Source organism: Haliotis asinina, chromosome 2 (assembly GCF_037392515.1).
Source record: "Haliotis asinina isolate JCU_RB_2024 chromosome 2, JCU_Hal_asi_v2, whole genome shotgun sequence".
NCBI lineage: Eukaryota > Metazoa > Mollusca > Gastropoda > Lepetellida > Haliotidae > Haliotis > Haliotis asinina.
In genome coordinates this window covers 79093533-79237711 of record NC_090281.1, presented here as the reverse complement: position 1 = coordinate 79237711, position 144179 = coordinate 79093533, and the positions used below count along the sequence as shown (strand labels likewise).

Genomic DNA, 144179 nt, shown 5'->3' with positions numbered 1-144179 from the left:
TGATGGCCTTCACAACAGAAGGCTTTTGGCAGCATGGTGATGATGAGGATTTGGCATCTCAGGTCCTGATTCCTGAGGGGGGCGGATAAGAGGAACGGATCAGGAAATCCTATGATCCCGCCTTGAAGACAGTCCTTTAGCTCACACTCATTGAAGATCTGAACATCTGACATACTTCCGTAAGCACCAACGTCCACCCACAGGAAACTGTAATTTCCATCCACAAGATCCATGAGGACCACAGACAAGAAGCCCTTTAGTTGTTGGATAATGAGCATCATTTGGCAGGTTTCCTAATTGCCACACATTTTTCATCTACAGCACCTACGGCATGAGGAATACCCCACCTTTCTCTCTGAATACCTCTTCAGTGAGAGCCCAGTCTTCTGGAGTGGTGGGGCAAGGGATAATCCCGTCATATCTTATATCATATCTTATCATATCTTATTTACCTCCACAATGACTTATCACACGTCTTGGATGATCATGCTAATCGTGTTCCTTGCCATCCGGAAGCTGTACGTGATGCTAGGGTACCTCATTGTGATGGCTAGCTTCAAGCCCGGAGCTACCGCCTTTCTCATATATGTATCCTGCTTCTGTATTCTTGTTCCCACACTCTGCATCAGCTCAATTACCATGGCAGGCTCGGCTTTAAGGCAGTTGAAGAACGACTCCGTGTCCTCAGTCTGAGCTTCTCCACCACTCTGGTAAAATCCATGCAACCGCCTCCTTTTTCTGTCAGCCATGGTCTGGTCTGGAAATTCTTGAGTCTTCTGTTTCTCCTGGTCTCCTCCACATCTCTGTCAATCAGGTCTTTCTGGGGGACAGCAGCCTGGAGAAATGCAACATGCTTAAGTGGTCAGTATTGTATAGGACATGGGCAGGGACCGATGAATAGTCCAGATTGTTTTTGATATCCCTTCGTGGAACATTCCGGCAGCATTCTTGGTGCATTTCAAGGACATTTTAAATATTCGAGCTGCATTCTGTTTCAATTCTTTAACATACGATCCATATTCTGGGGTCATTCAAGAGGGTTCTGAATGCAGTCTATGTACATTAGTTCGGCATTTCGGGAATATTCCAGCTGAAATTCGAGCATTCTGAGTATTCTACGTGTATTCTAACGACATCCCAATTACTCCTTCTGTAGTCCGATTCATTCATGTTGCATTCCAAGTGAGTTCGAAGTATTCAAACAGCATTCTTAGCAAGCTTGAAAAAAATGTTTATTTTGGCATTCTCTCCCGACTGCGGTTTGAGGTTTGGAAATATTTTTTACTGACTGATTCTCCTTGATTCCTGTCAGTTCGAAATAAATGTGAAGGAGCCTTAATTGAAACCGGTTCTTCGGCGTTACGACTGAACGCCTTAACCAGTTATACGGGAGACTGTTGAGGGGAAACAACTGCGATAGCGATAGTCCGTTGCAATATGCTATTGCGATGGCGAATAGTCTATTGCAACACACTCTTTGTTCTGCTTTAATTGTCAGATTTGAGGTCATTTCCGAGGTGATTAAATAGTGTGTATGAAATATATACAAGCTGAAACAGTTCCAGACTATTTCAATAACTGACAATAAACTTTAAACCCAGTTAAACAGTTAAAATATACACTCAATGAAGGTGCAAGTCTGCATCCCAAAAATACAAAACAGCATACAAATTTAATACAAAAGAATGCACTGCGCATTTATCGACAACAGAAAATGACTTAACTATCGATAGTCACACATACAATGGATGCATCGATAGTTTTTTTCATATTACCATCAATTAGTTGCAATCAACAACTGAAATCCATCGATAGTTCTATGCAGCGTTACAGCCCTCATCCCAAACCCACATGGGTACACTGTTTGAAGCCCAGGTGATACTGCTTGAACTTTCAGCATTTTCATGGGCCTAGTTGGTTTTTAAATTTCTTTGATTTTAATTTGATTTTCTACTGCGTTGTTAAAGTCTAATGTAAAGATAACTGTCTAAAGGCCTTCAGTGACCTCTGCCTGGTTCTCCTGGTGGTGGATCTTCAAATGTTTTTGTTCTTCAATAATCACTTTTCATCGCCCCGGTATATTAATTATAAACGAGAAAAATAGCGACTTGATTATTTGGATTTCACCGTCTCCATGCGATCTTGTTTTGCATTGTTTTTGGATTTTAGCATGTTATTTATTGTCTCTTCCTGTTTGGTTTCGTAACTTCTAATGTTGATTCACAAAAGTTAGAGAAATGTTCTCTTATGATTTTTTTCAATGCAGGTACCTTTTTACTTTTTGTTAGAAAAAGTCAATTACCTCCCATTTTCTTCATGCAGTATGAACAAAAATGAATTGGTTTCCAAGGGGATACAGGTTTTTTTTGAAAGGCGTGCACACTTCAATTTCACCCGAATTTCAATGGTCATTTAACAAAAATTTCAGGACAAAAACAGCGTTGTGCACGCATGCACGCACGCACACACACAACACCCTGTGGATCCCCTTATGTTCTCCACTGACTTTCATTTCAAAATTGTTTAACAGCAGATAATAGTTCATTGGTAATTGCGGTTCCAAACCATTAATTCTGCGATGTAAATTATCATTTTTGACAAAACAAAACAGACCAACAACCCCTACTCACAGCTATCACTAAACAGGCCTATCGATCCTTCAACAGGAGAAGAGTGTCACCCGCTGCACTTTCGGCTGGTCAACGTCATGCGGCCGAGATGCATTCTTGCTGTCCTTGTCGTTCTTCAAGGCCTTGGTGTTTTGTTCCTGTCGATCCGGATGTTGATGACAGGTAACTAGGTTGGGTCTAGCACATACATCATGGTATGTCGCCCGTTTATTATAGGTTTAGTTGCGTTTGTCTGTTTAACGCAATATCCCATTTATACACATCGCTTCTGGGCCACACTCACAAGCACCTGGGATAAAATGACATGCATCAACAAAGTCAGAGAACCTGACGTCGCGGTGTCTTTAGTCCCTCATTACGACAAGAGTGAGTGAGTATGATTTTACGTCGCTTTTAGCAATGCTCCAGCAATATCACGGCGGGGCAAACCAGAAATGGGCTTCACACATTGTACCCATGTTGGGAATCGAACCCGGGTTTTCTCTGTGACGAGCGAACGCTTTAGTCACTAAGCTACCCCGCCGCACCCGTTTGTTTGAGAGAAGGTAAGCATATCATGCAGAGGCAGGTGACATGTTTCTAAACAAACTCATGAACATTTTGTAAAAGTGAAAACAGCACTGGACATTGTTTTGATCACCCGTGAATACTGAGCAATGCGGCGTAAAAGTAAACTCACTAACTCGTCCATACTTTGCACATCAATATAAACGTCCACGATTTGTTTCAGCTGGGATGTTAAAAAGACCGGAACTTTCATCAAGCAGTAATATTGAGGTAATTACGCTTCCGATGTGATTGGACCCGTGAAGGCCCGGGGTAGAATAGGTCTTCAGCAAACCATGCTTGCTGTAAAAGGCGTAAGAGGCGACTAACAGGATCGGGTGGTCAGGCTCGCTAACTTGGTTGGCACATGTCATCGGTTCCCAGTTGCACAGATCGATGTTCATGCTGTTTATCACTGGATTGGCTGGTCCAGACTCAATTATTTACAAACCGCCGCCATACAGCTGGAATATTGCTTAGTGCCGGTAATAAAACACACTTTCTGCTTTTCCTGCCACCCTTGTGTCAGCACTGGTTTCAATGTCCGGTTTCGGCATATTTTCTTTAATACAGTCATGTTTCCCTGAGTCGTTAAGAATAGTTCTTGCCTGTTTTAGAAGCTGGACTTTCAAGATGAAACACAAACCGTGCTATGATAGGCCTCGGCTGTCCAGTCTCAGTGCCAGTATCAATGGATGGCGACTTCGTCATCTTCGGTTGTCCAGTTATAAAGCCTGTCAGAGCTTCCTCGACACTCTATTCCACTCCTGCCTGTATTCCGGAAAACAGGAGCTGTTTATGAAGCCGGTTTCGTAACCATAAAAATTACCAAAATACGTTAATTTGACAAGTTACTGCATTTAAGACGTGGGTATTACATGAAATACCACTCTAGGTCGTACTACATACGAATTATACGAAACAAGTGTCCTTCCATCTGACCGATGGTATCTAACCCTGACGCTGACCCTGATATCCAATGTTTGCAGGAGCTGAGAGACCACAAATCACATCTGACTCAAAGCCCGCTGATGAAGGCTCACCTTGAACGAAGATTTGCTCATAGGAGAAAAATTCTGAAAGAGGCCTGCAATCAGTTCGGGAATAAACAATTCCCCCCACATATCAAGAGATCCCTAACGTACGGTCACAAAACCAGCCAGCCAAGATATTCCATGTGCATGATACCAAAGATTGGTAGTGCCTTCTGGAGACAGGTGAATACCGCATATAGGAAAACCGTTCACAAGTCAGTAACTAAGGAAGCATATGATATTTCCATTGAATATGATCGCGGCTCGGCGCTCAAACTATCTAACACAATGTTGACATTTGTAAGAGATCCGTACATGAGATTGTTTTCGGGATATGTTGATAAACTCTTCTATATTAACCCTTCGTTCTGGAACACCCTGGGAAGGTCTGTCATTCGTTATAACGCTTCCCATACTAAAAGCTCACGTGGCGGTCACGAAGTTACATTTGCAGAGTTGGTGAATTACGTGATTTACTGCCATGAAAACAAAAAGGACATCGACAGCCATTTTAAACCAATCAGTCAACACTGTAGGTTTTGTGAGATTGATTATACGTACATTGGAAAGATGGAGACGTTTAAAGATGACGTGGTCTATATGGGTGACGTCATGGGGATGCTAAACTCAACGACTATCGGGGAGAGTATACTAAAATATTGTTTTCATGGTAGGTCGGAGACGATTTACAGACTGGGTCGTCTTGTTTTTTATGAGACACGGGGAGCCATGGAAAGGTCCGGTGTGTCACTTATTGAAGGACTCAGGAGAACCTGGAAAACATGGCAGATTCGGGGAATTATATCAATAGAGCTTCCATTTCCTTTGCGAGCAAATGATACCAACATAACATTCGAACGTTTCAATGACCTAGCACAAAAAGCATACAAGGCGTCAAAGCCCAGTATTCTACAAGAGGCGAGAGACAGAGCATTGAGACAGGCATATAGCTCACTGACCTATGATACTAAGGTCAGACTGATGAGGGAGTTTGAACCTGAGTTTAAGATGTTTGAATATGACCCTATGCCGGACTTCGTGTTTGGGGAATATCGGAATGAAGAAAATATAGATCTTTTTTCATAAAAATACGAAAATGATCATTCAGAGTTATAGATTGTACATGCGCCTACATGCCTTTTTATATCCATTTTGATTGAGAAGACAGGTATAATACTTCATGGATTACAACTTCTTTTTATATATTATGATGAGTGAGTGAGTGAGTATGGTTTTACGCAGCCGCCTTTAGCAATATTGTACCAACATGGGAATCGAACCCAGGCCTTCGAAGTGACAATCGAAATAAATTTTAACCACTTGGCTACCCCGCCCGCTTATATACTGAACCGCAAAAGAAACGTCACCCTACAAAAACAAAAATATTGCCAGATATATTTCATCTTGATTTTAATTATTTTTTCACTTTTAATATGTTGACTAGACCTGGCTAGCTCGAAACGCTCGTAGCTCCACGAACTTCTTAAGCCCATACTTAACACATTGACTACGACCAAAGTTAAGAATTCTTAGGGCTACGAACGTTTTTGTAGCCAATGTTCAAGAAAATTTGGTTTCAGTTTCTGTATTTTATCGAAAGAAGCATGTCGTCAAAACGCAGTTACTAATAATGATGGGACGAGGCTTTGTGCACATGAACCCCGAGGTGTCATCCCTAAAAGAAGAGCTACCGAACATGCACTGAACCATTCACTGTTCTATAAAGTTGTGTATTCAAATTTTTATAGTTGAATATACAACTTTTAAAAGTTAAATATGACGCTTTTGAAAGTTGAAATATAAAGTAACTGTTGTATATTCAACTTTTAAAGGTGTATATGCAACTTTAAAAGGTGAAAATTCAAGTTTACAAGGTTGTATATTCAACTTTAAAAGTTGTATATTCAACTTTAAAGCTGTATATAGAACTTTCAGTAAAAAAAATATTTGCACTGTATGTGGCCCTAATAGGCATTCGTAAAGAGGCGTTTGAGGTGGAGAAAGTTCAGATGTCGCAGGCTTTACCGGGTCGATCCTCACTGTTCGACATCGTCGCCAGTGGGCCTTGGCTCGTCTCCAAGGCTGATTTCTGAGAGAAAGTGGGACAGCAACTAAAAACGTGAAAAGTTGAGATAATAAGACAAGAGTCATCAGAAGATGACATATTCCCCCGGCTCCCTCATGTTTGAAAGGACAAATCATCTTACAGTTACTCGTTGTTTTTTAAGACAAAGTATGAATTGTTTCCATGGAATTCTTGAAAATTATAAATGTCATATATCTGTAATCAGCAAAGTCACAATTTCAAGATCTCTCATATATCTGCCAAGATCTGTTGAAAGATATGAAATGGTTTTCGAGTTGTGCTCTGGGAACGAAGCACATCCCTACATCCCTCCATTTTGAGACTAAGTCCGAAACGCTTCCATTGAAACCAAGAAACACATATCTGCCAAGTGACAGATATTAAGAACGTTTTGAGTTCTGCTCCAGAAACGAAGCACATCCCTCCATTTCCACGGAAACTGAGAAAATAATACATCACAAAAACATGTAAATAGCAAAAGGCACCACTTTGGGGTCTGCCACACATATCTACCATGTTTTGCAGAGAAATATTGACCGGTTTTTTTAGTTCTTCTCCGGAAACGAAGCCCACCCTACCATTAGACTAACACCAAAATGTTCCATGGAAAAACAAAAAACAAAAAAAAATAAATATGTCAAAACTCTGTAAATAGCAAAACGCACAACTATAGGTTGAGATTATTATATCTATCAAGTTTGTTCTAAAAATATTGAACGGTTTCTGAGTTACGCTCCGGAAACAAAATGATTACGGACGGACGGACAGACGAGGCGTCGACTATATCCCCCAGCATTACATGCCGGGGGATAAAAATTAATATATACGATACACTACTCTTTCTTAAGGTGATGAGGGAAATCTAAAATTTGACTATTTCAGACTTAGATTTTCAAATGAAGTACTGGAAGCCTGGATAAAACAGCAGAAATGTATTATTAAACAACGCCAGTAAGTTAACTCAATGTGAATAACAACATTGTCAACTGATTCATTCTCTTCATACTTTTTGATTTGGTCGAAGAAGAGAAGTTGAAACGATTCCTTGCCAAGCTTTCAAAATTATGTTCATTCAAACTTTATGAAACGAGTAAAAGGGTACGCATATTCCTTTAATCCCAACTTATGATACATTCTTATAAACATCAATGTTGTAAAGGTGGGTAAATAGATCGACAGTTTGGTTTGGGGAAATTCACACTCAGATGAATCTTTGAGGCGAACGTCTCCATGGGCGTAGCTACCGTTATGACAGAGGAGGTTACACATGATTTTGAAAATGAAAGTTGGGTCAGCCCTCAACACTACCTAAGTTCAGCAACCTATCCGGCTTACACGAAAAATAAAATGGCTTGCTACGCGCCTGGTCTCATCTCTGAATAGACTGAATAGAATAGACTTTCAGCAACTCATGCTTGCTACAAAAGGCAACTATGCTTGTCGTAAGAGGCGACTAACGGGATCGGATGGTCAGGCTCGTTAACTTGGTTGGAACATGTCATCGGTTCCCGACTGTGCAGTTTGATGCCTATGTTGTTGATCACAGGTTTGTCTGGTCCAGACTCGATTATTTACAGACCGCCGCCATATAGCTGGAATATTGCTGAGTGCGGCGTAAAATTCAACTCACTCACTCATTTTTCTCTGTGAAAACCTTCCTATGGCCGTGACTTCACTGGTTCTGTTGGCTGTTTACCTGGAAAATAGAAAATGGAAACTGTTTACTGTGATATTCCCTGGAACAATCAGTTGTAAAGTGAAAGTTACACATCGTGTAGACGACGTGGTCCACAAACTGACACAGTTTGATGTCCTTAATTGTGATATGATGATTATTGAAAACCCTCAAAGTTACATTGACTGTCAGATAACTCGTGTCTACCTTACCTATAGCAAGGGGCCCCAAGCTTACTCCCTCTCCTGTAAAGCTTTGAAGGAATGTGGAAAAACTGACGCAATGACGCTGATACAACCTGATCCTACTTACAAAACTCTAACAGAGTTGCAGGTTCAAAATCGCCATTTGGACTTGGGAAGACCTGTCTGGACGGTACCCCTCCTCTCATTAAACCTCAAACACGGTTCAAAGCCCATGGAATTCCTTTCAGGTTTACAGGTCAAAACATTGATTACACGGGTCTCGTTTCCTGCAGACTGGGTGCTATCCTATTGCGCAGCTTTGTACAATAACCTGTCCTGAATTTTGTAAGCAACTCATTCAACTAGTTACATAAATATTAACCAGTATGATTCGATACATCTATCTACTTGTATGTTGCAACACCATGCTGCTTCTAATCCTTGCAATCACGCTCGTACAGCGAGCGCTAACCAAGGGAAACCTGGAAATGGTGGAAATACCAAAACGAGCCTCGGCCGCTAGAATAGTTTGGCGGTCTGGTACTGACTTGATATTTATTACATCGAACGTTACAAAAATACACTAAATAAGCGCAAAGAAGACACAATTGTAACTATTGAGCAAGATGAATTTTGAATCATTTTACGTCCTCATCAAACAGGCGCAGTTTGTGAAGCCATTCTCATGTTTCGGTTTGAAAATCGAGTCATCGTCAAATGGCCCAGGCAGGATTTCTGTACTTAATCAAAGAGAACAAATGCAGGTGGTGTCGTTCTCAAGCACTGGGTAGTAGGTGGTGATGTCTGGGTCGAAAAATGGTCTCCAGACAGTATTTGCCCCAAGTGGGAGTCTTTCGGAAAGAGTTGGCCCGCTGGGTTAGTCATATGAATTTACGATCCCACACGTCCTGGGACGCTGTCCCTTTCAAATTGTATGAAGCTCATAACACGAAGGCAATCCAGCGTCATTTATCCTTGGACCAGTGACAATGACACTTCATTCAGCTGCTCCTGTTTTGGTTTTCATCATGAATCCATATTTCCTGACAGTCTGCAACTGGTTAATTGTACCATAGTACATGAAACTGATCAATCAATTTATCGCGGTATGCTGATCTGGCTGTGGATGTGCCTTCCAGACTTCATTGAAATATGCTGATTTTAAATGCCTTCTGTCATCATGCATTGAAGACCTAATTTCCCGAAATACTAATTAAAATTCCAATTTCTCTTATTGGTGTCTGCATGGTCTTTCCAAAACTGACAATTTATTACCATTATCTTCTACTTATAAAGATCAGCTAACTTTACTTTACGTGTTGTGAAACACGTGCTTGCCAGAGGTTGGTTTTGGTTGGGTTTGGTATGATGTATTGTAAACCAACAGTGAGTGTTTTCTTCAGTTTCATTGTGTTTCTGATTCTTGTTGTTCCTTTGATGAAATTGTAGATGATGCTATTTTGGGGGAATTCATGAATGATGAAGTGAGTATTTTATTTGTTTATCGAACAGAACAATTATGTATGTTATAGTCAGATCAGTCATTTCGTGTAACAACAATCAATATACTTCAGTCATTTCGTGAAATTTCACTTAGCCTAATAACTTAATTTAAAAAAAATTCAACGTAACTTATTGTCACTAACAGTTAAAACTATTGTGGCAGCGACTGCTGCACTTCAGCATGACTTTGAAGCATTTCCACCTGTCTAGACACACTGTCTAGAGCAGCGACACCTCACAAAACCCCTGGTGGTTTCATGAAATGACTGAAGTATATTGACGCAAAATGGCTGACCTTAGTCTATTCACAAAATGACTGAAATTTTTGGGCATTTCACGAAATGATTGATTTCACCATCCGACAGTAAGATACATATTTTTTTGTTTTTTGTTGCTGTAGTTTTCAAAGTAATGATAGAAGAGACATAAAATCTCAGTTCAGCAAACACATATATTCTTAAAATGACACATAAAGGACAGTGTTGATAAACTATTTTTGATGACTGACACATAAATAGTATTCAAAAAGTACAATTCTTACGTATAACTAAGATCATTTCAAACCGAGATCTGTGCTCGTATACACCACAGTTTTGCCGGAGTTGATTGACAGTTGGGAGCGTTGCTCGAGCTTGCTCAACACCTGTCAATCAACTCCGGCAAAACTGTGGTGTATACGAGCACAGATCGAGGACTGGATGAGCTAACTGACTTGTACCACGTCTATGATGCATGGGAAGCGGGAAAATTTTAAAGTGTTAACGACCGTTTCATTCTCAGTTTGGTTGCCAAGATGAGTGCACATGTAGTGTGGAACGAGTACATAGGCGACTTGACACTGTCACAGATCGCATCACTCAGGGAAAATTAATTTCGCGCATTTGAGAGACTTTCCCAGCTCACTCTTTCATAAACAGTGAATGAGTACGATGTAGACACTCTAATGGTAGAGGACATTCAGGCGAAATCGGATATATTTGATGATATGCGTTCATTTCCCTAGGTTACCCGACCCAACACAGGTCTCGACAAGCAAGCGTCCATCGGCATCGGCTGACCAAAGGTCAAGGATGATGACCTACAACAAATCATTGATGGGTTTTTATCAAAGACGACCAAAAGATACACAGCCTGGGGTCTTGAACTTTTCCGTGGTGCGTCCCTACGACACTTTGTAAATAAAGAGAAATTGATAGTTACCTCCCCTGAATAGTTTAGCCTGGAGAAACGTACGTATTTCACAAGAAGATAAAGTCATCAATATCCCCCGCAACGGCAAAATACTCTTCACGAATATGTCTACTAATTAGGCTACTAATATTGTCTACTACTATAATTACAGTATGTCAATGATTTGGTGTGCATGTGGCAGAGTGGAAGGAGAGTATTGTAAAGTTATACAGTTCTGGAAAGGAACTCTACCACCAAATTCAGTCGAGGTCGAACTTGTTGCCATAGAAACCAAAATGCATCACTATACCAATGCGCCAAGTTGGTGATGGAATAGTGAAAGGTGTGCTGAGGAAAAGACCACAACCACCAAATTCAGTCGTCAAACTTGTTGTCATGGAAACCATTGATGCAACTTCTATCACGCAGAGTACGCAATTGCGTACAGCAGTTTTGTCCATCTATGATGTTTCATTTTGCTTTTATTTCTACCCTGATATGCAGTCTGACAGACGACTAGCGTACGTTATAATTTTGCCGTACTAGACTAATAGTATTACTTTATTCTGAAGTCACTATGTTGTAGCAGGTTGAACTTACAAGTGTCACACCAAGTATCAAAAGACATTCACTTTGGAAACTTTGTATCTGTTTTGTGTACAAGCTTAAGGATGATTCACATTTCAATATGATTTCAGTCTCTGCACATATGGGTGTTGTTTTGGAATTTGTATTGAAAGTTATCACTAATCTTACAATTTGTCTAGGTCAAACGCTACTCGCTCTCGGTCAAGTCGCTTCGAGACTTAACTGTTACTGTTTGGATACAATTTCTCTTTCCTTTAATTACGCTCATGGAAACCACAAAAATGAAAATTCACGCACTGGTGTGACGCTGACGCCGTCGGTTCCAAATGCATTCCCGTGCTTCAAATACTCAATAACACCCGGAAATTGGCCAACACATGATGTTTATCTCCTAATTAACCAACAGATACAATGTTGCATGGATTATGGATAATATCAGAGGTGACGGGAAAACTACTCAATCATGCTGGAGGACCCTAAATCACCTGTCAAAGTTGGAAGAAACTTGTTTAATAAAAATTTAAATGCAATCAACTAACTGTAATAATTCTTTGAAGAAATAAACGTGGATTGTATCCGGTTGGTGGTGTCAAACACTTTATCATCATAAATGTGGAAATAAACTACCCGGCAAAAGAAACTTGTCACTTTGAAATGAATGTTTTCGCAATTACAGATACTGCCATAAAGTAAAAAAAGAAGAAATCCCCTACAGACAGGCCAGACACTAGGCCGTCCAATAACGGGTACACCAAGGGTACACCAAGGGTTACCTCGCCAGCAGAAGACTGCTACATCCAGGCAATGCGAAACAGGTAAGTCACGGCGACAGCCTTGGGACACTCCATCAAGAACAGGTGAACCGTACTACGGTGACTCCGTTTGTCTGGCATCAGAGCTCACCGTCGCTTTATGAGACGCCACGGGACTTGAATGCTAGCTGTACCCATTATACAACTCTAAACAGCCGTGTAGGGTCATATTGCAGCACGACAACGCAAGGCCTCACAGTGACACTGCCACATTTGTTCGAGAAAACCTGCACAACGTTAACGTTCAGCGTATTGCCTTGTCCAGCACGTTCTACGGACATCGCTGAACATCACGGGGATCATCTTGAGCATCAGCTGAGACAACGTGTACCACCTCCAAAAAACCCCAGGAACATGAACAGACTCTCGTGGACCTATGGAACAACATTCTTCATGGCGTCATTCTCCAACAGACGATTTCAACTAGGAGATGTGTGTTGGCGCGTGCATGTTTCATCATGTGACTCATTATGCATTCTCATTTGTCTAACATTGTCATTTTGGCCCAGCAAATGCAAGAGCAGGATTTTACTGAATTTAGAATGAATTATGTTTGCAAATTACTGATCATTAATGTCACATACGGCTTTGGTTCTAGTATGTAGTCAAATGAAGTAGATGATGCCTTTCTTCCGCCCAACAGTTAACTAACATCTGCCATACTAATTCACACAAAAAAACCAACTCCCAACAAACAAACCCAAAACACCACCCAACACACACACACACACGCACACGCACACGCACACCCATACCCTAATGCAACATCATAACCTGATTGGCCGATCGACCGATGATCAGATAAAGTGCGACACTAGTTCATTCGGCTGGTCAACACCATGCAACGGAGTATTGTGGCTGTACTCAGTTAGCTATGACTGAGCATTGTTAATTTAGGACATTCTTAAAAAATATTACTATAAAATATAATATATTTTTCAGATACTATCTAAGACATTCTAAACTACTGGTTATTCTCAGTTGCCCATTGTTCCCACCTGACCTGTGTTCAGAATACTGACAAGTGACTCGTCGTTAATATCTTGCTGAACTCCATCAGAGTATGAAATATGACGTGTAAAATGAACAGCATGGATAAAGGAAATATCGCAATTTCCCACACGTGCCAGATGGCAACGACTGACAGGTTAAGGAAGCTGTGGCATGATAGACAGGATACTGCCTGCAAATATAGATTTATGTCAGAGGTAACGATAAAGCTGTTCCACATTAGTGGGCGGCCATAAATCATCCGTCATTGTGGAAAGAAACGGGTTTGATTGAAATGCAATTAACCAACAGATACAATGTTGCATGGATTATGGATAATATCAGAGGTGACGGGAAAACTACTCAATCATGCTGGAGGACCCTAAATCACCTGTCAAAGTTGGAAGAAACTTGTTTGATAAAAATTTAAATGCAATCAACTAACTGTAATAATTCTTTGAAGAAATAAACGTGGATTGTATCCGGTTGGTGGTGTCAAACACTTTATCATCATAAATGTGGAAATAAACTACCCGGCAAAAGAAACTTGTCACTTTGAAATGAATGTTTTCGCAATTACAGATACTGCCATAAAGTAAAAAAAAGAAGAAATCCCCTACAGACAGGCCAGACACTAGGCCGTCCAATAACGGGTACACCAAGGGTACACCAAGGGTTACCACGCCAGCAGAAGACTGCTACATCCAGGCAATGCGAAACAGGTAAGTCACGGCGACAGCCTTGGGACACTCCATCAAGAACAGGTGAACCGTACTACGGTGACTCCGTTTGTCTGGCATCAGAGCTCACCGTCGCTTTATGAGACGCCACGGGACTTGAATGCTAGCTGTACCCATTATACAACTCTAAACAGCCGTGTAGGGTCATATTGCAGCACGACAACGCAAGGCCTCACAGTGACACTGCCACATTTGTTCGAGAAAACCTGCACAACGTTAACGTTCAGCGTATTGCCTTGTCCAGCACGTTCTACGGACATCGCTGAACATCACGGGGATCATCTTGAGCATCAGCTGAGACAACGTGTACCACCTCCAGAAAACCCCAGGAACATGAACAGACTCTCGTGGACCTATGGAACAACATTCTTCATGGCGTCATTCTCCAACAGACGATTTCAACTAGGAGATGTGTGTTGGCGCGTGCATGTTTCATCATGTGACTCATTATGCATTCTCATTTGTCTAACATTGTCATTTTGGCCCAGCAAATGCAAGAGCAGGATTTTACTGAATTTAGAATGAATCATGTTTGCAAATTACTGATCATTAATGTCACATACGGCTTTGGTTCTAGTATGTAGTCAAATGAAGTCAATGATGCCTTTCTTCCGCCCAACAGTTAACTAACATCTGCCATACTGATTCACACAAAACCCCAACTCCCAACAAACAAACCCAACACACCACCCAACACACACACACACACACGCACACCCATACCCTAATGCAACATCATAACCTGATTGGCCGATCGACCGATGATCAGATAAAGTGCGACACTAGTTCATTCGGCTGGTCAACACCATGCAACGGAGTATTGTGGCTGTACTTGCTGTACTCCAGGGCCTGGTTGTCTGGGTCATATATGTGTGGATCACAGGTGAGTGTATGCTGGGCGATCCTAAAAATACATTATGTTATGTTACCTTTGAACCTGTGTATTATATCCATTAATATCAGGGCCTACTCGTTATTTTGTTTGTATGTTTGTTGTTAACCCAGCACTGAGTTATGTGTAGGTTAAATAACTGTAAAACATCGCGCTTGGACCACACTCACAAGCATCGGACCACCTAACTGGGATAAAATGACATGCACGTCAGTTCTAACCCTGATCTTCACGGACCTTTCATTGCGAGCGAACCTCCAGTTTAAACATGGTCTTCAGCAACCCATGCTTGTCGTAAGAGGCGACTAACGTGATCGGTCGGTCAGGCCGGCAGACTGGGCTGTTACAGTGTTTAGTCCATGTCAGAAATGTCCTCCTCACTATACTGGTCTTTAGGCATAGAGTTGAGTTGGGTGTTACGCCGCTTTTAGGAATATTCTAGCAATATCACGGTGTGGACACCAGATATGGACTTGTAGCCATGTGGGAGATCGAATCCTGACCTCCGGCGTGGCGAGCGAACACTCATACCACTAGACCACCGCCCCCTTTAGACTTGGTATTTTGAAGAAATGACACTTAGTACGTGTTTTGGATGGACTGGGACTCTCCCACGAAAAGAGTAAACCATCTCACGTCTACCACACACCGAGAGTAATGGAACAATCACGCCATTGTTGTGTAGATGAATGCTCTATAAACAAATAAAGGGAAACGGCAGGCGTCTCCCCACTGTGATGTCACAACCCGAGCTCTGTCAACGTATGGCTTACGGAAATTCCAGGATGTGGAATTGGAGCAGCTGTTGCTTTTCAGAAAAGAATAAAATCACGTATGTGTTTTTCTTGAATGTGAATAAGTATACTCTGATTGTCTATTTAACATGTGAAGAAGTTTATATTCAGTACATATCGCCTTTTGATAAACAGCAAATCACGTATTATTTTTAAAACTCGGAAAACCAATTTCCAAGTCCGTTGTAAGATTTTGACTGACACGAGGAGCATGTATCCTATGAAACCTATCAATTAATAACGGAACGTTTGGGTAGCCTAGTGGTAAAGCGTTCGCACTTCACGCTGGGTTCAGTGTGTGAAGTCACTTTCTGGTGTCCCCTGTCGTGATATAGCTGGAACATTGCTAAAAGCTTCATAAAACCACCCAAATTCACTCAAGATGCCACATAAACACACAGAGGCAGGACAAATGTTTACGTCAACGAGCACCAGAACATTTTGTAAAAGTGAAGATAGTAGTGTAAATTATTTTGTTCCCTACAATGGAAGGTTTCCGCTGAAACATTGTTACTTTACATTTGCGGGCCATGGGTCCCAATCCACAAAGGGTACGACCTGTCGTAACTGTTTACCATAAGCTTACGGATGTCGTAGCTCTACGAAAGTTTTGGACCTATGAAGGTCCGGGGTAGAATAGACCTTCAGCAACCCACGCTTGCCATAAAAGGCGACTATGCTTGTCGTAACAGGCGACTAAGGGGATCGGGTGGTCAGGATCGCTGACTTGGTTGGCACATGTCATCGTTTCCCAAGTGCGCAGATCGATGTTCATGCTGATGATCACTGGATTGTCTGGTCCAGACTCGATTATTTACAGACCGCCGCCATACAGCTGAGTGCGGTGTAAAACTAAACTCACTCACGAGCGTTTTGTGGTTCGTGACGCCAGCCATTAATTTAAGCGTCCACGATTTGTTTCAGATGGATCTTTAAAAGAACCGGAACTTTCACCAAGCAGTATTATTGAGGTAACTAATAGTGAATAACTAGTTCCATCACCTGTATTTTGGTGTATATCAACATTGTTTATTTGGCTCCAAACTCACACAATCACGTATCTCTCAAGGTATATCAGAGCGTTGCCCATTCTCTTTTGTTATGACAAATCAAACACGTCAATATGCTAAAGGGTTGGTAAGTTGGTCTGTTGTTTAACGCCGCAGTCAGCAATAGTCCAGCTATATGGCGGTAGTCTGTAAATAATCTAGTCTTGACCAGTGATCAACAGCATGGACAACGATCTACGCAAGTGGTTACGATGACATGTGTCAACCAAGTCAGCGAGACTGAACACAGGATCCAGTTAGTCGCCTCTTACGACAAATATGGGTTGCTGAAGATCGCCGCCGGAACATTGCTGTGTGCGCCGTTAAACGATAACCAACAGTACTTTATCTACCGGTCACATAGCTGAGAGGAGTTATACATATGTATCTTATGTTTTGCAGGAGCTGAGAGACCTCAAATCACCTCTGACACAAAGTCCGCTAATGAAGACTGCTCTTGAACGAAGATTTGCTCATAGGAGACAAATTTTGAAAGAGGCCTGTGACCAGTTCGGGGAAAAACAATTCCAAACAAATGTCAACAGACCCCTGAAGTATGATCGCAAAACCAGCCAGCCAAGATATTCCATGTGCATGATACCAAAGATTGGTAGTGCCTTCTGGAGACATGTTTATACTGCATATAGGAAAACCGTTCACAAGTCAAAAACTGAGGAAGCATATGATATTTCCATTGAATATGATCGCGGCACGGCGCTCAGACTATCTAACACAATGTTTGCGTTTGTTAGAGATCCGTACATGAGATTGTTTTCGGGATATGTTGATAAACTTTTCTTTATTAATCCTTCATTCTGGAAAAAAGTGGGAAAATATGTTGTTCGTTATAACGCTTCCCATGCTAAAAGCTCACGTGGCGGTCACGAAGTTACATTTGCAGAATTGGTGAATTACATGATTTACTGCCATGAAAACAAAAAGGACATCGACAGCCATTTTAAACCAATCAGTCAACACTGTAGGTTTTGTGAGATTGACTATACGTACATTGGAAAGATGGAGACGTTTAAAGATGACGTTGTCTATATGAGTGACGTCATGGGGATGCTCAACTATACCATCACCAAAGAGACTATACTAAAATTCTCTTTCCATGCTAAACCGGACACCATTTACAGACAAGGTCGTCATGTTTTCAATGGATCGCGGGTGGAAATGGAAGGATTCGGTGTGTCACTTATTGAAGGACTCAGGAGAACCTGGAAAACGTGGCAGATTCGAGGAATTATATCAATAGAGCTTCCATTTCCTTTGCGAGCAAATGATACCAACATAACATTCGAACGTTTCAATGACCTAGCACAAAAAGCATACAAGGCGTCAAAGCCCAGTATTCTACAAGAGGCGAGAGACAGAGCACTGAGACAGGCATATAGCTCACTGACCTATGATACTAAGGTCAGACTGATGAAGATGTTTGAACCTGAATTTAAGATGTTTGAATATGACCCTATGCCTGCTTTCGTGTTTGGGGAATATCGGAAAGAAGACAATATAGATTTTTTTTATAACAAATACTCAAAACAGTAATGATCATTCAGAGTTATCGATTGTACATGGGCCTGTATCACCATTTGTATACCCATTTCGATGGAGAAGAAAGGTAAGACACTTCAACTATAAGAATGCACACCGAAACGTCGCATCATAATGTGAGGAAGAAATCACCCAGAAGGTATCGTAACATTTATGTTATTCGTCAACTTCTAAAATGCCCATGAACCTGAACATTACGATTGTCATAATGAGAAGTGCTGTTCCTGTATTAGCTATATATTTACTTTCTTTATCGGAAATCGTCGGTACGCCTTATTCTGGTGAGATGATGACTGTTTATTAGTATGTAGATATGTGTAGTGAGAAGTGCTGTTCCTGTATTAGCTATATATTTACTTTCTTTATCGGAAATCGTCGGTGCGCCTTATTCTGGTGAGATGATGACTGTTTATTAGTATGTAGATATGTGTAGTGAGAAGTGCTGTTCCTGTATTAGCTATATATTTACTTTCTTTATCGGAAATCGTCGGTACGCCTTATTCTGGTGAGATGATGACTGTTTATTAGTATGTAGATATGTGTAGTGAGAAGTGCTGTTCCTGTATTAGCTATATATTTACTTTCTTTATCGGAAATCGTCGGTGCGCCTTATTCTGGTGAGATGGTGACTGTTTATTAGTATGTAGATATGTGTAGTGAGAAGTGCTGTTCCTGTATTAGCTATATATTTACTTTCTTTATCGGAAATCGTCGGTGCGCCTTCTTCTGGTGAGATGATGACTGTTTATTAGTATGTAGATATGTGTAGTGAGAAGTGCTGTTCCTGTATTAGCTATATATTTACTTTCTTTATCGGAAATCGTCGGTGCGCCTTATTCTGGTGAGATGATGACTGTTTATTAGTATGTAGATATGTGTAGTGAGAAGTGCTGTTCCTGTATTAGCTATATATTTACTTTCTTTATCGGAAATCGTCGGTACGCCTTATTCTGGTGAGATGATGACTGTTTATTAGTATGTAGATATGTGTAGTGAGAAGTGCTGTTCCTGTATTAGCTATATATTTACTTTCTTTATCGGAAATCGTCGGTACGCCTTATTCTGGTGAGATGGTGACTGTTTATTAGTATGTAGATATGTGTAGTGAGAAGTGCTGTTCCTGTATTAGCTATATATTTACTTTCTTTATCGGAAATCGTCGGTGCGCCTTATTCTGGTGAGATGGTGACTGTTTATTAGTATGTAGATATGTGTAGTGAGAAGTGCTGTTCCTGTATTAGCTATATATTTACTTTCTTTATCGGAAATCGTCGGTGCGCCTTACTCTGGTGAGATGATGACTGTTTATTAGTATGTAGATATGTGTAGTGAGAAGTGCTGTTCCTGTATTAGCTATATATTTACTTTCTTTATCGGAAATCGTCGGTGCGCCTTATTCTGGTGAGATGATGACTGTTTATTAGTATGTAGATATGTGTAGTGAGAAGTGCTGTTCCTGTATTAGCTATATATTTACTTTCTTTATCGGAAATCGTCGGTACGCCTTATTCTGGTGAGATGATGACTGTTTATTAGTATGTAGATATGTGTAGTGAGAAGTGCTGTTCCTGTATTAGCTATATATTTACTTTCTTTATCGGAAATCGTCGGTGCGCCTTATTCTGGTGAGATGGTGACTGTTTATTAGTATGTAGATATGTGTAGTGAGAAGTGCTGTTCCTGTATTAGCTATATATTTACTTTCTTTATCGGAAATCGTCGGTGCGCCTTATTCTGGTGAGATGATGACTGTTTATTAGTATGTAGATATGTGTAGTGAGAAGTGCTGTTCCTGTATTAGCTATATATTTACTTTCTTTATCGGAAATCGTCGGTACGCCTTATTCTGGTGAGATGATGACTGTTTATTAGTATGTAGATATGTGTAGTGAGAAGTGCTGTTCCTGTATTAGCTATATATTTACTTTCTTTATCGGAAATCGTCGGTGCGCCTTATTCTGGTGAGATGATGACTGTTTATTAGTATGTAGATATGTGTAGTGAGAAGTGCTGTTCCTGTATTAGCTATATATTTACTTTCTTTATCGGAAATCGTCGGTACGCCTTATTCTGGTGAGATGATGACTGTTTATTAGTATGTAGATATGTGTAGTGAGAAGTGCTGTTCCTGTATTAGCTATATATTTACTTTCTTTATCGGAAATCGTCGGTACGCCTTATTCTGGTGAGATGGTGACTGTTTATTAGTATGTAGATATGTGTAGTGAGAAGTGCTGTTCCTGTATTAGCTATATATTTACTTTCTTTATCGGAAATCGTCGGTGCGCCTTATTCTGGTGAGATGGTGACTGTTTATTAGTATGTAGATATGTGTAGTGAGAAGTGCTGTTCCTGTATTAGCTATATATTTACTTTCTTTATCGGAAATCGTCGGTGCGCCTTACTCTGGTGAGATGATGACTGTTTATTAGTATGTAGATATGTGTAGTGAGAAGTGCTGTTCCTGTATTAGCTATATATTTACTTTCTTTATCGGAAATCGTCGGTGCGCCTTATTGTGGTGAGATGATGACTGTTTATTAGTATGTAGATATGTGTAGTGAGAAGTGCTGTTCCTGTATTAGCTATATATTTACTTTCTTTATCGGAAATCGTCGGTACGCCTTATTCTGGTGAGATGATGACTGTTTATTAGTATGTAGATATGTGTAGTGAGAAGTGCTGTTCCTGTATTAGCTATATATTTACTTTCTTTATCGGAAATCGTCGGTGCGCCTTATTCTGGTGAGATGGTGACTGTTTATTAGTATGTAGATATGTGTAGTGAGAAGTGCTGTTCCTGTATTAGCTATATATTTACTTTCTTTATCGGAAATCGTCGGTGCGCCTTATTCTGGTGAGATGATGACTGTTTATTAGTATGTAGATATGTGTAGTGAGAAGTGCTGTTCCTGTATTAGCTATATATTTACTTTCTTTATCGGAAATCGTCGGTGCGCCTTATTCTGGTGAGATGATGACTGTTTATTAGTATGTAGATATGTGTAGTGAGAAGTGCTGTTCCTGTATTAGCTATATATTTACTTTCTTTATCGGAAATCGTCGGTGCGCCTTATTCTGGTGAGATGGTGACTGTTTATTAGTATGTAGATATGTGTAGTGAGAAGTGCTGTTCCTGTATTAGCTATATATTTACTTTCTTTATCGGAAATCGTCGGTACGCCTTATTCTGGTGAGATGGTGACTGTTTATTAGTATGTAGATATGTGTAGTGAGAAGTGCTGTTCCTGTATTAGCTATATATTTACTTTCTTTATCGGAAATCGTCGGTACGCCTTATTCTGGTGAGATGATGACTGTTTATTAGTATGTAGATATGTGTAGTGAGAAGTGCTGTTCCTGTATTAGCTATATATTTACTTTCTTTATCGGAAATCGTCGGTACGCCTTCTTCTGGTGAGATGATGACTGTTTATTAGTATGTAGATATGTGTAGTGAGAAGTGCTGTTCCTGTATTAGCTATATATTTACTTTCTTTATCGGAAATCGTCAGTACGCCTTATTCTGGTGAGATGATGACTGTTTATTAGTATGTAGATATGTGTAGTGAGAAGTGCTGTTCCTGTATTAGCTATATATTTACTTTCTTTATCGGAAATCGTCAGTACGCCTTATTCTGGTGAGATGATGACTGTTTATTAGTATGTAGATATGTGTAGTGAGAAGTGCTGTTCCTGTATTAGCTATATATTTACTTTCTTTATCGGAAATCGTCAGTACGCCTTATTCTGGTGAGATGATGACTGTTTATTAGTATGTAGATATGTGTAGTGAGAAGTGCTGTTCCTGTATTAGCTATATATTTACTTTCTTTATCGGAAATCGTCGGTGCGCCTTATTCTGGTGAGATGATGACTGTTTATTAGTATGTAGATGTGTGTAGTGAGAAGTGCTGTTCCTGTATTAGCTATATATTTACTTTCTTTATCGGAAATCGTCAGTACGCCTTCTTCTGGTGAGATGATGACTGTTTATTAGTATGTAGATATGTGTAGTGCTTATCATTTTCGTTTTGTACAGGAAATAAAATCACATTGAAGGATACGATATGTCTGTTGTTGAAGGTTTGGGTCTCTATGTGCGAAATAACTATTAGGGTAAATAAACAAATGTGAAAGGTTTCTCGGGCACCGGCGCGTCACTTATATTTGTGCGCGTAAACATTTTTATTGCCATTTCACAACAACAATGTTGACTTTTCCGTGTCCTGATCATCCATGTGTCCACTATAAGAGTGAGTGTCGGTAAGAACGAGTGTGAATGAATATACAACCCATTAACACGTGCACGTGCTAAACTTTCCAAACTGTATTTCTGAGAGAAAAAGATAAATACGTGTTTCTCCCTCGTCAATTTTTTATATCAAAATTTAAAAAAACCCCCCAAAGTCCTACAGCCCTCGTCACTTTTGGATAAAAAATGTGCCCGAGAAACATTTGATTATTTTTTAGCAGTCTTAAGCCATATCCTTTGTCTATTTTATATGAAAGCATGTGGCGCAAGAATTCTTTTACATGAATGGTCGGTTGGTTTGACGCCGCACTCAGCAATATTCCAACTATAAGGAAGCAGTCTGTAAAAAATCGAGTCTGGACCAGACAGTCTTGTGATCGACCGCATGAGCATCGATCTACCCAATTGGCCAACGATGACTCGTGTGAACTAAGTCAGCGAGCCTGACCACCCGATCCCGATAGTCGTCTCTTACAAGAATCCTGTGGTGCTTAACACCAATTCTAACCTGGATCTTCGTGGGTCCCACATAAGTACACTGAATACAAACACACCGGTATTCCAAACATCACACACGAAAGTAGAAACTACCAGCATCCTATAACGAGTCAGCCTGGGCAGCTGCCACCTGACAACGGATACCTGAACATAAGACTCGCACTTCTCAGTGCAGATGATCAGGAAGCACATAAAATAACGCACAATTTTCTATTACAAAGACCTTTTATCTTACCAGCCGTTAGTAAAGCATGGGGTAATGAGGACCAGTCCTAACCCCGATCTTCAGGGTCAGTGTATGATCAGTTGCAGTTTGAGACATTGTAAATTACCTACATTTCGTTCTAAAATTTACAGTGACACAATATCATATCAGCTACTTACATGAACTGTTAAACATCTCACTACCCTACAAAATACATCTTTATCGTAAAACCAAGCCATCAATCGAGTATGTTCAATGTGTGTTTGACATATACATATACATATCATTATAACTTGAGTCAAGGTGTCCGTAGAAACACACACGTACTCACACACGCACGCACACACGCACACACGCACACCTTGAAAATGACTGAAGTCCACAACGATATTTCAGTTTTTGCATTGGCCCAGGCAGGTTCAGGGATCAATCCTCCTTAAGAACAAAACACAACACCAGACAGACACCTGTTCGTGAAGCGAAAACTACATGCACAAGGGAACAAGGGAGGTAATTCATGTTGAAATTATTTCACCGGAAGATGTCGCTTTCTGAGACAAATGTCAGGGAAAATGACCCGGCAGATATATTAGTTGTATTACAAGACAGGATGTGTCTCTGTGTTTAAAATAGTATAACAAGTACAGAAATTGAAAGTAAGTCGAGTATAGTCAGTTGAATTTACGTAAAGATAAATTCTGAACGATTGCACTCATCAAATGGGACGTATACGACAATGTGACTGTCACCTGATTTCGTGCTATGTAAACAATGCAAACATTGATACAATTGTTAGTGGAGCAAATGTTGATTGGTTATATTTTACACGGAAGATTCTGTCGGCCGTAAACAATAACCTCTAATATAAATACCAGTTTTGTTAGGTATGTACTCTTAGTCGTTGATAAATGGCAGGAGTGATACCTAGCTGATTCGCATTGCCAACAGTGCAGGCAGTTGGTAAAAATCCTTCCATTTTGATTTCAGATGTAGTTGTTCAGCGAAGGTGAACAGTATATATGTGAGTGAAAAGGGGGACAGGTCAGTTAGGATGACGACAAGCATGCAGCGGGCAGCTCAGTACGCGGAGGTAGGTGTGATTATATCCTCTCTAAACTGTGTTTTCGTGCAGAGTGTCCATGGGTAAGTCCTCGATCAGGAATGGTGTAAAGTACACCATAAGAGATTGGATTATTTGGCTAGAATGCAGTTTACAGGCCGCCAGCGAGGACCATGGAGCAATCATCTCACTATAGTGTCTCTGCCCTATGTGATCCTTAGTATTAGGGGTTGGACACCTTTAACAATCATTTGGGTTAGGGCTTGGGGTAAGGGTCTGGTATCTTTCCGATCTTTAAGGGGTGCTAATTAATCTGAAAAAGTGCATTACTCCTGATAAGTTAAATGGGAAATTGACACCATGTATAATTTAATGGACTCGTCTTGAAATCTTGGATAATCAGTACCACTGATACCAACTGGATTACTGGTTAATTCTACAAATGTGTCTTTGTACATTATGAAAAACTGAATTGGTGTTTAGTCTAAGAGGTAATCATCAATTATCCCTATCAACATTGGGCCTCGATTTGATAAGTTAGAGCTTGCACTGGTGGGTCCTGTAACTGCAAAATGCAACCTCCTATTTATGAGAACTAAGTGTATGTTATATTTTGCTGTTAGAAGAACACATACTTTAGCTGAAAAACAAATTGATGAGGAAGTGGCATTGAGCAATGTTTGAAAGTTTGTTCCTGTTCATGCCATGACAGTATATGAATTAAGATAACGTGATCTTATCAGATTCGAATAATTTTGTGTTAATTACGTACTATGTTGTCAATACTCATAAGCAGTGTGCATTATTATATAGTGAGCATTATTTGTAAGCTGCTATCTCCTTGGGCTACAAAGCTCCTACCTGAGGGTCTACCATGTGCAGAGCCGTGAAGGTCACTGGGTAGAATAGGCCTTCAGCAACCCATGCTTACCATGAAAGGCAACTGTGCTTGTCGTAAGACTAAGAGGCGACTAACGGGATGGGGTGGTCAGGCTCGCTGACTTAGACGACATGTCATCGCTTCCCAAGTGCGTAGATCGATGCTTGTGTTGTTGATCACTGGATTGTCCGGAGATTCATCTGAAAATTTTTAATGAAAATAAATGGCTAAGATCTTCAGAATTTGGGTATGAGGAAGATAAAAGAGCATAAGTGCTCTAAGTCCATACAATTCACAAAAATGTTTTGAGCTCAACCAGTGGACCATTGATTCTATCCAATAATAAAAATGTACGGTGTTCACGAATAGTGTCTGACCCTCTGACAAATCCCCAACCCACAAGGTATTTGTGTTTGTGTGCATCTCTGTATTTTGTTTTCTTGTTTGGTTTGTTGCTTAATACCACAGTCAGCAATATTCCATCTGTATGGCGATGGTCTGTAAATGATCAAGTTTGAAACAGACAGTCCAGTGGTCAACAGCATGAGCATCGACCATGCCCAATCCCGTCAGTTGCCCCTTATGACAAGGTAACTGAGGACCAATTCTAATCCAGATCTTCATGAGTGTGTTCATGTGGATGTGTCATAGCTACATTTTAGACATACAGAAAAACTGTGACTTTCCCAATGTGTGATAAAAGATGGAGTTGAGAATTAGACAGACTAAATGATCAGAAATACTGTACGCATATTTATTTTTCTTATAGCATTCCTAAACTTTTCTCATAAATAAGGCAATGATCAAATTTGCTTCATTTAACAAATATAGTTCTGTGAACAATGAAACTTCTGAAAGTCAGAATAAAAACCGATTTTAATGAGAAGTTTAACTGATACACATTTTCTCAAATGAACACTACATGAAACTACTGTTTATTAGTATATACAACACAATTGTTAAATTAAGTTGCAGAGAGTATCTGTAATTTTAACCCAAATTGTCTTTCAGTACTTGCTGCAGTGCAGCAGACAGCATCCTGCTAGCCTACTGTCTTCACCACCATCCACCAGCAGCAAAGGGTATGTTACTGAAGGTCCATATTGGGTGTACATATTATCATTATCAACTAAAACAAGCAAGTATTGCTTGTTTGTCTCACTATCAGTATTGCCAGCAAGACCTGAAAACTTATTCCAAATGTGTATTATCTGCTTCTCCATCCTGACTGGTGATACAAATAGTTCCCAGGTATCCTTTGTTTAGCTCCCTGGAATCCTGGTAAAATACAGTTAAGTTTTGTTAATCCAGCATCGTCTGTTGTACAGCTAATTGTTGGATTAACGAGGATGTTGGATGAAATAAATAAGACTACATTACTTTTATTCAATTTGTTACCAACAAAGCTTCGGATAAATCCGATTGTCGGATAAACAGAGTTCTGGTTAACGAGACTTGACTGTAACTCTCTTTTATGTGTTTATCTCCCAGGAAACCTGGTAAATCAGTTCTGTATCCCCTGTTTATCTCCTGGGAATCCTAGTAAACTAGTTCTCTTTTATCCCATGCTTTAGAATGGTTCTATACTGAGTCAAAAAAAGAAACATCACATTCTTTCTTCAGAGCACTATAGAAGAACAAGAAATGGTAAGATAGTTAAATTGTTAATTTTTCCTTATCCTGACTCTTGCTTACTCTCCTCTTCCTGGCGAAGGTAGTGGAACACCTGAAATCCCTTGAAGTTCCCTTTTAAAAGAAGCGGACGTAAAATCACACTCACCCATGTATTACCCTTTCCTTCCACATGGTCAGCTGACCGCCATGATACTTCACACTCTCCCTATCGCCCGATGAGGAGTTGCTCAGCAACTAACAGTTCCCTGAAGGTGCTGAGTTCACTCACCTGTTTTATCACGTGACTTGTGGAAGCCAGACGCTCTGAAGAGTATAATGGTGGAAAGTCCATGCATACGTGTTAAACAGACCAGCATGAGTGATTATGACCCTGTACTCGCAATGAAGATATTTGTACATGAAGAGGGGTCGCAACTAGTCTCGATTGCTATATCTTGACATTTAGTTGCATCAGAAACTAGCAGGACGCTAGTTACTTTTGATGTCATCACGTGCCAGTCAACAAAGCCTTCTATGGAAGACAATTTCGACTGGATGTGATTCCCACCAAAATCTACAATGAATATGAGAAGAAAAGGACCGAATTATCGCTGTTACAAGTTCCCATTAGGGGGGGAAATTATTGGACGTAACTTGGAACAGATAGCAGAATCCAGCGTGGTCTGACCCACCACTGTTTCCGTCGGATTCTGTAAGCAATTAAGCATGAGTCAGGATAAGGAAAAATATATAATTTTCTGAATAAAATTGATCTTTTATACTTATCCTGACTCATGGCAAAAGCCCTCCCAGCCACCCCTCACAGACACGCTACATTCTCATATTCTCGTGTCGGGCGATTGTAGGAGAAAGTGAAGTATCATGGCGGTCAGCTCTGGATGGAAAGGGAGGTAATACATGGGTGAGTGTGATTTTACGTCCACCTTTTGTAAAAGGGAACTTCAAGGGATTTCAGGTGTTCCACTACCTTTGCAAGGAAGAGGAGAGTAAGCAATTAAGCATGAGTCAGGATAAGTATAAAATATCAATTTTGTTCAGAAAATTACATTTATTTCATTCAGATTCAGATCATGAGATCTGTGTGATGTCCTCGATACACTGACAGTGCCACAATCAGTTCCGTTAGGCTACACCACCGTTCCAAAACATAGGTATACAGAAAGTGAGGTCACAAGAATTCAAAATTTCTCAGTTCAGTATTAAGCATGGCCACCCCGTGCATTCACCACTGCCAAACACTGTCTCATCATCGACTGCCTGATGCTTGTGAACACGTGGTTGGGGATTCTGCGGCATTGCTCTTGCAGGGAAGTGCCAAGTTCCTGCAAATTCTGATTTTGGTTCGTAAGACCATGAAGCCTTCTCCCAAGGCATCCCAAATGTGCTGTATTGGATTAAGATTAGGGGACCTCAATCACCAGTCCATAACGTTGATTCCAGTGTTCTGACGGAAATTTTATGTCAACATTGCTGTATGCGACCAAGCTGTAGACCTGGACCATAAGCCATCATGAAAGGAATGAGGTCAGGGGTGAGCCCCTGGTTACGGTAAGCAGCAGCTGTGAGGTTTCCATGGATCACCAGAAGTTGGGAACGGTTGTTCCCACAGAAGGCACCCCACTCCATGCAACTTCCGCCCATGGCTTCGTCTCCAGACTCCGCTAATCTGAGGGTAAACCTTTATTCATCGCTAAAGGCGACTGGATTCCAGTCTTTCTGGGTCCATCGGAGGTGACGTTGGACCCACAGCAGCCGTTGATGGTGATGAAATGGCGTCAGTATTGGCCCAAGATACCGACATCAAGAATGGAGATTGGCAGCCCGCAAACGATTTCAAATGGTCTGTGAGGACATTCGACCTCTAAACATCACGTAGGATGATTTGACGGTCTTCTGCTTGTGACATCACATGTGGATGACCCGACCTTGGGCGATTAGAAGTGGTGCTAGTTTGTTGTACTTGTAAACGTTTGACGATCATGGCATTTAAAGTACCATTAGAACTGTGGGTTTAAAGTTTTTCTTTTCAATTCTTGAGGCCAGTGCAAATGAAGAAAACTTCAGTGCGAAGATCACGTGATCGACTGCATGTGCAGAACCTGATTTGGCACTAACGTCATTTGCATGATGAATGGATGGGTTTGAGTGGGCTTTGGTAACGTTTTTTTTTTTTTTGAATGGAAAGATAGACATCCCATTTCAGATACATAGATGTATCATCAGAGAAAAATTATTCATTATTTTGAAAAAGTAAATTTTGTGAAGTTTCTTTTTTGACTCAGTATGTGTTTTCATTATTTTGTCTCACTGGAACATACACAACATTAAGCATCTGATTGAGCAAGAAGGAGCCTCAAAACAGATGTTTATTTGAAAACATTAAACATATGTGACATCTTTTGATGGTTGTAGGAAGTCACTCCACCAGAAGCTTGTCGACCTTTACATTGAGGAATGCAGCAAGCACCCAGAGGTTAAGGTCAGTACAGCCTTTGGGTCATGGGGTGTGGGTGTGGTGTTTGTTAAAGAAAGTGGATTTACCTGTAGTTGATGGCATGGAAGTGAATTTTGTAAAAATACACGAAGGTAGTAATAAACATATTTAAGGGTGTCATTGGTGCCTTGAATGACTTACGGTGTATGTATGGGATATAGTTTTTGAAATATTGGACAGATAGTCTCTTGATTGCTTATGCGTTCTACAAGAAAAGATGGTTTTGTATTGTCAGACACTGAATGTAGGGCACTGTAGTATTGTGTTGTCCTGAATGTCCCTTTTTGCAAAGCAGAACGGGGACTGGGTATTCAGTGATGTAGCTGTAAGTATATACGTCCTCATTCTTGTTAATGCGATATCCCATGAACCATTGTACCCAATGTCATCAAATTTAATGACAACCTATATAAGGACACCAGTAGATTTTGGTGACCTTAAACTTATTTCAAAGGTCACCATGACACTTTGACAAGTTTTCAAACTCTTGTTATGAAAGTTAACGTGATATCTCAACCCTATGTCTTCAAATTGGGTGACAGCCCTCATTGAGGGATTACGCAGACACCAGTTGACTTTGATGACCATGACCTTATCTTCAAAGTCATCATGACACTTTGACCACTTTTCAAACTCTTGTTTGTTTTCAAATTTGGTGACAGCCTACATTTGGTGATTATGCAGACATCAGTCATTTCATACAAGATGTATGTGACTCAGAAATATAGTAGTAAACATGTTATAAATATTTCAGTGTTCTTTAGCAGTCAGGAACATTGCCCTACTAGTGGCAAACACTTGTCAGTCTTTTAGCCAGCCCTTTGAAGAACCTGAAGTATTGTCAGACACTGAGTGTACGCAGAACTCTGTTGTGTTGTATATGTTGCAAGAGTACTAGAGGTATGAACACTGCATGTAGGACTCTGTTGTATTGTATGTAAAGCAAGTGTACCAGACCTACAAACACAGCGTATAGGACTCTGTCGTGTTGCATGTATACCAAGTGTACCAGACCTACGAACACTGCATGTAGGACTCTGTTGTGTTGTGTGTATATCAAGCGTACCAGACCTATGAACATTGCGTGTAGGACTCTGTAGTATTGTATTGGTATTGTGTGCTTCCCAGGAGTTGGACCATGCCACCCACTTACTTGGCAAGCTAGTGCGGAGAGAGAAGCTAAACTGTTTGGTGCTGAACCTGTACCCTGCCAATGAGGGTTACTCTCTTATGCTGAAGGCCAGGAATGGTGTGGAGTCTGAGACCATCAAACTACCATATGAGGTATTACCGTGCCCCTTAGTTTGCTCTGAGGCTAACTTCTCGGCATTTAGAAGTTGGTGTGATAAACAACAGGGAGAGTTCTATGGATATACAGCTTTTTTATTGTTAACATGTACGTTTCAGTGTTGCTAGTAATACTGTTATCAATTAAGTGATATATAATACTGAGTGTATGCAGAACATTACATTACATTACATAGTAATGTTTTTCGACAGTAGGTTGATTGATTACACAGTTAATAAGGTTCATCTACAATGGAATGATTTGAGCATAGTACAAACAGACAGTTAGTGAAGTATAGACTTGATACCTTATGTATAACAAGCAATTTTTCTACTTGCAGGAGTCAGAGCTCTTGGAATACGTTGATGCTGCCCAGGTAAAAGCAGTACCTGACATAATTCCTTTATGATACTCTGTTTGACATTACATGACATGCTGTATTTCAATGTAATAACAATACTACTTGACACTTTTGCCTGACTCAGTTGCCACAGAGGTGTTCAGAGTTTTGTCCCTTGGGAACACATGTGGCGTCATCATGAAAGGTGCCACAAAGTTCTTCAGAGTTGTGTACCTTGGGAACGCACAGATGGCCTAAACATCACAGGTGCCACAGAGGTGTTCAGAGTTGTGTCAGTTGGGAATGCACAGATGGCCTAGTAACACATGTGGCTTCATCATGAAATGTGCCATGGAGTTGTTCAGAGTTGTGTACCTTGGGAACACAATAAAGTTATGATTGTGGGTTCCCCCCACATGTTCTAGATGTATGCCAGCACATTACCTGTGCTCATAAGTTTCAACTATGTGGTAAACCTCTGAGACCAATTCTGGCTTTATTCTTACATCAAGCTGACTGAACTGGAATACAGAATGAGAGGACCAGTTCCAGCTAACTCAGTGACACATGTCTCACATCAACATGTAGCATTACCGTGATCACTTTACCAGTTCACATGATGTTTCGAGATTTTTCTTATGTTTACAACATTTAACATCATCAAAAAAGGCAAGCACTCTGTACTTTACTTTGAAATTCCTACATCATGGACCTTAACGTTGACAGGATTGACCTGTGTTTAGCTAATTGCTGTCATATGTTTACAGCTAATGTTGGAGTATTGTTGCCATTGAACACTTAAATACCTAAGAACTGAAGGCTCAAATGACCTTGCATGAGATGTCTGGGACATGACTCTAGTATCAAGAGATGTGACAGTATGAGCTGTTTGTGTGTCATGCACCCTACATTGGACTCATCTGAGATTGACCCGTGAAGATAGAATTGTTCTTTGGCAACCCATGCTCGTTGTGAGAGGCGACTAACTGGATTGGGTGGTCAATCTCGTTGACTTGGTTGACATATGTCATCATATCCCAATAGCTCATGCTCTTTTATTATTTACAGACTACTGTCATATAGTTGGAATATTGCTAAGTGGGGTGTAAAACTAAACTAAACTAACTCACTTCACTCACTCACTCACTCACTCACAAACTCGAGATGATTGTTTTATGTTTGTTACTTCTGTCCTCAGCTACCACCATTCTTAGTCGACCTACTGGAGAAAGCACAGGTAAGATTATAGACTTTTCAGTGTACATTGCAATGTGTGCAATGCACTGTTTATGCAGTGTTGTATGAAATAAACTCTGAACACTGTGACTAATTTATGTTCATTTTAAGCATCTGTTTACATTTGCACAACAGTAAAAAGTTGATACACTATTGACAAAGATATAGCTCTAATGTGACTTCAAGGAAAGAGTCTGGTGAATTACAACTCAAATGCAGCCTAGTGGTTATGGCGATCAGTTGTCACGCGGAAGGTCCAGGTTTGGTTCCCCACATGGGCACAATGTGTGAAGCTCATTTCTCCCTGCCCATGTCCATAAAGAGTAACATATGTTATATGTGGGATTACACTTTCTAAGTAAAGTACAAATTCTAGTACTTCTTTGAGTTGAGTCCCGTCCAGGATTTGAACCCACACCCACAGAGTCAGGCACCTAATCACTAGCACACAAAGTCAGCCACCTAGCCTGCTCAGCCACCGCGACTTCCACAAAAAGTACTAGAATTTGTACTTTACTGAGTAAATGTAATCCTAAGTATAACATATGTTACATTTGACCACTTTCTAAATAGCATTGTGTAATCATAGCCCATAAAAAGTCCCCAAACAAATATTATTAATTCTTTTGAAGAGCTAAAATGGTGGTGTTCAGTTAAATAATGATCTTTTAATCATGTTCATATGTTCATACTTTATATAATACTTCTAAATGCCCATAAAGAGTTGCATAACAAATTTTATTAACTCCTTGAGAGAGAGCAAATACTGGCATTCAGTTAAATAATGGTGAGCTTTTTTGATCATGTTGATATGTTTAAAAATGTCAGTTCTTAATTTTGGAAGGCATCAATGGATTGGAACAGTCATTATTCCTTGAACTTTGTTTCTGAACTCATCATAGTGAAAAACCATAAAGCGATCATGATGACTTGATGCCATGAATATAGCCATATATGGAGGTGTTGGGGTTCTGTCTTTCAGGTGAATGTGTTTTACAATGGTTGCGTTATCGTGGAAGTGCGAGATTTCCGCCGCTCTACGACAGGATCACATGACACCCAGTATGTCATGTTGAAGCCAACACCACAGGTAAATTTAACTTCTAGAGTCAGAGAAATGGTGTTTGCCATGGGATACTGGTAGATATCACATGTCACTGATTTGTGAAGCTCTGGACTAGAACTGACTTTCATAAACCGATGCTTGTTGTAAGAGGTGACTATTGGGTTCAAATGGGCATGGTATGAGGTAGGATCTTTTCAAGGGTAGCTGTTGGTAACTTGTAGAGTTCATGTCCCAAGTGTGTAGATTAATGCTTATTATGTCAAGCACTGGATTGTCTGGTCCAGGCTGGATTATTTACAGAACGCCTCCATATAACTTGAATATTGCTGAGTGTGGTGTTTAAGAAGCAACCAACCAGCCAACCATGTGAGAGAATAGGTACTACTTATGGGTATTGTAAAGGGTGTCAGTATGGATTGCATGGTCAGGTAAGGTAGCTGGGTGGACTGTATGTCATGTTATCCCAGCCACATAATCAGTGCCCACAATATTTACTGAATTGACCACTCAGGGATTAGTTATTGGCACATGGCTTTCATATAGTCAGAATGTACCTGGATGCTACAAAACAACAAACACACAACATAGTTGAGCTCTAAATCTTTTGCTGCAGTCACTTCTGTGTGACATCAATGCTTTGACCAACGATGGCAATCGCTGGACCCAAGACGATGTCTTCCAGCTGGAGAGTCAGCTGCTGATGGCAACAGAGGAACCCATCTGTCTCGACCCCTCCCCTGCAGTGCTCCTCATCAACAACCGACTGCAGTTTGAACACAAGAAACTCAATGATCCAATGCTCAAGAGGTGGGCCTGCTTTCTCACATTCTTTTCATATGAGGGGCGATGGGGTCGCCTTGTGGTTAAAGTGTTTGCTTGTCACGCCAAAGGCCCAGGTTTGATTCCCATGTTCAGATACAATGTGTGAAGCCTATTTCTGGTGTCCCTGGCTGTAATATTGATGGAATGTTGCTAACAGCAGTGTAAAACTAAACTCACTAAATTCAGTCCTTGCATATGAAACTGCTTTGTATTCAGCAGCATCCGTACATCCGTCTGTGCGTACATCATGATTCTTGCTAACGCAATTACTCATGCACTGTTCTACCCAGTGTGTTCGATTTGGTGACAGCCTACATTGGGGGATTATGCAGACATCAGGTGATTTGGGTGACCTTGACCTTATTTTCAAGGTCACAACAACACTGACCATTTTTCAAACTCTTGTTAACATGATGTCTCATACACTGTTGTACTCATTGTCTTGGACACTGCTTTATTAACACAGGCATCAATCAATTTGGGTGACCTTGACCTTATTTTCTAGGTCAAAATGACAATGACCACTTTTCAAACTCATGTTAACATGTAGCTTCAAATTTGGAGAGAGCTTGCATTGACAGAGAGACCTGTTGATTCGGGTAACCTTAACCTTATCTTTAAGGTAACTTTTAAAGTAAAATGTTTCAGATTGAATCGAAAGGAAAAACATGCTTTAAAAACATGCTTTAGAAGAATGTTTGAAGTGGGTTTTTTTTTAATAATGCCCTCAAAATACAAATTACAATGCAATTTTCAATATTTTGATTTCTGTCCATTGGGTTTGCCAGGAAACTATGATAAGTTTGAGAGTTCATCACTCAGGAGGTGAAAGTCTTATACATGTTGTCATTTTACATTTACCTAGAATCACATCTGATTTGTATTATATTCTGCAGCATGACATCTAACAAGTTCTATTTCATGTTTTCCTTGAAAACTTTTAAAGCATGTGTTTCTACAAATACTGTGACTCTGAAGGTGATTACTAATGAATGTCTAAAAATAAAGGTGAAATATACTGAGAGAAATAAATAAAGTATTGCCGGAAAATTCAAGCATATCTTTATTATTTTCATATTTTCATCACCTCGGTGCTATTCAAAGAAAAATGGGAAATAGTAAACAAACACTTTTAATTTGCTGTGATCCTTTATTTGTTTCTCTTGGCATATTTTGTTCACAATCTTTAATTAACTCAGCCAGTTCTTGGCAGGTGTGTAAAGAAGTTTACACAAGCAGCAGTCAACAGGAAGAGGAAGTTAGAGCAGGCTGCTGCACCCCCAGAGCTGAAACTACATGACTTCATACACAAACGGAAAGACAAGAGTCGAGCCAACCCTCCTGTCAATCTCAAAGTTGGAAAATCAGTATGAATTCTTACTTTCTGTCACGATAAGCAGGGTTGTAGTCCTTGGCATATTTCAAGTTTGCAGTGTAAAGGTGTGGGCAATTTAGTATAAAGAGTTGTTTCAAAACTGTATCGTATTAGTACTTTTGAAGCTGTTTATTGTGGATCCAGCAAGCTGTTCAACTTCATTATGTAAGTGTATTTGGAAAACTTACATGGCAACTTCTGTTTCAGTGTGTCGACATGTGGAAACAGAGGCCGACACAGTTGTCAGCTCCAGAGTCTGTGAATGTAAGAATGCTTGATTTGTCAATCTTGATGATGATGATGATGATGATGATTGAACAGGTGTTTGAAATGTCTTCATGGAACATTTCTTAACATTTGATGTAATGTTTGCAGGTGGTGGAGCTGGCCAAAGTTCAGAAGCAACCAGCCTCTTCGAATCAGCTGGTAAGAACATGCACAGAATCATAGTTAATGTTTATGGAATGATGTCAGGAGATTTCTAAACAGCTGAGATTAGATTCCTCCACCCAAATAATGCTAAGATCTCTAAAGATCTATTCTTAGATTTAATGACTGCAACTCTAAAACTAGGGGTGAAGCAGTATGGTCTTACCATGGTACAGTGCATATAGCAGTACAAGGCCTGTGGTTCAGTTTGCTGTGTTTGATATGATCATAATACAGAAAGGTGTAGTGGTGTTCCAATTACTTGAAATAATAGAAGATTTGTTGCAGTGACCAAATGACCAAGCAGTGGATCGCATTTTCTCATATTCGATCCAAAACGATTTTGGAATCAATGTTGTACTGTTTGAAACACTTGACGATGGAGCATATCTTTGAAGTTGTCAGGGCCTGAAAACATTTTTAACTGTTAATAACTCATTTCACTCACTGAAAAGTCATGACAGAATATTTCTTGAAGATTCCAGGAAGTTCGTGTCGATGACGTGTCACCACTTTAAAGTGGCAAGTTGCATCATTTTACATTGGATGCGAAGTTTGCAAATGCAGTTTGTGTAGTTTCTAAATAAAACAGAAAACAACAGAGAACCATGTCATACTTATCTGCAGTAACAACCTAGTGAGGAAAATCTGAAAAAATATGCACTATACAATTTTTTTGAAAGATTGATTGTTGGTAATGAACCAATCATTAATAGTGAGATTTCAACCAATTCCCAACACTAGGAAATGGACAACAAGAGCTGTCTAGCAAAGAAATGCACTGATTTTGACAAAGTGATTCGATTTCTTAACATTTTAGAAGCATTTTTAAAAGCTTAAAGGTCACATGCAACGTAAAACACAACTTTGCAGATTCTGGTACCTTTCGGTATGCACTTACCGAAACAAATCATAAAAAATGTCAATTCAACCTATAAAGTTGAAAAAAACGCAATGAAAAAAAAGCCCGCGAAATCGGAATTCAAACGTTTCACTAAATTCCCCCCAGCGCTGGGGGGAAAACTGGTTTCAACTGCTGTGCTGCGCTGCGTCCATAACGCATGCGCAGTGAATAGGTTCGCGGAGCATGAAACAGTATGCATGCTCAGCGTCTGAGGTCGTGAGCAGTAGTCTAATCTTGGTTGTGTACACAAACAAGTAAATAATGTACTCGTTACGTAAAAAAACTTGTTGATTGTGGTAAGCAGTCTCTGTCACAGAGAAAGCTCAATGTCTGATTTATTCACACCTGTATGTCTGTCTGCCTGTCTGCTAAAGACAACATGCAATACACAGCTTCAATCATTGACCACGTGCAATTTAAACTTAGCACCTATCAAACTATACGACATAAAGAAAATAAGTTGATTCATGACTCGTGCACCCGTGTCCCGTGTCTGCCATATTATGTAATTAGGCACGTGTGATACACATGACATGTTTTTATGTCTGTGGGTTGCAAACAAACTACATTCATTTTTTTCGGATGACTGGATCTGACGGAAACTGGTGCAAACTCTTGTCAGTTTCAAGTCCTGCTTTGTACTTGGACGAATGACAGATTCCAGCCACGCAGTAGTTTACCATCTCTACTGACATGGTTTTTTATTGGATCGAGCGCAAATTCAGAGAACAAGTATTTTCCAAACCCAACATCTCTATATACATTCTTCGTGGATAACGACTTCTTTTCGTGTATATGATTTTGTTTGACAACAGTATATGAATCCATACTGAAACAACGCATCAAGTACACAAAAAGAAGTTGTTATCCATAAAGAATCTTACTTTCTTGTGACTGGCTATACTTCTAAAATGCCCATCAAACAGATCATCTTTCTGTACACACAATGAACCCTCAGCATATCAGCAAATGAAACAGCCAATCGGAAGCCGTCGTTACACTTGAATGCATAGCCACCCGCTATGACTGGGTTCGGTCTCCCGAGGGCTTCGTTTCGGGGGAAGTAAGCCCAAGTACAAAATATTGCACTTTTGAACCGCGATTGTACGCTTATAGTTTTGTTTATTTGTTTTTCTAAAAGCAGCAATGTATATTATATGTCATGAATAAGTGATAAATGTGCTTTAATTATGTTTGATTTTTTGGTTGCATGTGACCTTTAAAGAAATGAGGTATGAACCCCCACACTGAAAGCTAAGTACCGCAGTTCTACTAAAACTGCATGTACAACACCTGTTTGGTATTTGCAAAGCGAAAGTGGAATCAGCAATCCTCAGGGTATTTTTCTCATTTTTTTTCTACATTTTTTGGTTAGAGATAATTTTGTGGTTGACATTAATTTTGCATTAAAGTGTATCCAAAATTCATGTGAAAATTTTGTAACCCTCAAAATGACTACTGGCTAAGGGGAACTCGCCATGCCCACCGATCCAGACCCAGTCTAAGTATGCACAACCTTCTATAATGAGTGAAATGTTTTTAATAAGTGTTCATTGTCTGCACATATGGAATCTTTCTGAAGTGTTGGTCATTGTTCATGAAAGTAGTTTTTGAGTATTTCAAGGTGTTTGACAATTTCTGAATCAAGGTTTTTGGTGAGAGAGATGAGATTGGGATGTTTCAAAACTTAAGGAATTATGTCTTTCATCTACATTTCAACTGTTGAACAGGTATATTTTTTTTATCTAGGTGTTGATTGAAGAGCACACGCTGGAGCGTGACCCAACACAGGAGCGACGTATGTTGGCAAAGATAACCATCTACCAGCAGCCCTGCAATGACTGCTACATCGGAGAACTCTACCTGGACTATGATTACTGCAATGATAAAATAGCAGATGGCCATTCATGCCAGTAAGTACTTAGCTGTGTTCCTCCTTCCATGTTGAATAGTGGGGTTGTTTGTTCAGTGCTGCACTCTGCAATATTGCAGCTATATGGCAGTAGTCTGTAAATCCAGTGATGAACTTCATGAGCATCTGAACTGGGATACGATGACATGTGTCAACCAAGTTATCAAACCTGACCACCCAATCCTGTTGCTTGCCCCTCATGACTAGCATGGATTGCTGAAGATAAATTCAAACCCAGATCTTCTTGAATGTTAACACTTCAAGATACCAACAGTTGCTCTAAGGGATCCTACCTCTTGGGGTTTACTTGATTATTGTAGTAGACTGATTTAAGTAGACTTTTGCAAACGGGCATATAACAACATTCATTCACTTTGGATTACTTCAGCATCCTTGCTTGGTGTAACTTGCTTTAGGGACTAGGCGTCTAGTGGTTTTGATGGCATTTGTCTGTTGCTTATCATGGCCTGTCCTTTTTATCATCTGTTTACATTTGTATTTTTTTATACAAATACAATATTTGCCATTTTAATTTTTTTTAAGATTGATGGTTATTGATGCATTTAATTACTTGCTTGTTTTCAAAGCAAATTGCAGTCTGTTGACAATACTACTGGCATTTTCTTGTTGGTCTAAAACTATGATTGGCAATCATTTGCAATGGTTTGTTGATTGTTACACTCCTATTTTTAGTGTACATATTCCTAGTGTGTATACATCAGCTTGCCTTTATTTCAGATTCACGCTTGGATCAAAAGAGAGTGTTGATAAGTAAGTTGAACATTTTGTGTAGGTTTTGATGTAGTTAAGATTTGATCTCAGTGCTAATGTACTGAAGTATATTCCCCTTTTCCATAAAGTGCTATTTAATTTCCCTTTCAAATTCCTTTTCATTTTCTTGGTGTCCCCTGCCGTGATATCGCTGGAATATTGCTAAAAGCGGCGTAATACCAAAATCACTCACTCCTTTTCATTTCGTATTCTGCAATTGCATTTTGCCTTGCATTTCTATTTTTTTCCGAATTTTGAAAAATGACCAGTATGTCAGTCTCCAGTAGAGAGCATTTTCCAGACAATAATTATTTGCATGTATCCTAACACCAGAATAAAGTGCAAGACGAGTCTATGTAAACAGGAGCATCTGTCTGTATGTACAGTACGTCCTGATTCTGTGAACGTCATGTCTCATGGACTGTTGTACCCAATGTTTTAGTGATTGCCAACATTAGGGGATTACGGAAGACACCAGTCAGTTTGGGTGACCTTGACCTGATCTACAAGGTTATCATGCCATGAGCCAACTTATGTAAATGTGATATCTTATGAGACCTTGCACCCATCTTAGTCTCTGATCTGGAATGTTGACATTTCTAATAAACTTGTGAGGAATTAACATGACTGGCATCTGGGTAGAGTAGGATAATAGGGGGACATACCCATGTTGAAGATTTGGACTCATCCCAGCCGTAATACATACAGTGTATACTGACAGTGGTTATGTGAATCTGCATCTATACATTCAAAATATTAAGATGAGTAAGTATTTTTAACCATATTAGTGGCAGATACTTGTTTGAAAGTGCTCCTAAGTGAGTTTTAAATGTTTCATGGTGTTATCAGGTATTTTGAGCAGTTCAAGGAGCTGTTTACAGAGGAAGGCCGTCGATCAGTGAAGATCACCACACAGCGCCCCAACCAGCCAGCCAGTGTGATGTACACACAGACGACACAGTCTCCCAGTGCTACCAGTATCACCATCACTAATGCTCAAGCTCTCCTCAAGCATGCTACAAGCATGGCAGCTACCATCACCACACAGGTCAGACAGTTTAATTTAGTTGTACAGTCATGCCCCGTTTATCCGAACACTTGTGTTTTTATTGAAATTGTCCAGATAAGCAAATTTTCAGATATCTGAATCACAGCCATATGTATAAGAAACATACAAAGAAACGAACATAGCTGCTTGATCATCCAGATTTATTAATTATAGTGACCAACAAATTGACACGCCTCAAAATTAACTCAATGTCACTTTGCTACTCAGAGGTAAGTAATCTTCTCACTCTTCAAAGACCGCCGACTTCTTTGTTACGTGACGAGAGGCGCTCTGTAATCTCGTGTGTAAACATACAAGTGCTCAGCCATCCGGATATACGAGACAAAAATGCACATAATTTAGTGTTTTGTCTGTGAAAATGACCATATGGTTACGGAAACCGGATTTCCGGATATGTGAGTAAATTTTTAACTTACCTTACCATAGGTCTTATGCATATTACCTCTAGCTTCGCTAAACGAGATCAGACAGTCGTTGATTCGCCATCCCCTCGATGGCTACCTCACGTAATCTACGAATGTAGTCACGGAAGTGACGTGATCTCTCCACTCGCGCGAGAGCGCAGAATCCAAAATTCACTTTTACCTTTAGCGTTCGTGCGAACGGACGTGTTGGTTTGCAGTTTTTTCCTACTGTGTGTAGTTTCAATAAAGTTGCTACTCCTTGGTAGGTATGGTTTGTATCCCCTCATTATGTATCAAAGTCAAGTCATACAAGCATTTAATGTGCTTACCTTGCTACCTCGTGTTGTTCTTTTCTCACTCAGGCATGGCTTGTCCGTGTCATAGGTGAGAACGGTATGGCGTCCATGGTGGTAATTCATCTTGTTGGTTGTTTGCCCGTCATGTTTCTGCCCATGCTTGGTCATTTTCACTTGTGTTTTCGGTATTTATCATACCTTTTTCTGCCATGAATTTCAGCGTAGCGAAGGCAGCCATTGTGGTTGTTGTTTTTCGCTGCCCCGCACTTACGGGTGTGTCTATTTTTTACGTAGGGGTGCAACTACTTTCTACATTTTTATGTAGGGGGTTTTTCTCCTAGTATTGTATCAACATGTCGTCAAGTCTTGGTTTCTTGTCTGTTACAGTTTCTGTGTATGACTCGACACTATTGTACTGTCTGCAAGGGGCAGAAGTCAGCCAAGGACCCACATCCCTGGTGTCCGGATTGTGCGTCCGCTGTTTGCTCCATCGATAATCGGTGCCTACACTGTCAAGCGTTATCTCTCGCCGATTTCAAGACCTTTTTGGCGGTTCGGAGGAAACGTTTTACGCAACGTAAGAGAAGAATGTCGTCGCCAGCGTCTTCCTTTGGATCCTTACCTGACGACTAGGATCTACCACCGCCTTCAGTACCAGTATCAACGCCTAGTGTGGGGCGCTCATCTATTACGCCGGCGCGCTCCTCTCCAGAGCCTACGCGTTCGGACGCCTTTGTAGATTTATCTCACCCGGATGCCTTATCCCATCCTGAAGTTCAGAAGCTTCTGCGATCTCTCTTGACACCGGGCGCTGCTGTACTCCCTACCTCGTTGTCTACACCTTTACCAACGACAGCGCCTAGACTTACGCCAGCGCCGTTGCCTGTACCAGCGCCTCTGCCTGTCCCGGCGCCACTGCCTGTCCCGGCGCCTTTGTTTACATCAGCACCGGTGTTTTCGTCAGCGCTTTTTCCGACGCCAGCGCCTATTCCGACGCCAGCGCCTGTACCAACGCCAGCGCCAATGTTGTTGCCGGACCCTGCTCCTATAACTACTTCTTATCGAATCCCCAGAGTGTCTCATACGCTGACTAAAGAAGAAATGTTACAGCGCCAGTTGGATGAAGAGCGCGCTCGTCGTTTAGAGGCTGAGCGCTCCCGGCGCAGATCTCGTTCTAGGTCCCCGAAGGGTCGGCGCTCTCGTTCTCCACACCGTAGCAGACGCCGGCGCTCCCCGTCTGTTTCCCGCTCTCCAAGGCGCTCCTTAGAGGAAGACTCACGTACCAGAAGCAGACGTAGAGTGCGATCTCGGTCAAGATCACCACGACGTCTCTCTAGATCCCAGCGTTCGCGATCGCCGGAACCACTGCGGACTTCCTGCAAGGAATTTAACACTAAGAACTCTGCTTCCAACTCGAGTCAGCGACGAGAATCAACCTCTATTTCCTGGGAGGATCACGAGGAACAGTTCTTTTGTCCAGACTATGAGGAGGAACCTGGCAATGTTGGTGATAGTGATGGCACCTATCTTCCCTTAACTGCTGTCTTTGAGTGGATTGCCGACAGATTACCGGACTGTCCTTCCCCTTCTTCGGATTCAAGCAACCCGGCGTCGATTCACTTGTCTCCTGAGTTACTTATTCCACCACACCCTATGGTGGCGGATGCGGTTGCTTTGTTAGACTCGGACTTTGCGAAGTTATCCTTAAATCCAACCATCAAAGCGTCGAAGTCTAAGAAATCAGATTATAAAGTACACAGTCTGGATTTTGCCGACAACGGGGCGGTGCTAGACGATTCAATTAAGAGGTTGTCAAGCTCAACTCCGTCATCTTACAGAGTTCAGGATTCAAAGCTAGCAGCTATTGATACAGAACTGAAACGTATGCTCAAACCTATCTCGGCGCTTGCGTCAGCCACCTCCGCTGCAGCCTTGGATTTGTCAGAGGATAATGCCTCGAGGGTGGATCATTTAACTACCATTTTTGCTTGGCAAGGCAGAGTACTCCATGACCTACTTGGACATTTACGCGCGGCGCTAGCCATGACTACTACTATGCGCCGATCTGGATTTTTAGATGCTTGTTCTTGGCAAGAGGAATTTAAACGTCAACTACTTCGTGCACCATTTACGTCTAAGTTCCTCTTTGATGAAAAGATACCGACGGTGTATAAACAACATGCCGAACTTACTAACACGGAAGTGGCGCTGTCAACTTTCGAGGCTTTGGGCTCTGCATTTCGTGGCCGAGCCAGGGGTAATGCCAAGAAAAGATATGTACCCAGGAGAGAGTCTATCCGTTCCTCGTTTGGGAGGGGACGAGGTCGTACCAAGGACTCAGATGTCCAGCGCAAGCCTCAAGAACGCGGCAGGGATGCCCCAGCTACGTCCGGTCGAGGTAGGGGCAAGCGTCCCTACTCCAGCCGCTGAAGCCATGGACTACTACGACTGGGACCTCCCACCCCCAGTCATACCAGTTCATCCGACCCCTGTAGGTGGGAGACTAGGGATCTTCTGGGCCAACTGGACATTCCTGGAAGACCCGTTTGTTTGCAAGATCCTGAGAGCCGGCTACAAGCTACCACTAGCCAGAGCTCCGCCGTTGACTACCACTCCCCTGTCACGAGTGTACTCAATAGATCAACAGGTACTTATACTAGAAAACATCAACATTTTATTAACAAAACATGCTATAGAGATAGTGTCAGAACCCCATCACTCCCCGGGGTTCTATTCACCCATCTTCCTGATACCCAAGAAAGGTTCCACCAAAATGCGGATGATTCACAACATGGCGTCTTTCAACAACCTGTATTTAGCCGAGCCCCCGCATTTCCGAATGACGTCACTGGATCAGATCCGAGCCAAGTTGTCACCCGGAGCTTGGATGGCCAGCCTAGATTTACAGGATGCTTACCTGCACGTTCCTGTATTCCCACGCCACAGGAAATTCCTGCGTTTCATATTCAACGGAGTACACTACCAGTGGCGAGTGCTGCCGTTTGGAATTTCTACGGCCCCGTGGCTTTTCACTCGGGTCACTCTGCCTGTCACCCGGTTTCTGCACCTCCGGGGGATAGACTTCGATCCTTACATCGACGATTGTTTTCTAAATCACTGCAATCCTCAGTTGCTACGCAAACAACTGGACTTCTCCACACGCCTACTTCAGCAGTTGGGATGGATTATCAATATCGAGAAGTCGCAACTGGAACCAACGCAGGAGTTAACTTTCATTGGGGGGTTGTTCCTGACTCGGCTCAATCTGGTCAGGGTCCCTCCCGATCGATGGCAGAAGATTCTCGCCTTTACGGATCGAGCTCTGTCCCTACCTCTCACCCTCAGAGAATGGCAGTCTCTGTTGGGCTTGTTGACGTCGGCGCTGGACCTCACCCTCAGAGGACGGCTTATGCTGCGCCCACTACAGAGGTTCCTATTACCATTCATTCGAGAGAACGACCTCCAGTCATCATTTCTTCTACCCCCGCACCTGCATCAGTACCTCAGGTGGTGGACGGTAGAGTGGAACGTCTGCGCCGGTGTTTGTTTGACAAGCTTCAACCACGACCACGAATTGTTTGTAGACGCATCCCTCTTGGGATGGGGCGCTCACTGGAACGGCCAGACAACCTCAGGGCTGTGGTCAGACGCCGAAAGGGAGTGGCATATCAACAACCTGGAGATGCAAGCAGTCATCCTAGCGGTCCGCCACTGGCTACCGGTTCTAACAAACTCCAGACTCCTGGTAGCGTCCGACAATTCCACGGTCGTGTGGGTGATTCACAATCAGGGTACAACCAGGTCCAAACAACTTCTGGACCAGATGTTCCTGTTAGCGGATCTGGTAGACAGCAACGGCATCATGATCGCGGCTCGTCACATTCCCGGCTGCAAAAACATTCTGGCAGACGCCCTGTCGCGCCCCGGCAAACCATCCCCGACGGAGTGGATGCTTCATCCGGACGCATTTCGCCAGATTTGCTGGCAACTCGGGAGACCACTGGTAGATCTTTTTGCCACCAGTTTCAATCACCAGTTACCAACGTACGTATCTCCCGTGCCGGATCCACAGGCGTGGGCAGTCGACGCGATGTCTCTATCATGGGAAGGCCTGGACGCATATGCATTCCCTCCTCCAATCCTTCTCTCGGATGTAATCGCCAAGATCAGACTGACGTGGAACCTCCGACTGCTTTTGGTCGCACCTTGGTGGCCAGCCAGATCGTGGTTTCCCGATCTTCGACGGCTCGCCAGCGGAGACCCTTACAAACTTCCAGAGTGGTTGCATCTGCTTCGACATCCACACAGTCGACAGCTGCATCCGGATCCACTGCGATTCCATCTTCACGCATGGGTCATCTGCAGAGAGCATTAAAGGCTAAGGGCTACTCTGCGCACGTGGCGAACGTTATAGCTCGCGCACATAGAGTTTCTACCCGTTCTTTATATGACGACAAATGGCGCTCTTTTGAGAATTTTTGCGCACGAAGATCTCAAGATCCCATGGCAGCATCTCCTCAGTTTGTGGCACAGTTCCTTCTCTACCTACGGAACTCTAGACATCTCAAAGGCAGTACCTTAGGCACCTATTTGTCAGCTTTGAATTCTGTCCTTGCTATCAAGTCAGATACACAGATCTCCAAGATACCGGAACTTATTGCGCTTCTCAAAGCTTTCAAGCTGGAAGACCAGAAGGCCAAGTTCCGTCCTCCAGCTTGGGATCTTAATGTTGTCCTTCAACATCTCAGAGGGCCGCCGTACGAGCCATTAGAAGAAGCCTCCTTTGAACATCTTTCCAAGAAGACGGTTTTCTTACTATCATTGGCAACAGCGGCTAGAGTCAGCGAGATCCATGCTCTTGACGTTACTCAGATCCGATTTGAACAGTCAAGACACGGACGTGTTCATTTGGGTTTGCTTTGGGATTTTGTGGCTAAGAACCAGCTTCCCGGGCAGCCTAACAGGCTATTTTCCATCCCTCCTTTGTCTACGATCCTGGGTCATCATGACTTGGAGGAGGAGCTGCTATGTCCAGTCAGGGCTCTCAGATGCTATATTAAAAGGTCAGCCTCTAGGAGACGATCCCGCAAAAGGTTATTCATTCCCTTTGCCGTGTCCTGCAAAGGCGAAGTAAACAGAAATACTATTGCCCTCTGGCTCAGATCGACTATCCTGGCGGCCTATGACGACAAGCACCTGCCTCATCCGGTAGCAAGTAACCCGCACGAGATCAGGGCCTTGGCGTCTACGATGGCCCTCCATCAGAACTGCACAGTACCGCAGATCATGGAGGGCTGTTTCTGGAGGTCATCAACTGTCTTCGCATCCCACTACTTGAGGGACTTGGCAGTTGAAGACGTGGAGGGGTTACAGTCATTTGGTCCATTGGTGGTTGCTCAGCAACTTACCCGACCATCCGCCCATTAGGTAACTACACTTCTACTTACCTTTGGTCTTAAGATTAACCTCACCCCCAGGGTGCGTCGGTTTTTCTTTGGAGTTCTATTGGGTTGCTCTTTGTCCTGTTCCAGGTATTATCCTGAGACCGTTGACATTGGCTTTCCCGAGTTCTCCTGATGCATGTGCACTGTTTGCTGAGGGATGGTCCTCCGGAGTCCACACCACCATCCATCTGTCGAAGCCATATGCATAAGACCTATGGTAAGGTAAGTTAAAAATTTATTAAAATCTAAATATTTTAGATATTTAAATACTTACCTTACCATAGGGCGATGACTCCCTCCCAACGCTGGATGCTCCTCCCCACTTTGGACTCTTCGGACCTTCCGGTTGACGGTAAAAGTGAATTTTGGATTCTGCGCTCTCGCGCGAGTGGAGAGATCACGTCACTTCCGTGACTACATTCGTAGATTACATGAGGTAGCCATCGAGGGGATGGCGAATCAACGACTGTCTGATCTCGTTTAGCGAAGCTAGAGGTAATATGCATAAGACCTATGGTAAGGTAAGTATTTAAATATCTAAAATATTTAGATTTTAATAATTTTACTACGTTGTGAATTTGTTTTAAGGAATTTTTGTTTGGAAGGCGAGTTTTCTGGATATCTGAGGTTCGAATAAATGGGGCACGACTGTATCAAAGTTAGATACAAAACCTGATGGTTCTATCTGCCATACTGTATCACAGACTTAGAGCACAGGCAAATGCTGTGGTGACATTTTTGTTTCAAATTGACCTTTATTGGCATGCTAGACAAACTGTCCAGTTTATATGAAATCATGCTGTTTGCGTCAAATGTAAGTAGTTGAGTTTGTGCAATGTTTAGGTCATGGAACTCAAGTATTTTCATGTGCAAAATATGTAGTGAAATTTATAATTATATTAACATACTATCACAAGAACAAAGAATGAAGAAATATATCCTGATAAGGTGAGTGAGTCTGTGAGTGAGTTTAGTTTTATGCCACACTCAGCAGTGTTCAAGCTATATGGCAGCAGTTTGTAAATAATCGAGTCTTGGTCAGACAGTCCAGTGATCAACAGCATGAACATCGATCTACGTAATTGGGACATGACATGTGTCAACCCAGACATCAAACCTGACCACCCGATCCCATTAGTCGCCTCTTATGACAAGCATGGGTCACTGAAGATCAATTCTATCCTGGATCTTCATAGGTCTACAACAGGTGTGAAGTGTGTAAGAAAGAAACTGACGTAAAACGATACAGACCTCCGGCTGATGTTACTGTCAGCGCACTAGAAGATGTCAAGCCTGGGCAAAAAGACAAATCATTACCTTGAAAGCACCACTCTGAAATGATATTCTCGAGAGGCATTTAGAAGTTGGTATTGAAGTAAAAAACAAATAATAAGGATGACAATTTCTTGTCTGTGTGTATGTCACAACATTTCTGAACTATTCCTGTCAGGTGAATTGATGAACTGACCCCACGAAGGGACAAATGAATAACCATTCATCTGATGAATAACAATCAACAAGAAGTTGTCACCCATATTGTCTTTTGCCTCTCTGAAATACCTTGCACGACGTACATGCAAGTTAAATCATGCCTGCTGATCGTGTTCTCATGAGAAAACGTGACAAGCATGGGTTACTGGAGATCAGTTCTAACCTGAATCTTCAGGGGTATTACAATAAAGAACTGGCACACCTTTTCCAACTGTTACATTTAATAGCTGTTGAGCTGAGTTTACTTAGGGTACCCAGAAGTAAGGCGATATAGCACTTTCATCATGGTTTATATTCTGGCTTTTGTCCCTCGTCAACTGAAAGATGTTTAAGTCTACTTTATAACCATACGCACCTCATTATAAAGGGGCGGTTGGGTAGCCTAGTGGTTAAAAGCATAAGCAAGTCATGTCAAAGACCCTGCTTTGATTCCCCAAATGGGTACAAAGTGTGAAGCCCATTTCTGGTGTCGCTGTGATATTGCTGGAATATTTCTGACTCCTTGTTTTAGTTTGTATTATTTTTCCTTATCCTGACTCATGCCTTATCCTGACCTGAAATCCTTCTGAAAGAAGCGGACGTAAAATCACACTCACCCAAGTATTACCTCCCTTTTCCCTTGCACATGGTCAGCTGATCGGCCGTGATACTTCACTCTCTCCCTATCGCCCGACACGAGGGTGGCTGGAGGCACCTGGGGTCCCGAACACAGCGATAAGTCTTTCATTTTTTGTTCTTTTCTAACTAAATTTGTGTTATATACGGTTTTTAGCTTGTATATATTTGTTATTATTATACTATTTTGTAATTATTGTGAATATTTCTAACACGGTTGACCCGCATGTTCTTTGCCTTTGACTATATCTTGACATTTAGTCAGAAACTAGCAGGACACTAGTTACTTTTTGATGTCATCACGTGCCAGTCAACAAAGTCTTCTACGGAAGACAAGTTCGACTGGATGTGATTCCCCCCAAAAATCTACAGTGAATATGAGAAGAATAAGATTGAATTATCGCCGTTACAAGTTCCTGTTAGAGGGGTGGAAATTATTGCATGTAGTTTACAACTGTCAGCAGAATCCAGCGTTGCCTGACCCACCGCTGTTTCCATTGGATTCTGTAAGCAATTAAGCATGAGTCAGGATAAGGAAAAATATGTAATTTTCTGAATAAAATTGATATTTTATACTTATCCTGACTCATGACGTAAGCCCTCCCAGCTGCCCTCCACAGACACGCTGAATTCTCACATTCTCGTGTTCGGCGGTTACAGGAGAGAGTAAAGTATCATGGCAGTCAGCTGACCATGTGCATAGGAAAAGGGAGGTAATACTTGTGTGAGTGTGATTTTACGTCCGCTTCTTTCAGAAGGATTTCAGGTCTTCCACTACCTTCACCAGGAAGAGGAGAGTAAGCAATTAAGCATGAGTCAGGATAAGTATAAAATATCAATTTTATTCAGAAAATTACATATTTCCTTAGAATGAACCAACAGGAAGTGCCGGTCTGGCAGCCAAACGCAACATGCCCATCCAGCTATCACTGTCTCTGGGCCCACCGGGGTCAGGGAGCATCAACGCTGCTGCCAACATTATCAGCCCACAGTCAGGTGAGGAATTAGTTAGGAAGTTCGGGTGATGGAGCACCCAGTGATTAAAGTGTTCACTTGTCATTCTTAGCTATTGTGACATCACATTAATTTGGAGCAAGACAGACATTGGGCAAAAGTATAACATAATGATGTCATACGATATGTGCAGGTGTTACTGGGACAACTGGAAGTCAGCAGTCGACCAATCAGGCGCCACTTGCTGGTCAGCAGCTGACGCTGTCTCAAACCAACCCGTCTCACACATCAACTCAAAGAATCAAGCCTTTCAGTATATCACACTCAAGGTGAGCTCATGTTAAATCCATCCGAGGATTGGAGTAGGGAGGCAACTTCATTACTGTACAGATGACTAAATTGGATCATGTAGTCAGGCTCTCTCACTTGACTGACTTTGTGTCGCCATATCTCAATTTCATTGATTGATGCTCATGATGTCACCTTGTCACTTGTTTGTCAGGTTATTGTTGTTTGTGTGGGACACTGGCCATTCCTTGAGGCACAGGAATACTTTGACCAGGCTTGAATATTAATAGGCACCTCTGGTGTGAATAGGCACCTCAGCCTTCCAGAATCTCAAACTGTGGCTAACTTGAGATATGTTTCATGCTTTCTAAATTAAGCAGTTCATGTACAGATTCAGTACTAACATTGCATTTCTCTGTCTTCTGTGATATATTTCCATCAGTTTATGTAATTTCCAGAGATGATTTTGGGTGTCCAGTGCACTCTGTGCACTCTGCAACTTCTGCGTAGTTGTAGAAGCCTTTGCTTTTCACGCCAAAGACCTGGGTTTAATTCCTTAGAAGGATACAATGTGTAAAGCCCATTTCATGTGTTCCTGGCAGTGATATTGCTGGACTGTCGCTAAAAGTGGTGTAAAACTGAACTCACACAGTCTTCACAATACTTGGACAGTGTTTGACTGTCAGTCTGTCTGTCTTTAATGCAGAGTGACCAGTACTCCAAGTCCAGTGTCCACTCCTACTGCAACTACCACAGGTGAGTACTTCATATCAGTTGTCATGACAGCTTTATCAGAGATGGTAGCGTCTGTCATTTTATCGTAGTTGCTGTGAATTTTAACCTTAAACCACACCAATACATTTACACTAGAAATTCTGAGAAATTTGAATAAATTTATGGAAATTTGGATATATAACAAAAACATATATTTCCGTTGATTAAATATGTTAATTTTTCCTTATCCTGACTCATGTTTAATTGCTTATCTCCTCTTCCTGGCGAAGGTAGTGGAACACCTGAAATCTTTTGAAGTTCCCTTCTAAAAGAAGCGTATGTAAAATTCACACTCACCCATGAGTTACTTCCCATACCTCGCACATGGTCAGCTGATCAGCCATGATACTCTCTCCCTATCGCCATACGAGGGCGGCTGGAGGCACCTGGGGTCACGTATACGGCGATAAGTTGTTTCATTCTTTTGGTCTTTTAACTAAATTTGTGTTTTATGTGGTGTTTGGTTTTTGTATATGTATTATTATTATACAGTTTTGTAATTATTGTCTTTATTTAACACTCAAGTCTCAGTTGATGAAATTGTGTTTTCAATGCAGATTACGGCTGTTGGGGGTTGACCCGCACTTACTTTGTCGGCGTGTAAGCTCTTAAGTTCTGCTCATCCTTGTTGTAAATGTTGTATAAATTTGTCTGAAGCAGAATTTATATTATACATACGGTCTGTTCACAGACGTGCTAGAGGCAACGACGGCTCACCTTAGCCATGTCAAAATCTGTTGAAATAGAATCGGGTAAACGTTTAATTATTGATGCTGAGATTTATTCCAGCGATATGTCAGCCGTATCTCTGAGGTTGTGTCCAGGGTTGGGTGAGTTGTCTCTCAAAACTCAGAAGAGACCGTCTACAGAGGCAGGGCTGTCACAGTCAAAGAAATCTGAGTTGTCGAAGTCCTCATCTTCCAGATCATCGCAGAATCAACATTCTTCAATGAAGAAATCGTTCAGGGAAGAGATCACCCCTCTACAAGAATGCCATATCTTTGATGAGCCTCCGTTGATGATACATAGTGACCAAGACATCAATCAACGCAATCAACGGGTGTCAGCAACTAGATCAACACTGCATTGCAGACATCGACTGCAACCTTGGGCACCACAGACATCTCTACAACACAGCCGTCACTGCACTCAACGCAGCCATTCAAAGCCCTCTTCTCTTATTCGGATGAACTCAACTCGTATAAGATGAAGAATGATGACATCGATACATACTTTAACGTTCCCGCTGATAGCTGCCATATCTACGATCCCTGAGACTTTGTCTACAGCATTTAGATCAGCAAAAAAAGTTTCAACAACAACATGTGCCCTGGGAAGGACTAAATGCATATGCCTTTCCCCCTCCAGTACTGCTACCGAAAGTCATCAAGAAAATCATGCAAATGAAGGGGTTACAACTGATTTTGGTCGTGCCCTACTGGCCAATGAGAGATTGGTTTCCAACACTTAAAGAAGAGTTAGGACAACCAACAATACAATTACCAGAATCTTCTCATCCACCCCCACACAAAGGAGGTGCATGGCCAGCCATATGTGTTCTGTATTCACGTATCCACCGTATTAAAACCTGTTTGAAAAGCAGAGGCTATACGGCGAGAGCAGCGAAAGCAGTCACCTTAGCCTTACAGAAATCCTTTCGCACACTCTGTGAGGACAAGTGGAAACGATTTGAGGCATACACCAGGAAAAAGGGATTTCTGGCGATCAAGGCAACTCATCCTCAAATATAAGATTATGTATGCCATTTACGTCATTTCAGAGGTCTGAAAGGCTCTACATTATCTACATATATAGCAGCTCTCAGCTCAGTCATCACCATGGGAACAGGAACGGGGACCAAGCTGACCAGTACCAGAGCTACTTGCCTTACTATGCTCATTCAAGTTGGAAGATCAACAAACCAGATTTAGAGCTCCAGTGTGGGATCTAAATGTTGTACTCCAACATCTTACCAGTGATGCGCATGAGCCACTAATCGAACGAAGTTTGATACAAGTTATCAAGAAACAGCTCATTTGGGTCTACAATGGGATTTCATCGCAAAGAATCAACTCCCAGGTCAACCGGACAGACAGTGCCGTATAGCGGCCTTGTCTTCAGTCATGGGACCTCATGATACACAGATTTATCGTTATGTCCAGGCAGAGCATTGAAGATATACATTGCACGTACCAAGTCTAGAAGACAACGGTTCAAGTGCCTATTTATCCCTATATCTACTGAGACACTTACAGAAGTATCCCTCAACACTATCTCAGTATGGATCAGAGCTGTTATACTTAGAGCATATAAAGCAGCAAGATTAGACCCTCTGCGAGCCTCTAACCCCTATGAAGTCTGAGCCCTAGCTTCTACACTAGTGCTACATGGAAATTGCTCGCTATCAACTCTAATGGAGTGCTGCTTTTGGAAGTCAAACATGGTGTTTGCCAACCATTACCTACGAGACATAACCACGGAGGACATCACTGGCATTCATCAGTTTGGGCTGCTTGTCGTTGCTCAGCAAATAACAGTTTCCCTGAATGCGTTGACTTCACTCACACGATTTATAATTTATCACATGACTTGTGGAAGCCAGAAGCTCTGCGGTGGAAAGTCCATGGGCACGCCTTGAACAGACTAGCATGAGTGATTAGGACCCTGTACTCGTAATGAAGATACTTGTACATGAAGAAGAGTCGCAACTAGTCTCGATTACTATATCTTGACATTTAGTTGCATCACAAACTAGCAGGATGCTAGTTACTTTTGATGTCATCACGTGCCAGTCAACAAAACTTTCTACGGAAGACAAGTTTGACTGGATGTGATCCCCCCAGAATATACAATGAATATTGGAAGAATAGGACTGAATTATTGCCATTACAAGTTCCCGTCAAGGGGGAAATTATTGGTCCCTCCCAGCCGCCCCTCACAGACACGCTGTATACGTAACATTCTCGTGTCAGGCGATTTAGGAGAGTGTGAGTATCAGCTGACCATGTGCGTGGGATGGGAAGTAACTCATGGGTGAGTGTGAATTTTATGTCCGTTTCTTTTAGAAGGGAATTTCAAAGGATTTCAGGTGTTCCACTACCTTTGCCAGGAAGAGGAGATAAGCGATGAAGCATAAGTCAGGATAAGTATGAAATATCAATTTTATTTAGAAAATTACATTTTTGCAAAAAAGAAATAACAAATGAAATGTAATGCTGATGAATCTTTCTCAGAATCCGTAATAATTTTAAGTATTTAGTTGACTTCTAATTTTATGGTCAATTTACTTATGTTGATCCTTGAATGTACTATTTGCAACACTTTTGGGTTGGCATCTCTGCACTATCCGGGATAATTCATGTGTCTTCAATGTGACTATCAATGGACTAGTTTCTCAAAGCTCAGAATTTGCTCAGACTATAAAAATAGGTCAGGCATTTTTGGTCTAGAATAAATGATTTTCTGAAGGCAGATATAGTTGTGCTGAAAAACATTTCTTTTTAACAAGGTTAGTGTTTTTTCACAATCCAGATTGATGTCAGTGAATTAGGTTGTAATCATCCCATAATGTCTGTGGTTATAGCACAACACCAGTTCATAGCTTCAGCATCCTCAGTACAGACTACTGGCCAGAAGGTTCCCACCCCTGCAGCCACCCCCACCCCACCACCTGTCTCACGGACCCCCACCCCCACATCATCTGCCTCAAGGAGGACATCCACCACAGAGTCAGTGACCATTGGTCAGACAGCACAGAATCTCCCACAAGCCACAAACCTTACCACCTACTTACAAGGTGAGAAGATCTGACCTGGTATAGTGAGAAATCATACATTACTTATGTACACACATCTGAAGATCCTGGTTAGAATTGGTCTTCAGCAACCCATGCTTGTTATAAGAGGTGACTTATGGGACTAGGTGATCAGCCTACTGAATTGGTTTACACATATCATTGTATCCCAATTGCATAAATCAATGCTCATTATATTGATCACTGGACTGACTGAGCGCATTGATAACAAACCAACCGGTTCAAACACATAGTTTAAAGGTACACATGTCATCATATCACAGTTGCGTAGATCGATGCTCATGATATCAGTCACTGAATTGTCTTGTCCAGGCTTGTTTGGTGTTAAACAACATACAAACGGAACCTCACCACTGAGTCAGTGATAGCAGTTTTTCATGTATATGTCTTTTTTTATGTAATCATGGGGTTTGAGTAACCTGTTGTAAACAGTGGTACTGGTAAATGAACAAGTGAAAGGTGTGTATCACTTCTTCTGTATGTTTTTATGCTAGGTCTTGAGTTAACTGTTCATAATGGTGCGTTAGTAAGTAACTCAAAGTTGTTGTTTTGTCACATCATGAAAATTTTAGCTGTCTTTTACTATCCTGAAAATATTTCAATCTGGGTTGAACAAACCACTTATTGACAGGATGAGAAACAAAGCATGCCATGAGTTATTGACAAAACTGCTGATGCTTTGTGGTCTGTGATGTCCAGTGATTTGAAGTTACATGTCACTTTTCTCATAGATCAAGATCAGCAGGTTTGCTTCAACTTTACAATGTATGTCATGTGAGGTATTTCAGAGTGGTGCTTTCAAGGTAATGATTTGTCTTTTTGCCCAGGCTTGACATCTTCTGGTGCGCTGACAGTAACATCAGCAGGAGGTCTGTATCATTTTATGTCAGTTTCTACCATACACACTTCACACCGGTTGTAGACCTATGAAGATCCAGGTTAGAATTGATCCTCAGTGACCCATGCTTGTCGTTAGAGGCATCTAATGGGATCAGGTGTTCAGACTCGCTGACTTGGTTGACTCGTCATCGTATCCCAACTGTGTTGATTGATGCTCATGCTGTTGATCACTAGAGTTTCTTCTCCAAGTACCCGTGAAGGTCCTGGGGTAGAATAGGCCTTCAGCAACCCATGCCTGCCATAAAAGGCAACTCAGCTTGTCGTAAGAGGCGACTAACAGGATCGGGTGGTCAGGCTCGCTGACTTGGTTGACACATGTCATCGGTTCCCAATTACGCAGATCGATGCTCATGTTGTTGATCACTGGATTGTCTGGTCCAGACTCGATTATTTACAGACCGCCGCCATATAGCTGTAATATTGCTGAGTGCGGCGTAAAACTAAACTCACTCACTCACTCACTCACTCTTCTCCAAGTTTATTATTTACAGACCGCCACTATAAAGCTTGAATATTGCTGAGTGCGGCATAAAACTCAACTCACACACCCCTGCTTGTCAATACATAGAGCTAAGTTAATATGGCATGATGCTCCTAATATGATCCCGAAATGATGACTCATTCCACTGCTCTCAAAGCCTCTGGTATTACCCTGAATAATGAATCAGTGTTCATTCCAATTGTGATCTGACACACCTGGCAACCTAGTGTTTAGTCATGAATAAAGAGTAGGTCTTTGAGGGATCAGAGGGTGACCAAATGGCTATACCTGGAACACTGAGGTTTGATTCCCAGATGGGTTCAGTGTGTGTCTCAAATGTATTGTCACAATTATTGTTGTGCTTTGATTCATTCAAATTCATACAGCACACAAATTCATATTTGGCCAGTTTATCCAGTTCTTTTTGAGATATCATACAACAATTATGAATTTACAAAAATTATGTATATATATATTCTCTGGACTGTGTCTTATACGACAAATATCTTCTTTCAGAGAGTAGCAATATCACCCAGCAGCCTAACCTCACCACCAACATCAACATCACAAACCTTGGGGGACTCCCACAGAATTTCAACCTTGGTAGTCTGGCTGGTCTCCAAGGCATGAACATAGCCAACCTGCAGGGGCTGTCCAACGTACAGGTAGGTGTTAACATTGCAAACCTGCGGGGGCTGTCCAGCATACAGGTAGGTGTTAACACTGCCAACCTGCATTGGATGTCCAATGTACAGGTAGGTATTAACGTTGCCAACCTGCATCAGATGTACAGCATACAGGTAGGTGTTGACATTGCCAACCTGCAGGGGCTGTCCAGCATATAGGTAGGTATTAACATCATCAACCTGCAGGGGCTGTCCAGCATACAGGTAGGTGTTAGCACTGCCAACCTGCATTGGATGTCTAATTACAGGTAGGTGTTGAAACTGGCAATTTACATCGCCAACCTGCAAGGGCTGTCCAACATACAGGTAGGCATTAATATCACCAACATAAGGGGCTGCCTAAATTTGCAGGGATTGTCCAATATTCAGAGACTATCCCTGGTGTAAGGGCCTGTAAAGTACACAGCATATACAATTGTGCTATATGGAGGCCTGTCTTATTACCTTTGTGCAAAGGGCTGTCCATTTTACAGTGACTGTCCCAAAGGCAGGATCTATCCAATATAGATACTGCTAGTGTACCACTGCCTGATGAAACTTAAGAGACTAATCCACAAGCACTCCTGAAGTCCCACTTTTTCCCTTACAGGTGTCTCTGACAGGTGTGTCAATGCCTGGTGGAGGGATTGCAGTTCCTGTCCCAATCACAATGATCAACAACAACTCCTCACTGCTGCAGAACCAAGGCATCCTAGTCAGCTCACTGCCCAACATGGCTGCCTCAGTGACGTCTGCTCCCACAGACTCATCAGCAGCGTCTGTTTCACAATCATCTAACCAGGTTAGTTGAATTGAGTTCTGAAGGGTTCTGTCCACTTCAAGACCTCTGTTAATTAATGCTCCATACCTCTTAGACATTATCAGAAACTCTTGGTGTAGATATCCTTGAATCTAAAAATTCACAGAATACATGTATATCTTTCTGCTGTGAGCTAACATGTACTACAAAAAGAAATATGAGATTGTTGTGTGGAGATATCCTTTTATAGTGAAAACTGAGCACAATTTCATTAGAATAGGGCCTACGATCTTACTACCTCCAGTGAAAAATGTCATTGGTCTCATATCCCCAAGTTAGCTAACTATTATGACTGTCAGCAGCTTTGAGAGCCAAGCATGGTTGTGCACTTGGTCCTGTCTTGTAAAGTCATATAAAGTCAATTTTGACTTTAATATACACTGAAAATCTGATACCAGAAGTAAGCTGGGCCCTGTTTTGTATATCGCAAGTTTGCACACCCTATATCCCGAAATATATATATATCCATGTTTCCAAATTGCTTTTGTTCAGTGTAATTAAGAACTGAAAGAAAGACTTTGTGTAGAATGTCAACATATTCCAAAGTTGGTCTACCTTAAGGAAGGAATGACATTTTCTTGTGTTATAATTCCTAGTCAACAAGTGTGGTCACCTCCCCTCATTCTTTTGTCACCATGGTAACGGCTCTGCCATCTACAACTGCTTCCTCAACTACAGCCACAAGTACATCTGTGTCATCTACAGTCGTCATGTCAACAGGTAGGTCACTATAGTTACACCTTACATCACTTATTAAAATAGAAGACTCGTGTCCATTTTATGTTTCATGGTCATTTGTGTTAATTCAGTTTTTACGTATTTACTTTTTGTCAGATTTTGGACTGAATGTGTAACCATTGTTAAGTACCCCACAGGATCACTTCCTTGAATCATTCTGTCTGAAATCATTCAATGCATACGTGTACAATTATATCAAGCTTAACCATTGTTTATGGTGCTGTAGTTTTGAAACTAGATGTAGTTCTGTTCATATTGTTCTGGTTGTTTGTGGAAGAACATTTTTCTTCTTTAAAGGTACAATATCACACCACACTTCCATAAAAATAAATTTATGTTTACCCTGAACCTATGGAAACTGACGTAGAATGTCTCTTTGTGTCATTCATGTATGCTTGTGTACAAGGGTTTATGGATGCTTAGGGTACATATGTTGCTCTGTCACTAATCACTTGAAAAACTCTAAACTGTTATATTACTATACTACAGGCACTTTTATGTACAACGTCTATTGGATATTGTTATATCCCTGTATATCAGACCAACATCACATTGGGCATTTTCCTGACTCATTGTGATTTATATAAGTACAGTTTAAAGAGGCTTATCCTTAGTTTAGGTCTTTCTTTGTCTTTATAACCTAATGACATACAAGGATCTTTCCTCATGCTATTGGGCACTAGTGTGCCTGACATCGCTGAACTACTACAACATTAAAACACAAACTCACTCACTCACTCACTCACTCACTGATCCAAGTAGGCAGTGTTAATAACTTTGATATGAATGTCATGTTGAAAATTATTTTGTTTACTTCTTTAATTTTCTTTTATTTGATTTCTGAGTGCAATCTCAGTTTGTGTTTCCTAGCAACAAGGATCATCTCTTTATGGCCTTATTGAGTCTGTTTGGTACTTACCTTATTTTTGCATGATTTTATATTATTATGTTTGTTTGGTTTCATGTTTTTTTATGAGGGTCTTTTTTCACTTCATTGTCTTAACGAAATGTTTGTTTGAAAAGTATTAACATGTTTTAAGAAATCATTAAATTATCAATATATGAACCAAATATTTGTTTCAAATTTCAGATTGTAGAGAAAAAAAATATGAAATGTTCCTTGTACAAACATTCATTTCTCTTCGCTTTGAAGTTTTCTTTTAAGAAGAAAACATGCTTGCTCAGTCAAAAATGTTCTTTAACCATGACAATAATGTATGATACAACATCATGTTTAAAATGTCATATAACTGGTTGCACCAGAGGGCACCTGCGTCATTATCGCTGGTGCAGTTATTGCATGGCTTATGTATATTTGTCTTGTGGTGGCTCAGTGGTACCTTGACATGCATGCTAGCTATAGATGTCCATATACCTACCTCCATATGTTCTCTACATATTGTTTGCACCTTTGTGGCAAGAAAATCCCCAGATCATGTGCAGTGTAGTTACAAACCATATGTCAGAAAACTGGTATTGCCATTGGAACACGTTTCTCAGTTTGATAGTCACAGGAAAGCAAGACTCCAGTTTGGTTTATTTATAAAAGTCCACTCATATTGGTTAATCCTTGGTAATCCGGATGTCATCTTGGAAAGTGGAATTTACTTTCTATATATTTTCATGATTAAGAGACATTCTGTAAAAGAATGTGTATTCAGACTGAAGAGCAATGTCAACAACCATCATACATTATTTCATTTTGCTTTGTTTCTGTACATACAGTACACTATCTGAAATATGTCAATAGTACGACTCATATTATATGATCCTGCTTAAAGAGAAAACAGTGCTATAGAATAAATATACTCAGCTGCAAAACTCCACACAAAATTTGACCGATATAATATAAATATATAACATGATCATCATGATCACCGAGCCATCATCCTGCTCCTCAGTGTAGTGTGAGCCGACTTGTTGCCCTGTCTGTCGTAAGCTAGCTGAGTGTTTCTGTCTGTCCAGGACTGGGTTCGAATCCCAATACAGTGCTTCCGTCCCAGTCAGCGGGCATGTTGTCTCTGCCTTTTGGTCTAGCTGGGAATCTCACTCAGTTGGTGCCCGTTGGGGCGGGGAAGACTACATCGGCGGGCTCCGGGCTTCGCGCCCAGCCTGCTGCTGCCAGTGCTACAACTGCTTCTTTACCTTTGCTGCAGGTGAGGGGAGGCTAGAATATCATGTTGCTAGGGACTTTGCAGGTGAAGGGCGGCTAGTATATGATGTTGTCAGGGACCAAGCAGGTGCGGGGAGGCTAATGTTGCTAGGCACACTGCTTGTGAGGAGAGGCTAGTTAGCATGTTGATAGGGACTGTGCAGGTGCGTAGAGGCTAGTAAATCATATTACTGAAGACAGCAGTGGTGAGGGGAGGCTAGTATGTCGTGTTACAAGGGACACTGCAGGTGAGGAGAGGAGAGGCTAGTAAATCATGTTACTGAAGACAACGCTGGTGAGGGGAGGCTAGTATGTCATGTTACAAGGGACACTGCATGTGATAGTTGGCTGGTATATTATGGTACTAGAGAAATTGCAGATGAGGCAAGGCTAGTATATCATGTTACTCGGGACACTGCAGGTGAGGGGAGACTAGTATGTCATGTCACTAAAGACAACACTGGTGAGGGGAGACTAGTAAATCATTTTACTCAGGACACTGCAGATGAGGGGATGCTAGTATATCATGTTACTAAAGACAACACTGGTGAGGGGAGACTAGTAAATCATTTTACTCAGGACACTGCAGATGAGGGGAGGCTAGTATATCATGTTACTAAAGACAACACAGGTGTGGGGGCTAGTTTATCATGTTGCTCGGGACACTTCAATTGAGGGGAGACTAGTGTGTCTTGTTACTTGGGACACCTCAAGTGAGGGGTGGCTAGAATATCATGTCACTTGGGACAATATACAGGCAATTTAAGGTTAGTGTATCATGCTGCTAGGGACAATGCAATTAAAGTGAGGCAGGTATATCATGCTGCCAGTCACCCTGCTGGTGAATGTCGGTTAGTTGACTGCAGGTGAGGAAGCAGTCTAGTGTATAACATGGCCCCATGTACTACAGGTGAGGTTATTGTATCAGGTCATCATTCATCTGAGAACAAAAGGGATACAAGTGGAATTAGAGCTGTGATAAGTAATGGTAAACTTAATGATTGGAACAACTTAAGTATGGTATGGTAAATAAATAGTTGAAATAGCAATGGTATGAATTATATGAGGTAAAGCTATGTAAGTTGGCATCTAAATCTGTTAATAGGCACTCCTGTTGAGAACAGGTTATAGAATATGATTCATTGTCATCTATGAAAACTAATTAATGCGTCAATGACTGAATCATATTTTGAAAATCATAAAAAACATTTGGGGTGACCACATTTGTAAAATAATATACATGTAACAATGTGGCAACTGCTATGTAAAATTATGTTTGTTAACATCAAAGTATGTGATATCCCAACTGTGAAGTGTATTTACATAACAATTATATGCTGATACAGCTATTACGTTGAGTTATCTTTAATCGAGGTACATCTTGCAGACCAGGGCGGTCGTATCTGCAGGTAAATATTGTTTCCTGTGTAGTCCGTCCCATGGGCATGTCATTTTGCAGTCAGTCATCCAAAATTCTTGTATTAAAATTGTTGGTTACTTTGTATTTTAGTGTTTTTAAAAACATTAAAGTTGTAGTTTCTTTGCTGTCTACTAATATATTTTCTATTATATGTACAAGAGCTATGGTAAAGCAAATGAGCATATTAATAATGAGACTTGAGGGAATAATATTGAAGAGAACTAGGTTTTTGTTAAGACTTTATTGTAGAAAATATTTTTGAATTTGTGCAAATTTTTATGGGTGATTGATCTTTTCATCAATGTTTCAGAAATGACCTGATTATAAAATAGTTAAGTTTAGTTTTACACCAATTTAAGCAATATTCCAGCAATATCATGGAAATGGACACCAGACTTCACACATTGTACCCATGTATTGAATCAAAACCTGGGATTAGTGAACGCTATAATCATAAGGCTACCCCACTGCCCCGACCTTATAACTAGGCTTGATAAAATGTGGTATGTGCACTGTAGCTGATTGTTGTCCACCATGTCATCCAAGCAAATGTGGCTTATAGTATTGCTTAGTTACTGTGGGATATTGTTTAACAGTGCTTAGTGTAGAACACAGTTCTAGCAAGGTTAAATATGTGGATATAAATGTGAAGGTTTGAGTGTCAAGGAAACGATAATCAGCTGAAAGGGAAATATTATCTTCTAAGGGAGGTAACTCAGTTTACATGCATTACATGGAGGGTGCATGTTACAAGTCTGCTTTCCGTATTATTGGTTCGCATTCTACTTGGTTTGTTCTCATACACTGGGTTATATTAATGTTTTTTGTCTTTAATTACATATTTCCTTTATTCTTGTCACGTGCAAATGAAATATGTCAAACTTCTTGATGCATTTGTTTTATCTTGATTATGATAAATTCATAATTCATTTTCATTCATAAATTGAATCGTCCAATTTTTAAATGTATGCCAATTTACATTTACATTTCACTTTTGTGAGGTTAGTGTGTGCAATAGACACAGAGTTTGAGAAGGTTCAGGTTATGCTTGGACAGATTTCATGATCCAGAATGACTCATTGGTCTGTCTACTTGATTTAGCTTCAGGGACAACAGGGAATACAGCTGCTAAACCTGCAACAGCAACATCGCGCGGGGCAGGTGAAACCCGGCCAGTCATCTGGTGGCCCTACTCAAACCAACGCTAGGGCTGTCACCACCACCGTGCCCATTTCCACAGGTACGCTGTTACCATACAGATGTCTATCTCCATGAGTATTGGATTAGCCAAATGAATCTGTGTTCAGTTCACCACAAGTATAATTTGTAAAGCCCAGTTGTTTAGTTCCTGCTGTGATGTTGCTGCATAAGACTACTTGCTCACATCTTCTGTGAGGAAATTCATTCATTCATTCATTCATTCATTCATTCATTCATTCATTCATTCATTCATTCATTCACTCTCACTCATTCATTCATGCATTCATTCATTCATTCATTCATTCATTCATTCATTAAAGCATTCACTTATCACAAAGACTTGAGTTAGATTCCCCTCATGGTTTCAGTGTGTGAAGCCCAATTCTGGTGTCACCGGCAGAAACATTGCTGGAATATTGTTTAAGGCAGCATAAAACTTACTCACTCATTAGGGGCTACTCTAATACTGTGACGGTTCCTAGAGTTGTGTCCCATAGGTGTGCAGTGATATGAGCATGCTGCAAATCTCAGATTGCTCTTCCTTGCAATTTTAGGAACAGACAGCAGCATAGTAGTGCACACTAGCATCACAATAGTCAAGAGTGTTTGTTAACAGTTTTGAGTTATGTTCAAAATCAAGCTGACAATCTGTGATATTGATGAAGTGTTGATTATATAATGCACTAGTCCTAATTATGGTGACTTAATTAGTCCTATTTTGAGGACAAAAAGTGTCACCAAGGGAGGGAGTGTGTGTGAGTGTGAGTGCATGAGTTATGAACTTTCTGTAACAGTGCTTTGAACATTTCACTTAACTAAGTGACTGTTTGTCAAGCAAAGTAGCTTTTGCAAAATGGCTAACATATTCAAAGGTAAAACTGTAAGTCAGAAATTATAACATTTGTTAGTCTTTTGGCTGAAACAGAGAGGAACGATGTCAGAGAAACATAATAATGGATTACACTCTGAATGTGATCAATTGTTCTTTTTGAAACCATTTTTGTTTGTTGCAGTGCTTACACAAACCCTGACTGGCCAGCAGATGGCAGCACTATCTACACTGACAGTGGGTAAACCAGGTCAGACGACGACAACAAGTCTCACTCCGCAACAGCTGATGCAGTTGACGGGGCAGGCACACTTGCAGCAGTCCCAGCTTCAGCCGCCGCTTGCCTTCCAAAAGACACAGTCCTCAGCTGCTCAGGGTCATCTGCAGTTCCACCAGCTGCAGCTGAAACAGCCCACATCTTCTCCAGCTCCACCGTCTGCCTCACACAGCAAGTCCAAGAGCAAGAAACGTACCACTCCGACGCCACCCAAACTCTGAAAATATATTCTTTATATGTTATCCTTCTCCTTCATAATAAAATAGTAGAGCGTTGGGGTTGCTTAGTGGTTAAGGCATACATACAAAAGTCATGCAAAGACCCTGGTTCAATTCCTCACATGGTTACGTTGTATGAAGCCCATTTCTGGTGTCCAACACACACATGTATGCTCATGATGTCAATCACTGGAGAGACTGGTGCAGTGATATTAAAAAAATTAATCCCCAGTTGTGTAGATCAATGATCATGGTAATCATCGCTGAATTGTATAGTCCGCACTAGACTGCCTACATATAGCTTGAATATGGCTGACTGGGGTGTTAAACACCATACAAACCTTGTTCCAGGAAGTGACCTTTGCACTATGAGTGGCATAACTCCCATAGCTGTAGCTCAGTGATCATGTAGTAGAACAAGGATGCAGCATGTAACACATGAACCAGGTAGCTCTCCTATCCCAAATACCCTGTTGAGTCTGGTACCACTTTGTACAACTAATTTCTATGCAGTCATCAGTGCAGCTCAGGTGTACAGGTACACCAGGTATGTAAGCATAATGGTGTTTGGACATGATAGGGTTCGTCGCACCTGCCTGACAAGGAGTATGGTAATGGTGCAGGGGCTGGTCATCATCTTGTACATGCTGAAGTGTTATCATGCTGATTCGTGTTGTGTCTCATTTCCAGTGGTACAACTATGGTCATGATAGTCATATGGGAATATGGAGTGTATGGACCATCACAGGTACATTTACAATTTGGTTCAGTCTTGGCATATTTAGTGTAGTGTATATTAAGTTTGTGATCTTGTACTGAATCAATGGATCCCACTTTTAATTACATTCTTGGCTAACAGGGCAACTTGGACAAAAAAGTTTTTATGTTTTGTCTCATAATGGTACCCTTTGTGATTATTGGTGCAGTATGTTTCACTTGGAACTGATATAGGAATGGGATTCTGTTACTATGCGTAGGGAAACATGCGACTCAGTTGCAGATGACAACACAGAGGTGCCTCCCTTAGGTGTGTCACATATCTGATATGGGTTTTAATCCCACGATTGTCATGGTTTGTCAGAATGACAAACTTCTAGGACCTCTGTCACTTTGGATTTTCTTCCAGCCAAGCTGACAGGCTGTGACATAATTCAGACAGTGTTAAAAGCAGCAAAACGTCTCCCTCTGCTTTTTGATTATGTACCATTTTAGGTTTGTACAAAATGCTGGAATTTCACTTGGTATTAAGTCTTTGCTGGATTGACTGAAAATATGGTCAAATAAAGATGTAAGAGTAAGTTTTAGATAAAGGTTTGCTGGACACACTTTCCTGTTACTGAATTTGAAGGATGTTTTTCAGACATGACAGTGCATGACCGACAGCTCTGTGAAGAAAGTAATTAAATTGTCAAGACGCAGCCTTTATCTTGCCTCCAATCTCCAAGACTGATGATGTGCCTGTTTTGAAATCCTTGATAATAATTTTCACAGAAATATGTTACTTTTTTAATGGGGGTCAAAATGAGTATATTACACAACACATTATAATGGTGTTTACACGAAACTGTAAGTAAATGATCATGTTGTGTGCATAAAAAAGTGCAGTATATAAGTTAAAAGACTTAGGATTTACTTTGTTTTCTGTAATTAGATTATTGTGATTCCAATTCAAGTTTTCCTCACTCAAACATTGGAATATTTAAGTCGCTACAGTGTGGTGTATGTAACATAAGGGTCAACTATCTACAACGGTTTAGTGTTCTCAAAAGATACACTTTTAAGTGACTGCAGATATTAGTCTGCTTGTGGTTCATATTTGAAACATTATGTCTATCAGAAAATTCATTCATAACGTTGTCTTTCGTGTTTTGGTAACCATATATTTGTAGCAAGATAGTCTTGGTGTATATTTTGGAGTATGATTTGTGATGTACATAATTTTAGCTAATCCAACTCAGATACATTCAAGATCTCTAGCCGGTATTTTTACAATTTGCTGCATCATCATTTTATGCATTGTAATTAGAAGTAATGTTTTAGATCACGCTGATGTTTTTATCTCATTGCCAGTTGCTCCTGTAGGCAGTAGCAATAGTACAGCAGAAGATTCATGGGGTTTATAACTCACTGCATATTATTTCTAAATAAACACTCATCATCTGTAACTTGAGTCCTGTTGAATGTTCCTGTTGAACTCCTTGGTATTTCACCATGTATGTATATGGTGTTTGATCAGTACCTGATTATATCACCATGCATGTACATGGTGTTTGATCAATACCTGTTTATGTCACCATGTATGAACATGATGTTTGATAAATAGCTGTTTATATCACCATGCATGAACATGATGTTGATCAATACTGATCTACACTATTATGCATCTACATGATTAGTCGATACAGGTATATATCACCATTCATGTACCGGTAATTGGTGTTTGATCAATACTGGTATTTACCACCATAAATGTATAGGTGTTTGATCAATACCAGTGTATACCACCATGTAAGTGGTGTTTGATCAATACCAGTTTATATCACTATGCATGTACATGTGTTTGATCAATACTGGTACATACCACCATGCAGTATTGTGGCTTTTGATTGATATCATTAAATATCACTATGCAGGTATATGGTGTTTGATCAGTACTGGTATATACCATGTGTGTATAAGGTATTTGATCAATAACAGTACATATCACCTTGCATGTACATGGTGTTTGATCCATACCAGTATATATCACCATGATGTACCATGGTGTTCAGTCATTACCAATATATATCACAATGTATGTATGTTCATGTTACCATGTATGTATGTGGTGTTTGATCAATACTCATGTTGACCACTATGCATTATCATGCATTTGTTCATGCTGTTTGATAAATACCAGTGTATATCACCATGCTTGTGCACTGGTTCTGGCCAATATTTGTATACATCACCATGTTAGCAAATAGCTGATCGTTCTCAACCAGTATCAGTAAATATAGCCATGCACACATTCTTTTATGGCGAAATGTTTTAAATCCTGGGAACTTTAGAGCTTTTTACAGATCAAAAAAGCACCTTCAGATGAGATATTTCCAACTTTATTGCTTAGAAGTGAGTAAATAGTTAACAAAAAATATGAGTACAAACAAAAACAGAGCACAGAATCAATTGACCAGGGGCCTTTGGGGAATGTCTTGCCGCTGCAGTCAGTGATTACATTAATGGTATCTATATGGACCTGTGTTAGATTTAGTGAGAAATCCATGCTTGTCATATATGGTGAAATGTGATCGGGTGGTCAGGCTTGCTGACTTGATTTATATCATCATGTTCCCAATGAGTAGATCAATGCTCATGATATCAATCACTGGATTGTCGGGTGCAGTCTGCCATCATATAACTGACATACTACTGAGTCCACTGAAGAAGATACAAAATAAGGTACTTATTTATATTGCCCAGTAAATTAATTCACACAAGCTCAGTAAATTTATATTTTCCAACCTTTAGGATCTCTCTATGTGTATATCATTATTACTTTGCCCTCCCATGTCCTTTGAATGTATGTATAGGATATGGTTTGTATGCAGTGTTGCACCTATTGTACATCATTTGGGGATGTAGACTTCTACAAATATCACAACTATTAATATTATTGTTCGTATTTTCTTCAAGTGAGTTTACTGTTATGCTGCTCTAAGCAATTTGCCAAACATATGGAGGTGGTCTGTAAAGAATCGAGTTTGGACCAGACAGCTCAGTGATCAACAGCATGAGCATCAATCTATGCAATTGGTATACACCGTTGTGTGAACCAAATCATTGAGTCAGACCACCTGATCCCATTAGTCACCTCTTGTGACAAGCATGGGTTACTGAAGATCAACTCTAACCTCGATCTTCAGGTGTGTTTTTGTCCCAAGAAGACTTGTGACATGGTGATACTATTGTAAAATTACAGAGCCAGGTGTGCAGGTGGACTGTTTACTCAGACAATCTGAAACCGTGCTCATGATATTGATCACTGGATTGAATGGTCCAAACATTATCATTTTCAAACCATCTCCTTACAGCTGGAATATTGCTAAGAGTGGCGTCTAACTGAACTCATTCACTCTTTGTTGTGTGACAATGTGAGCCACATTTAGCACTATTCCAGCCACAAGGTAGGGGAAACCTACCTGACATTCAACACAGGATAAATATATTCAAACAACAGCCCTGCTCCACATTGTGATGCTTAATACAAACTGTTTGGCAGAAACAGCAGCAAGTAGATAGCACAAGTTATCTCAGTCAGAAATTAAACACACTGAAAACTCAACACATTTTCAATTACATGATCAATAGAGCAACAGATCATTATACATATATAAATAGTGGCGGCTACAGCTCTTTGAGGAAGGAGGGATACATGCCATAAGAAAATTGGGGAGGGGGTGCACATTTTCACAAGAGTTTCAATGGTCATTTAATTAACTTTCAACCCCCCACCCCACCCCAATGGATAAATACATGTTATACAAAGTCGAGGACAACATAGAAAAAGCTTTGATTCCATAGTATGAGTGCCTTGGAGAGGCAAGTTCAGAAATTTGTTCAAAATTAGAGTATTTAACTTAATAATTTTCTTGAAATGTATGTTATCAATGAAGTTTAACACTGTATTGAATGCAATAATGTTAAACTAAGCTCATAAGCCTCAATCTTTACAGAGGGTTTAAGAGAAATGCAATTTCTCCACCACTCTGATGGAAATGTGGTATTCTACAATCCAGTTCATGAACTGTTAACATTTTATCCACAAAACACGAGGTTGAACAGAAACGTTCGCTAATCTAAGTAATTCTAATAACTCTCAAAAGGTATTATGCTTTAACAGATGATTAATATCATCATGTAAATACAATATAGCAGAAAAGATATCACCGAGTCATTGAGGCACATTGTTCAGTATCACTGCATGAGGTTATTGTACAACTAATATCATGATCAAATATGGACAGCAGAACCCTGATACTAAGTGATCAGGACTCACCTTGTCAGGTGACCACGGACGTACAAGACATTGTACTGACTGCATCTACTATTGAACCATGAATAAGATTTTAATAATGAGTGAAGTAAACATCAAGAATTTTTCTGAAGAAAATGTACAAGTATCTCAAGATGAACATGAACCATAATTTAAAAAAAAAACAACATACACATCAAGTACATGCTAAAGTGCATTTTATGGATTTTGCATCTTAACCTTTCATAAAACAATCACTATAAACAAGTAAATGATTGGCTGGATGTTATTAATTAAGAAGGCCAAAATGGTGATCCAGAATCAGCTGGACATTGCATAGGCCATACATCAGTATTCAACCCTGATAGGGCCCCATGTAGACTTGACCATCTGCTTTGTCTTGTATGAGATCATAATACAACCATGACAGGGCCCCATGTAGACTTGACCACCTCTGATCTTCTATATAAGATCAGTACACTACCCTGACAGGCCCCATGAAAACTTGGCCACCTCTGGTCTGTTTAAAACATCAGAATACAACTGTGACAAGGTCTCTTGACCAAATGTTCTATTTGATTGAGTTATGAATTTGCAAACGGACTTTGTTGAATTTTCAGTAGATACACAATAATGACAAGTGAACACATATATGATGAGGGTGCCATGGTACAAAACAACCTTAGCATTAAATCTGCCTTAACTCAGTGTTAAAGTATGGGAGTTGTGGTCACCTTAGCACTAAGATCTCTTTGTACAATTGAACCCATTAAACACAAATAAAACAGGTACCCATTAGCAGTGTATGAAGTAAGCCCCAAACCCATCCAGACATCAAGGCTAAAAACTTCAAATGCATGCAGTGAAAAATGGATTCAACCAGACCAGACAGCAAAATATGGTGAATTTACTCTTTTTACCAGACCATTGGCATGGCTGGGGTAAATCTACACCATCCCACACAAATCTAGTCCATCTCAGGCTGTCGACCAGGTCTTATTTCATACACTGCCATTAGGAAGTTAAAATTCATTAATTATTTCTCATGTTCATCTTGTTGCTTTGGCCTGGACTCCTTTTCACAAAGATGTGGTCGTGCTACGACTATCGTAAATCAATGTTACAGTATAATAGGTACGAATGCTACAATATAAGTTATCACATCGTGTCGGAGGATATGACTTTCGCAGCGGGAGTATAAAAGTCGCATGCTCCCACTGGCGGATCGTCATGGATGTACATGGTATTTTATCAGAGTCACGTGGACCAATCAAAACTCGACATTCTTACATGAGGCTAGATATGAAAAGTTATGAGATCTTGAGCTTACAAGAGCTTTGTGAGAAGAGGCCCAGGTCAACACTGCCATCCCTTACTTCAAGTCACCTGGCTGTTGAGGACCAGTCAGACACCTTACATCAGAAGCAAGTCTTCTTCAATAGATTTTGGGTAGAAAAACAATAATAATTTCTTAACTAGCCTGACCTGAACAATCCCCTATAGTACATGTATGTATAATTATATCAACATTTATCAAATGATCAACAGAGTTAAAATCAACAACGAATTGAGCTAAAGGACCTGTTCAAAAGTGAAAATGGAGGGAGTAAAACTGAATTTCTGAATTACAGCATATAAACACAGAAACTTAATTCTGTAAATGTTGAAATTCCTGCTATACTTCAAAACACACTGTCATGAAGAATAGACATCACATCTCTTGACATCACACATTCAACAAATAATAACAAATACTGCATTTCTGTTAAAAAAAACCCCAGCAGCACTCAGAGCTTGCAGCTGAGAGGGAAATTAAGGGATTATATGAAAGCACAAGTGTTCCTTTACTGTTACACAGCTTTCTATACAATCTGTGTGATACAAGGCTTGTGAAGAAACCTGGAAATAAGCTATGGGACAGTAGTGCTTCCATGTGATCGCTTATCTTTCCCTCAATACATAGTGCTGATTTATTTATAAAAATTTCATGTGCTCCTTTGGATGAAAGCTGGACTGGTAACCAGGTTGCACTTTATCACATTGAATTGTACCAATGCAATTAACAAAGCACTAAATCAAACCCTGCATAGTGAATCACTTATCCATAACATAAACAAATTCAGCATCACAAGATGCTTTGGCTATAGTAAAACCCATATATGAAACGATATATATGACAACCATATTGAGAGATACTGGCCACAGACATAAACAATTTGTTAACAGCATAGAAACTGATTTAAAAAGACACATGTAATGGATTATCCTATAATTTTTCACGCATAGTTTTATATATACACATTGTGTGTTGTAAAGAAATAATTTTATATCTGGCTATATTGGTGAGGAGAGCACTGTACATACATATAAACAATGATTATGGTATGTATATCAGTTTGAAAAACTTGATAATCCACTCTTGACAACAAAAATTGGAGCCACAGATTATCCACAGTTTAATCTGTTTGATTGACTGATTACAAGGTGGACTGACAAAGACAATGATCTAGTGTCACTATGACAAACTCTTAATGCTAGGTTCACACTGTCATGTGATTTGTTGCGAACATCACATTTGGCCATTCCTAGGTGATCATGGAACTTCTCTGAAATTTCAGTTTTGCATATGAAGTGATGCGAGTTGATATGTTCCGATACAATTTGTTGCGTTGGGATGCACTATCGTCAAGATCTGACCTCCCATTCAGACTCCACAATTGGGTTGCGATCTGACATGGCCATCACGAGTGGGGTCCCTAATTTGGGACCCGATGCACTCTGTTGTGATAGGATGTGATTTTGGTTGTGGTGTCTTTCACGATCACTATCAAGGTGATCACTATTTGAGCTACAATTGGTCCCCAATGGGTATATGTAGAGCTTGACTGACTATGGACTTCACTGTTCCTTGAACTTCTACAGAGTGACACATCAACCCACAACCACTATTGATTCCGATCACCACGACTTGGAAGATCTTTGTTATGATTCTGATGCGATGATCGTAGAAAATTTTTGAAACAGTCCAATTTTTTTCTATCAAGACAACTGCCATGGCAGACCTCAAGATCTGATAAGATATCATAGGACTGCAATGATCAGTCCACGATTAAGACCACAATTTCAACAGTGGCGCAAATTGTGATAGTGTGAACACGGCATTAGGCAGGTTTGACCCAAGCAATATCTCCTTTGAAAATAATTTCACTTCAAATGTTTATCTTAACATATAAAGTACTTTGAAACTACCCACTAAAATCATAGTAAGAAAAAATACTGTTACTCTGATAACACCTTCAAGCAAATCAGTCACATGCCGTCGAAACTTCAGCACTTATACATTGTATGAAAGAGTAGATCACCCTTTGATGGAAATAATTATAATATATACATTTAAAAATGCTTGCACCACTTCACAATAATAATACCAATACAATCAGATATCATTGTGACTGCAGTTGATATAGTGTGATGTCCACACTTCCTCATTGGTAGGAAATATTACACATCTAAAGAAAATAGAATATTTTTCAAAAGATGTCCAGAATCATACTACATGGGGCATGACAATCAAACATTAAGGCAAAGTATTCTTGCAGCTAATAAAATATACCCACACATATATACAAAATAATGTGATTACTGTAACTCTCAGCCTCTAAGCTATCATATAGATAATACGAACTATGTCTGTGGATGTTGGGAATTTGTTCTTGCCAGAGTCTGACTGCAAACTGTCCCTAGTAAGGGGGAGGTTTCTGGTCAGTTGGGGGCTGAGGATTTCCTTGATCATATAGGAAACCTGCCGAAGGAGCTGGTGGTGGTGGGCCCCCAGGGTTGGGATAGGAGGGCACGGGCATGGATTGGGGGGGTGCCCCCACAGGGGGTAGGATAGGCCTCTGAAAAAACATCAAAACTTTCATTTCAGCTTTTCCAAATCCAGTCATCCTAGTTTCTGGTGTCTCAACAAAACAAGCAAGTTCCCATCCCTTCAGACCCAGCTGCTGAATGATAGGCTCCCAATTGGTACGTGCATGCACCCCTCCGAATCCAGATGACATTGAGACGTAATGTTCGACAACAGTTCCCTGGTACACTGGTGTGTTGTTATTGACGTGTGAAGCAGGTTTCTCGAAGAACCACACAGAGTTGAGAGATGCTGATGTCGAGAATGCACCATGACGTGCTTGGCCCATATCAAAGAAAATCTCCACCAGTTTCCAGCCCTGAGCTAACTGTGATCCCAGCATCCCGTTCCAGTCACAGGTGACAGTAACCCCTGATGTTCCAAAGGACAGATTAGCTTGAATGTGCACAGGGAGGGGAACGCACTGGTAGAGGTAACGCTCGGACATTGGAGAATTGGGGATCTCAAAGAACAAGTCCACTCCCATGACTGAAAATAACAAATACATATTAATAGTGCACACCATGATAAATCAATTTTGCAATGTGAATTAACACACAATTAATCTGGTATCTCCACTACAAAGCACAGGTTCCTGGGCACAGATATAAAAGATATCTCCATTGTGTTACAAGCACAGGATTCTGGGGACAGATATACATATCTCCACTGTGTTACAAGCACAGGATCCTTGGGACAGATATAAATATCTCCACTGAAGGGAGAATATAACGTTGAATCCTAGCTTAGTTATATGCAGTATATTCTGCAAAATTGCAGCTACATGGCATTTGTCTGTAAATAATTGAGTCTGGATCAGAAAATCCAGTGATCAACAACATTAACATCAACCTATGCAACTGGGATACTATGACATGTATCAACCAAGTCAGCGAGCATGGCCATTAGTTGTCTCTTACGACAAGCATGGGCTACTGAACATCAATTAACCCTGATCTTCATGGGTCGTAATCTCCATGGGATTTCCACCAAATAGACAGTTTTAACTACTTACTGGGGCTGATTCCTTGCATGGCGGCACTGAAACCCTGGCCTTGTTGTTGCCCAGTCATCTCAATACAGATGAGACGTCCGCCTGTGTTTGTGTTGTCCACAATGGCCTGGTAGATCTGGGAAGTGTCTCCCACGACCTGTTGGTTGAGCTGAATCAAGCCATGTCCCATCCTCTGGGCCACCATGACTGACTTGACCACACGTAGCTGCCAGCCCTGCTGACTCGGCATTTGTGGGTAGCGACAGAACACAGCCTGTGAACAGCATTATAGCGAGTGAGTGAGTGAGCAAGCAAGCAAGCGAGCCCTACAAAGACAAGTACTGAGTTAAGGATGACAATCAAACTAAGCATGATAACTGAACCTAAGCATGATAACTGAATGAAGTGGAGCATTTAGCTTTCCCACTCACCCCTTGAAATGTCAGTCATCATTATATCATGAAGAGAATATCACGTGATTGTCTTCATACTAAACATGATACATTGTACTTGACACGTGCAAAATACTAAACTATGTCAAGTGTCATATCATATTCATGAAATGAGTGAATGGTTTGGTATCTAAGGAGCAAAAGCTTGTTAGATACTGATTCCATTCACAAGTGTAAAAATATGGTGTTACACGAGACATAGTTTAGTATTTTATTTATTACTCATCTAACATTAGCAAAATAGTATCTAGCAAAGTACCTCTTTCCTAAGAATTCGATGAATGTGGTGACTCTCAGCTTTCTGCTAGTCAAGCAAGGTCTACTATTTTGACAGAGGCATTAGCATTGTGACATCATAAATTTGACGTCATACATATGGCATCACAAGATGTTATTACACAATGTGTAATAACTTTGTAAACAGCGAAATCTTCAACGGCTGAGTAATAAAAATAATTATACCTATTATACAGCTGTATTGGGGAGACTGGCATTAAATTCTTTTGAATATTTGCATTTGCTGCACAGCCCTAGCACAGAAAGGTTTGCCCAGCTGATTACTATTTCCAGTTCTGTGTACGAGACAAATACACATGGTGATCTTAATCCCTGCATATAAGACAAAACCCAGCAAAACATAACTATACCTGAATTGGTAAATAATCTTGTCTTGTGATGTTTAATTGCAAATTTGACATCTATACTGACAAAAGTCGTCTTTCCTTCTTTGTTCACGCGCAACGATATGATTTCATTTCTTACTTCCTGCAAAGAAATTTGATGAAAGTGTAACCCATAGATAAGCCAATCCCCTTCTACAGACTGCCTTCCGGTCCTCAAAATTTGTCTAATCTACAGTAATATACAGTACTTTCGTTTTAAAATTCGGGAAGTAGTATTTTCTTAGTCACCTGGAATGGTACGGCCACCGACATGCTGAAGAGGCCTCCCTGATGTTGTACTCCCCCAGGTATACGGTAGAAAGTGAGGAGACGGAACCCTTCTGCATATTTCTGCCCCAGGATAGGATAATAGGAGTCGATGTTGGTCGTCACCATGTTGTTTGTTGTTGAAAAACTGATGTTGTTGGTCATCGACACCTGAAACAAAGGCAAAACAATGATGAGGTTAACAATTTAATGTAACTAGGTGTCAACAAAGTAGAATTGTTACACACCTATACATCAAAGATGATGTTTTCCGCATCTCCAGTCATTGTATGCAATTTACCTGTGCAATGACACTATGTATGCATAAATAACTTATCTGCGTGTTAGTGAAATTTTACACTGCAGCTGTACACAGGTGTGCATGATTCACCTGTGTAATGAAGGTCTAGATTTGTAGATAATTCAATTGTGTGTTAATGAAGTTGTATTCAGCAGCTGAACACAGGTTTATGTGACTTACCTGTGTAATGAAGCTATATAATTGTGGATGTCCTACCTGTGTGTTAATGAAGTTGTATTCAGCAGCTGAACACAGGTGTATGTGACTTACCTGTGTAATGAAGCTATATAATTGTTGATGTCCTACCTGTGTGTTAATGAAGCTGTATTCAGCAGCTGAACACAGGTTTATGTGACTTACCTGTGTAATGAAGCTATATGATGTAGTACCTGTGTGTTAATGAAGTTGTATTCAGCAGCTGGTCCAGGATAGGGGGGCTCAGGGGGAGGAGGAGGTCCTGCAGGTCTTAACACCTGACCCCTTGACGATGAAGATGTGCCTCCCATGTTTTCTGTCTTGCCTCTGTAATAAAAATGAAACTTCACAGAAAAATGTATAAATATTCCCAAATGCTCAGAGAAATTATCTATGATTGTATTAACAAAATACATATGGGATGGAGACCAAATAGGATAGGGACTGTGGTTTCATTTCGATAGGCAGATGAATGGGTTTGCTGTATCCTTGCTGTTGCAGGCTTGAGTTTATACTTCAGATTTTCTGCCAAATGATCAACTGAAAAGCATGGGGAATCCCATCCTATTGTCTTTTTAATATCAGGGACAGAGGGGTAGCTTGATGGTTATGGTGTCCACTCATCATTCACTACAGATCAGGGTTTGATTCCCCATAATATAACAATGTGTGATGCCTATTTCTGGTGTTTCCAGCTGTGATACTGGTGGAATATTGCTAAATGTAGTGTAAAACCATGCTCACTCATGAGCTGATCACTGCTGAAAGTACTGAGGTTTTGCCAAAGTATTTTAGACTTGACTTGCCTCCATTACGGCACTTGACACCAAAGATGTACAGGTGAAATTGCATATATCATCAAAACTCACTGTTACAACTGTGACAGTCAGCAACCTGAATATGAGAAGTACAGCTTACCAGTTCATATGGCAAGGAGATAAGTAATCATATTTCATTGTGGTGTCATTGTGACTGATAATGTCACATCAGTCTTCAAAGCTTTGATTGGAGGACATTATCTTTGGACCTCAAAGCAATTATTTCATTGTTCAGTACTGCAATCAGAAATATTCTGCCTGCAGCTGATCCAATCTGCACCAAACAATCATGTGGTTGTTACATTAACCATGTATGAGTTAGAGTAAGACCACATTTGCCAGTACCAAGTCAGTGAGTCGGACAACCTCCAACATCAAGCAATGGTTTCTGAAGATACTGATAGATACAAGTGAATGCATATGGTTTTAGCAATATTCCAGCAATATCTCAACAAGGGGCACTAGAAATGGGGTGCACATTGTACCCATGAGGGGAATCGAACCTGGACGAGCAAAAGCTTTGACCACAAGGCTATCCCACAGCTAAATTCATTGTTGATTTTATTTCTGTTGATCATGTGATAAGCATTGGTATTGTTATACACATTATAGGGGATTATTCAGGTCTGGCCAGTTATAAATTATTGTGATGGATCTGAAGCAGTCTTGGTCCTTATAATCTTATGGCTGTAACTTAATCTTTAACGTAAACGTACAACAATAATTATGCCACAAACGCACTTGAACACTTGGAACCAGCTCAGAGGCCAACATTAGTGCAAATTCAAAAGTTTGAATTAAAAATGGGACAGTTCATGTTACCCTGGTTAACATACAAGGCCTCATGCTATTGGGCATCTGTTGTATGAAAATGATGACAAGAAGGTGGTCACTCAGACAAGGTGGTCACTCATTAGTTACACGTCACTAATTACACAGTTTGAAATTGCCTGTCATTACACAGTCAGATTAGAACAATACACACAGCCTTAATAGACTCTTCCATACTGATGAGCAGGGGGATCAGCACCCAGCTCAGCTTCTTTTATATACTGAACATCATTGAAAACGCACCACCCCTAAAATTGTGGATTTCTAAGAGCAGAAGTGAGCAATCTATGTAAATTTTACATATTTGTGTAGACCAATGTTTGATAAAGAAAAGAAGCAAAAAACAATCAAGCAAAACAGTGAAGATTTAATGCAGCTGACAATGAAATAAAGATGGGGTCAAAATGGAAAGTCAGTAGCGTGTATGACCCCCGTTAGCAGCAACACAAGCTGTGCAACGTCTCCTCATTGAACGGATAAGTCTCTGAATAAAGTCCTGAGGCACTGCATTCCACTCTTGCTGCAAGGCATTGTCGAGTTCCCCAAGGTTGTTGATCTGCGGACGACGTGCGAGGCGTTGGCCGATGTAATCCCACAAGTGTTCGATGGGTGACAAATCTGGTGACAATGCAGGCCAATGAAGTAGAGGAATGTTGTTGTTAGCCAGATACTGTATCGAAACACGTGCAGTGTGGGCTCGTGCATTGTCATGTTGAAATGTGTGCAGATCTTGACGCTGGTGAAAGAAGGGAACGACGTTGTTCTGAAGAATGTTGTCACGGTAGTAAACGGCATTCACTCTGCCACGACAAACAATCAGAGCGGTTCTGTGGTGATAACTTATCCCTCCCCACACCATAATGCTGCCTCCACCCCACCGATCGGTTTGCACAACACAATATCCTGATGATAACGTTCACCCCGTCGACGCCATACCCGTAGACGCCCGTCAGCATTTCGCAAGTGAAAACGCGACTCGTCGGAGAACACCACACCATGACAACGTCGAAACAACCACACACGATGCTGTTCAGCCCATTGTCGGTGTTCACGGCGATGCCTGTCAGTCAGGATGGGTCCAACGTAAGGCCGTCGACAACGTAACCCTGCCGCACGGAGACGGCGTCGGACGGTGGAAGCGCTGATCAAACCACGTCGACCCTGGACAGCGTTGGCGGTTCTGGCAGCGGGCAAGGTTCGATCCCGAATATGGCGCCGTACAATGTCTCGATCTTGACGAGGGGTGGTAACACGTGCCTGACCTGGGCGTTGCCGGTCCCTGCTGGTTCCTGTTTGTTGGTATCTGTTAGCAAGCCTCAGAATGGTCGAATGATGACACCCAAATCGTCGTGCAATGTTTCTGCTTGAAGCGCCGACCTGCAACATACCCAAGGCCTGTTCTCGTTCCTCTGGTGACAATCTTGGCATGGCGAAAAAACTTTACTTACGAAAGTACTGCGAAAATGAGAACAGTTTTGTGCCGAAGGTCATTTATACCCCTGAACAGCATGCTTTCTGCATGCAATTTGTGCCCTTCGTGTGTGATGTGCATGAATTGTGTTGTTTTCATGTGATGTGTTCGATGATGTGTTCGAACGATCCGTTTTTTACTGTAGAGCGTTATTTACGATCTAGTGTGTTATTATCAAAATTCCCACCATTAATTTTCCATTTCCAAAAGATTCTATTGCCTTATTTCAAAATTTACAGGTGGTGCGTTTTCAATGATGTTCAGTATATAATGCAAAGCTCTGTACTTGTTATTCAGTTCAATGTGAAATTTTGTCTTTCGTTAACTCTAAATTACATGCCACAGGGGTTGAGAAAACTGAAATTGTCATCTCAAAGATTAATACAAACTGAAAAATACTGGCTGAAAGTAATATCTTGCAAGTGAAAACACATATTACCTATTATTCAGAAACTGTTATCTACATTTGGACATTGGGCCCTTTTAGTTAAAAGAAGTGCTTTTTGAATATGAACTTGGTTATGACATATCACAGTATGTATGGGATATATCTAGATTTACTAGTATATTAGAATTTAGACAAAGAATAACTGACATATACAAATCAAACCTCTCCAGTCTTAGTGAAACTAGAAGTTCTCTCTATATTAAGGTGTCTTTGTGTTTTGGGAAACACCTAACTGTTGTTAATATGCCTTCAAACATATCTTTCATAGTTTTTCAGCTATTGATAAAAGTTGGTAATGTTTGTTTTGGCGTATAGTGTAGACTTGCACTGTCCCCATTTAAGCTGACATATGTTTATAATAGAAAGATGATGAAGGAGTAATTGTTGTGATAATGATGTTGAAACCGAACACCTTATTTTTATTCACTCCAAGAGTCAACTTTGTGTGCCGACTCTCTCTGTGTTGTCACAACCCTTAGTGAACAGTACACAACCCTGAGTACTTAAAAGAACCCATGACTCCGTTGGTATATGACCAGATGGTGGCCACATGAATATGTGCAAGCATCTATTTTCAGTTACAGCTACATGCAGTAAGCTTGGACAAAGTACAGTGACTTTGTGTCCCAGTCCACCCAGCTGTGAATGGGTACCTTGACAGGATGAGACCGCTACAAATAACTCACTGTGCCTAGAGGTAGCAAGAGTTGTATCCTCCCCAGGGAGTTGAGACTGATAAAAAGATGTGCCGTTGATATGGACATCCAATGATTGAGAGGAAATATGCGTCAGCACCTTGAGCAAGCACTAGTTGCCTGGATATGTGCACTTAATAAATGCCCTATAGAAAAAAAAAAATGTGTGGTGAAATATGTCCGGTTGATGAATAATACATTAAGGTAAAATGGAACTTCTTGAATAAGCTATTAATGTGCTTAGCCTATTGAAACATGTGAACCCACCAACCAGCCACAATTTTTAGTTGAAACATTATGCTCTGTTTTATTTTAGCCTTTGGCCAAGAAATAGAGAATTTGTAACTTGTAAATACTTTGATAAACCTTAGTCCAGTGCTTATGGTGCTTTGTCTTATTTGTCACATACAAGCATGGGTCATTCCATACTAAACTCTCAATGTAATAGGAAGGAAATTAGATGTGCAGTCATCTGTAAAGTTGTGAAGTTGTTTAAGGGTGTGTAAATAATGGCACATGTAACTGATGGGAGGATACTAGAACCAGGACATTTAGAGTTGAAATTCTTAAAATGTATTTTAAGAATTTCAACTCTAAATGTCCTGGTTATAATACCAACAACATGATTCTTAGTTCTATGACATTTTATGAACCATCACATCTGAAGTAAGTAACGAAGCAAAATTCAGAATGCTTTCTGTAAATGTCAATGGTTCAAACTCTTCATTTCCATATAATACGGTGTGAACCACTATCTTGAAGTAAATGAACCACCACTATAGGCATGTCTGGACCAGACAATCCACTGATCAATATCATAAGCATTGCTTCTCTCTTTCTCTCTTCAGACACACACACACACACACAAACCTATGATGACATGATTCAAAAAGGTCAGCTTGCCTGATCTCATTAGTTAAGTTGAAAGATTTAGACCTTGTAGTGTATATATATATATATACACACAAATAATACATTAACATAGGACAAACACCCCAGTGGACAAAAGTCAAATGGGACACAAAAAAAAACAGGACAAAAGTGCATAAGAACAAACCCCACAAATGAAGACTTGTGGACAAACCCCCCAAACATTTTATTTAACTAATGAGTGACTGACTTAAGTGACATAAGTCACGGGGATTAACAGGTTCCAGTAATTAACTCAGTACTTTGTAAACATGAGTGAGTGAGTGAGCGAGCGAGCAATATTTCAGCTATATGGCGAGGGTCTGTAAATAATCGAGTCTGGACCAGATAATCCAATGATCAACAACATGAGCATCTATCTGCACAAGTGGGAACTGATGACATGTGTCAAATAAATCAGTGAGCCTGACCACTTGATCCTGTTAGTCTCCTCTTACGACAAGTATAGTCGCCTTTTATGGCAAGCATGGGTTGCTGAAGGCCTATTCTATCCAGGGATGAAGCTTCATTATTGATGTGAATTAACTGACTTCTAGAGTATTGAAAGTTTAATTAATCAACTTAGTATTTAGATACTGGTATGTACTCATTATGAAGTATTTCAACTCACTGTCATATTACAATTGGTATAGATATAAGCTCAATAATCTCAGCAGGCAGTAGCAATCCAGCAACGGATGTATAGAAGAATAACAAGGGTAGTGTCAAGCTAAACAATCTTCATTATTCATTTAAAGCTTTGGGAATTTTTGTCCTACATGGTGGGCATTTTTGTCCCAAAGGGTTTTTGTCCTAGGGGCACTCTAGTTCACAGGAGGTTTTTTCAACACACCTAGTAAAATTTGGAGGGGCATGGTGGGCGAGCTGGCTAAGGCGCCAGGCTAGTGATCCAGCGAGGTTGAGGTTTCGGGATCGAGCCCACCTGTGACCGGGTGTAAAAACCTTGGAGTCAGCTTTGTGTGCAGACTCTTTCAGTGTTGTCACAACCCTTAGTGTACAGTACACAATCCTGTGCACTTAAAAGAACCCACGAATCCGTTGGTATATGATCAGATGGTGGCCACATGAACACGTGCATACACCTAGTTGCGGGTATAGCAATAGTGCTGTGACTATGTGTCTCAGTCCACCCAGCTGTCAAATAGGTACCTCATTAGGATGAGAGAGCCACAATAAACTCGGTGCGCCTAGTGGCAGCAAGAGTTGTATACTCCCCAGGGAGTTGAGATTGAAATACGATGTGCTGTTGAGATTGACATCCGGTGATCGAGGGAAAAATACCTAGCGCCTAGAGAAATTGCCTTGCAGTTTGATTTGTGCGCTATACAAGAACACTTATAATAATAATAATAATACATATGCCAAACAATATGCAACCATAGCAAAGTGCACCGAAAGCTTTGACTAAGCCCATATGTTTTTATTTTAGAACAGGTGTGTCTGTTTATGAACAGAGAAATGTGTTGTTATGGTTACACCTGCACTGAGTCACTGCAGCCAAATTCTTATGAGGAATATAGTGACTGTGTATGATCAGGGTTTATGGGACACTGCTTACTTATAAATGGAGTTCACCAACACTATCATTGCGCAATAATTAATCTATAATCGTAACTCCTACACTATAACATGTAGGACAGAACAGCTACTGTTAAAATCATGGTTTAATTGACAAAGATCATAGATGCTCAGGAGCTAGATTCCAGATGTTACTGGGAAAGCTACTAAGCATTCGTAGTGCAATGAGATATCACAACTATATTGGCTAGCGACCAGTTATCAACCATTCTCTTCCCACAGAGGTTACTTGTCATATCTTCCTATGAACCTCTGTTCTAACATGGCCATATTTCATGGTTCTCATAAAATCCCCTTGCCGCGAAAATGGCAGCAGACTTATCACACTTTTTTCTTTCCAATCAGAACAGGTGTTACATCGACTTAGATTCAACTGGACAAATGCAAGCAATGTGGAGAAACAAAAATGACATGACTGAGTTCTGTCTAGAAGAGCCATTTGAGTATCGCGCTCGGGAGGAGGTTCTAGTTTTCACGATGCATCCGGAAATTACCGAGATCTTTCGAACGATCACTTTCGAAACAAAGTCGCTGATTGCACTACTACTCTGATTGCCTCCAATCATGAGTCTTGAACACTCGCAGCATAAAAGGGTCGTATTAGAACAGAGGTTACTTAGGAAGATGTCACAAGTAACCACTGTGGGAAGAGAATGGTTATCACCATTTCTTAGCAATTTTTCGTGATATACTCAGTAGTTTCTCAACCTGACGAAAAAAAGTTTTCATGATAATAGATTACCTGTTCACCGATATATCCTGCTTGTTTACAGTTGCCAATCATGTTTTTCTATAACACAGTCAACCGGAAGCACGGTAGTACATATTGTACTTTCCAAACAACTAACAAGAGCATTTATCGCCACTTCTCAATTGTTCATGTTATTTATAAAATATGACATAAAATATATGATTAAATTACTGTCTTTCCAACCTTGACATATTGCGCACCTTTCATTAATGGTATTTTATTTAAAAAATGAAATTCATCATTGTGAATGCTGGCGAATGATGACATGAGTTGATTTTGTGGACGCTTTTATTCACCCCACTGACTTGTTTGTATTTGTAAAATCGTCCTAAAAAGATGATATGAAATTTTATTTGTGGACATGTCTACTGAAAGGAAACTATAATGTAAAACAAGTCAGAATATGTAAGTTTTAACCAAGCAACTGAACCGGCATTCACCACATCAGCTGACAGCCAACAGCTGACTATGCAGCAATGGTCACTCTTGGAGACAAGCATGTAGAAATGTTCAGCTGTAATTATCTTTTGTGCGATATTTTATGCAAAACCATAAAGAAATGTTGCTTTGTTATTAAAAACACAACTTATAATAGACCAGTCTAACCTCTTAGGATTTTTCATGAATGTTACATGCCCACATGAGATCCCCATGACCTCACTATTACTATATTAGAGAAAAATAACCTTTTTGTATTGATTTGGATTTTTGTTTACTTCCCAAGAAAATATTTTGGGATATCCAAAATCTTTCTGAAAATGTCGTTCAGAAAAACAATGAATTTGACACGATCAGGCAAGCTCATGCACTATAACAAAGAAGTGGTGATAACTGGTATGTGGCGATATTACTGCAAGGTTGAAAGACAGATAGATAATTTAAGTTTTAATAGGTGTTCGGGCAACTAGGCCCATTTACACCTAGCCCATCACAAAGGTTTGCTAATTTCCTAAATGTTTATAAAGTATTAAAACTGCCACAATCTTTATTATAAGCAAGAAGGACATTCTGAACATCAGTGTGGGCGATATTCCGTGAACACAACAGTCCTGTCAAGGAGATATCAATATTCAGTGATGTAAGTGATTCCATCATTGTCTTACGTTGAGTGACATACATTTGGCAATGCAGTAAATAATGGGCCACATTATCTAACTGATGCCATACTGTGCAGTTTAGAGATTTGGAGAAATATCTTTATTAATAACATTTAGATAGGCACCAAGACCACAGTGCCCGAGACGAAGTCTGGTTAATATCACCTCTTCTCTACGGTTGCCTCTGGATAATTTTGATTTTGTTAGAAATGGCATGATGCCACAGAGATGGCGTCCTTTTAAGGATGAGGACCTGTTGCCATTTCGTCTGAGCAAAGGACATACTGATGGTACATAATTCAGCAGGAGAGGGCAATACGAACTCATCCTGTTCCGATCCATCAAAGTCTAATGCAGCTATTGCCAGTCTGTCAACTTTTTCATTTCCAAATATATCAACATGAGCCGGTATCCATGAAAATTCAGCGTCAAAAAGATCTTTACTTAAGTCATCAAAGAGATCAAGTGTAATAGTGATCAATTCTTGCCTTGCTGAGGAACCTGTCAGAATCGCTCGTAAAGCACTGACAGAATCACTAAAAATGACCGCTGATACAGGTCTCAAAAAGTGAATCCAACACAAAGCTTCAATGATGGTTGCAAGTTCAGCACAAAATACTGACAAGTGGTCAGCTAATCGGAGAGAAATCTCTCTTTGATCAGTATCTATGAAGATACTTGCACCAACATGACCGGACACTGGGCACTTAGATCCATCAGTGTAAATATGCACAGCATTAGACTTCGGATATGTTCCTAAGCAAGAGCTTTTATACGAGGTGCTGGCTCAGATTTAGATGCTTGTTCTAGGACATCAAGATAAACGGATGGAAGTTAAACACAACATCAGTCTGACAATACAGCTGACAGCGGGATGCATGGTCGCTAGCCAGTATGGAAAGAGTTCCACCCGTACCCCACCTCCTTTTTTCAGTAAGAAATGCTGTCCAGGGGATTTATTCCCTGATGTAATATTCTAAAAAGAGGCGCTGGTATAACTCTTTGGAGGCTTAAAGCATTTAATGGGGGTTTAGAAGTTTGGGGGTAATATTCAAAAAGTAGGAGAGGGGAGGGGCGGTGATAAAAAATAAAATGCCTTTGTCCTTCTACGTTGTCTCCATGTTTCTTCGTCTGGCTAAGCATTCAAGTGAACTACATAGATAACAGTTTTACTAAGAATTTATCTAAATCTGAAAGAAATGACGTCGCTTCTGGGAACCGAACCCAGGTCGTCTGGTCTAGAGTCATCCGTCTTACCTCACTGCCACTGAGATTGGTGACTGACAGAGCAGAACTTATTGTATTTAGATGCTTGTTTGTAGGCTTACGCGTGGGTTGTATTGCATTAACTAACAAGCTCATTTCAGAAGTCTCTGTGGCTCCGAGGAACAGTGGAGATACACTAGAAGATGAGGGTGGTGAGTTCCAGAGATGAAACCTCGTACCCAGTGAATTGTTTTTTATTCTGTTACTGTGTTGACATGTGGAGGTAATGCTGGCATAACAACTAATTGTAGTAAAGGAATTGTGATGTCGTACTCTGTTGGTGGGTGCGAAATTTGAATGAAATCACCTGGTGTGCTTCTCCTGTGCATATGATGATTTTGGCATGAGTTGCTTGTATGTAATGACGTCCCATGATTTAATGCTTTTTGAATAAAACATACACGTTGTCATCATTCCCATGTGAGACCCTAGCTATGTGGTACACATTCCCGGTGTAAGAGAAAGACAAAATTTAGAGGCCATGTCGTCATCTTCTAGTTTAGACATTCCCCTAACATAGTACGAGATCGTGAGCTCTCTTCTTCACCAGACCCACTTTTGGATTTTTTTCCTTCCTTATTGGATGGTGACATCGTCCCAGGTCAAAGAAAGATTGACGACTTGACGAGGACTCATCAGGGTTATCAAGCATTAGTGATCCATTCACTGAGCGACAAACGAGTGACAATCAGCCCGGCAGTTGTTCCGTGTCCAGCACAGGTGTATCTTTTTTAGTTACTCACAATATCAACACCAGCGGTAATAGTACTAACACTGCTCCTGTACCTCCTGCAAATCCTAATACGTCGTCTCCTCCCGTTCAAGCACCCACTTAACGCATTATCAAACGTATTGTAACTTCTTCACCGAAAACCATGCTAAACCATCTGAAACAAGCTGCCCCAGTAAGTGTAAAAAAAAACAACCTGCCTCTAACTCCTGCAGACCCCTTCCAGTCTGTCTCATCTCCAAGGTATCCGACACCTTCAACTGTTGTTGCAGTGTCTCACCCCATACCACCTCGAAACGTCTCCCCAGCACCTCAGGTTGTTACACATTCCAATGCTAAACAACCCCCTTCCATGAATCTTTTCTTTTTAATTTCACATTTAGGTAGCACCGAGAGCATTGTTTCTTTTTGCCAGCGGTACGGTGTTACCAACCCAACTCGCACTTACGCAATTAATCGCAAGGGTAAGGTTCCTGACTATCGTTTCTAGTGTAACAGCAATGTAAAAAAAAGTAACCAAAATCGAATTCCAGCACGGTGGGGTACGTGGTTTTCTGGGGCGAATTTGTCACTGAGAAAAACTGTTTTGCTAACCTACTGCTTTGCTCATAAAATGTCATATGCAGACACAATCAGAGAAATGAGTATAGAGGGCTTCGGGCTTTTCTACATTACCCACAATGCATTCCCGGCGGCCATTTTGGTAGGCTTTGTTTACGCAGCTCCATTGTTGCTGATCATTCATCCAGAGATAATGCCGACTACGTGTGCTATTGTTAACTGCCACAATCGGAGTGGGAGAGATAAAAAGAGCTTTTATCGCATTCCTAAGGTTATTTATGGACAGGGGGAAGCAGCAGAAAAGAAGAGCGAACGGCGAAGGAGAGCATGGATTGCTGTAATAAACCGGTCCGATGTGACGTGTTACGATCAACTTCGTGTTTGTTCGGATCATTTCATCGCGGGTAAGGTATATTGTTAAAGTTTTGTAGTTAGATGTCAATCTAAAATAGTGGAAATATTGAAAAATGTATCAAATGGATGCGATATTTCGAATCTCTGACTGTACATTTAAATATTTAACATACGTTAGTAGAGCTGGGCCTGGTAGTACATCATTTTGCAATGAATTCAGTGTTCACTTTTGTTTTATCAGAAAAATAGTAACCTATTTTCAATGGTATATTTATTATCTTGTTTCAAAGGAGTAATGTGGAATTAACATAACGTCATATGAAATCATGAGTGAACTTATTTTTTTATAATTCTTACATGTAGAGAAGTTTACAGACAGATAAACTGTAAGTAATGATATTGTGTAATGGATGATTTTCAGGAAAACCACACCCATATGATGAATCGCATCCAGACTGGGCCCCTTGCAAGCATCTAGGCTATGAAGGGACAAAGTCTCCAAGTAAAGCAGTTGTCCGCCATGAAAGACTGCAAAACAGAAAGGAAGCTGCAAAGAAAACAGAAGCTGCTCTAAGTCTACTAGAACTTAGTGCATACATGGAACATGGGTCTGATAGAGATTTAGCTGAACCCATCCCTGAGTCACTTGCAGTTGAAGAGGAACCAAGCATCACAGAGAAGCTGGAACTAGCTAATCAGGAAATAATTGGATTGAAAGAAGAAAATAAGCAACTGAGGGAACAAAATGAGTGTTTAAAGAATATTGTACACAAAATGAAGGCTAATTCACCAGAGGACTTTGAAGGTGACAATGACAAAGTGAAGTATTATACTGGATTGCCAAGTTTTGTAACTCTTATGGCACTGAATCATCTCTTGGCCCCTGAAATGACTGAGAACAGAAATTCGTCTCTCAGCAAATTTCAGAAGATAATCATAACCCTAATGAGACTTAGATTAAATTTGCCAATCACAGACTTAAGTTATCGCTTTGGTGTATCTAAAGCTACATTATCTAAGGCTTTCTTGGATACTTTGAACTTAATGTATGTTGCATTGCAACCTTTAGTGCATTGGCCTGATCGTGGTGAACTAAGGGAAACAATGCCGATGGTGTTTCGTAAATACTTTGGAAGGAGAGTCACCTGCATCATTGATTGTTTTGAGATTTTCACAGACCGACCATCTAACATGACTGCAAGGGCACAGACCTGGTCCAACTACAAGCACCATAACACAGCCAAGTATTTGATTGGAGTTACTCCTCAGGGTAGTGTAAGCTTCATATCAGAGGGCTGGGGAGGACGAGTAAGTGACAAACATCTAACAGCCAATTGCAAGTTCCTAGACAATCTGATGAATGGAGATTTAATACTAGCAGATCGGGGATTTGACATCGAGGAAGTGGTTGCATTGGTAGGGGCCGAAGTGAAATTTCCATCTTTTATGAGAGGAAAGCAGCAGCTGAGTGCCACTGAAGTTGAATCAACAAGAAAAATTGCTAATGTTAGGATTCATGTGGAAAGGGTCATTGGAACTGTACGTCAGAAGTTCATGATTCTTGGAGCGACTAGTCCAATTGATTATCTCATTTCGAAAGCTGGTGACAAGTGTACAATTCTAGACAAAATTGTGTTTGTATGCTGTGCTCTTACCAACATGTGCCCCTCTGTTGTGCCATTTGACTAACATTAACAGTCAGCAACATCTGTCATTCTGTTGTCACTTTCATTGATTTAACTTTCATCTATTAAAGTTTCATTGACTTTCATTCATCAGTGTTACTTTTCATCGGTTTCTGGCATGTTTAGAATTAAAGAAAAACAACAAAGAAAACAACTACAAAAAAACATGTCTGCAGTTTATCCATTTGTGTGATAAGTTTAATCACAGTATTGGATAACCCAAGCTGCACTGAAGAGCCCTGGGAGGGCGAAACATGTTGAATTTTCCAATTGAATCTTGTGATATTTGACCAGAGAAATGTTTTTTTTTTGGTCAACATATTTGAGAGAGAGAAATGTGTATCATATTGTAGTTGTTTTCCAACATGACAACATACTTGACATATTTAGTCAAGTTGATGTCTATTTTGGTTGTAACTAGTGAGGACAAATGAATTGCCAAGAACAACAAATGTTCCCGATTTGAGTGAATTACAAACATGTTTCGCCTTCCCAAGGCTCGTCAGTGCAGCTAGGGTTTCTCAATAAAATATTGGAGAAAACTGCAGACATGTTTTTGATTTTTGATAATGTTTGTGTCAGAACAAACAACTAATGTCAACAATGATCAGTGAAGTTAGGTTGGGAATCTGAATTCCAGGCATGTTACTTTATTTCCTTTTAATACTTCTCAGGAAGTTTCCCTCCAAGCAGTCTGGACAAAACCAATCTCCCTCAGGTTCAGCTTTCAGGTTTACACACGACAAATGAAACCATTCAAAGGGCTTGTTTGGACAGTCCTCAGAGTCACAGCCAATCATTACACCGTCTCTTGCACCATTACAAATACAGAAAAGGGACAGATTTTCCTCAGATGTGTCCAGTCTTCTTGCATTAGGTGAAGGTTTGGAGGACTTTGAAACTACTGCCTTAGCCTTGGACTTGGATTTCTTCTCTTTTGTGGCTGGTTTTGACTTGGTCTTCTTTCTATTTGTAGAATCAGGCTGTCTAAGAGGTATCTTATTCATTGACTTATTTTCTGCACATGGGTGTGTCTCCTCTTGACTTGAACTGTATAACTTCCCAACAAGTTCTGGAAGAATGACGGTGGCAAAAAACTTTGATGATTGGTTCAGTAACTTTCTCCACACCTCGTTGTTGGGTTCAATCCGCTGAATGAAAATGTCTTTTGGTGTCCAGACTACAAAATCGCAGTAATCTACATCGGCAATGTGGATGTGGGTCTGAACTTGTGAATAATAAGCATGTGTTTCCTTTAGTTTGAGTCCTGCACTGCTGTCCACAAGACAAGATCCTTTCTGAGCTTTAACATTCTCGTCTCTCATGCAATAAAGACATTTTACTTCAAGACATCCTCTTCCACAACAGTCGCATGCCACTATGCCATCTGGTGAGGCGCCAAGATGAGGATAATCTTTATTTAGGAACAATCCACAAGGTTGGGTCTGGAAATTGACATGATTATCCAAAGATATGCCCGTGTAGTGTCTCCTGGCGACATCTTCATGGTCACAGCCCCACTGCATTGCAGCATTTGCAAATCTGTGCTCATGTGGATAACAAATTTGTTTCAACAGGCTGAATGATGGATGATCACATGGTGTTGCACAAGCTGCTTTTATCCGTGAAGATGTTATTCTTCCTGTCCTGAACCGAAACCATAAGTTGCATTCCGCTTGTTGCCTGGTAGCAGCCTCAACATTTATGGCTTCTTCGTCAGTAAATGTGATGCTGGGAAGCAGTGCATCACAATATTCCAAAAGTTCTTTTCGAGACATTCCTCTGCACTGGTCATCCCTCAGTTCACTTAACACTTTGGGGTACTTGGCCTGAAGACTTGTTGGCACATAGTCGGCACTGTAGTCTTTCTTTACTGACAAAAAAACTGGTTTGTCTTCCCTTAGTGTCTTGAAGAAAGTGTCATACCTTGCCTGAGATATGTTCACTGACTGCTTCTTCAATGGGGTTTCATCTGTATTTACCTCTGTGTGGGTACCACCAATCTGTTCATCCAGTTGTTTTTTCAGTGTCTTGGCTGAAGTGAAATCAATCTCACGTAGTGGAGCATACGCAACACTTGTCTTTGATGCAGGTAACATCCAGTAAGCGGGTTTCTGCGTCACTGTACTGGTCTCTCTCATCCTGACTGTTGCTTCTACATAAAACAGGACTGATGCTACGTGTGAGCAACATTCTCCTAATCCTGCCTTACAGTCACAGTGAGCAGACGTTACTTTAGACTGCTTATCAGTGATTATCCAGGGAGTCAAACTTGGATCAGATAACTTCTGTGAATGCATGACTCTTGCCTTGATAACACGATGCCCACTGGGCTTGTGCACATACACACAAACATCACGAACCCATCCACAAACAAAACGGTCGTAACTTTCGAGACTCTTGTAATTCTGAAAATCTTTCAGTCCGTAAAATGGGCTGGGTTGAAAAATCAAATAGTTCACCAAGTCCGGGTAGGTAACTTCTGGGAAGATGTCGTGATCTTTACTCCACTCAGACTTGTCGATCTTGTAAGGATCTTCACCACCAATTAGGGACGTTTTCTCCTTGTAACGGGCGAAAGCCTTCTTGTCTAGTGACTCAGTATACTTCTCCATTTTGTAGATCAGGTAAACTGTAATTTTTCACTGAATACTTCGGAAATATCACACGTGTACTTCTAGTCGCTATATCGTGAGCAGAATGACTCGGCAAACAAAGCCTACCAATATGGCCGACACTGAGGCCTTCTGGGATATTGTTACTATTTTTAGTAAAAAGGCCGAAGCCCTCTATTGAGTATGGACGCTTTCTTGATGTTGAACGGGCCCCTCGTCTTTTATGTTCAATGACATGAATCCACTTACTGCTTACCTGACAGGGGGAAGTCTTGTTGCTTCTGTAGATCGGACAAAAAAGAAATAAAACGTTTCCAACAAACGTTGCAACACCTCACATCAAACTTGCACACCCTTTCCTACTCAGTGTCATTCGTTGTTTACATTTCCGGATTGCGAAATCGAGGCTACGTGTTGACGGTGTAAATGCAGTTTGTTATCTGCGAGGAATAGATTGGATTTGCTTTTGGTTCGACGCTGCACTTTGCACACATTTTCACGCTAACATGATGAAAAATTTATTAACGATATTAGCTATCTATATTTTATTTTATGCACACACGGATATGGGTTTCTTTGACTTCGTGTTCAAGTAGAAGAGATGCATAACGAAGAATGCATAGAACCAAACAATGACATACAGTAACATATTCAATGTACCTGCCAGAGAGAGAGAGAGAGAGAGAGAGGGAGAGAGAGAGAGGGGGGGGGGGGGGGGGGAGAGAGAGAGAGAGAGAGGGAGAGAGAGAGAGAGAGAGAGAGAGATTTTATGTATATAAAGAAAGTGATGAGAATACCAAGCCTACAGTTGTAGATATGTAAAAAGTAGTTTCCGAAATAATAACACACCACAGATCTTCTCCTACATGTTTCAATAGTGTATCCAAAACTGTTAAAACTATCACAGTATGGCTGACTTTGTGGTGGCGATTAGAAGCGCCTTACTGTGAGAATATGGATTAGAATCACGGATAAATAAAATATGAACTTTGTAAAGGGCATATAGTGTATTCATTGTAACTGATACCAAGTGAGAAATTTGGAGACACTGAGTGAGTAAGTGAGTTCAATTTTTAACCCGTTTTAAGCAATATTCAATCGATATCAACGAACCAGGCTGTATCACTGCGCGGAACTTCAGAAAGGGACTTCACACATTGTACCCATGGGGGGGGAAGGGAGCAGGTCAAAATGGCCACACAGAAAAGTCAAAATGGCCACACAAAAAAAGTCAAAATGGCCACACAGAAAAGCCAAAATGGCCATACATTGTTTTAGTAATTTTTAATGCTCATGACATTTGTATTATTTGATATCAAAGTGTCTAAATGACAAAAGACGTTATATCACACAACACAACTTGGTGTTTATTATTGAGGTACTTTCCTTACTGATACTTTGATGCCTGTGTCCAAAAGCTACTCTAGCAGTGTGTTCTTTTTTAATACTTGGAGATGTTTAATTAACCTCTCAATGTTTTCCTCCTCAGAGGTGTTATTTCAAGACCCTTTGATCATTTGGTAGTGTTATAACAATACAATACAAGGAAGCTTAGCCCCATAGAGCTTCTCCGCTTACGTTCTCAGCAGACAGGATCACTGGAGTAATCAAGCTGGTAACTAGTCACTGACAATCATTGGCAAAACTGACATAACTGCTGTACTGCTGTACATGAATATACAACATGCCCATATATATTTGTTAATTCACTATGTGACCCACTATGGATGACAAAAAGGTGTTTGTACTTGAAGAACATACATATATATGTTTGTTATTTGTTGAAAATGATTTAATAATACATGTGTAATAAACATCAAGTTTTGCCTGATCTTCTTATGTCTTCATCTACAAATATAAGTATACAAAATAGTAAAATAATGTATGGCCATTTTGACTTTTTTGTGTGGCCAGTTTGACCAGGGGGTTTTGGCCATTTTGACTTTTTTGTGGCCATTTTGACGTGTGGCCATTTTGACTAGGACCCTGGGGGGAATCGAATCTGACTCCCCGGCGTGACGAGCGAACGCTTCACCACTAGGCTACACCGCCGCCCCTGAAGATGACTATGTTCATTGAACTTAGAAACACATTCGTTCTTACTACGACATAACCTGGTTGACTTTGTCTTTGTATTGAGGGACTTGGTGGCATCGAGCAAATGCATTTAGCAGTAGTGGCAAACACCGTGGGCATTTATGTTCGCTGTCTGTACATGATCGAGCCTGAACCAGACAATCCTGTGATTGATGCCGTGAGCATCGATTATGTATTAGGAACATGATGACATGTGTCAACCAAGTCAGCGAGCCGATACCGTTTGTCGCCTCTTACGACAATTGCGGGCTGCTGAAGACTGGGTTCAGCATTTGTGCCGAAGGTGTTGCATCTATGTACCCCCGCAACTGCGTGATGATTTCATATATCTGAGAATGAAGCTTTTTATGGATATCAATTTCTTTATTATGAGAACACAACGTTTCGGAGTTAATGCTTACTCCTTCATCAGATAAGCATTTAACTCCGAAACGTTGTGTTCTCATAATAAAGAAGTTGATATCCATAAAAAGCTTCATTCTTATGTATTTCACTTCTAAATGACCTTCAAAGACTTCATATATCTGTTTTGAGGTGATGTGGTTTCGAGTACGGAAGACACCCGCATAAAAATAAGTGACTGTTACCTAATTGTATTTTAATACCTTTTCACACTCCGACGCATTGTTGACTTTGCATAATACACCACTACCTTCAAGATCTTTCTGCCAACATCTATAACACAGATCTAAATATAGCTCTTCTTACTGGATCTACAAGTACAATAATTATAACAGTTAGTACATAGTTGCACAACGTATAAGACGGTCTCAGAACAACATGTACGTCAGTGTACGTCTTTCATCAATCTGACTTTAGAGCTCTCAGTTGAGCGGTGCACCTCAGACCGAGGATTTGGGTTCGATTCCCCACTTGGATGCAATGTGGGAAGCCAATTCGTGTGTCCCCTGCCGTGATATTGCTGAAATATTGCTACAATAAACGTAAAACTATACTCACTCGCTCACTAACGCTCCGTTGTCAGATGACAGCACACGGAGCTGTACAAAAATGAAAGGTCTTTTCATGAATTAGGATATTTTTAAAATGCATGTAGAATATTGTCTCAGTCGAAGCTAACCATTCTGTGCAATGCTTATGAATGATTAGGAGATAAGCACCATGTGTTGGCCAATTTCCGGGTGTTTATCGACATTGTAAACACAAAAGTAAACCAAAGGGTTTTACTGTCTGCACTCGTTTACATCGAGTACGGGTCAAGTGAAGTGTCATCAACTGGCCGTTTCAGCTGGTTCCCACGGACATCATTCTAACTTTACGTCACAATATGATTTGAATGACGTCACCACAGTTGATGACACAACAAAACAATTGTTTACGTGTCAATTAGGAGATAAACATGCTGTGTTGGGAAATCAGAGGTATATAATTTCGTTATATACCGCTGATTTTCCAACACAATACGTTTATCTCCATTCTACCATAACCGTGTTATTCAGATTTTAAACAAGTACATGATGTGTTTGAAAATCAGAGGTATATAACGTGATTATATACCTCTGGATGACTTGATTAACCAATCACAATCCAGTATTTACTGAAGTCATGGTAGAATACTCAGTAAATAGTCTTGCAGTTTCCGGGAATCTAATACCATTTGATCATGTTTTTCAACCAATCAGATTACAGAACACAGTGACTTTTGGCTGACAATGTAAGATAACTATCCAAGGTGTTAGAAATCATCACGTGGCGCTGGCCTGGGGATACTGTGCTGGCCTTGCGGAACTCAAGATAGATCTCATTAATTGTGACATGATAGTTAAATGACGTTACACATTCCTGCTAATGAATGTCGATCGTATGTTTGACATCTAAGGTATATGGCTCGGAGTAATAAACAGAATATCGCCTTTCTGTCTTTCATATTAATGTGTCTACATGAGTGTATAAAAATCCAAAACTACGAAACCTGTGAAAGACAGGGAGGTACGTGAGATTTACCGTAATTATCAGGTTTTCATGTCGAGATGTGCGCTGACCAAATATATGATTCTTTGGACGCTCTATGTAGTCCCAACATCATCTAAAGAATTTGGAGTTTCCTCGTAATGTAACTGTTGGTAAGATGTTAAATAATTTGTTTTTGTTGAGTACTTCCTTTTTCAAGTAAAGCTGAAAGTCTATTTTATAGGAAGCAATTTGTATGAACACCGGGAAATCCTATCTCCCTAGACTTTGCGTAATCCGACCATCAGCACGAACTAGTAAGTTTGGAGCAATATATTGCATTCAAATGCAAAAGCAAAGCTTGTTTGGAAAGGACCTCGTCAAATTTTGAGAACAAAAGGTAATGTCATGTAATTTTTCCTCTGTGTGTCGTTAACTTGTTTTGCCCTTGTATCGTCAGATGCCCCAGGGATGGTAGATCTAGCCTTAGAGTATAAAAGAACATAAGAGTGAATATTTCTATGTCAACGTTGAATTTTAAGAAAGTGATTTATGTCTGTATTTACTCTTCTGAAGTTACAGTCTTACTTGCAGTTGCATGTCCACCGAGGCTTTAATTATATCAGCTTCGCACACTCCTCTAGGGAGCTGCATCACCTGGTCAGCTTTGGTATGAATCGATGGCCAGCATAAGATCAGCACACTGCTAGTGACTATAGTAGTGTCCTTAAGTTAACCATTCCTCTGAGCTTTTTAAAGAATGTCTCCAGGGAGATAAACATGAAGTGCACTTTAGGCGTGGTATGGAATGCACTGACAACTTTGTTATTTGACAGCTTTGCCCCAGTGCTCATTAATATGACAGACAGTTTTACTGTCAGTTGAGGCATGCACCACTTTGTTGTTTGTAAATACCATGTCTAGTAAACAATGTCAACAGAGTTGATATGCATCATGCCAGAAATGCATTTAAAATCTCCAAATCATCATCAGCATCACAATGGCCGTATTACATGTTTGTAAGTCACATATTGTGGTAACTGTGTATCACACATAGTGACTCGTCTACAATGGTATGTGTTATAGTCAGTTCAAAGAAATGTACAGTGTGGTGCCAAATGTACTTTGGTCTTTTCCAGACAGGAAAAAACTGCATTGTACCCCATTAGGAAATTCATTTAAACAAACAGATAACAGAGATCATATACCGGTATATGGTCTCTGCAAATAATTAGAAACTTGATCAACAATATGTGAAACTTTTGGATGGATTAATTATCACAAGATATGATCATTAACCTTTAACTGTACTTTCTACTCTGTTAAACAGAGACTGGGAAAGGCAGGGACCATGGGCCATTTTGCACATTAGAATGAAAAATGGCCAAGTAAAATTTGGAAGTTTACAATTGATACAGGGGAAGTGGCCCATTCTAAATTCAGAAAATGGCTAATAATCCTGAAAATGGCCCATTGTCAAAGTTCTCTTTCCCAATCCCTGATTAAGCATTGTCTCACATGAAGGAATTTGTTGAGAGAGAGAGAGTCCTGTCCATGTCTACATAGTTAAAAGTGATCTACGTTACAGGACCAGGTAAACTGCAGACAGCATGGGAGCCAGTCAGAGTCGGGAGATATTGCCCCCTGGGCCACCATACGCTGGTCCACCTGCAGAATACAGCTTCATTGACACACAGGTGAGTCATATGCACCTGAACATAGCTGCAGAATACGGCTTCATTGACACACAGGTGAGTCATACACACCTGAACATAGCTGCAGAATACGGCTTCATTGGCGCACAGGTGAGTCATACACACCTGAACACAGCTGCAGAATACAGCATCACAGAGACACAGGTGAGCCATATGCACCGGAACACAGTTGTAGAATACAGCTTCATCGAGACACAGGTGAGTCCTACACACCTGAAATCAACAGCGGAATGCAGTTTCAGTGAGACAGATTAAAATATGCCAAATATTTCTAAAAGTGGCATAAAACTACATACATCATCCCTGGGATAGAATAGGCCTTCAGCAACCCATGATTGCCATAAAAGGCGACTATACTTGTGGTAAGAGGCGACAACAGGATCTAGTGGTCAGGCTCACTGACTTAGTTGACACATGTCATCAGTTCCCAATTGTGCAGATAGATGCTCATGTTGTTGATCACTGGATTGTCTGGTCCAGACTCGATTATTTACAGACCCTCGCCATATGGCTGAAATATTGCTGAGTGCAGCGTAAAACTAAACTCGCTCGCTCGCTCGCTCACTCACTCACTCACTCACTCACTCACTCACTCACTCACTCACTCACTCACTCACTCACTCACTCACTCACTCACTCACTCACTCACTCACTGTTTCAGGTAACGCTGACAGGCAAGGCGTCATTTGTACCGTCTCACCAGATGATCACTACCAATATTGACTCCTACTATCCGATCCTCGGAGACAAGTATGCTGAAGGATTCCGTCTGCTCACTTTTTATCGCATTCCATTTGCAGGACAACAACATCACCCGTTCAGCCTTAAGATGGATGTTCCCTATCAGGTACCCAGTAGGCCAATAAACAGTGTGGTGGAGTGTATGTTGGACCGTCTGTATTATTTCATGTCTTCCCGTATCAAACCTTGACCAGAGCAGATGGCTTGACAAATACCCAAAAATAAATGTTTGTGCAAGCAGCATTGGCTGAATGGGTTAGATTGCCTCCTTTGTGTGCAGCAACTAGGTGCCTCACTTCTAGGGTGTGAGTTTGAATCCCGGATAGTACCCAGCAAAATTTCTAGAATCTGTACTTTACTGTGAAATTGCAATCCCAGATCTGTTAATTACTGTGAGCCAGGGTTGCAAAAGGTGCTGGCATTTAGCCCACCTTTCACTAGGTGTCATAACCTTGAAGTCAACTTTGTGTAGAGACTCTTTCAGTGTTGTCAAAACCGTGTGCACTTAAAAATCCACAAATCCATTGGAAAATGACCAGATGGTGGTCAGATGAATACATGCAAACAGGTAGTTATCTGAAGTAAATATGGACAAACTCATGTGATGCAGTCCAGTTGAGGTGAGCTGGATATAAGTGCCATAGAAATATCATGTTATAGTAGCAGTAATACATGGCATGGAAAACTACACTGCAGTGGGACAGTTTTTAAAATTGTTCAACCCATTTCTTGTGTCCCCTACAGTGATAGGGTTGTAACATTGCCAAAAGCCTTGTAAAACCATAGTCACTCACTGCAATTTTCAGGGCATCTTCATTCGTCACCCAACTGTACCAAGACTTGAGGGATGGCATCTGCATGTTGTCAAAGCAGTGATGGTTATGAAGGCAGTGCGCCATGGTTTGGTCTCTATCGATGTTGACACTGACACGTTGCAGATTAATCAAGCCATTGTGGAGAACACCAGCACAGGTGGACGACTTATCTGTGTACAAACCACCGGACTACAAAAGCGCCAGGGGTTTAGGGCTGAAATGAGAGGACAAGGTCCTAGTAAGTATATTTCTTGTTTTTTGACACAATTCCAGTAACGGGAGATGTTTGATGTATTGGACCCATCAAGGTCAGGGTTAGAACTGATCTTCAGTCACCCATGCTTGTCATAAGAGACAACTACGAACAACTCGTAACAGGATTGGGGTGGTCAGACTCGCCAACTTCATTGACACGTCATCATGTCCCAGTTATGTAGATCAATGCTGATGCTGTTGATTGATTGCCTAAACCAGACTCCTTGACAGACCTTATAACTAGGATATTGCCGAGTGTGGCGTAAAACTAAACTCACTCACTCACCTGATGTATTAGCCTAAATATTTAGCTCAGTCGCAGCACTTGCAATCCATTCCCTATGTGTGGAAGGATAACAATATATGGATGACGAACTTCTTTATTCCTGTGAGAACGCTGTTTGGTTGATAACTGCGTTAGAACCTACACTGAAACAGCACTCTCAGAGCTATAAAGAAGTTCTTCACCCATGTTGTGATCCGTACTTACTACTCCAACTTCTAAATGTCTCTCAAAAGAAGTTTGACATCATGTGCATTTTCAAATGAAATATGATGAAACACACACGCCATAGATCACTGCTGTGAAAGGTATTAAGTCTTGATGGCATCAGCTTTTGGGTTACCTCTGTTTAATGTCAAGGTCAGAAGAAGTTAAATTATGAAACATGATTCAAATATTATGAAATTTATTTCAAGAAAAGCAATCATCATACTGTTTTCAGCTAAATTTATCAAACAAGTTGATTTTAAGAAAGTTTGATGTATTGTATTATTTCTTTGTCTGAATGTTCTTGGAGACAAGAAAATGATTTGAGGCAAAAGGTTCAGTTGTATGGCAGGATTCAGTGATTCACAAGAATATTTGATTGTTTCAAATGTACCAGTAAGTAGCGTTACAAACATGATATTTCCATATCAGATAGTTGACGAGCATTTTGTTTGACACAAAAATATTTTGACAAATGTAGTACATTGTCATTGAATCCACAAAGCCATTCAGAAAGTGGTGAGATGTAATATTTGGGACAACACTTTCTCAGTTAAGTGAACATCTAATAGTGCTGTTGTTGGGTTCAGTCTCATCTGAGATTCTGTAATGCACCTTATCACCAGCACATAGTCAGTCATCTAACCCACTCAGCCAACTTGGTTTCCATGTCATTTTGATGTATTTTTTATTTTACATTTCAGTCACGGGTGTTGACTTGTTCTTTGATATGCCAAGTGTGCCGACAACTGAGCGGTACGTATACATGTGTGTTCCATGTCCAGTACAGTTGAAAGCCGGTCCATCCCTTGGTGGAACTGGGTTGACAGTAAAGTGTGACTGGCTGGGAATAATGAAACAATATTTGTCTAAAGGATGGCGATTGGTGGAAGTGTTCTTTGACGATGGATTTAAGCATCAGGGCCTCTCAAGGAAAATGGATCTCAACTCCATCTGGTTTTTTGAGAAACCCATGTCCCGTATGAATGATGACACTGAAGTTTATGAGGGAGTGGTGATAGAGCACTACATTGAGTTGAGGACAGCATTTTGCAGCGGCGTGCGAACCATCCCCAAGTGGGAACCCGTGATTGAAAGGTTTGGCCGAGAAGGATGGGAGCTTGCTTGCATCGTGGAGACAATGGAAGGTGCACAAACTGGATGTACCACAGCAGAACTTAAAGTGTTTTTGTTCTTCCAGCGGCCAATTCTGCGAGCAGAAGGCAGAAGTCAAGGGTTGCAGTCATGTGATGATGGATCAAGTAAACATCCAATAGAAATCCAGATCCCACCTCCATATGCTGAATGAATGTTCTCTTTGAGCTGGGATGGTGGTTGGGTAGCATAGTGGTTAAAGCGTTTATTCATCACGCCGAAACCATATGTTTAATTCCCCAGATGGCTACAATGTGTGAAGTCCATTTCTTATGTGCGCTGCAATGCTAACAGTGTTGTAAAACAATACTCACTCACTCACTCACTGTCTTTGAGGTGATTGTGTTGTGATGTTGACTGGAATCAGCTGAACAGACAGGAACACACAACACCACCCCAAAGGAGACCAGGCTAGCTATTCTTGAAACGTTCGTAGCCCTACGAACTTCTTAAGCCCATTCTTAACACATAGACTACGATCAAAGTTAAGAATTCTTAGGGCTACGAACATTTCGAGAATAGGAGCCCAGGACTTGACATGATGTTGACTCAGTACTTTGTGTCATTCAAACTGGAATAAATTGGTAGTTAGTATAACAGTATTTAGATAAAATACCCAGGACTTTCAAAGATGGCTATTATCTTAGAGGTGTTGGGATTGTCGATTTTACAATGTATACACAAACATGTATGGTTAATGTTTTATGTAAATATAATAGCCAAATTGGGGGTTATTATATTTCAATGGACTGTGACCTAGGGCGTGGAGGGATACACACCTGAGACAGCCCCTGAGATCCCCAGTCAGCGGAAAGAAACTGACCGTTCCTCCAATGCTACTGACATGCATGGTCTGATGAGTTAAAAGGGTATGATGTTCTTGTATCTGAGGTGGTATGTGTTGAGTTTCTTCATTTGGGTTTTAATGAATTCTTCAATATTTATTGATGGCCTACATTTGGTCATTTACCTCAATGATCTGTAGTAATAGTGATTGTTGCTTATACTAAGTACATGCATATGCCATTGTTTTAGGGGTTCAAAGCACTTGTATCGGATCTGGACTATTAAATAAGTCACTATGTTTATTTCTTGTTTTATGGCGCACAGAGTATGTACAATGTTACTGTATTTAATACAACAGATAAGGATCTGCTTTTGTGCCTTACTGTTTGCTGGATATTTGCAGCAGATATAAGCTATGAACCCTTTTTTTACGTTTTCACACGAGGCAGTAAAACTGCTGTTTATATGTTATTGTTTTGAATATCAACATGTTGCTTTCATGCTTGTAAATACAGTCAAGACTCATTAATATGACCTCTGTTTATCCGTTATTTCAAATAAATGTAACTTAGTCTTATTTATTTAGTCTCCGACATCCTCGTGAATCCAACAATTTGCTGTGCAACGGACAACGTTGGATTAACGAAACTTAATCGTATGTATGTTTTAGCTCCCCTAACAAAAAGACAATTTTCCTTCGTTTTGTCGGAAACCTATTGTTCATTGTGTATTGTAAACCACAATGTTAAACTTAAATGCTTGTTTCCGGTAATGACGAAAAAAACAACAAAACATGAATTGTTCAAGAAATTGAAATTTAATTTCCAATATGGCCATCAAAACTAATTGCAGCCATGTTGAAAAACCTATTAAATGTTACTCATTTTTATTCAACAAAATGAATGGGTACATATGTAGGTAGTAGTGAATTTCAATGCACATGGTTTTAATATTCTTGGTGATTACCTTGATTTTACCTTTGTTTGTGTAAATAAGTCTGGTGGAAATTTATGACTAGTTTTGTTTATTTGACTGATCTTGGGAATTTAATGAATTAACCTATGTTTGAGAATTGTTTTCTGTTTATAGTCAAATACAGTCATCCCTCACAATAACGTATTTGCAGGAAATCCATGGATCTCATTAAAAAGAGGGATTATATATCTTCACGGAATCGGGAATAGCATTATCACCGAATCCGCTGTTTTTCTCAAGTCAATTGTGTTGTGAGCTAGCAAAATTAATTGTGGATCGCATTTATGTATATGTTTGTATTATGAGTTTTGAAAAACATTTGGGGCTTCATCATTATTCATGTGAACAGTGGAACATCATACTAATGTATAAAATACAATTTCATATTAAAGACATGCCATTCATGGCAATCCAAGACACTTGAGTTAGGATTAGGGTTGACTCTGCTTCCGAGGGCTTCTGTCACTGCTATGTGTCCCTTGTTTGACCTTCCCTGTATAATGACATATGCATTTATTTAACACACATCGTGTAGATTTACAAACATGGCTGTCACATACTGATGGTATTAAATAAGTTTACATTTTATGTGAACTCTTTTCCAGGAGCATATTTTATATGTAATTCACATTTATTCACATATATGAGATTAAAAGATCTATTTATATCTATATTACTAACCTTTATGATATAAACATGTGTTTGCACATGTTCTATTATACCATACTTTGTTTTATCTTTGTCAGTATTCATGTTTGGCTCTAAGCCAGCCCCAAGTATTCAAGGAAAGTATCAGTTTCCAACTCTCCCCATTGAGAGTAATAACAATGTGCTAATAATTACATCAAAACATGATTATGTCAAAGTAAACTCTGTGAACTGTTTATGTCGTCTAAATCGTAAATGCTTTGCCCTATGGAGTTTGTTCGCAGCATGACTCAGATTTTTCGGGAAATTATACAAACTGACAGGTCCAATAAAAATATATGCAAGAACTCCTACCTCTTTCAGAGCACATCTGCATCATTTATGTTGCCAAGTTTAATCAGTTAGATAATTTGAGAAGCAAACATGCGTTGTGATTGGTATGATCAACTTCCCAGCATAGACACCTGATTGGATAAAAAGTCACCCAATTGAGGTAATAAAATCATGGGCAGTGTATGCATTAAAGGTATAGTGGAGATTTATCGGAATGTAACCCTGAAGATATGTTCTTGTTTGTTGGAGTCCTGTGATTATATTTTTGATGCATTCTTAGAGATAAGATAGTCAGTGTTAAAGCATGGCAAGTATGGCCATCTTAACATGAGGAGAGCTTTGTGTTTATACAGGTATTAACCCATTAATCAGTTTAATTGACGTAGAAGTCAGTTCTTCAGTGAAATTTCTCATGTTTCAGTCATACAATCATATCATTTGCTCCACTTTTTGACAGAGAGAATCTATTTTGGTGTAAAATTGCCCAGTTACTCTCTGCCCTTATGGCTGTGAATTAACAGACCCAACAAGCTTGCCACTTTTTTATTGCATGTGTACAAATGTCAGTTAAAGTAATTTATGTATCTCATATGTCACTTGACCATTCAAGTTTTTTGTTTGCATTTTGAAATAATGGAAATCATGGTTTTTTATCCATTTTCTGACAGAATGAATAGTTTGATGTTGCATTTTCATAAACTGCTTCAATAAACAGTGCAATATCCATTACTGTATTATTTTGTTTTTGGAAAATCTGACATGGAACAATGAGTTTTGTACCCGTAAAAATAAGATATGAATGTGTAGGACGCTATTTAATATACATGTAAGTTGGCCTAGAGCACCTTACCCTTAACTGCTTAGGGTTAGGTACCCTTTCTGAGCCTCTGGGAGCTGACACATATTTAGAGGCAAACAACCCTTTACAATCCAGAGGTTTAGGGTTAGGATATGGTACCCTTTCTCATCCTTGCGGTTAGGGTTTAGGGTAATGCACTGTTTCTGATCCTTGGGTTAGAGTATCGACCTTTTCCAATCCTTAGGCACCTGACACTTCTTGAGAGGCAAACAACCCTTTATGATCTGTAAGGTTCAGGGTTAGACCTTACCTTAGGACAGTGTGATCTGATTACATGTATATCCACTGTAGACACATTTTGTCCCATATGGGACTTGCCAGTACAGTAAAGAATGAATGGAAAGGGAGTGGCATAGTGAGGCAGAAGTGCGAGAAATGAAAACAAGCCATTGTGCGCGACTGCTGTGCTAATGACCTGTTTAACAAGCACACATTAACTGTGGTGCTCGTGGTCTCGAGGTAGAGAATATGTCACTTATTATTGAAACCAATAATCCAGTTAAGTGCATTTGAGCCCAAGCAGAGCTACCTAATTATAAAGTGTGCCCAGTAATGTGCACTACTCCCCTTATTCCTGTGAGTAAACTTCACTATAATTAAGAACCAGTGAAAACAACAACTTATGCCCTGGAATGATACATTCTTGTCTCAAATTTCATTTTTTATGTTTTAGTTCAATTGAATTTTCACTATTTTACAGGACAAAAACACAAAACAAACCAAAAACAACAAAACCATGGTTCTGTAGCTCACTTATATTTCCTAGAGAGAAACATCAGCAGGAAAAATACAAAACAAGGCTGTTATCAGCATATATATCAGGCATTCATTGTGGTAGTAACCGTTGAAGAATGTGCAAGATCATTTACAATCACACACTCACCAGTCCAGTCAATGAATGCCAGGACCCTGAAAACAATGTTCACCAGCACCTCAATGACCATACATAATTACAGTATACTCTGTAACAATTATGTTCTGTGTCATTACAAGCCCCAAACATTCACTTTATAATAAGTGATAACAATGCTAAAGATCATCACAGGATCCTTAGATAAGTCACAAACACTCTCTATATTCAATGATTTCAACACTTTTTGGTCAATACAAAACCCCTAAACAAAATTCACTCACACAATATACAGTATTCACACTGGTAATGATTATCACAAGACCATCAATAAGAAACAGTCGCTTGTTATATTCAGTGAAAACACTGTTCATGGTCAATACAAAACACCTAAACAACATTCAATCATGCTAGATTCAGTATTAACATGACCATCATTCCACCCCTTGATAACACCCAATCACTCACTTTTTGTGTTGATAACACCCAATCACTCACTTTCTGTGTCTATCATGAGACCCCTATATAATACTATTATAAAGTTCGAAATTATATAACAAGTTCGGTTGATAATGTTTTACTCAGGTCAATAAAAAACAATATTGACCTCTACAAGAGGTTATCTTATCAAATAGTGATATTCAACTTCAAATATTAGGCTTACTATACATCATATCAACACTCTGGAAAGATATGTAACTGGAAACCATGACCCTTGACTCATTTTGCTTTCAAATGTATAGGGAGGCAACTCTTGCTATCAAATCATTTGCAGCATACTTTTAGCTGAAACTACGTCCCGAAATTGACCAAGAAGATGATGTCCATTGACCTCAGTGACATGACCTGTGCTCCGCCAACTTGGGACAAGAAGAACTTGCCCATCATCAGTGATCATGACCAAACTAATTTATTGACTTACTGTGAGTTTGATGAAATCCTCAAAACTATCCCTGTACCTGAGTCAACTGTTTCTGTGTCTGATAACAGTATGGTTGTACTTGATCACAACATGACAAATAGATTCATGTTTCAGATGCCTGGACCAGTTACAAATGCTTGTAATGTGACCATCAATTATAACATCTACATTTGGCAGTAATAAGGTAGCTAGATGAACAATCACCTATAACTTCAGACTGATGTTGAAATATTTCTCACTGAAAAGTTGTCTTTGATGTTGTTTCTGGTACAATTAATTATTTTGATTGTGGAAATATGATAAGCTGTATCCTGAAAGATGACACAGTGTGTGCATTAAAAGTTTAAGTTAAAGGCTGTTTCTCTTTCATTATATAATAAAACAATCATTGACTCTTGTAGAGGTCGATATTGTTTTTTCTTGATCTCCACAAGAGTCTTCAATTGTACGTCATAGACAACAATCATGTGATGGCATTTTGACCAATTGTGGTACAGACACAGTGTTCGAAATTAACTCTTTTTCGCAAGTAGCAAATACTTGATACCTGGTTTAAAAATAGGTTGCAAAATCCCTTAGCAGGTAGCAGCATTCTTTCGTATTGATGTTAACGTGGGGTGGACTAATTGATGAAGGTAAGCAATGTCACTAAATAATATCAAGTACCAAGTTGTTGCTACTGTGAGTTTTCTTCAGATAGCAGTATAAGATTTTGAATAGCAAATTTGCAACCTCAAAGTGTTAATTTTGAACCCTGAGATAAAATACTACTTGTATAATAAAACACTTTACTGCCTGCAGCTGTAAAGATATGAGTTAGAATGGTCTTCCGTAACTAATGCAGAAGTGACTAATGGCATCAGGTGGTCTGGCTTGCTGACTTAGATGACACCAGCCATCATATCCCAGTTGCATAGATTGATAGTCATGCTGTCCTTCACTAGACAGATTGGTCCGAACTTGATTATTTACAGACTGCGGCCACATGGCTAGAGTATTACTGAGTGCAGAGTTAAACAACAAACAAACATTGTTTGCACTAAAAGGTTTGACAGATTCACAAAAATAGACTGAATCCACCCTGGCACATTTAGCGATATCCCTGTTCAAGAATCTCAAGAATATTATTTCATACTGTCAATAATAGCCCAAGATCAGAAAAAATGACAATGAATTACACTGATTATTTCTTCACATTTTTGGCATCCTCTGATTCCTTTTTCCCCCAACTACCCTTCAAACATTTTGAAATGCAAGCTCAGCATTATTGTCTGTGCATTTCTCAAAACCAGTACTGCACACAAGTATCTGTTTCTCACATCAGTGACAGGTGATCAAAAGAGATCAAATCTGAACTATTATTGTACAAGGTAAAATATTCTAACATCGTATTTTAGTTACCGTTTAGAAGACATGTCAAGCATAAACATAAACCCCAGGTTAAAAAATTCAAGATATCAGCATGTATATTCACAGAACAATCTCATGTATCTCTGTTTGAGATGCCAGTTGATGTTGTCGGTTAGTAATAAAGAAATTTAACCTTTATAAAGATTATATCAGTGTTTGTCTTAAAGTTTGGTTTAAAAACTTTACATGTTTACAAAAGAAAATAGACTATCACAAGAACAGGTCTTTGTGTTTGCAGTGTCATGAGTATTTCATGAATGTCTTCAAGAGCACATCGGCTGCATGGCCAGGTGTGATGACTCCTCGAACCACCATTTTTTCCAGATGATCCATCTTCTTGGCCACACCCTCCTGTTTGTAGAATGCCTCCATGATGTAGTCTTGGATGTGGTTCCACATCCAGATCTTCAGTTGTTTCTCACGCTTCATTCGCAACTCACCGGACTCAAATGTTAATGTTTTGTAGTTCACCATTATGTTCCATAACTCAGGGATGCCCTCTTTGGTTAATGATGATATGCGCTTTACCTGAAGGACAATGTTTCCTTTATGTTAATCCTGTTCTCAACACCAGCATTACTAGTATGGCAGTGTCGTGCAAGCAACAAAATTAACACATGTGTTCACTTTGGCACATTTAGGGAAAAGTAACTTTGGCCTCTCAAAATCCAAAGATGGCAGCCATTTATTTTACACTTTTGTCGTTTCAACTCTAGCAGTTCGAGTAAAACTCCACTTTCCACACCGAAACATTTCTACAGAAATACTGCACCCTAAATGCATGCAAATTCAGAATGGCTTGTACTGTGGTAAGAGACACTCTCAAAATTCTGATGATTGAATTTTCATCTAACAAACTTTTAAATAGCCATCCCTCTCTGATATACAACATGGATGTAAAGATATGATAAGATGCATATCTCGACTGTATGGGTCCTATATGATATGTACCCTGATACACAACTTTCATTTTGTAAGCTCATATTCTCTCCCATTTTTTTATTGAATCATTAGTTTCTCTATTTCAGACAGCAAAAATAAGATAGTGTTGGAGAGAACCATATACGTTTGAGGGTACAGTGTAGATTCTGCTATTATAAGCTAGAAAATATATGAAAGAATCTGCATATAACAGGTTCTTAAACAGTTTCTGATATTATTAACCATTTTTAATTTCAGTGCATCTTGTCATGAATGCTATGTAAATCTATGTATGTACAGTATGACACGACTCGGATGCAAGATGGCCATTCATTCTTTTGAGCTGAATCATTTTGTATTCTGAAACTATCTTCAAACATTTAGGCACAGACTATTTTCATCACATTATTAAAGATCCCTTGAAAAAAATCCAGGTGTGCTTGATTAGAGATTTCTCCCTGCCTTCCCTCTATATGCCCAAGTTACATTATCGACTGAACATCAACAATCAGAGAAATAATTCTATGATAATAATGTGATATATTTCCTCAACACAGTATTTTCTTTAAACACACATTCCATTCTCCTCAAAATATATAAATCTTATAAGATAAAAGATTGCTTAACTTGTACTGATCTACCTTTGGTTTCCATACTTTTGACCTTTGTCTCATGAACTTGAGGGCACTGACATACTCGGCCTGTATCCGCCGTGCTGCTGCCACAAGATCTCCGTCACTCTTGTTTATGACCACCATATCGGCCACCTCAACTATACCCTTCTTTATACCTGCAAAATTGTGAACCGGGTAGTGATGACTATCATCTTGGTTATCAGGTAGAGTTGTAACGTTTAGACAAGATGGCCTACAGTCTCTTGTACGTGAGACAGGTGCACTCTGTGGTACTAAGTCACATGCTTGTCATAACCCCAATAATGCCAATGTAACAACTGAGGAGGATTTAGGTTACATAGTTGAAAAGTGTAAGGACCCCAAAGCCCTAGATTCATATAACATAGTTAAAGACCCTTATACCTTAAATCCTTATAACACAAGTTAAGATGCTAGGGCCTTAGATTCATATCACACAGTTGATTACCTTAAGGCCTTAGATGGATATAACACAGCTGAACATGGTCATAGATTCATATAACACAGTTGAAGACCCTAAGACCTTAGATTCATTTAACATTGATGAAAGTCCTGGGACTTTGATTCGTACAGGACAGTTGAAGACCCCAAGGCCATAGATTCACATAACACAGCTGAAGACCCCAGGAAGGCCTTAGATTTATACAACGTAAGTTAAAGACCCTGAGGATTACATGGTCAACTTTAGGGACAGCCAATATTAACAAACATTTCCTTGAACTTGAAGTGCAACCCCTCCTGTTGGTGGGTGGTAGATTAACAAAGGTGAAGACCTGAAGGATCCTATCACCTCCCTTGTGTTGAACACTGAATGACATTAACATACATTTCCTTAGCAGCTCACCTTGAAGTTCATCGCCTCCTGCTGGTGGGATGAGAAGACAGAACATGTCCACCATGTCTGCCACTACAAACTCGGACTGCCCAACACCTTCAAACAGGAGAAGAAAGACTTTACACCTCCACCTCATCACAATCAGATCATTGACTCCAAAAGATATCTCTCAGCATTAAGATCTGATGACATTTTAACTAATTGTGTCAACTGAATCAATGTAAAGGCTTGGATGTTCTCAGTACGATTGAGTAAAATGAACACTACTAAAGGATTAAATCAAATTATGCAATTAAAACTTTAAGAATTATTGTGTTGATATTCCATACACCCTGCTGTTTCAGATTGTTGGGATCTAAAACAAAACATGAGTTCCTCAAAAACATATTTCTTTTATTGTATAGGTACTTTTTGTCACTCAGCCTATCTGGTCACTTCATGTTAGGTTTAAATCTGCCAAGTTTTCATTGATGTGATATGACGTTACTGAAATAATTCTAAATCAAGTGATTGACTGGCCAGTCGACTGACCTCTCTTGCATCAGCGGTTATTCAACTTATTGATGAGCTCAGGAGACTGACTGATACTCATAAAAAATGAAACATAAATGTAAACAACATATGATAATTAGCTGTACATACCAACAGTTTCAACAAGAGTTACATCATAGCCTGCCCCCTCACAGAGAACAATAGCCTCATTGGTTGTCCGTGTCACCCCTCCAAGTTTCCCAGATGAGGGGGAGGGGCGGATGTAGGCGTTCATGTCTCGGGACAGCTCAGGCATCCGCGTCTTATCACCAAGGAGGGAGCCTACAAGACAGAGATAACATTATTCACACATTTCAAAAGCTTCAAAAACTTCTAAAGTAGAATTTACAAAACAGATTAATCATTGGCATACTTAACATATCTATGGAGAAATTAAAGGTAAGTCTGGTATACATATTCAACAGTGTTCTAAATGGAAATTTTGAAAATGTTTTGGGCATAGGTGACACATACAGGAATTTAAGATCATGACGTAAATGGTAACTTGGAAATTCAAAGGTGTAGAAATTCTGAACAGCAGAAATGACTTGTGGGATAATGTAGAATATCATGCCCAGGATGCCCTAAGAGATGATGATGATGATGATGATGATGATGGTGATGATGATGATGATGATGATGATGAACTTTACTTTACCTCCAGTTGTTGATGATGAGGGATCAACAGCAAGGACAGCTACCTTAAATCCCTTTTCTGTCAGAAACTTGCCAAAAGCCTCAATAAATGTACTCTTTCCAGCCCCTGGTGGTCCTGTCAATCCTTTTGAAGTGTAAAGAAAACACTTAGAATACTTAGTGGCCATTTTCAACAATAATTAGAAAAAGAATTAATATACTTGTAGACGTAAGAAACTATATGAATAACAACATCTTTTAGTTCGTAAGTGTGATGTTTCAATAACAGTTCATGTATTTGCAGGAATGCTTGACAACAGTACTAGAATCTGTATCAAAATACAAAAAAATAGTAACATTTCTAAAATAAAATTGGAAACATCTACTTAGATGGACAGTCTTACACAAGTATTTGAACGATCTCAAATAACCAATCAGACTTTACCGAAAGGAAAACAACTGAGGCAATCAACATCAAAAGATACTGACCCCTGATTAACAGAGACCAAGGTTACCCAATCCCCACAGCTTACGATGAGCTCATCAAACCACTCTAGCCTATTGTACAAACAACCCACTCTGTGTACTCACTGGCTTACTTAGTTATCATCACATTGTTAACTTGTATTTATACTAGGCTCTGTGCACTACTGGCTTCCATGTTATCCTTTTATCCATTGTTAACCCTTTGTCTTTATCATCACTTGTTAATTAGTTTATGTATATATAGCGCCTGTTCTCTCCCTGTATCATTTACACTTTGAAAACGATACAAGAACCTGTATCGAAACGTCGTGTTCAAGTATTAAAGAAGTTGTCATCCTGGTATACAGTTATCCTATTTACTTCCAACTTCTAAAATATGCCTCTCAAGCAAGTTGATACAATTTGGTCTGTACAGAGATCTATTTCTGTTTGTGATTTTTTTTTATTCCAAGTTTGGTCAAGTACCAGAGGTTAGCATGAGCATGTAAAAAATTAGGGTGAAGACAGTGGTCTTTCATTATTATTAATTATGATAATGTTTATAGGAAGCTTACCTATTCTAAATGACTGTGTCCCTCGTAGTGTATGTTTGGTCTTGTGTTTATTGTAGTCAAGTACTCTGGATAGCAATTGCTGGGCCTGTTTCCTCTTTCCTGGATGGCTGGACTCTATTAGTGTTATAGACCTTGCTAAACATGACCTGTCACCTCTTGTTAATCCCTTGAACAGCTTATGCACAAGTTCATCTTTATCACTCATGACATACTTAGTCTGTTCTTGCTTCTCTTCAGTCTGATTCACACATGTTCCGGAATGAAAAAAGTTTAGTCTCTCATTGTGTCCATTTATAATTTGTCTTGACTTAAGTGATGCCGACGATATACTCCTATGTATGTTTATGATATATTTATGCCATGATAACTGATGTTTCATGGATAAATTGCATGACACAGAGCCAAGGAATGAGATCATGTGATACCTGGCCATTTCTCTGAAACATAAATAGAGTTTAAATACTTTGTGACCACATATAATGATCAGTGTCAGGTCAGGTGATACGGTTAATAATAATGAGTATATTTTGTCCATACGCCTATATCAGCCGTAAAGGACGTTACTGACCAAATAAAAAAGCATCAGGGTTAAAATCATCCTATCATAGAGCTATACAGGCCCTGTTGCATTACGTTCCAACATTGGCAGCCAGGGCTAACGGGTTTTTGGCACTCTTGGCAAGTGGTTACCGTAGACTGACTTGAAATGACTGTTCCTTGAGCAAATCCCTAGAAAATAAGTAAAATGTCTATAAACTTGACTAGTACTAAAGTAATACTACAGTAGCATTACTTCATTCTTGGTGAACGAAAACTGGGGACATGAAAATCTAGTCATAATTTACATGCAAAAGAGTTACAGTGATGTACACTTCAGATTATCACACGCATCTCTTTCAATCTGAAATAAACCCCAAGGTTAATGTTAGTTAAAAGCTGTCAATTCCTCTAGTCGCCTCACCCTAAACTGTTGTTCACTTCCAACTGGAGAATATTCGTCTGCAAGTATATGAAACCGGAAGTAATGTGCGGTACTATTAGACGGAAGTAAATATACGTGCGATGGAAATAAGATGGAATTATTGATAATCGTTGACGGAGTACAGTTGTCATATTTGAGTAAAGATTTCAAAGGAGTGTATTTTATATGCAAACACTGAACAAAACCTCGAACTAAGATTTGACTGCGTATCTACCACGGTCTACCGGATGTTGTAGCAGACAACCAAAGAAAGCTCGAAACATAGGTATGTGTGTGTCTTGAGTTATTGAAGTGTACCTTTTGTCCCGACATTGTTGTTTCATTGTCAGTTCACGTAGGGTGGGTGATGCGTGCATTTCACCATGAACAAAATGAATGTTTTTGGGCAGCAAATGCTGGAGCTTTACAGGACACTCATTATCACTCTCACATCAAAAGCTACTTATCAAATGCTTTGTTTATGATCATATGATGATCGTGACAGATCAAGATTTGATCCCTTTGACATGTTTGAGGGCTTGACATATCGCATTAATCTTCCTCTCTGTACTCATATTTGTTTTGAAGTATATTTGCAGTGTTTGAATTTGCAAGATAAGTATCATGGTACGATTTACGTCACTACATATCAATATTGAATCAGGGACCATATATTATGCATTATGTGGTCTCAGATTGCATAAATTTCGACTAGAAGTGTTTCTTCGTTTTTACATTTTCAGATGTAAATGACAAAAGAAATCTCCAAATGCCTCATGTGCAAAAAGAAGACATACCGTGGGAAAAAGCAATGGCCCTATGGGATACATCAGTGCATATATTCAATCTCCTTTCGTGGTAATCATTGACGTGAATGCAGTTAACCATCAAAAATGACATTTCTGGCTCTGCAAGTGTTGTCTGCATATCACATTCATAACAGAGCAGGTTCTTTAGTGGCACGATGGGGGGAAAGAAAAATATTTCCTTTAAAACATCAAGGGTGTCTAAAAACCTTCTTGACCAATAATACTTCATTATCGTCCAGATCGAATCAGAGACTATTTCATCATAGATTATGTGCAGTGAAACCAAGAATGAACTTGCATGCCCCAAGATCTTTTCCTGTACTGCTGATCACTGGTGGCAGTGCATTATATTTTAGTCAAAACTATGCATCCAAGTGGAAACATAATGCATTGTGTGAGGAAATGAAGGGTGTCAACAAGCCATTCGCAAGATTCAAGAAACAACAGTTCATACTGTGGATGTACATGTATAATGTATACTTGGTCATCAGAATAATCATTCGTGCTAGTAGGTTATTTTTTACATTTACACCTTTACTGCTTATATATCCATTCACGTTAATAAGCACAAAACTTAAAAGTTTGTGGTGGCAAGTGCTACTTATAGCTGTTGAGTTCTCAGGACCAGCCTTTGTAAAACTTGGGCAGTGGGCCAGTACACGAAGAGATTTATTTTCCAAAGAGTTCTGTGATCGCTTTTCAAAGCTACATCACCATGCCAAAACACATTCATGGAAACACACTGCTTATTCCCTGGAAAGAGCGTATGGTCCACATTGGAGAAATATGATACTGTTTGACAACAAGGCTCAGCCAATAGGATCAGGATGTGTTGCTCAGGTGTGTAACACTGTAAACTTTTAAGTGATATTGAAAAAGCCTTTCTTGATATTTTTGGTTTCATTGATAATGACACTGAACTGTAGCATAATATTGCAGTTAGTTGTGTTATGATTCATTGATGTTGTTGATGTTTGCATTGTCAACTATGCAATGCTAGTGCATTGATACAAAACACATTTAGGTAATATATCATGATATTTATATTGTGAGGGTCCATTATAGGACACATTGATGTATCACCACAAGAGACAATATATCATGATGCTACTTACAAAATTTACTGAGGAAACTAATTAAAGTTAGTTAACAGATCGAATGCAAGTGACCGAGTACATTATGGTGGAAGGAATTTGTTTGTACCTGTTATCATTGTTGCATGAATGAAGGAGTTGTAAACTATTTTCAAAATATCACCTGGAGTCAATGATGTGGTAAAATGTATACCCATAGAAAATGGATTGGCCCATAGGGCTGGCTATAAAATAAAGTTGTAAGCCTGCCATGTAACTAGCAAGTAGCGGGCTTATGGGCAGATGCTATTTCATTCACTGCAAAGATAAGATAAAGTATAGGAAGATGCAAAAGTTTTTTCAGTGATGATATTAACTACATTGAATTGCTTGTGATTGCTTTGGTGTAGAAAAACTACTTCCTCATGGAAACTTCAGGCTGAAATTTTTATTTATTAGATCAGGGTATACTGAAAATGTTTGATGGTACTTTCTTGAGCTTTTACTGCTGAAATTTCAGTAGACCAACATCTTTTTAAATGTGAGACAAGTTCTCCTGTATAACAAATAAAGTCTCCATCATTGTATCTATCATATCTCTAGTGTAGAAAAATTAAAGTGTGAGGATATGTATTGTATTGCCACCTTGTATCGTGATGATAATCGTCTCGCAGGTTCCTTGCCAATACTTTCATGTATATTTTCTTGCTTCATTAAACAGATATCTGGATATATTGTCTTGCTACTTAGGCTATGATGCACAGCTCTAACTGCAGCATTATGGCTTATTGCAAAATATATCATTTTCCTTGAGTCATGTATTGGATGGTCCTTGGGACTCATTCTCTTAATTTTCAGGGGTCGTGGACTCCAAAAATGGGGATCCCAGGCATCTGAAATAATAGATATTATGTTGAATACACTATAATTTACTTGAAACTGAAAAATGTGAAATATGTATAAAATAGATATGAAAATTATTGTATCACAAGGGATGCACAATCCCTAACTGTGCCGAAATGTTTAAGACTACAAAATTTAGGAAATGTAATGCATTAGAGAAAATGTTAAGTAAGTTACACTATTTTATTACTTATGGCAGCCTCATAGTTAGTGTAAACACCTCTGAAATATGTTATTGGGGGTACCATGGACTAAAAGGTATGATCTTTAATTCATTTATTAGTAGGCAATATGCACTTTCAGTAGGCAAAATGACAGGCATTCATTATGCCTTCAGTCATATCGATAGAGAGCAGAAAATTGCTGCACAACGGAAGTTCAGTTAATTTCGTTTCACTTTGTTTACCTAACAGCTGATGGTATCAGTTAAAATATGACCAAAATATAATTATAGAGGCATTATCTTTCAATTCAAAATTGTAACTTCCTTTGTGAACATTAATGTGCTTTTTGTGGTCTGCCATATAGCTGGAATATTGCTGAGTGAGGCGGGGAACTAAACTTACTAAAGCTTGTTTGTTGTGGTATCATTTTAGGTATACAAAGCCTTCCTACGAGGAGATAAACTGGGTGCTCTGGATCTGGAGAAAATACAAGAGGATATTCATGACCATGATGTGGCTGATGATGTTCTGTCTGAACATAGGACGTTTGCAGTTGGTAAAATACCCAGGAGAAGTATCCATTACTGACAATAATTAAAGCATCATGTTATTATGTTGCTGTACATATCTTACTAGATATTTCATATTATTCAGGTTAATAGCAAGTGATAATTTTTTGATCTGCATTCTAGAAGTTGATGAGTGAAAAATGAAACACACATCTGTATGGACAAGAACTTCTTGTTTATTACATTAAGCAATGTTTCAATGTATATTCTTACATCATTATCAAGCTTAATGTAATAAACTAGAAGTTTTCATCCATAAAGTTGTATGTTTATTTTTTTATCCCCCCAGTTTCGTTTCCGGAGCACAACTCGAAAACTATTGAATATCTTTCAGCAAAACTTGGCAGATATTTGAGGCAGATCACAAAGTGGTGCCTTTTGCTATTTACAATGTTTTGGCACTTATATTTTCCCTGGTTTCCATTGAAACAATTCTGACTTAGTCTCAAAATGGAAGGATAGGCTTTGTTTCCAGAGCACAACTCGAAAACCATTTCATATTTTTCAACTGATCTTGGCAGATATATGAGACAGATCTTGAAGTGGTGCCTTTTGCTGTTTACAGATGTATGGCATTTATATATTTTTCATGACTTTTGACTTTCATGGAAACAATTCAAACTTAGTCTTAAAAAAACATCAAGTAACTGTCAGATGATTCGTCCGTTTAAATATAGGTGGGGGGGGGGGGGGGGCAAGGTGGGGGAGAATATGTCAACTTCTGATCTTGTTTTTAAACTGAAAAAGAATATTTACATTTTTAATTAACAATTTTTTAAATTTATATTGTGATCTAAATACAATATTTATTTAAATATAAATTATATGGTAGCTTCTGTGAGGGTTGATAGTATTATTGAGAGAAATGCATCCTTTATGTTTAGAGAAATGTAGTGTAACAGTGTGCCTTTAATGTTTTGATACAGTTTGGATATTTCAGTTATGTGATAACTGTGTATTTGTTCTTTTAGATAATTTTGTTTTGATCATTGCTTTGCAGGTGTTGAGATTGAACATCTTACTCAAGCTTTTAGGAAACAGATTAACAGGAATGCATCAGGTATGAGAAGTTCTAGGGTAGGTTAATATGCATGATATAGTAGCAGGGCTCCAGATATTTTTCAACATCAGGAGTACATACACCTTATTGTTTCAACATCAGGAGTACATACACCTTATTGTTTCAACATCAGGAGTACATACACCTTATTGTTTCAACATCAGGAGTACATACACCTTATTGTTTCAACATCAGGAGTACATACACCTTATTGTTTCAACATCAGGAGTACATACACCTTATTGTTTCAACATCAGGAGTACATACACCTTATTGTTTCAACATCAGGAGTACTGGAAAACTTAGGAATACATTTAGAACACTGAATGAAATTCAGGAGTATCAGTAGTTTTGTGTTTGTTTTATATATGCACCACAGCATTGCTTCTCTTGTGTAAACAGGTCAATAAACAATAAAACAATACTTTTTCAAATAAATACGTCAGATGATTTTAAGAGCATGCACCATAGCTGTGGTGTGTATCTGCTATGTCCTCTAAATTATTTTCTACCTGCATATGTTTTTATCTGTGCATACACTGATACAGCCCTGTAGTAGTAAAGAGGATGTGACAGATATATTACACATAAAAGTGTGGCTGGATTATTTTAATTAGGTGAGAGTGAGTTTTTGTAGTGAGTTGAGAGTGGATGACAGCTGAGTGATTAATTTATTTTTTGCTTACTTTACATTGTAGGAATAGGAATCAAATGATGTAATAACATTTGTCTCTAAAATTCAGGTCATTGAACATTTTCAAAGCTAGGGCATTAGTGGAAAGTTAATGTACATTAGTTCAAAATGCCATTTAAGAAAGCTGGTCAGTCAGTTGAAATATTTCCCTTCCTTATGTTCCTAGTTTGAACATGACAGATATAAGTTTTCTTGTATGGTGAGACTCTTTCATGATTCATATTAAATTTATGTGTACAATATTTGGAAAAATGGCCATAAGAATCAATCAAGCTTTCCTGTCTGTTTAGGCATAAGATAATCAAACACAAGATTTCACCAGATGGGTTTGATTCTCCTTGGATGTGTTTGCTGATGGATTTAAGTACGGAGTATGTTATTTCAGATTTTGAGTTAAGGTTGATTTATGTGTTTTCAGTGTGTGTTGGCATTTCTGCAGAGATGAATTTGTCTTGCATATGATATATGATTATGTTTAATTAAAAATCTTAATGAGGGGGTATACTGAATTATTTTCAGATGAACATTTAGAGTTGTACATAGAACCAGGAGTGGTGGCTACAGATTTCAGTGATAATTGTCTACTTCCTGTTGCAATAAAGGTAATGGAGTGTGTGAGTGAGTGAGTTTAGTTTTGTCGCTCTCAGCAATATTCCAGTTATATGGCGGCGATCTGTAAATAATTGAGTCTGGACCAGACAATCCAGTGACCAACAGCATGAGCATTGATCTGCACAATTGGGAACTGATGACGTGTCAACCAAGTTAGCGAGTCTGACCACCCGATCCCGTCAGTCGCCTCTTACGACAAGCATGGGTTGCTGAAAGCCTATTCTTCCCCCAGACCTTCACGGGTCAAAGGTAATGGAAGTGTTATGAACTTTCCTAATGACTTTTAGTAAACTGAGCTTGTAGGTAGCAGTTCAGATGCACCAGTCATTTAAGTGGATGTATTGCTGACAGGGTTAACCTCTTTGGTCATGTGGACAAGGTGTCTGACTTTGGCTCCATCGTTCGAATCCCAGAAAATCTGTGTTGGAATTGTTCTTCAGCAACCCATGCATGCAAGAGGCAACTAACAGGATGAGATGGTCACTTGATTGTCTGGTCCAGAATCAAATATTTACAGACCCTTGCCATAAGGCTGGAATATCATTGAGTGTAGCATAAGACAACAAACAAACAAACTGAGACTTCCAAAACTTTGCATAATATACTGACAGACCTTTATTTTAATGGAAGATAGTTAGAAGCATTACTCACTCACTCATTCTCTTTGTGCAGATATTACACCCCAATGTACATGCTGTGTATGGTCGTGACCTTGCACTGATGAATGTCATGGCAAGCTGCATGGAGTTTGTATTTCCAAGTCTGCGCTGGATCAGCCTGACTGAGTGTGTTGCAGAGTTCGCACAGTCTATGAAAAAACAGGTAAATCTCTGATGAAACTGTTTCTTATCCTCTTTAATGGATTAGATGTGATGTTTTGGTGTAGATCCTGAAATGTTGCATCTATTGCAATAAAGAAGATGTCTGTCCATACAAGGTATTCTCCTGCATCATACCAGCTTCTAAATGACACTTAAAGAAGTCAGAAGCAGTGTTCAGTGCCATGTACCTGTCATACTTGTCACAGTGATTAATTTATATTGTCTATTATTCCTTGCACATGTTTGTAAATAATTGTGGAAAGAATAGTATTTGAAAAATGATATTTACCCTAAAACTATATATATATTCATACAGGTACATGATCACATGTCTACCCTCATCACAAGCTGTGACAAAATGTTTATATAAAACAGTGTTTTATTTTGTTCATCTGCTGTCAGATGAATATGCATCATGAGGCCCGCTGTCTTGACAGACTCGCCCTGGATTTTCTCCATCAGGAACACATCCGGGTCCCCTGTCCCCTCTGGCCTCTGGTCACAAAGAACATCCTGGTAGAAACATTTGAGGTAAAGGGCTTACTATTGATTTAATGCTTGAAGGTTAGCTGTACATTAAGAAGTGCCTGTCTTTCAGAAAATGCAGAGAATAATAGAGTATCAATGTCAACAATTCCTGTAAATGTTGGCATTCAGTAACTAGGTAAGAGGTAAGTAAGAATGTTTCTTCTCATGAGTTATTCATTTGCCACTCAGGGGTAGCCTAGTGGTTAAAGCATTTGGCTCGTCATGCCGAAGACCAAGGCCAATTCTCTGCTGGAATATTGCTAAAGCAGCATACAACTGAGCTCACTCACTATTCTTGTCAGCAGAACAGTTTTAGCAGCTGATAGTAGTAAAGTATGGGTGATCTTGTGTTCTGACACTATTAGGCTTTCTCTTAGACTCACTGTCATAGGCAAAAGGGCGAATGTCATTTTGATTGCAGCATGCACTGCTTAGATATTGCTAGAAAATACTGTTAACTGCTGTGTAAAACTATATAAACCGTTCATATCTATTCTGGGGTTCAGGAAGGTGAGCCAATCTCGAACTTTCTCAGTGAGCAGGACACCAAGATGGAAGGACTGAGGAAAAGGCTAGCACAGCTTGGGGTGGATGCTCTTCTACAGATGGTATGTTCAAATGTTTGATGTTGGATAAAAAATCTTAAATCCTTAAGTTTTGGGGTGGTTTAATGGCTCTGCAAGTTTTCCATCTGTCTTATGTTATTTCTCAATGTTTTATGTAGTAAAATAAGCATAGTCTCTTATTCTTTTTCACAGACTCTATTTTTGCCACTCAAACTGTGAACTTTTCAATACCCATTTGTCATTTCTTGTCGATATATTCCTGAATACAGTTCTGCCTTATTTGACGTTGTCTACAGGACTTCTATTACATTGTATAATGAAAGTAAAATAATAAACAATGTCAGTTTTCAGTCATCACAGTGGTAAACAAGTTTCACAAGACTGTAATTACTGTAGGAACAGAGTTGGCTATGATTGCAATACAATCAGAACAGTGAAAATAGTCCAAAACTCACCCTTCTATATTTTTACCTCTTTGGCCTATGTCATGAACACAGCAAATCTAGAACTGAACTATCACTGCAGTCCAGCATATCCAAGGGAAGCAACTCTGCACAAGGAACTGATTCTGATCTCCCTCAAATATTTCAAATGTCCTCCAAAATGTCTGTCAGAGATACCTTGTACATCCATCCTCAGAGAGATATGAAACACGTTTCTTCATTCCAGGTTTTCGTTAACAACTTTGTCCATGGAGATTTACACCCAGGCAATATACTTGTACAGAATGCTAAAGGTTTCAAACAGGTATTGAAGCATTTATGTTTCCTATGTAGGACCCTGTTGTCTGGTGCAGTTTATGAAAAATAAGACCCACCTGAGGAGGAAAAATTTCTTAATAGACACACAGCTTCATTATTGCAATAGATGTGATGCTGTCTATCCATAAAAAAAGTGTTCCTCTTCATGATATTGCCATTAAAGTAGATACATCCCAACTGCACAAATATTTTGGAACAGTTTCAGTTGTCATATTGATTTGATCATTAATGTTTTGACCATATTGGAAACAGAACACTTTACAAGTATTGCTGAGTCATTCTTTTGGTAAATGTGATTAAATTTTCAAACAGTATTGAGTTTGTTGTGGAACTGATGGGGTCTCGTGCAAAATGTACCTTTCCTTACCATGCTTTTAAATTCTCAGAGACTGTTTTTTTCTGTCAACTGCATTTCTTCTAAGGTGGAGAAAACTGGATTGGAATGTGTGTCTCTTCTTATGACGATGTCATGTTTTGGTCAGTTCTGTAGAAAGTGATGCAAATTTTTATTAATTACTTTGGCAGAAAATAACAGCCAAATGAATTATTTTCCACATTGGTTTGAGCTGCTACCTTCTTTAGCTGTCAGTCCATAAGAAACTGAAAGTAATAGTTTAAACAACTAATATATAGAATGCTTTTATGTGTGTGGCACTGTGTGTGTGGTAATGTGTGTGTAGTGTATGTGTGTGATTCAAATGAGTGTGACTACCAAACTGTGTGTGTTTTTAGTGTGTGTGACACTGTCATAGCTTGTATGTTTTGAATGTGTTTGACACTGTCATAACGTTTGTGTTTTTAATGTGTGTGACACTATCATAACTTGTATGTTTTGAATGTGTGTGGCATTTTCATAACTTGTCTGTTACAAACATGTCAGTTATTGCCCTAAAAATGTGGTTGTAAACATGTGTCACTCTGTTATGACTTGTGTGTGTTTTGTAGCAGGATAACAATAAACTTCTTGTTGTGAACGTTTGTGACACTGTTATGACTTGTGTGTGTTATAGCAGGAAGACAATCACCTCGTGGTTGTGAACGTGTGTGACACTGCTATGACTTATGTGTGTTGTAGCTGGAAGACAATCAACTTGTGGTTGTGAACGTGTGTGACACTGTTATGACTTGTGTGTGTTGTAGCAGGAAGACAATCAACTTGTGGTTGTGAACGTGTGTGACACTGTTATGACTTGTGTGTGTTGTAGCAGGAAGACAATCAACTTGTGGTTGTGAACGTGTGTGACACTGTTATGACTTGTGTGTGTTGTAGCAGGAAGACAATCAACTTGTTGTTTGAACTTTTGTGACACTGTTATGACCTGTGTGTGTTGTAGCAGGAAGACAATCAACTTGTGGTTGTGAGCGTGTGACACTGTTATGACTTGTGTGTGTTGTAGCAGGAAGACAATCAACTTGTGGTTGTGAACGTTTGTGACACTGTTATGACTTGTGTGTGTTGTAGCAGGAAGACAATCAACTTGTGGTTGTGAATGTGTGTGACACTGTTATGACTTGTGTGTGTTGTAGCAGGAAGACAATCACCTCATGGTTGTGAACGTGTGTGACACTGTTATGACTTGTGTGTGTTGTAGCAGGAAGACAATCACCTCGTGGTTGTGAACGTGTGTGACACTGTTATGACTTGTGTGTGTTGTAGTAGGAAGACAATCAACTTGTGGTTGTGAACGTGTGTGACACTGTTATGACTTGTGTGTGTTGTAGCAGGAAGACAATCAACTTGTGGTTGTGAACGTTTGTGACACTGTTGTCACTGGACTGGTGCAGACTGAGTGCCCAGTGAAGCTAGTGTTCCTTGACTGTGGGATCACCACGTCCCTCAGCAAAGATGACAGACTAAAGTTCAGGGAGGTCTTCACAGCAGTTGTGAAAGGGGAGGTAACTTCACTTCATTTCCATAATTAGAGTGAAGGTTGGTTGGTTCTGTGGGTACTAGCCTGTGAGCTTGTTTACTACCATGACAAGTGTCTTGGCTGTTGGCTTAAGAAACATACAATATGATTGTCTCTTTGTTGAGAATTAGCTGATCGCAAAAAGATGTTCATATCAGTTATGGCAGTGATTCTAGTTTGGTGTAGCATCACTTACATGAAATGCACAATAGCTGCATTTTCTTCCTCACAAAGAACAAAAAGTACTTGACTGACTGATTCACCTATTTTTACATTTATTCGCGTAGCAAATATAAATCATTTCCTTATATAAATCTATGATGAAATGTGCATTTGGATAGGAAGTGTGTCTAACAGAAAAATAATATACAGGATTTTCTCTCTTTTGTTCATTTTAATAGCCTTAGATCTTATTTAGATTTTTAAATATGAATCTTTGACAAAGCAAAAAATATTCTTTATGCATGTCAGGAAACACCCTTAATACCTTAATAATTTCTGATTACATCTCAACAGAATTTCCCTTTGCGAAATTTTTGTAAATTAGGCCCTCAGGCAAAAATGTAACTGTACAAAATTAAATGAAAGTTATTTTTCGTCTCTAACTTTGTTTCAAGGGACCCTGACAGAATGTATTAGAGGAATGTGCAAAATGGTTAACTTGAACTTTGTAGTTTGGTGACTCAGTTCTAAAGTTCCCTTTAAGTACTGTTAGTAGGAAGTTATCAGAGTTCATGACAGAGTTCATTCAGGCAGTTTGATGGCTGATGACATAAATGTTTTATCACAGTCCAAATTTCAACATACAGACTTAAATGCTTACCTTCACATTGCAGTTTATTGCAGTAGTGATTACTGTGTCACTATGTGTATAACAATGTATTACTTTCATTCTTTAGTCACATACCATCTTTTGTTGTTATTGTAAATAAAGCTGCGATTGTTTCTGGTAATTTCTAAATTTCAACTTTTCAAACCTGTTATGTGATAAATTCAGTCTATTCCTACATAGAGAATTTGCATTATGTTGAATTTGCTGTAATATGCTGGTACTTTCCAGACATGTGAATGTGATTTGCGTGGTGTGTATGGAGTTTTGTGAAATTAGTTCATGTGTTGACCTAATTTGCACACGTATCAGATTTGGATACCGAGTTTATCACATTGCTTTATTGCACCGATAACACCCTCCATAACATGAAAAATAGCATTCTTTAGCATTGGCATTTGTATTCTGGTACATCCTGTAGTATAGTCACTACCATATAGAAATTTTCTCTCTATTGCGCAAATGTAATTGTGCTCCAGTTTGCATGCGATTCACTGACCAACTGACCTCATATTCATTATGTAATTTTTGAACGGGTCAAGGAATTATGTGCCAGGATATGAGAAGGGTCATAGAAAAATATGACAATCATTTGTGGAGGGTCATCATTTTCAGTACAATAGTACATAAACAAATCTGAACCAGCACCTCTGTAAATGACCAGTTGCTCCTGATTAAAGTATTTTTGTGTCTCAATTGCAAGTAGTGAGGGTTTTGAAATATTCCAGGGAGAGGTGGTTGCAGATTTGTTCCTGAACAAGACAGCCCATGTGGAGTGTTCTGACCCTGAGGCCTTCAGACAGGACATGGCGGCGGTGGTGATGAAGGCTCGAAAGGCAACTCTCTCCTTGTCCCAGGTGAGGGGACAGAGAAACATGACTCTAACATGCATTGAATGAAGTATACAGCAGACAGTAATATTTTACCTAATTCATGCACATTGCATATAGATTGCATATTTTGTTTTGGATCTGACAAAAGAAAGTCAGCATCCCATCAGGAACTGGAACATCAAATTTTCATGCCCTTATGTTTTGTATGTGTGAAATCCTTTGGAAATAGGAGGAAATATTTTGCCGAGGTGAACAGTCACCATCTTCATGTGGTCAGACTGTGAATTCAATGGGAGTAGGAGGAAAGATCTGGCTGGGCAGAAACATCCTGCTTTCATGTTCAGTGTATGTGTGAATATGAGTATGGTTTTGCACCATTTTCAGCTATATTCCAGCAATATCACAACAGGCAACACCACAAATGGGCTTCACACATTGTACCTGTGTGGGGAACTGAACCTCGACGTGTACTGTTTATGTGAAATCCATTGGTAGTGGGAGGGAGGATCTGGCTTGGCAGAACCATCCCACTTACATATTCTGTTAGTGTTACAGGAGGTGTGGGGATCTGGCCTAGTCTGAACTGTGTTCAGTAGGAAGATTTAGTTTCGGCTATATTGTCTCCAAGGAAATATTTAACATGGTAAATCTGTCCTAAGTGAGTGAGATAGCGAGTGAGCATGGTTTTATGTTGCCGTTAACAATATTCCAGCAATTCACAAGGGACATGTACACAGCTCTGTACTTCACACATTTTACTATGTGAGGAATTGAACCTGGGTCTTTGATGTGATGAGCAGTCACTTTAACCATTAGGCTACCCAACTGCCCTTCAAACTTATTTGAACATACCAATTTATGTTCTTTTATCTCAGACCATACTGAAACGTAATGTTAGTCTGGTAACAAATATGATTAAATTGTGTAAAGTGTAAAACCAGGTCAGTGATACAAAAAGCAAGAAATTGATATGTCAGTCTAAGTAAACTTAGTCTCAGTACTTTTCACTACATTCCACCACTGAGTCTAAGAAAACCTAATGGGAGGTTGCATCAGGTAACCATTGAGTGACCCATGACCGTCCACTATACAGTTGGAATGCTGCTATGTGTGGTGTTAAACAACAAGCAAAAGACATTGTTTTGAGTATGGGAAACATTGTGGAAATTCCACTTATTTAGAACATATTGATTTTTCAGATACATGTTGCGGAGTTGTTGTCTGAAGTGTTCCGGGTTCTGAGGATTCACCGTGTGAAGCTGGAGAGCAACTTTGCCAATGTGATTCTTGCGATAGCTGTGTTGGAGGGACTTGGGAGGTCACTTGATCCTCACCTGGACATCCTGGAGAAGGCCAGGCCCATTCTGATACGTTACTCACTGTTTTGAGATGCAATACACCGCTTTAAGCGTTCAAGGACCCCACATTCCGTGAACTTAGATGTTTCTGTGTGTCCAGCATGTTTCATTCCCCTTGCCCTAAACATTGCCCTGAACTTTGAAGTCTGGTAGAAAGAAAACACATTGAGGAACGTTACAATGACATTCATCTTGTGTATCCAGCATCATTTCACGTTATCACCACATGCAAACACAATGCATGGGAAGCATGTGTACAACGTGGGAGCCTCCTACACGTGCATGGGGTGTCATTTCGAATCTTAGCATTTTTCAAGCAGGTGGATAAATCACTGTAGACCATTTTTTCCGCTAATTTTGTTGCATCTGTGCATGGTCAGGGTTTTCAAGGTGAAATCACACACTACTGACTGAAAATTGTAAACCTGAAATTTTCATGTCATGCTCCAGGCACCTAACAAGGGGCATAACTGAATGAACAGCTTTGCTTTGAATGCAATCCATGTGGTGATGCATTCTCAAACCATCCATTATTATTGTATCAACATTGATTCAATCCCATATATCTCCTAATTTCGAGAATCGTACATTGAAAGTAAAGTTCCCCTACTTTGTATGAAGAATGAAGAGTATATAAGCTATCAATATAAAATCATAAAACTCCTGGTTTTCAACTGAAAGAGTTTAAATATTATTTGACAGAATGATATTATTATGATGATTACTAGCAGTGTTAGATGAAATTTTTAGTGGGTCCAAATTGATGAAAATAATGTTTCTGGACCCCCTCCAATGTTAAATAGATGGGCAGATGTAAAACAGAGGGGGGTCCTCACTGAATTTGTTGAGTCAAAACCCTCTCTTGAGCCAAGACTGTTACTAGTATATACTTAATCATGGTTCTTAGTGTCACTGGGTGTCTTCTTACACGCTGACACACCAGAAAGTGAATGGCTTTGAACAGAAAGAGTTTTAATTTTACATAATTGTATTATTATGAGGATTATTTTTTAACTTTTTACTTTTGATATTTTTAGAAGTCACAAACTTTCTAAACTAGGTTAGTTTTTTAAGAGATTATAGTCCAGTGGTGTCGATATTGATGTCACACATGGAGAAGTGTACCTTGCTTGTTAAATCTGTAATTTATTGTGTACCAGTATATAATAAAATGATAAATGAGAAAGTGTTCTTTTAGAAACAACGTTCATATCATTAATCAGGTGTTTAATTTGTTATGCTACAATTTTGTGAGTATGCCTGAACTATATCTTCAACATCTTCTAATTTAATTTCAGTCCAATCCATTCCACTGCATGAAGGTGTTAAAACCTGCATAGAATGTGACAACCAGCCAGTTTGAATGAAGGATGCAAGGGTTGATGAGCCAGTCAGTCATCATCTTTCTAAAACAGTATGGCTTCATTTTATTCACATACCACGGAGGCAGTAGGGTAGCCTAGTGGTTAAAGCATTTGCTTGTGATGTCGATAGCCCGGGTTCAATTTCCTACATGGGTACAATGTGGGAAGCCCCTTTCTGGTGTCCCTGGTGTGATTTTGCTGGAATATTGCTAAAAGCAATATAAAAGTAAAACCCAACTCAGTCTATCATTATCCATCCTTGATTCCATGATATAAAATCCTCAGATTGGGTGAGGATGCCCTGGTACTAAAAAATAACCTGTATGTGATTATGATCATTTATTGTTTGCATTTGGGTTTCTCAGAGCTTGTTTCTGAGGGAGAAGTCATACATGCAGGTTTGACATGTTCCCTCACTCATACATGGATTAGGAGTCTTGACAATGAATGGCGGAATAGAAAGTCTGACTGATGCGACATCATGTGGAAGTATTGTGAGATCTTCATGCAGCAATGTGTTGTATAAAATTAATTGAACGAGGTTGATTTGATTCTTGCACTTCAATTGTCACTTGGTTACTTTGACCACCAGGAACTTGCAAACCATTTATGCAATATGTAAGTTTCAGTAACCTGAAAATACCACTTTTATAGAATTACAGTTTTATTTATATTTGTCATTGTTATTTGTTATCTTTGAGATACTAAAATAAAAAGTAATGCATATATCAAGCATATGAATAATAAAATGGTCATGTGTTGTAAGTTTTTTTGCATTTTGTACCTGTGTTAGAATTGATCTTCTTCAACCAATGCTTGTCTGGAGGCAACTATCCAGGATTGAGTTATCACGCCTGCCATCTTGGTAGATATATCTAAATGGCATAGTTTGATGCTCATGCTGTTGATCGCTGGATTGTGTGGTCTTGATTATTTACAGATCATTGCCATATAACTTGAATATTGTCACTGCAGCGTAAAGCAGCAAACCAATTTAGCATTTTGTACAGGACACCTCATGTATCACACATTTGTACAGTAAACAATTATCTCATTTTTAAAAAATGTATCGCATATCTCATACTTGCAGAGTATATATCTCGTATCTCATACTTGTACAATAAACGTCATGCATCTCACAATGTAGAATTAACATTTTTCTCATAGATTTACCTTAAACATGACATGAGGTATATTACTTGGGTATGAAGTCAGACTGTGTCATCAGACAATACAGTGTTGGCAATGAAATATGATACAACATAATATTGGTGGAAAGAATGAATAATCATCAGACAGTAATATTTCATAAATGATAGGTGATAAATCAGACAGAATGATTGTTGCTAATACAATGACACAATCAGCGAGGTGACTAATGGGATTGGGTGGTCAGGCTTGCTGACTTGGTTGACACATGTCATTGTATCCCAAATGCATAGATTGATGCTCCTAATGTTGATAACAGGTTTGTCTGGTACAGACTTGAGTTTTTACAGACAACCACCTTTTAGCTGTAATGTTTCAGAGTTTGGCATAAAACTAAACTCACTCATCATTACGTACGACCACCATTGGCAGATACAAAAGCTGAAATGGTAAAGGAAGTGGAAAAATAAATAATATGGAAAAACTTTCACTTGTCAATGCAGCTCTGTCTGAAATTAAACCCTGAAATTAAATCTAGTTGTAAGAAAAAAAAACACCCAAGCATGAAGACGACTCTGAAAAAACTGCCCCTGCTGATGTCTCACAGCCATGTTGCTCTCTGTGCTTACAGAGCCTGAAGTGTCTTTGTGAAATGACAGCATTTGAAAACTGTCAGTATCTGACAGCATCTGAAGGGTGCTACTGCTTTTATTGGTAGTGGGTGTTCTTTGCTTAGCATACTGTGTCTCAATGTCAATGTTTAAAGTCGCTGAATATCTTCACCTAATAACAATAATAATAATGATAATATCTGCACCTAGGATCCAATGCAATACTGTTCTCTGGTGTTACATTATTGCCTTGATGGAATTGTATGTTCAAAGGTGCCACCAATAGGTACATACATTAACTTTTCTGGTACCCATTCTAAACTGCTGGGTGGACTGAGAGCAATGTGGACGAAGTTTGTCATTCTTATCCACTTTCACCAAATATGAACAATCCATCCCCCCAAAATCCATTTTCTTCTGATTTTCATGTTTAATGTTTCCTTTACATGTATTTTTAAGAGGGTCTTTCTACAATATTTTAAGAAAATATAGAAATATAGACACATTTTATCCTCTGAATTTGGTGATGTTGCTGTAAAAGAAGAGACCTGTGAGACAATATAATAATCAGTATGGCTATAACCACTCTTAGCAATGAAGACCTAGGTCTTCAGCATGATGTGCAAACACTTTAACCCTTAGCCTGCCCCAACGCCCCCCAACAATATAATATATATATGATCATAACATATTTTTGTAAATAACACTGGCTGAGGTACTTGCAGGTCTGTCTGTCACATATAAGCTGACTTCATCTCATACACTCCACCTGAAATCCATCTCGTCGTCTGATATCATAGTGTCTGCTGTTTCGCTTGGAGCTACGGTCTTGTATTTCAGTTACTGTATTCTTTAACAGGATAAGGTAATATGATCTTCATGCGCATAAATGTGATTCAGTATCTTCACTGAATGGTGTGAGACCTTGTACATCCACAGATACTGTGTGGTCTGTAGAAAATATTAATAATAGTAAAATATCTGTCACAGAGGACAGGGATGTATCAAAAGAGATATCATTCTAATAATCATTTAAGAAAAAATATGCTGGGACACCTTAAAAACGAACTCTCTGCATCGAACATTCCATTGTATTTTTTCATAAATATACTCCTAGAAAAGATTGAGGAAACACATGAAAGTACAAGTGTTCCTCTATTTTTTCCCAGAATTTCACTCACAGTGCCTACCTTGTGAAGAAAGCTGGAAATGAATAAAGGAAGACTTGTACTTTCATGTGTTCCCACATTTGTTTCCAAGAGCATGTATATATTTACTTATTTTTAATTTGAAAAATGTGAAGTTTCACAGCTGTAGCTGAAATATATCAAGTCTTTTTTGACTGTTTTTTTGCATATGTTAGAAGACAGTTCAACCATAACAATCTTAAGATACTGTAATTCTAGAAGTTAACTGGCCAGCCTTGTCAAATAGTGTCTACTATGCCTGAGCCTCAGGGAGTATTCATGATGTTTCCACTCAGATGTTACATCTGAAATGTCAGGATGTAGATTTTCCTTGCATCCATGAGTACCGCATTACATGTACATCAGTCAACTGGGAAGTGTCAAGCTGATGTACTGAATGTATTGCTCCATCCAGCACTTGACCCAGTTACTGTAGGTGAGCAGTAGACTGCTATATTACAGCCTGGTGTGATGTTATGTCTCTTATCACATGCTGCAGGCATAATCAAGTAGACTGTCACACAGAACATGTACGTAAATCATACTGACAGTTTGCCATGTAATACAATGTCAACATGCTATATTTTGATGTGCTCTGTTCAGTTTTAGTAGTCATACATGACTTATTTTAAAATATTCAATAAATAAATAAATGTTAATTATATGCTACAGTTACACACTACTTGTTTTAGATTTTAAAAATAGCTTTCCTGCTGTGCTCATTTAGTAAACTTTAGCATGGTACTGAAAAGGTTAAAAATTACTATCCTGTGGTTTCAAAAGCAGCTGTTACACATTTGAATATGGGCTGAGAAGTACTCTGTCTCTCATGGAGGCTTTGCAATGGGTCAGGGGATGAAGTGTTTCAAAACCAAAAAATATTATGTATTTTATCTGAAATCAAACTTTTAAAATAATATATCACATAAACTAAAGGGGAGTGGTGAGGAAATGTTATACAATGAAGTCTGAAATATTCAATCTATTTCAAGTAGTTAGTTTGATGTCCACAATTTATTTCATTTTCCGTCATGAAATGTTTTACATATACTATTTTAAATTATTAATCATCTAGACAATGAATGAGAATAAGTGAGTATGATTTTACACCACCTCTAGCTATTTTCCAGCAATGTCATGGCAGGAGACACCAGAAATAGGCTTCAAACCTATGCTGAATGAGTTTACATTTTACAGACATTTTACATATTTCTGAATACCTCCACGTTACACATGCTATGTTAAGCCTGTTGTATGTGGTGACTAAATAATGATGATGGCTTGTACTTCTAGTCATGGTACAGAATGGTGTGAGACCTTGTACCAAGGCTTGTTGAAAGGGATAGGATGGGCTGGTGACTGCATGTCATTGTACCCAAATCAGGTTGGACTTTGCCTGTAAGATGGACTTGCCAGGAAGAGGTAGACACAATGAGCAACATTGCTGATTGTGTCATGCAGTATCCTTAGCCTCTTACAGTGGTTACTGTCTGGGGCATAGATAATGTCTATAATCACTGGGTTAATGGTCCACAATCACATGATACAGGCCCCTGTGATATAAACTGAAATAATGCCCATTACTGTGTCCTGAAAAATTGTTCAGGTAAAACCATGATAGTAACAATAGATGTATCCAAATTACTTTACCCATCTTCAGCGTTGACATCTGTCATAATAATGAGAAAACGACGTATATGTTACTGATCATTGTACGTTCAGCCTGCTATGTGCCAAAATGCAACACTCAGCAATATTCCAGCTATATGGTGGTGGTCTGTAAATAGTTGTCTCACCAGACAATTCAGTGATCAACAGCATTGATCTACGTAATTGGATACAATGATATGAGTCAGCAAGTCTGACCACACTATCCAATTAGTCGCCCCTCACAGGTTCCTGAAAATCAACTCTTACCCAGATCATCATAGGTCCAAAGTTTGAATAGTTATTCGTATGAACATACAACTCACATAAGGATCCTGGAGAGGCTGATGCACACAAGGGGATTCTTAGACGTAGGCCTCTCTAAAATCACCTTTCCAAGTAACAGCTTGTTTCTTAAAATAACCATTGTTTTAGATCCATGATATTCTCATTTTATCATCGAAACTGTGTTCCACAAGAGAAATCCTTGCGAGACCAGACGATATCTCCTAGGAGATATTGTTTTGACAGAAGGTTTTGTACAATGTCCTGACAATAGTATCATTGCTATGTTTAGTTGATGACATCACAATGCTATGACATCGCTGAACTGCAAATCTAATGGCAGTACTGTGTTCAGAGATGTACATTTTTCACTGAAGACTAACAAAGAATGATTTGGGATGATAAATAGAATCTCACCCTTATGTCTACTGATATCAATTATTTCAACACTTGTTATACTTGGAGAGCATCTATCAACTCGTGTTGATATATTTGATATCAGTAGACACTTGGCTACATTCACCTCGGCTGAATGAGTTTTCATTTTACAGTTTTCTTGGGTGAGATTCTCTATATCTTTGTTGCCTAAGTGGTCTCATAGCTCTTCAAGAACAATATCTAGTTGTCACTGAGAAGAGCAATAAATCCTGTATTTCACTACCTTCACAAAATCAGGTTTGCAATAACTAGTGATGAGAACTCAATATACCCAGGGTTTTATGTGACACACAAATGTATGTCCAGTACACGTGTAGGGAATGGGCAGAAAAAAAAATATCACTGTATGAACAGCCCATTTGGCTCTAAGTGGACAAATGAACTGACATCTATCTCAAAAACAACTAAAAATAAAACTGAAACTAAGTGATTTCAGCTGAAGGTCAGCTGGGCCTGTAGCCCCAACTAAGTCTAGGATTGATTGATTTATATTTTATTTCCACAGATTTAGATGGATTTGCAGAAAATTGCCATCCCCGATAACACTCAATGAAACACTGATCTGACTCAAAACCTCAGACCATCTCTGTGAGGTTTTTACAGAATTTATGTCCTGAAAATAGAAAAAAGTTATTACTAGTACTTATAACTGGAGTCCTCAGCAACTTCATATTTGTGTGTTGGGTGAAACATGAAGCTAGACACCTGGTATTGGTTACACTATTTATTCAGATTTTGCTCCATTTCATTTTCATATATATACAATTAAATCAATTTTAGCATGTCCAATCTCGGTCACTGATTGAGCAAAAATATCCATGTATGCACTATGAACTAATCAGGTCATATACAAAGTGAACCTCTACTGTTAAGCCTACACTGACAATGACTACTATATGAGTGGTCAATATTGTAACGGATGTTATTCACCTCCATTCATCATGGTCCGTATCACTGGTATCTATGGGGACATTTGCTGGGTGGGTGTGACTAAATCTTCATTGTCATTGTAATAAATACAACAACACTGTCTGCATTATATACATCTTGATCTTAAAACAGGATTGTTGTGATACCGCCAAAATATTGCTAAAAGCAGTTTAAAACAATACACATCAGTTCAATACATGATGAGATCTTTCAGATTGCGTTCTTGAGTCACAGCTTCATTTAAACTGAATGATAGAGAGAATAGAATTTGAATAATGTGGAGGGATAGACACAATCTCCTTATCAACTCTCCATACATTCAACAAAGGAGCTGTTGGCCTTGTCAATCCCTGAGCGTTTAGCAACCTCAAAGCCGTTTAGCAACAGGAGTTGTCATGACAATATTTCAAGACGCTTCTGACAGGGTCGCACACACCATCTTGTAAAATATATATCTCCTGTGTATATATGTATCTATACACCAACAAGCAATGTGCAGGAAATGAATGATTCTCTGGAGGGATATCCTGGCTCGTTAGTAGTGATGAGTAAGAAGTCATAAACCATTTCTTCAGTTGCCATGGGACATCTGATTATCACTCATGTATAATGACAATAGCACAGTTCCGATTGTCCAATGTACAGAACTTAACACAGCTGCTCCAAAATATGTAGAATTATTATGATTTTGGTAGCAGGGTCAATAGCAACATCTTCACAGTTAACAAACATCATTCTCATAAAACTACTAAACATATATAAGTATCTGTACCACATAAGGAATGTCAGCTGCAGCAGCCTGAATTAGATTTTGCTTTTTTTCGTAAATCAACTGTGTTCCCATGGGATGTCTTAACTTCAACTTTGTCTTCCAGTTCGCGCAATCGTTGCACGGCGGCCTTGAATGCCTTGTCAACATTTGTAGCGTCTTTCGCACTGGTTTCATAATAAGGAATGCTGCCATTGTGTCCACACCAAGTGATTGCTTCCTCATCTGAAACTATGCGCTTCTCTACATCAACTTTATTCCCAAGGACTACAAAGGGAAAGCAGTTCCCATCCTGAATATCAGCATAATACAAGAACTCCTTCTTCCACATCGACAGGTTCTTAAAGCTCTGTAGGTCATCCACAGCATATGTGAGTAGGCAGCAATCGGCACCTCTGTAAAACGGTGTCCTCAAGCTCTTGAACCGCTCCTGCCCTGCTGTGTCCCAAATCTGCATGGTGTAATTTTCTCCATTGACTGCAACATCTTTGTTTAGAAACTCTACACCTATAGTGTGGAAGGACTGAGAATCAAATTTATTGCTGACGAAACGATTCATCAATGAGCTTTTGCCAACTCCTCCATCCCCTAGGAGAACCACCTTGAGCAGTTTGGATTTCCCAGTTGCCATCTTGGATCAAAGAAAGGACCTGTGGACATAAGTGTAAAACTTAGAGATATGTTGGCAAAACTTTTTCTTTTACTTTCTATCACTAACAGTGGTTTAGCACCCTAGAATCAACATTCTGCCTACACCATTGCAGCATGAAGATAACTGATTCTGTGATGATTGCATGGACAGTGTCTCTGGGTCCTGTTTCACCTTATGAAAGATTTTTTGACTGTTTCCAGTGTACTCAAACAGTGAGTTCTGACAATAACACTGCATGGTGAAAAGAGCACCTGTCTATCATGGTACGACTCCACATACTGTGACCAAATGAATATATTAGTCAAACTGCTTGTAGAGGGGACCTTTTCTGTCAATATACTAATATTATTCTTCACTGTAAATTGACAAAACAGTGAGTGAGGTTCAGCACATTTTCTAGTACTTTTCGTACATTTCAGCACACATCACAGCAGGGGACACAAGAAATGGACTTCACACACTGCACCCAGGTAATGAACACGGTCTTTAGTGTGACGAACAAACACTTTTGTTGCTAGGCCACTCAAGGGTCCATTCACACATACCAGTATCAATATGAATGATAACTACAAGTTTAGAAAAAGACCTAGTTATGATGGTATTACAAAAAAAATCTTAAAGTAATTAAAGATCACACAATACTGAAATATTACCTGATTACTGTAAAATATCTTGATTAACTACTTTGATTTAGAAAACATTCAGCACTTTTTCAAAGCAATATCCTTTATATAAAAATATCCACTACTTAACAAAATACTAATCCGGCTGCAAGCCAAATACAACTGCTGCAAGTTGTGCTAGAGTACTCATCATGTGACACTACATGACAAAGTGTTGAATATGCTATCATATCTCTCTGCATCACCTTGTAAATATATACCATGTGCTAGTCACCTGACAACATGCATTCCAGGCTATCATCAGATCAAGGCTACATGTGACAATTATATCTACTCTTCAGGTAGATAGAATGTATTAACTGCTACACACGCCTCACAGAAGATTATTTTCAGACAAGGTAATAATAGCAAGCCACCCTACACACACTGGCTGTTCTGTGAAATTATCGTGGTCATTCGCATGATTCAGGCTCGACTTTGACAGTACCCCTTAGTTACAGTTCAGGGTGTGCATAGCCTTCCTCATTTTGAAGCATACTGACATATTAAACAGACACTGGACAAACTGCAGTAAATCATTAACTCTTACATAATAATAAATGGCAATATTTGCCCATCAAACCTCAGTCAATTACACCTGTTTTCATTTATATTTTTATTACTGTGTATATTACTGTGTTTATCAAGGTTTTATGGGCTCACTGACTACTAGTTCATCAATGTCTAAACATGGCATATTGTATATTGACTAGCTGACACTGCAGTCACCCCTTGTGATGACATCCTTCAAGATGTTATCGTGTTATCAAGGTAATCAGTGGTTACAAGTTTCAGTATGTTCCCAACAAACACAACTTCACTCTATCTGGAATACCACATAAACAAATCTGAATTTTTTATGCAAGTTAAAGTGTTTTAAGACTATCTGGTAAATGAATGTGTCTGTTGTATGCCTGAATACTGTTGATGATTTGTGGATGAGAGGATCAAGAAGGCTATTGACAATGACACTGATCACAAACAATGATATTTCTTTGTTTATTGCTTAACCCTGCACTCTGCAATATTCCAGCTTGTATAGCAGCAGTCTGTAAATAATTGAGACATGTCATAGTATCTCAACTGTGTAGGCCGTTGCTCATGCTGTTGGTCAGTGGATTGTCTGGTCCAGACTTGATTATTTAAAGACTGCCACCATATAGCTGAAATATTGCTGAGTGCAGTGTTAAACAACAATCAATCAGTCAACAATGACCACATAGTAACATATACATTATATGGTTAGCATAGTAAGTGAAATTGTGTATGAGCATAATATGTTTATGTTTATACACATATATGCAGTACTGGCATATATGCACAATGCTCTCTTCACAAAATTAGTTTTCTTATTATCTTATCTTTCTTTCTAATCTTGGTATTTCTAAGCCTGAATTTTGTAAACTGCAGTTGGCAACTTAAAAATGACACAGAATACAGAATCTCTTCTTGTATGGTTCAGAGACAATTTGACAGACATATTTGACCTCGAGGTGGTAACTAACACAAGATTCATTCATATATCCTTGGTCAAAGGTGACAATGACACATCAATAACATTGATCCATTTCATAGAAATCTCCATGCACAGTCCACTTTAACTAGGTCAAGACACAGCAGTACATCTTATTTCAAACAGGCAATAGTGACCAAAAGCACATTGTCATTTGCAATGAATATTATACAGTTAAGTAATGTACGAGTAGTAGTCCATAAAATCAGCTAGTCACAGTTACACTGCAGTCTACAAGTACAATAGCAAACAGTTTCACTTTGATCAAGCTGAGTTCAGCAATAAACTTTTAGTCATGATGATATATTACCAAAGTAAGGTGCACTGACGCATGGGATACAAATCCTGATACAAGGGTGGTGATACAATATGGAACACGATACAAATATCTGCAATTCTAACACCAACTATAAAACACCTTAAAATCAAAACCACTTTAAAGTATTCCATAAAATTCTGTCAGCATTTTTTAATGTTCATTCCGAAAGAAGATAATCTATGATACTATTTTGTTTGCCACAGTTCCTGACGCAAGAATTTCCGAGAAACGTAGGAAGGGAAAATAAGCATACATAGATTTTATTCATCACACAAATGCAAGTATTTCTTGACACTAAATGACAGATACCAAAAAACGGCAAAATTAAGAGTAAAACACTGATGTATAGTGGCCCATTTGAAGTATCCTTTTCCCATATACGAAAATGTTAAACTTTGTACTGGCTTCATTTTATTGATGAATCGTCATACCAATACAATGCTGTTTCTAAATAATATAAAATTTTACTATGTTGTGACAAAATGTGACTTATTTATTCCGTTAATATTTCATATAACACTATTTCAGCTATATATATGATGGTGGTCTTAAAATAACTGAGTCTTGTCTTGGCATTCTAGAATCATACTCTAAGTTGGGATAGATTGCAATTCCCAGGCAGCCCTGTTCTTGTTAGTCAAGTTGAATGATTATAATTCTCTCTCTCTATATATTTTTAAGCTACCACAATGAAGCTGAAACTTTGACTGTAGTAATCAATGGAACAGGTCCCTAGTGTTCAGTATCTTCCAAGTAGTAGTCTGATGGGTCTAGTAACATTTGATTCAATCAGAGACCATATAACAGACTATATGGTTCAATCTAATTAGAATCACGATATTCCAATTACTACACTTTACCTTAATGAAAATAATAGCATGAGACAAGTTTAGGCAAGTAGATATTATAAGCTATAGTTGCTTTGATAACCACCTTTGAGGCAAGATGACACATATTTTCCAAGCAATGGCTAAGCGTGAAGAGATGTGTGTTAAGAAGGGCTACAAAAGAGCATTCTGCACAAAACAAACATAAATATTTCTCTTTTTTGGGCTGAAAATTAGTTACTCAATGAAACAAAAAGAATTAAATTGAAAACAAACCCAAATAAAACATACTGGCTGAATATCTGAAAAACTGAAATGTTTGAAATGACATGCCAGTACCGTATGTTATTAAAACATAATGAATACCAGAGTGAAATAACATAAGTATATGAAACAAAGTCAGCTTTGAACAATATGAACATGAGAAAGGCATGAACTGATTTAAATCTTTTAGTTTCAAGGGCATTTAGAATCCATATGAAATGCAGGATTTATGGACGTCAACTTCACAATAATGAAGTCGACATCCGTAAATCATGCTTTTCTCATTAACTGATTTATTAAAGATCTGAACCCAAAGTAAGATTAATGTTATGCATCTCAACTTTTTCTGATAAAGAAGTTGACATCCATAACATTTATCTTATATTAGAATACCGACTTCTAAATGCCTCTCAAGAACCTCACTGAACCCAATGTTTCCATCACCAAAACAATCATACAATTACATGTCATAATACATCGACATATCACATGTTTTCCCAATTTTTCTCAAAGTGAACAAAAAAGAACAATGTCTCAATGGTGTCAACCCTGAATCATCCGATCTTTGTTTTCAGCAAAGAGAGATAATACTGATCAGGGCTATATTATGTATGAGTTTAAAGTTTTCTTTAAAAAGAAAGTTTGCTATGTTCTAATAGAATCATAGACATCACAAAAGTTCATAGAAATGGATTGTGTATGTGAGTGAGGTTAGTTTAAATATGTTTATGCCACTGTGAGCACATGCAACAGGTATGCCGGAAATGGGCTTCACAAATTGTACCCATGCTGGGAATTGAACCTGGTGCTTTGGTGAGATGAGTGAATGCTTTAGCCACTAGGCTACGATTCTGTGCCCAAGATCATGTAAATATTCTGGGATTAAAAGCAAATATGAAAGTCAATGGACCTTTGTAATTGCACGGATGCCAAACATTCATGTGTCTCTTGGATTCTGGGTTAAAAATGAATTTTAAACATATTAAAAGACACCCATGATTAGTGGTAGTCGGATTAACTGAAATGCCTGCTGTGCTTAATCATATTCTGCTGTGAGAGCTATTTCCCAGCAAGCCCAGTCAATGTTTTCTTGTCCAGCCCTAATTCTACATGCTCAATTCAGAGGATCACTGTTACTGTAACACTAGAAAATAAGTAGTTGAAAAGAGTGAAAATTTGCAGCTTAAATTTAAGCGTGTGAATAAAAGAGTGAGTTCACTCGATATGTCAATGCTTTTGTGTTCAGTTAAAGGTCACATGCAACCAAAAAATCAAACATAATTAAAACACATTTATCACTTATTCATGACATATAATATACATTGCTGCTTTTAAAAAAACAAATAAACAAAATTATAAGCGTACAATCGCGATTCGAAAGTGCAATATTTTGTACTTGGGCTTAATTCCCCCGAAACGAAGCCCTCGGGAGACCGAACCCAGTCATAGCGGGTGGATATGCACTCAAGTGTAACGACGGCTTCCGACTGGCTGTTCCATTTGCTGACATGCTGAGGGTTCATTGTGTGTACAGAAAGATGATCTGTTTGATGGGCATTTTAGAAGTATAGCCAGTCACAAGAAAGTAAGATTCTTTGTGGATAACAACTTCTTTTTGTGTACTTGATGCGTCGTTTCAGTATGGATTCATATTCTGTTGTCAAGCAAAATCATATACACGAAAAGAAGTCGATATCCATGACGAATGTATATAGAGATGTTAGGTTTTGAAAATACATGTTCTCTGAATTTGCGCTCGATCCAATAAAAAATCATGTCAGTAGAGATGGTAAACTACTGCGTGGCTCCAGCCATCTGTCATTCGTCCAAGTACAAAACAGGACTGGAATCTGGAGTTTGCACAAGTTTCCGTCACATCCAGTCATCCGAATAAAATGAATGTAGTTTGTTTGCAACCCACAGACATAAAAACATGTCATGTGTATCACACGTGCCTAATTACATAATGTGGCAGACACGGGACTTGGGTGCACGAGTCATAAATCAACTTACAATTATTTTCTTTATGTCGTATAGTCTGATAGGTGTTAAGTTCAAATTGCACGTTGTCAATGATTGAAGCTGTGTATTGCATGTTGTCTTTAGCAGACAGGCAGACAGACATATAGGTGTGAATAAACGAGACACTGAGTTTTCTCTGTGACAGAGACTGCTTGCCACAGTCAACAAGTTGTTTTATGTAACGAGTAGATTATGTACTTGTTTGTGTACACAACCGAGATTAGACTATTGCTCACGACCTCAGACGCTGGGCATGCATACTGTTTCAAGCTCCGCGAACCTATTCACTGCGCATGCGTTATGGACGCAGCGCAGCACAGCTGTTGAAACCAGTTTTCCCCCCAGCGCTGGGGGGAATTTAGTGAAACGTTTGAACTCCGATTTCGCGGGCTTTTTTTCATCGCGTTTTTTTTCAACTTTACAGGTTGAATTGGCATTTTTTATGATTTGTTTCGGTAAGTGCACACCGAAAGGTACCAGAATCTGCAAAGTTGTATTTTACGTTGCATGTGACCTTTAAAAATATTACAAACTACCAGACTAGAACCTGTTTAACATACTTAAGAAGTTTTTCTCAGTGGGGTCCGTGGGGAGGGGCAAAATCTAAAAGTCACAAAAGTCTGTACCAGTTGTTAAGTAGAAGCATGGCCATGATGCTGACAATCCTGATAAATCAAGAATACTGTGGACTGAGCAAGTAAACATGAGATTCACACACAGCCTTCATCTCTGATTTACAGATGTGGAACCTATGAAAAACAGCATTAATAACTTTTATGGAATAATAAAAGTGCTTATTTTTTTAGCTGCATTTAGCAACATTCAAGCAGTATTATGACAGGTTATTCCAGAAATGGAATACACAGATTATACCCTTTTGGGGAATCGAAACCAGGTCGTCACCATGAACACTTTCACCACTTGGCTACATCAACACTCCTCAGATGGGATCAAAACAGTAGAGTAGTAATGGTAATGGATGCACACAACATACTCAAATGGTCACTGAACATTCAACATCCTCCTTGACCATGGGCATATTTATATCTGTAAAATACTAAATCATAATGACAGAAACTGTTTGTTCTTCTGCTAATTCTAATAAAAGTACCAATGTAATAATAAAGTGATTATGACAGCCGACGTACGTTTTACTTCTTCACAATATCGTAGGACTAGAACTAGTAGAAGTATTTAGCACAGGAAAGAGACTTTGGGATGAAATTTAAAATGTTTGACACATAAATGTGCACATTGGAAAGCATAATCTTTTAATAATATTGATTTTTTGTAGAAAAACAGTCCGAATGTTTAGATAAATTACTTGTGCACTTTCCTTCTGTCACGCCGTCACAAGTTGACACAGCCTTCCTCACAGTCACGAGACATTTTACCTTTGACTGTCTGAAGTGACACGGAATGATGGACAGCCTTGTCAACTATCGAACAGTTCTCAAACCTGAAGCTTCGCACACAGTGTCCAGAAACATACTCATGTCACAATTTAATCAGACAGCTACTTACGTCCTATGTCTTAACGCAGCAATGTGAATTCACATAATTTCTTGACAACATCTTTCCGACATGATGGTTACTTGACGTCATTTAGGTCATGTGACGAGTCACCTGACAGAGGGATTCCCTTCCGGTGAGTTAAGACTATTTGCAGCACAACTATTGTCTGTATAAATGTGCCGTTCGTGAGCTGGTTTCTTTCGGACTAAGAATATACAATTGCGTTAGATGCAATATAGCCCCACAACCCTTTGTAACGCCATGAGCTAGAAACGAATTTTGAATGCGTTGTTTGATCGGTATGTGCTTGAACAGCCATTAGATATTTTACGACCGCTTTCGGCGTGTACCTTAGGAGACGGGCAAAACATTTCTGACTTGTCCCAAATAATATGAAATTGAAATCACACATTATTACATGTTGCAAAGGTCACAGTTATCCTCGCGGTAAAGGCTAAAGGTTTGGGTTGTTAATTTTATGCATATGGTATCGTTCCATAGAAAGGTGTTAGAACTGATGTTCACTAGTGTGTGAGTGAATATGGTTTTACGCCGCTTTTAGCAATATTGCAGCAATATCACACGGGTCTTCACAAGAAATGGGCTTCACACATTGTACCCATGTGGGAAATCGAACCTGGGTCTTCGGCATAACGAGCGAACTCTTTGATCTTCACTAATCCAGGCTTGTCGTAAGTGGTGACTAACGGGATGGGGTGGTCAGGCCTCATGCCTTGGTAGACATATGTCATAGTATCACAGTTGTGAAGATAGAAGCTCATCCAGTTTATCACTGAATTGTATGGTCCAGATTATTTACAGACAGCCGACAGCTGATAGAGAAGGAATGTTAAAATCAGAGCCACTCACTGGTTAGGAGATTACTGTGCTTCCACAAATGTTTCTGTTATGTTGTCCATTCAGTTTATATCACACTCCCTGTATTTATTTCACACTCTCATACTCTCGGGCTGATTAACATAAAGCTCCCAAGCGCCCGGAATTAGTGGACATTACATTGTACATTGACTTTGCACGAAAAAAGGCGAAATAAATAAGTGTACCGTCTGTCTCCTAGTTGATGAGGTGACGTGTCATGCTGAT

The 144179-nt window shown here is 39.5% G+C and overlaps 9 protein-coding genes across 11 annotated transcripts; 6 read left to right on the top strand and 3 right to left on the bottom strand.

The window, feature by feature from the left end:
• The first annotated feature begins 4120 nt into the window (after window positions 1-4120).
• LOC137272036 (carbohydrate sulfotransferase 12-like) lies at window positions 4121-5296 on the top strand. The gene has a single exon (XM_067804408.1). It carries the CDS (start codon window positions 4121-4123, stop codon window positions 5294-5296), a length of 1176 nt encoding a protein of 391 aa, XP_067660509.1.
• A 10879-nt stretch (window positions 5297-16175) lies between these two features.
• On the top strand, window positions 16176-18245 carry LOC137272035 (carbohydrate sulfotransferase 8-like). The gene is made up of 2 exons (XM_067804407.1): window positions 16176-16196; window positions 17097-18245. The coding sequence occupies exons 1-2, from the start codon at window positions 16176-16178 to the stop codon at window positions 18243-18245; spliced, it is 1170 nt and encodes a 389-aa protein (XP_067660508.1).
• Window positions 18246-23738: 5493 nt separating this feature from the next.
• On the top strand, window positions 23739-66435 carry LOC137274402 (transcription factor SPT20 homolog). Of its 2 annotated transcripts, none has more exons than XM_067807573.1 (26): window positions 23739-23865; window positions 24197-24299; window positions 26161-26231; window positions 29197-29263; window positions 30407-30562; window positions 30907-30942; window positions 32105-32143; window positions 33125-33232; window positions 33822-34015; window positions 35244-35397; window positions 35613-35669; window positions 35781-35831; window positions 38488-38651; window positions 39389-39421; window positions 40271-40469; window positions 49610-49736; window positions 49888-50023; window positions 50689-50738; window positions 54340-54552; window positions 55398-55439; window positions 56468-56616; window positions 57227-57418; window positions 58033-58156; window positions 60140-60330; window positions 62848-62986; window positions 63960-66435. In XM_067807573.1, the coding sequence occupies exons 2-26, from the start codon at window positions 24261-24263 to the stop codon at window positions 64271-64273; spliced, it is 3045 nt and encodes a 1014-aa protein (XP_067663674.1). In that variant the 5' UTR covers window positions 23739-23865; window positions 24197-24260; the 3' UTR covers window positions 64274-66435. The 2 variants fall into 2 exon arrangements, with proteins under 2 accessions (XP_067663674.1, XP_067663675.1); XM_067807574.1 differs by having other exon boundaries at window positions 23775-23865; window positions 54358-54552.
• A 915-nt stretch (window positions 66436-67350) lies between these two features.
• LOC137274394 (uncharacterized) lies at window positions 67351-92288 on the bottom strand. The gene is made up of 5 exons (XM_067807554.1): window positions 92149-92288; window positions 76257-76389; window positions 75549-75737; window positions 74207-74459; window positions 67351-73680 (listed from the first exon to the last, which is right to left on the bottom strand). Exons 2-5 carry the CDS (start codon window positions 76371-76373, stop codon window positions 73025-73027), a joined length of 1215 nt encoding a protein of 404 aa, XP_067663655.1. The 5' UTR covers window positions 76374-76389; window positions 92149-92288; the 3' UTR covers window positions 67351-73024.
• Window positions 87432-89281, top strand: LOC137272034 (uncharacterized). The gene is made up of 2 exons (XM_067804405.1): window positions 87432-87642; window positions 88014-89281. Exons 1-2 carry the CDS (start codon window positions 87432-87434, stop codon window positions 89279-89281), a joined length of 1479 nt encoding a protein of 492 aa, XP_067660506.1.
• Window positions 92289-96156: 3868 nt separating the features above from the next.
• LOC137274392 (uncharacterized) lies at window positions 96157-104540 on the top strand. Of its 2 annotated transcripts, XR_010956180.1 has the most exons (6): window positions 96204-96300; window positions 97489-97597; window positions 98277-98462; window positions 99163-99409; window positions 100621-102512; window positions 102947-104540. XR_010956180.1 is itself a non-coding variant. In XM_067807553.1 (5 exons), the coding sequence occupies exons 2-5, from the start codon at window positions 97511-97513 to the stop codon at window positions 101223-101225; spliced, it is 1125 nt and encodes a 374-aa protein (XP_067663654.1). In that variant the 5' UTR covers window positions 96157-96300; window positions 97489-97510; the 3' UTR covers window positions 101226-104540. The 2 variants fall into 2 exon arrangements, 1 of the variants encoding a protein (XP_067663654.1); XM_067807553.1 differs by having other exon boundaries at window positions 96157-96300; window positions 100621-104540.
• Window positions 104541-105412: 872 nt separating this feature from the next.
• On the bottom strand, window positions 105413-113494 carry LOC137272907 (methylmalonic aciduria type A protein, mitochondrial-like). Its single transcript, XM_067805327.1, has 7 exons — window positions 113432-113494; window positions 112471-112907; window positions 111453-111575; window positions 110906-111076; window positions 110273-110359; window positions 109417-109565; window positions 105413-108382 (listed from the first exon to the last, which is right to left on the bottom strand). The coding sequence occupies exons 2-7, from the start codon at window positions 112901-112903 to the stop codon at window positions 108095-108097; spliced, it is 1251 nt and encodes a 416-aa protein (XP_067661428.1). The 5' UTR covers window positions 112904-112907; window positions 113432-113494; the 3' UTR covers window positions 105413-108094.
• A 178-nt stretch (window positions 113495-113672) lies between these two features.
• Window positions 113673-129047, top strand: LOC137274389 (uncharacterized aarF domain-containing protein kinase 2-like). Its single transcript, XM_067807547.1, has 12 exons — window positions 113673-113717; window positions 114175-115080; window positions 116813-116936; window positions 117950-118009; window positions 119223-119305; window positions 119988-120137; window positions 120539-120667; window positions 121171-121272; window positions 121900-121977; window positions 123714-123887; window positions 125459-125587; window positions 126763-129047. Exons 2-12 carry the CDS (start codon window positions 114325-114327, stop codon window positions 126949-126951), a joined length of 1974 nt encoding a protein of 657 aa, XP_067663648.1. The 5' UTR covers window positions 113673-113717; window positions 114175-114324; the 3' UTR covers window positions 126952-129047.
• A 5264-nt stretch (window positions 129048-134311) lies between these two features.
• LOC137274388 (ras-related protein Rab-9A-like) lies at window positions 134312-143173 on the bottom strand. Its single transcript, XM_067807546.1, has 2 exons — window positions 143085-143173; window positions 134312-135951 (listed from the first exon to the last, which is right to left on the bottom strand). Exon 2 carries the CDS (start codon window positions 135930-135932, stop codon window positions 135318-135320), a length of 615 nt encoding a protein of 204 aa, XP_067663647.1. The 5' UTR covers window positions 135933-135951; window positions 143085-143173; the 3' UTR covers window positions 134312-135317.
• Between the last annotated feature and the right edge of the window lie 1006 nt (window positions 143174-144179).

Coding starts and splice junctions, on each gene's coding strand:
- LOC137272036 (XM_067804408.1), top strand. CDS start 4,121: ATGGTATCTAACCCTGACGCTGACCCTGATATCCAATGTTTGCAGGAG.
- LOC137272035 (XM_067804407.1), top strand. CDS start 16,176: ATGGGTCCCAATCCACAAAGG. Junction 16,197..17,096: donor TGGGTCCCAATCCACAAAGG/GTACGACCTGTC, acceptor TATGTTTTGCAG/GAGCTGAGAGACCTCAAATC.
- LOC137274402 (XM_067807573.1), top strand. CDS start 24,261: ATGACGACAAGCATGCAGCGGGCAGCTCAGTACGCGGAG. Junction 39,422..40,270: donor TCAAAAGAGAGTGTTGATAA/GTAAGTTGAACA, acceptor TGGTGTTATCAG/GTATTTTGAGCAGTTCAAGG. Junction 55,440..56,467: donor GACAGTAACATCAGCAGGAG/GTCTGTATCATT, acceptor ATCTTCTTTCAG/AGAGTAGCAATATCACCCAG.
- LOC137274394 (XM_067807554.1), bottom strand. CDS start 76,373: ATGGGAGGCACATCTTCATCGTCAAGGGGTCAGGTGTTAAGACCTGCA. Junction 74,460..75,548: donor CGGTGGCCGTACCATTCCAG/GTGACTAAGAAA, acceptor TGCTGTTCACAG/GCTGTGTTCTGTCGCTACCC. Junction 73,681..74,206: donor CATGCAAGGAATCAGCCCCA/GTAAGTAGTTAA, acceptor TGTTATTTTCAG/TCATGGGAGTGGACTTGTTC.
- LOC137272034 (XM_067804405.1), top strand. CDS start 87,432: ATGCCGACTACGTGTGCTATTGTTAACTGCCACAATCGGAGTGGGAGA. Junction 87,643..88,013: donor TTCGGATCATTTCATCGCGG/GTAAGGTATATT, acceptor GATGATTTTCAG/GAAAACCACACCCATATGAT.
- LOC137274392 (XM_067807553.1), top strand. CDS start 97,511: ATGGGAGCCAGTCAGAGTCGGGAGATATTGCCCCCTGGGCCACCATAC. Junction 98,463..99,162: donor AGATGGATGTTCCCTATCAG/GTACCCAGTAGG, acceptor TGCAATTTTCAG/GGCATCTTCATTCGTCACCC. Junction 99,410..100,620: donor AATGAGAGGACAAGGTCCTA/GTAAGTATATTT, acceptor TTTACATTTCAG/TCACGGGTGTTGACTTGTTC.
- LOC137272907 (XM_067805327.1), bottom strand. CDS start 112,903: ATGGCCAGGTATCACATGATCTCATTCCTTGGCTCTGTGTCATGCAAT. Junction 111,077..111,452: donor CTCATCATCAACAACTGGAG/GTAAAGTAAAGT, acceptor TCTGTCTTGTAG/GCTCCCTCCTTGGTGATAAG. Junction 109,566..110,272: donor AGGAGGCGATGAACTTCAAG/GTGAGCTGCTAA, acceptor ACAATTTTGCAG/GTATAAAGAAGGGTATAGTT.
- LOC137274389 (XM_067807547.1), top strand. CDS start 114,325: ATGACATTTCTGGCTCTGCAAGTGTTGTCTGCATATCACATTCATAAC. Junction 121,978..123,713: donor ATGCTAAAGGTTTCAAACAG/GTATTGAAGCAT, acceptor TGTGTGTTGTAG/CAGGAAGACAATCAACTTGT. Junction 123,888..125,458: donor CAGCAGTTGTGAAAGGGGAG/GTAACTTCACTT, acceptor GAAATATTCCAG/GGAGAGGTGGTTGCAGATTT.
- LOC137274388 (XM_067807546.1), bottom strand. CDS start 135,932: ATGGCAACTGGGAAATCCAAACTGCTCAAGGTGGTTCTCCTAGGGGAT.